This window comes from Lissotriton helveticus, chromosome 12 (assembly GCF_964261635.1).
Source record: "Lissotriton helveticus chromosome 12, aLisHel1.1, whole genome shotgun sequence".
In the NCBI taxonomy this organism is placed as follows: Eukaryota; Metazoa; Chordata; class Amphibia; order Caudata; family Salamandridae; genus Lissotriton; species Lissotriton helveticus.
The window spans coordinates 245,698,492-245,833,493 of NC_136073.1; the positions used below are offsets into that span (position 1 = coordinate 245,698,492).

The 135,002-nt window shown below is 45.6% G+C and overlaps 1 protein-coding gene across 2 annotated transcripts; it reads left to right on the forward strand.

Moving 5' to 3' along the window:
- The first annotated feature begins 36,225 nt into the window (after positions 1-36,225).
- Positions 36,226-103,609, forward strand: CDK10 (cyclin dependent kinase 10). Of its 2 annotated transcripts, none has more exons than XM_078671632.1 (14): positions 36,226-36,421; positions 47,269-47,341; positions 47,609-47,680; positions 72,857-72,959; positions 73,146-73,227; positions 75,323-75,390; positions 75,758-75,810; positions 79,739-79,808; positions 80,087-80,146; positions 88,741-88,864; positions 88,940-89,079; positions 91,355-91,407; positions 91,504-91,616; positions 102,617-103,609. In XM_078671632.1, exons 1-13 carry the CDS (start codon positions 36,326-36,328, stop codon positions 91,599-91,601), a joined length of 1,092 nt encoding a protein of 363 aa, XP_078527758.1. In that variant the 5' UTR covers positions 36,226-36,325; the 3' UTR covers positions 91,602-91,616; positions 102,617-103,609. The 2 variants fall into 2 exon arrangements, with proteins under 2 accessions (XP_078527758.1, XP_078527759.1); XM_078671633.1 differs by lacking the exon at positions 36,226-36,421 and adding an exon at positions 37,323-37,461.
- The last annotated feature ends 31,393 nt before the right edge of the window (positions 103,610-135,002 follow it).

Sequence of the window (135,002 nt, forward strand, 5' to 3'; positions counted from 1 at the left end):
CCTTTTATAGGGCTTCAGACAAGACTTTAATCCATTCTACACAAGTACATGGTTCTCAGGATATGCACAAATAGGGCACCAGCAAGAAGAAACTTCTTACTACAAAATACTTCTGGAGATTGCCTTATGGTAGTATTACATTGGATTTCAGTCATTCTCACGGTTTATTTGAGCATACTAGTTGATAACTTGTACGGTGATAGCTTGAGACAGTTGGGATGTCCTTGATTAGGTACAGTGTGGAAAAAGTCTCTGGGAAGTCTCTCTGTTTAATAGTGTAAAACATGCCATTCTTAATTTAGATCACGAAACTGCAGTAGTAGTCATTATGTGATGTATTGTGACATCAATGCAAGATGGAGGACAGAGTAAACAGAGTTTATGTTATCGTAACCTCAGTTATAATGCATTTGATATGATGATAGGAAAAACAACTCCCACAACCCCCTCCTGATGATTTCTAAATCAGCCCTTTATTTCTTTATTACAAAACATAATTCATTATCTTTGGATTCTCCTTAGATTCTCCCAAATCCTCCAAGGTGTTATAGAGTTCACTTTGCATTTCTTCAACCTTCACGTCAAGTCTCTTTCTTTATCTTCTTCTGGTTGCTGACAGCTTCTTTTACCCACAATCCATACCATTCCATGCAGAAATTATCAGCAATATTTTAGGAAAATAAGCACACATGCAATACCGATTAGTATAGAGAGTAGTCAGAAGCAGTTTTAGAGGTCCTCCGCCTTCACTATCGAGCCATTGTCCTACCTAAGCAAAACCTCTTCTTGTAGATTCAAATATAGATCTTAATACTTCCCAGGCTTCTGGCTCTTCCAGCTCAGTAAGTTCATGTGATATGTTCTTGTTGTTAGTAATGTAGCTGTGAAGCTGCTTATCTATATGCGGGATGTATTTTTTATTATTTAACAAACTTATAAAGCGCAGCTGTCACCATTGCAGGCATCCTGGCGCTGATAGATCTGATGAGGCGGAAAGAGGAACACAAGGAATGAGGGCTTCAGACAGTTACCTTGGGGAATAGCCAGGTTTTAATCATCTTTCTAAAAGGCAGGAGTTCAGTGATGTGTCTAATCTCAACCAGGAGAGTATTCCAAAGTATGGCGGCTGCCACTTCAAAGGATCTCCCCGCCGCTCGGACCTTCCTGAATCTGGGGACCACTACCAGCCCAGAGTCTGAGGATCGAAGTCGTCTGGTTGGAGAATACCAGGCAAACTTTGATTGCAAAGGGGCAGGGCCAGATCCATGAAGAGCCCTGAAGACTATGCAGGGGGCCTTGAATTGTATCCTCTGTCTGATCGGCAGCCAGTGAAGTTTGCCCAGGGCAGACGGTCCATGAGATCTTCTCGGAAGCCCTAAGGCCAACTTGGCCGCCGCAGATTGGACCCTCTGGAGCCTGTCCAGCAAAAAACCAGGAGAGCCAAGCAGGAGGGCATTACAATAGTCCAACCTGCTGAGGATGGGACACCTAACCACTTGGGCACGAGTATGGATAGGTAGGAGAGGCAAAACTTTCCTCAAGGATCGAAGAATGGCAAAGCAGCAGGCGGACGTCTTTTGCACGTGCGTCTCCATACTAAGCCTTTGGTCCATCATGACCCCAAGATTGCGGACTGATTTCACAGGTCTTACTTTGGACCCACTTTCCGGGGGCCAAAAGTAGTCTGGGAATGGCCGGGAGATCTTAGTTCCGGCGCTAAAGAGCACCTCCGTCTTCCCAGCATTAAATTGGAGGGAGTTGTCCTTTAGCCACCGAGACGTGACACGCAGGCAGTTGTGGAACATCTCCACAGATGTAGATTCCTCCCCTTCTAAGGAGAGGATCAACTGCGTGTCATCAGCATAGTTGACAATCCTGATATTAAAGCTTTTAATCAGAGAGATCAGCGGTCTAAGATACAGATTAAAAAGAATCGGGCTAATTGCCGAGCCCTGGGGTACCCCATGTGATATTAATGAAAAGGCTGACTGAAAAGGGGGCATGGATACTGCCTGCTGCCTATCCTGCAGGAATGATTGGAACCATTGCAGCGCTGTTCCTCTCACTCCTGCCTCGGACAGCCGACTAAGCAGAATCTTATGATTCACCGTATCAAAGGCGGCAGCCATATCAAGCAGGATCAAAAATGCTGCCTGACTTCTGTCTGCCCGTCTTTGAAGCTCGTCCATAGCGGTGATTAAAGCTGTTTCGGTGCCGTGAGCAGGCCGGAAGCCGAATTGATCCCTATACAGTAGTTGTTGACATTCCAGGTGTTTAGACAGAGTGTTACTGACCAAACGCTCGACGATCTTAGCCGGGAAGGGTAACAGGGAAATGGGCCTAAAAGTTTTCGAGCAGTCTGGGTCCAAGGAGGGCTTTTTTAGCAAGGGAGAGACTAATGCCCGCTTCCATTGAGCTGGGACACTACCAGTCACCAGAGACTGGTTACAAATACGATGGAGTGCGGGGAATAATTCTCCCTCGAATTCCTTCCAAATTTTAGGAGGAACAGGATCAAGAGGAGACCCAGAGGAAATCCCTCTGGCTAGCTTTGAAAAGGCCTCATATGTCAGGGGCGGGAACTCACATAAGAAATCTATTGTTGTCATGTCCGGGCCAGACGCCCATGCCGTGAGAGGCCCTGATCCTGTGTCTAAGGACGGAGTACAATCTGGAGTGTTCAAGTCCTGAAGGATAAGGTCAATTTTATCCTTAAAGAATCCAGCCAGATTGTCACAAAGATCTTGGGAGGGGACAATAGCGTTTCTGGAGCACTCAGGATTAGTAACACTGTTAAGTATATTAAAAATGCTCCTAGAATTGTTGGTGGAATTGCAAATCACAGAAGCGTAGTGCTCTGCCTTAGATTTATTAATCTGACTCTTATAGATCATGACCTTATTTTTCCACATCTCTTTAGAAGTTTCTTTGTAGTCCCGTCTCCATCTTCTCTCTGCTTGTTTACAACCCAGTTTTAGGTTTCTTAGATTGTCATTAAACCAAGGGGCGGAGTCTTTTCCTTTACAGCTACGGATTTTTAGCGGGGCATGTGCTTCAAGGATGGTTGTGATGCTACTGCAGAGAGAGGCATAATTGTCTTCTATTTGCTTTTCCCCATTAAAAGACTGGTCAGTGTGGAAAACCCTGCCAGAGGAATGCAAACGTGCAAGAGCCCTCCAGTCTCTGCACTTAAAATCCTTGGTCGTTACAGGGCCCTTGTAGAGACCACCGTTCATATGTAAGAAGAATTTAACCAGTGAGTGGTCTGTCCACTCCATAGGTAAGGTCTCCCCCATCGTCACCAGGTCAGGGGCGGCAAACAGCAAATCTAAGAGATGTCCAGCTTTGTGAGTAGCCCCGGACACCAGCTGGTGGAGGCCGAAGCTTTCACAAGTTTGGAGTAGGTTGCCAAGACCTGAGTCAAGGGCACCGTTGCACCAGAGATTAAAGTCCCCAAGGATGATCAGCTTATGGTGGGGACCATTTTGTGCTGTGCTGACACCCTTTACCTGGCCCCTTGGTTTTCTGCAATCATCCAGCGACTCTCTGCATCCAAAGGAAGCCCTCAGCGCCTCGCCGGACCCGCTTCGCGGGTCCCGCAGCGCTTTAATTTGCTGAAGCTGCTGGCCGTGTGGGAGCATTCCTTGGAGGAACGCGGGCAGGTGACAGCGTCGGCGGGGCTGCGAGCACACAGGCAGGGACTCCAGTGTCCAGGAGTCCCTGCGCGCCCGATCTAACACACCTGGGCTGCTCGCCCCGCTGGCCACGCCCCCCGCCAACGGACTGAAATACAGCCTCTCCCTTCAGCTCAGCGGGACCATTTTGTGCTGTGCTGACACCCTTTACCTGGCCCCTTGGTTTTCTGCAATCATCCAGCGACTCTCTGCATCCAAAGGAAGCCCGCAGCGCTTTAATTTGCTGAAGCTGCTGGCCGTGTGGGAGCATTCTTTGGAGGAACGCGGGCAGGTGACAGCGTCGGCGGGGCTGCGAGCACACAGGCAGGGACTCCAGTGTCCAGGAGTCCCTGCGCGCCCGATCTAACACACCTGGGCTGCTCTCCCCGCTGGCCACGCCCACCCGCCTATCAACCTATGAGCCTGCTGTTTTTTTTTTGTTTTTGTTTAAAGGTGACCAGTGCTACCACTTCGCGGGAGCGCGCCGGGAGAAGCCCGGGACAAGGGCGGGACCGTCTGTGGCCGTCCGGGGCCGAGGGAGGCCGGGCTGGGCCAGCCCTCTGACTCTGACCATAACGGTTTATATTGCACCAAGAAAGGGTTGTGTCGGATAAGTGCCAAACTTTAAGTTTTGTAAAGGGGTTGGTGACTTTAAAGTATGTCTGTATATCCAGGTAGTGTTGTCCCGACTACCCAAACGGACGAGCCTGGGCCTGCAATTATTGGACCCCTAGACAAATACTTCAACCGGCCCACACAGGACATTGATAAAGAGATAACGCTTGCAGAGAGGCGTGCTGAGCGTAGATTGTCTATTGAACTCCTCAAAAATCCTGTAGACAAGCGCTCAGTTCAAATATATCCTGCACTGGTAACGCCTTTATCATCCTTAAACTTGCCTGTTGTAGTCGAAACATGTCGTGATGTTACCATCAACAAGGAGAACCAGGGTATTGTAGCAGAATCAACATCTTCTTGTGCGAGTAATATTGACCCTATAATATGCCCATCGGAAATATGTGCCCCGGTTTCTCTGCCTCAATCTAAATCAGGTTCAAAAAGAAAAAGGAGTACTGCCCCTAGAAAATGTTATCCAGCTAAACCCCCACACAAACTTAGGAAAGTGAGCAAAAAAATGTGCCCCAGTAAGGCTGTCACTGAAGTAAGTCGTAGTAGGGAAAGTATACAAGAGGGTGATGTTGTTGTACTGGATAGTCTGGATTCTAGTATTATTAATTCTCCGGACACTGGCTTGGCAATGACCGGTACACCACCACTTCCTTGCAACCTGTTACCTGATCTAGAAAGGCTGCTACGGTCAATTTTGCTTCCCATAGAGGAACGAATTAGCAAGCTATCTGACCGGCTAGACCATTTTGAGCAGGCAACACTAAATAACTTTTTTTCAACAAAGGCACTTATAAAAACTCAAGCAAGGCTAGTTGAAAGTAGTAAGCCCCAGAATTATACCCAATGCATACCGCAGGATAAGGGACGAAGGTTACAAATTAATTCCCCAGTGCCACCTAAGTCGGGTAGTGCGGCTGGGAAGAGACCACCCAAGCCTCTTGACTTAGTTCCACCGGGCTCTGTCAACAATTGTTCTAATATTGCAACCACGTCCCAGATTGCGGCACAATTAATGCCGCCTAGTTTAAATCCGTTGCTCATTGAGGGAGCAGGGGGTAATGTGTGTTTTGGTACAGGTACTGCTCCACCAACCGTCCCATCAACTAGTAAGCAGCCCCCAGTAAGTAAACCTGTACTTTGCCCTGCTCCCACAGCTTTCAAACCGTCCTTACCACCCTTGACAAAGCAACCTCAAAAGAAACCCCCAATGAACCTTACTCCTGATTCCTTTCCCTATGTAGCTGTCCTTACTAATGTTCCACCACTTTTAACGGGACAGAGAGAAACCTTCCAGATGCACAAAAATAAAGTAATGCACTGGTTAAGGGTGAACCGGCCTCTACCAGGGGAAGTTGATGGTTTAATATTGGGGGTGAGGAGAATAGAATGGATAGGTTGTACCCCCAAAAGTTTGGGAGGGGACTGTATTGTGGTTAACTTTCAAGATCCAAGGGTGGTAGGATGGATAACAAGATTGGGATGGGGCATAAACAACGGAGGAATCAACATTGTTGATCTTACTTTCTTCTACCCACGTCCTATTAGCGTCTTGACTGGTCTGCTCAATGGGCAAACCTGTCCCTCTAACCCCCCATGGTCAAGGATTTACCCACCTGTTCCATCGTTACAGTGCCAAAACCATCTTACTGGCCCAAACTGTAACCTTTCGGTCGGATGGCAAGAACTAGGTTGGGGATGCTGACAAACCTTTTATCATATGGATTCTGGTGGGGGAGGAAACAGCATGAATCAACAAGGGGATTCTAACGACCCTGATCCAAATGCTGGAGCAACGTTAGATGACATGAATATTGACGATGATATCGTGAACATGGGGGAAGGAAGTGGGGAAGTAAGTGTTAACGCTGGAAATGGGGAGTTATCTACACCTACCGTATATGTTGATAATGATATGGATGGAGGCAGTATGAGGAGTAGTGAGAGACCTGTCGGGACTGATGCAAGCTCAATGAATCCACAACCATGTTCTTTAACAAATGTAGTATGTGAGGATGGGTTTAGTCCTGGGAAGTTCCTATCTTGGAATATTGCTGGACTGTGTAGCAAGTCCGAACTACAAACCTGGGTAGACTTTATTAACGGGTTTGACGTGTGCTGCTTTCAAGAAACATGGGCCTGTGACCCTGTTTTCCTCTGTGGGTATTTAAATTTTTCAATCCCAGCTACCAGAGGGGTTAGGGGTCGGCCAATGGGAGGGCTTACTGTGTGGATAAAGCAGGATTTGGACATTTCTATCAAAGTGTTGGATTTGGGCCATAGTGACATTCAATTGTTAAGACTGTCCTCAGAAAAGTGGGATGTGATTGATCTGTATAACATCTATGCAAGAGGAACTAATTCGGGGAGTTCTCCTACTCTAGAGGTCTTGCTCTCCTTCTTGGAAACTAAGTCCCTAGGTAATAGAATTGTAGTAGCTGGGGACTTAAAGAGGACCTTCGAACCACTTGACAGTACAAATGATCCCCTAGGCCAGGACGAGGATATGCTTTGGGGAATACCATCTTTGAGTATAGATCCTATCAAGCGGTGGACGAAGGACGTATTGCTACTAAATGCCATGTGTTTGGAGCATGGGTTAAGAGCCCTAAACGGGAGGACACCAGGGGACAAAGAAGGTGCTTGTACTTTTGATAATGGCCATAGCAGGAGTAGAATAGATTATGTTATATGTAGTCTTTCACTCTGGCAGGGGTTTTTTGATATGGTCATTAAGGGTAGATTGGAAAGTGATCACAATCCCCTTTGTGTGACCCAAAAATGGTGGAGTGTTGGGCCTCAAAACATGCACACAAGAAACGAACAACTTCCAGTAATGACCAATGACATGCGAAGGTTGAAATGGCCAAGTGTCTTAGCAAATGAAGAATCGATGATTACTATTAATGCTGAGGTTGATAAGGCTCTTATTTCTATAGAAGCGGCAAAACCTATAATCCCTGGTTCCAGGGAAATTACAGATATTCATAATGAGTTTTTCTGCCTCCTAAGACCACACTTTATGCAACCACAAAGTACTAAAAGTAAAAGACCTCCTAAAGCGGCCAGGTGGTTTAATCGACAGTGTAGGTCAGCTCGACTGGCACTGGGCCATGCTATTAGAGTAAGAGATAGGGCTATGATTAGTGCAGCTAGAAAATCCTATAATATATGTATCCTCCAGGCAAAGAGACAATGGGATGAAGAGCACTGGGTAGAGTTAAAGGAGGTTTCCAGTAGCAAGGATTCCAGGCTTTTTTGGAAGATTATAAAGTGGGGTAGAGGCGGTACCCCTGATAGGCCAGATAACAATGTAGCTGAGGAAGCCTGGGTTGAGTATTTTAGACCTCAATATGCTGAAGCAAAGAAGGACGGGATAGGGGAGGTGTTACCGCCAGTTTTTGTTACTGATGACCTGTTTTCCCTCAAGGAAGTCGAATTAGCTATTTGCTCTGTTAAAGGGGGGAGGGCACCAGGGTTAGACGGAATACCGTCAGATGTCTTCAAAAACGACACGAAAAGGTGGGCGAGGTATGTCCTATTATTAGGTAACGCAATTGCCAAGGGTGGGGTGGTCCCTGAGTTGTGGCAAGGTGCCATTATCATACCCATCCACAAAAAAGGAGATCGATCTCTCCCTGCCAATTATAGGCCAATAAGCTTGATTGCAACCATACAAAAAGTTATGGGGAAAATGGTTGTAAATCAGCTTATGGACTGGGTGGACGATAATAACGCCCTTTCCCCCTACCAAGCAGGATTCAGGCGGGCCACCAGCACAATTGACCAAGTCTTTCGTTTTACCATTTTGTGGTGGAGGACGGTATTGCTTGGCAAAGGCTGCCTGTATGTTGCATTTGTCGACTTGCAGGCAGCCTTTGATTTGGTCCCAAGGCAAAAGCTATGGATGGTATTACATAAATTAGCCATACCAGCTGAACTCCTTACCCTTATCATGCGATTGCATGAATGTAATTTTGCAAGGGTTCAGTGGGGTGGGAATGGCGAGGCATCCTCAGACTTCCCGGTAGAGAGGGGGGTCCGACAAGGTTGTGCAATGGCACCCCTACTATTCTCACTATTTATTAATGGGATTGTGGGGAGGATGTTAGATGTTAGTGTAGATGCACCTTCGTTAGCGGGCGTCAGGGTCCCGATCCTGATGTTCGCTGACGACACGCTAATTATGTCTAAGACTCCTGCAGGTTTACAGCGTGCCCTACATATATTTGATGATTTTTGTAAAGAGCATGGCCTTGAAGTAAACGTGGGCAAGACAAAGTTAATGGTCTTTTCCCCGCGCCATAAAGCCCACCCTAGGGTATTTTTGAACAACATCAAGCTAGAGGTGGTTAGCGAATTCACATATCTAGGGGTTCAAATAACAGATGGCTTGGGCTGGTCACATCATCTAGAAAAAACGGCATTAAAACACCAGCAAATCTCGGGGGCACTGCGGGGGGAACATAGGAAATCCAAAACTAAACCCATTAAGCCTGTCCTTATAGTGTATGACGCAAAAGCTCTAGGTGCGGCCCTATATGGGGCAGAGTTGTGAGCCTGGGAAAACCTATCTACCCTACAGACATCAGAGAACAGGTTTTTTAGAGGAATCATGGGTGTACCCCAGAGCACCCCCCTAATTCCACTGCTCTCCGACCTAGGCAGACGATCAATCAGTGATAGAGCACGATTGCGCCCCATTCTCTACTGGAGACGTCTTTGGACAACTCCAGAGATTAAGCATTATGCAGATGGATTCCTGGCAATAATCAAGGAAGACAAATTTCATAAGATCAACTGGCTAAAAAATTTAAGGGCCATGTTAATTAAATTGGGCCTTTTTAACCTGTGGGATAATCCCCAGGGAGAAGTCTTCCCAAGCAAAGAAACCCTCAAGTCTCAATATTGGGATTGGGTGGATATTAGCCTTTTGAGGGGCACGAGATCTGATTCTATGGCTGGCCGCTTTTTGGAAGTTAAAATCTGTCCAACATTGGAAAACTATTGGGATAGTATTACTGCCCCAATGGACAGGAAGTTATTTTTCCAATTAAGGTCTGGATCCCTCCCTTTAAAAATATTGACTGCAGGATGGCAGAATCTGACCTCTAAGTGTTGCCCAGTGTGTAAAGCTGCTACTGAAAGTCTTGGTCATTTTTTATTTGTCTGTGATGCTTATTCGTTACCAAGGAGGGTTTGGCTAACCCCAGTTTGCAAAAATCTTGGGACACGATGTAGTGTAGTGGCTATGAGAATTTTACGTACATCCACTGACGAGCCGATTGCTCTTGGAGTGGCTAAATATTTGGGGTGGGCTTGGTCCATTAGGAGGAGGTCGATAGGTAGGGTTTACTAATGTAGTTTATTAATGTAATTTTAATGTGATTTTTATGCAACTTGGTTTTATATTTATGTATAACTTGAATTACATAGTATTATATTTGCTTGCACAACTGTTTTTAGAAATTGTATATGCATATTGATGAATGTACTAGTTGTTTTATTTGTATTGTATTTGATTATATGTTGTGCTTTTATGAGAAGTTATCTCGAATAAAGCTTATACTAAGCTTATGGTGGGAGGAGGCAATGTTGGTGAGGGTAGTCAGCAAATCTTGTTGCTGTTGAAGGCTAAACGCAGCATTCCCAAGTGTGAATAACTTTGAAAACTCTGCCTCCCTTTGCGAGGACCAGATCCAATGCAAGGCGATTTTGCATAATCATAGCTCTCAATGCAAGCAATTCTTTATTGATTGTTGTTAATGATCCTGCTATATTAGTGGCAAGCCAATATAACAATGTGGACTGCTTTTGAATCTTCACATCGTTTAATGTCCCTCCTATAGACGGAATGAGTGCGCAAAATATATCACTAAGAGTCTGTTTAAAACTATGCTTGCTGTGCCTTATATATTGCTCAAAAGGAAAATCTAAATCGTTAGTGTGATAAATCCTAGGAAAAACAAGGGCTGCGAAGCAATTACCTGCCCAGTTGGGCGGCAATTGGAGATAGGCTGACTTACTGCTCATGTAATGGATTACTTTTATACTTAACTCCACTTTTGCAAAGGTTTCTCCCTTAACTGAGTAATTATGCTCAAATGTTCTCAATCCCTATTTCTCAACTGTCTCTTTTCCCCCTGGTTGCTGTTTTTTACGTGGAGATCTGTTTTTGGTGACATCTTTGCTCAGTCTTGGGGATGGTTCTTTTAAGGTCTCCTTATCCTTTTCAATAATATGTTCTGCACTTGTCTTCTTCTGCCCTTTCTTTTCATCTGTGATTATCCTCTTATTCGGTTCATCTACAAATACCCTCTCATCTTTGTTAATTTTACAGGTTACATCATGCATGCTCTGGTTAGTAATGCTCATGTTAGTCATATAGGTAGAGAATTTAATCATATGCTCACACTGATCCGTTGATTCTAATTTTTTGTAAGAACAAGAAATATGTTTCGTAGCCCACAAATACAGATTCACACCGGTAACCACTGGCACATCTTCTGCCAGATGTAATGGATCATCAAAATAAGAGTAGACAGTTTAATAGAGTCCTGCTGGTAAAAGACATTTAAGAATACAGACCAGGAAAAGGAATAGGACGAAGGTAAGTGGAAATATGCTGCTCAATCAGCAGTGAAAGTTGGCAGATAAGAGCATGTGAAACAACTCTCTACTTCCATAACTTTCACATATTCAGATAGCATTTGATGCATTATATATATACACATTCTCATGCTGTAGGATATGTGAGACTTTACTCCTGTGTGCAGGTGGTTTGAGTAGAGATTCAAGGATGGAATTTGTCAAAACCTGAACGATATCCCCTCCCAGCAGAGAAACATCCAACAGCCATCCAAACAAGGGAACAGCAATGGCAACTGCCAAAACCTAAAAACAAAATTCTTCAGCATTGCTGTGCCATGTTAGCTTAAATCAGATCAAGGAAATCCCTGAATCTTAGATGAAAATGGTTAATCCTTTAGTCACTATCCTAGTATCACTACCATATCTCGAAAGCTACAGAGATTTTTATTCTGCATCAACTGGAGGCCTAAAGGAGCTACCGTCCTCAGACCGTTATCCTAACTATCTGAAAGTTCTTTCAACGTTTTTCAGGGATCAACATGGATATGCTCTTGGTGTGGCTTGTCTTAGGGACGTTCGTCAATGTCAGTTAGGCAATCATCAGAGTCAAATTAGATTTTTGCAAGATATGTCAAATCTGGGAATTAATACTTTTGATTGATCTTTCTTTCCCTTTTGGGTCATTTGGTAGTGGTCAAGTCCAGACTTTCATCCATGTCAGTCTGGTCAAGCTGTTCCAGTTCCTCTAATTCACTATCTTCCCTAATCGTGTCTGGTCTTTCTTTAGCTATCAACCGTCTTTTGGGTGGTTGTAGTTCTCGCCCAGCCATTATCAGATGGACCGCCATCCTTAGAGGTGTTTGAAATCTCTGGTTCTGACAAAGCTGATTCCCTCTCTGAATTGGAAATTCCTTGTCCCACACCGGCATGTGCTTCTTGCGACTTTGGCAGGTTAGTTTTAGCCTTTCATGAATTTTCACTGTCCTGGTGAATGCGTATTCTCAATCCAATGATTAGTGTCACTGAAATAACAGCCCTTTCATCTGGCTCTTGTCCTAGATGATGCTTGTCTGATGGAGACTGTGGACCCTCAGACTATTCTTCCTCTTCTTCTGAAACCTCGAACATTCCAAACTTGGGGGACTTGAGGAATTAGTGGATACTAAATCAGCTTCTTCCTCTATGTGTCTTGCCCTCTTGGTATGGGAGGTGTGTATCCAGTTCAGCAGACCAGCACACTTGACTGCAGTGTTGGTGTCCAGGATCACTTGATAGTGGCCTCTCCAGCGCTCCTCCAAGCAAGATTTGTGGATGTGTTTCTTGACTTGAACCCAATCACCAGGGTTCAAATCATGTCCTTTAGACTCTCAGACAGCTGCAATAGCTGTGTCAACTTGATGAGAGGTAGAACACACCACATCAGATAATTCCTTGCAGTACTCAAGAACCAGGTCATCTGTGAGAATCGCAGTAGAGGCTGCTGGGATGGAAGGAATTTGCATGGCTCTCCCCATCAGCACCTCATGAGGAGACAATCCTGTTCTCTTACAGGGTGTACTTTGAATACTCATTAGCACCAAAGGAAGAGTGTCAGGCCATTTCAGCAATGTAGAGGCACAGGCTTTACTTTGGAAAACGCACGGGCCCCTGCAAAAAGGATGAAACCCAAACAGGGAAATCAACTACTTTGAAAGAACTTTAACACCAGGCTCAGTGCTGATTTAACAATAGAGTAGTGTGCAAACTCTAGACACACAACCTAATAATACACACCATAACAAACAACTTAGAAAAATATTTTCAGTTTTATTGATCTTTTTGTGTTTTTTATGGAATAAAAATATATATATATAAAAATAGATTCAATTTATACGTGATTTGCTTCAAAACATATATAAATATACATTACAACATATATTACACTGGTTAAAGCCACATATTAATACCAATAATGATGTCACCTGGAAGGTTTGTATTTGTGTACAGATCGAATACACCCACTTATATATGATAGATGGTTGAGCAGCTTATTACATTTTTCACAATCTGTATTGTTAGGACACAATTTGCAATAAGATTAGAGTCATATATACAAAACACTGGTAGTGATTTGAGGAATACCTCCAACGCATTTCGGAAAATGCCTTCTTCAGGATTTTCTTTACCAGTGGATACTAAAAATAAAAAGATATAAACATAACAATTGTCATCTAGAGTTTGAACAAACTACTTATATATACTCTTCATATACAAACATGAGATTCATGACTGATAATTATGGACAGCGGTCTGAGAAAACTGAAGTTGAACAGTGCTGTGAATTACCAAAGTGAAGTGAAGTGATTAACAATACACTCCCTCTTGCATAAAGTGACTTGTGCTACACATACTACCCCAATATTTTAAAGTAAAAACGTGAGGCACAGGCTTTAACCAGTTTAGCTTTAATTGTTCCATTCAACCTTTCTACAATGCCAGACACCTCAGGAATGTGGGTACAGTGGAATATCTGGTCAATCCCTGAGGCTTTACCCAGCAACTGCATTACCTCACTCTTTAAGTGAGTTCCTTGATCCAATTCAAGGTGAACAATCATCCCGAATCACAGTATCAACTCCTGCAGTAATAATTTAGCAACTGTTAGGCTGTCACATCTCCTGGTGGGATATGCCTCAATCCATCGTGAAAACAAAACATGATGACGAGGATGTACCTCAGTTGGTTACTTCAGGGCATCTCCATGAAGTTGATCTGGAGACGATTGAAGGTACCATCAGACTTCCCAATGTGGCTCATGGTCAATGCAACTCTTTTACCCACATTTTTTCTGGCAAGTGGTGCTGTTATTTGGTTCAAAAGAATGAGGTAGGACTGTGTATCTGGACAACATAAACATCAGAATATGGGAACTCGGTTCACACATATTATCAGGAAATGTTGGCCAGGTGTGTAGCTAGTTTTGGGCACTCCGTAGTAAGGAGTATTTTACAGGATTTTTTTAGGTAAATGAGTGCAGTTGCGTGAAGGAGGAAATCAGCAGAATTTTCTCTGGATTTCTAGAGCACTAAACGCCGTTAAGTCTCTTCTTTCAGGTGCTATATTTTGGCAGAAAAAGCCAGTGCAAATGTCCAAATTGGTTTTGTAGTTTTTGCGCACTATTTTGTGCATTAGTGCTACATTGTGGAAATTTTGAATTTCTAAGGTGAAGTGAGTGTGTGACTGTTTAAATGTCTGTAGTCTAAGATTAACCTATATGAATGATCCGGCTTGGCTACTGGAAATAATGCATTGTTCATTGGTAAAATGCAAAGCTCTACTAAGCCTCGATACTCTAATTATAAGATAATTTCCCTAATCAGGTGTTTTGCTTCATGTTTTATTGAATATTGTTGTTGCACTTGCGGGACCTTATAGATATAATGTGATAAGGCGAGTCCATATCACAGCCAACATGATTGCTGTATAATGCCGGGGCTTGTGCAAGGGGCCATTTCGCGGCATACGCTTGTTGGACAACCTCAAGAACAAAGAAGGTAGGTATTATGACATCTTCCCCTGTGGGACTTTCCTAGCAAACTTGGGCTGCATATCTATTTCAGTCAGGAGAATGTCATAGGTATTTGTTACATTTTCACAGAATATTACTTTAACATTACGCGGTATGTCACCCTCAATTTAGATGTCCAAATCATACAGTCTGTTGGGATGGCTAACCCGCTGATCTGGTGTTTCAACTTGAATACATTCATTACTTGCTCTCAAAACCAGATACTCTTGAGGTTTCTGGTGAACTATTGTGACCTCTGCTGCACTGCCTAACAGTGTCAATGCCCATGGCTTGTTCTGCTGAATAAGCGTTCTCAATATGGGTGGCATGTTTAGTGGAAATACCTGCCCCTTGCTTCTTTTTCAACTGGGGTTTTTGTTGTGGAAGTTTTTCTTCATTTTATATGATAAAGTCAGTTGAGTGCTGTGAGCCCTTTCTCGGTTTCACATACTCTTCTTGCCTGTGCTCTGGATGTCCCTTTCTCTCCAAGTGTTTGTCGGGTGAGTCCCGAAAGGAACTAGAAGAACGTGTTTTAGCATATCACAGTTATGTTAATTATAACATTTGTTAGTGGACTCCAGTTGTGGACATTCACCCCATTGTTTTGTTTTATTTTTCTGTTCATCCCAGCATTTCTTTAGAAGACTCAGGTGCCTGTTTCGCATTATCCATTTCGGAATTGGCCTTTAAGCGGGGTCTTATTAAATCTGGCTCCCATATTATCTCGACCTATGGATCTATATGTTTTAGCAATATTTTTGAGTAATTCGGGCTCTTGATCCATAATAGGGAATAGAGAATTCTATGTTTGTATTGGGGTCCCATCCAGGAAAACACTGCTTCAAGCTTCTTTGTTTTTTTGTGAAAAACAGAATGTTATTTCCTCCCATCTGGCGGGAACTTTACCCATAACGCGTTTATAGTCACTGGACTACTTGTAGGCACAACTAACTGTGGATGCACAGCTTGAACAGCCCTCGCTGGGGTAGCTGAATCATAAGTCATTGTACGTCTATCTAGTCTAACCAGACCTGTGTATAGAGTACAGAGGTCTGCAACATTTACTGGTGCTGAATTGGGATATGGTGCATAGCCAGTTAGGACTGGCCAGGTCGCTCCTTCATTGATGAGGGGACCCAGTCTTACATTGTTTAATGGATGAGGAAGGGTACCTTGGAACTAATTCTGGTGTTCCTGATATGGTAATGGTATTTCTAAATCTTCATAAACTCTATCTTGGCAGGGTAAGGTAGCTAGTGTGTATGTGTGAAATGTTTGTGTATTGTTATTGACTGCAGGAAAGTGAACCTAAGACTAGAATACCTCTGCTTTATATGCTTTGTGGGCCTTAACCATGAAGGCGACATCTCCCTCCCCACAAGGAGTCCTTGTTTCAGCAGTCATGCTGTAACATCATGTCTTCAATTAACAGGAATAATAGCAGCTAACACCTTGCTTGATTAATGGAATTCAAAGAGAGAAAAATACTATAGTGGGATAACCTTTTTAAGGTTCAGCCTTGAACAACCATCAGACTAAAACGGGTTTACTATTGAGATGAGGAGGATTCCTCCCTAACACCATGGATGTCTCCATATAAGGTGAAAACGAGACCTTGGGCACACACAAGAGCTACTCAGGAGACCCATTAAATAAGTGTCTGACCTAGAACTTTGGTGGCACCATGCTATATGATTCCAATGAATTTAGTAGGACTGTATATCTGGACAGCATAAACATCGGAACATGGGAACTAGGTTCACACATATCATCAGGAAATGTTGGCCTGGTTCCTAGTACCCCATCTGAAGCCCTTTACTTAACAAGATACCAGAAGGTATCACCAACCTCTAACATGACCATTATTTATTCCTCTAGGAAAACGTGGACACAGATCTAACCTTTTATTGTTTACTTTTGCATGCTCAAGGTAAACACAAGAAAGATATGAATTGGTTTTTCAACATATATTGAAACAATCTTATTCTTGTATAAAAAGAGTGTGCTGCAATTGTTAGGCAGAAGAAGCAAATCATTGTAACCAGCATTACATGAATGGTGAAAAAGATAAAGAGTTCAACCATTATAACATTGCTATGTGATTATATGATTATAGATTATACTTCTACCTAACACTACCTATACCACAGCTTTCCAAACTTTCATGTTGGTGACACACTTTTTAGACAGTCTTTTCAATAATCTTCACTGTTCAAATTTCTCATAACTAAACAGTACTGGCCCTACCCCCTATAGCTCCCCCTTTTCATTCTCCTCCTCCCCCTCCTGCCCATTCCACTTTGGCTATGTACACCCACCTTTTTGCTATCTCCTTTCCACTTCTTGCGAGGGGGTGCACCATGATTAACCCCACCATACCTGCTCTGTTCAATACTCCACAACATATCCTCCCCAACCCATCTCTTTCGTACCCTAACCCTCTTTCTGCTTACTTTTCTGTTACTGTTTTGCATTTCTTGGAGTCTATTTTTCTTTCTCACTTTTCATTGACACTAAATGTGCTTTAAAACACTTGGCTTTCACTGCTCTCTTTGTTTCTGTGCATCTCGCATTGATTTTCCAGAACTCGACATGGCGTGGTCCACCTCTGCACTTTCGCTCAGCCCACACCCCCTCATGGAGGTCTGGTTTTGTTAAAGATTAGCAGGTGCTATTTGGGGTCAGCACAGACCATAGCCAGCCGCTTTTGTCCATGACCACAATTTAATGAAGGATGGGGTACTGTTGAGTCCCTGAGTACAGCAGTCCATTGGAAAGCGGGTGCTCCCAGACGCACCATATGGGTGTTACGCATCAGCCCAGGCTCCGAGGCGCTATTCCAAAGATGTTCATGGGTTGTGTTAAAGTTGCTAGGGGAGGTAGGCAGCCTGGAAGCCCTGCCAGGCAGGTGGCTGTTTCACCATGGGGCGCAGGTGAGTGACTGGTGAAGAATGCCTCCCCTCATAATAGGTAATAAATTATGCCTACTATAAATTAAAAAGCGCACCCGGGTTTTACAGTTTATATTGGCTTAGAAAAAATTTACTTTCAAATTTGACCTTTAAGAGAACAAGTATGAAAAACGTCAAAAAGCATGTGTTGTACACACCATACTCCGCAAAAGACACAAAAACACGAAGAATGCACAGAGCACTTTAAACATCTCACTTTTACCAGGCCTTCGAATAATGCCAATTGATGCATGGCAGTTAAAAATACGTTAATCAGAGTCGACTCGACACTTCTGCCTGTAAATCCCTGTAGCCACCGCCTATATCAGCAAAACTTATGAAGCTAGCGGCCTGTGTGCACCTTGTGACAGCCCTACCTCAGTAATTGTTAGCACACTATCAACTCCCTGCCCTCCTCCCATCTTCCTCACACCTCTTGCAATTACATCACAATGACCCCAGCCCCCACAACAATCAGTTTCATTCTGCAGTCCCAGTCATTCGATTACGGCCAGCAATGGGTGTGACCCTCTGCAGGCCCTCTCCCCCGTCCCTGCCTCTTCCACAGTGAACTGCTTCTCCACACTATGTTGTCTCCGCTTCTCCAGCATGCAAGTGACCATTTTTTCATGCAGCTTCACGTTATTAAAAGCAGCTGAAACAGTCTCTTGCATGATTTGTGAAATGGGCGCACTTCACAATTCATTTGCACGCTCGGAGAAGTTACAGTGCATGCGCACATCTTACAGGGATCACTGCTGGTGTCATCCCGCGACACACCCACCGTTTGCAGGCGAAACAGTGGGGTGTCGAGACACAGAGTTTGAAAAGCTCTGACCTACACTATCAAGAGCATAGTGGGAGTACCCTCTGCAGATCCTTTGGGATAGCCTAACCGCCGATACCTTTGTGTGATGTATCAGGAAGCCGGCCTGTGCAGAACAGGCTATCGTCCTCTGCAGGATAGAGGTCAGAGTCAAAAGGACTGCATCTCAGCCAGAGTGTGTCGCATTCCAGGACAATCCCAGTAGAAGTGCTCCTCTGCAGAATGTAATGCAGGGGCTGCTTATATAATAAAAACATTGTTCCAATCGCACTGTTGTAATGACAAATTTCTCCGTATGTTTTGGTGCTTCTGTCAGTCACCAGGTCATTACTTACCACATCCTTTCTCAGGTTACAGAAAGACACCACATTTCACAATACTTACCCAAGAAAGGAATAAACACTGACAACATATAAGTAAGGGTGGGCGTAGTGGGCTAGTGGGGCTTCGTGAAGCTACGCAAAGTGGGCAAAACACTACGCCCACCCACGACCTTCGCGTAGCCCCACTACGCGCCACCCGCCTCCCTCCCGCCCTCCCTAAAAGCTTACAATAATTTATGAAATAACTATAAAACCACTTACCTTGTCCTGCCGCGTCCCCGGGGCTCCCGCTCGTCATTGCGCCGCCGGCGCGCGCGTCCTGGATGCTAATGCGCATGCGCATTAGCATCCAGGACGCGCGCGCCGGCGGCGCAATGACGAGCGGGAGCCCCGGGGACGCGGCAGGACAAGGTAAGTGGTTTTATCGTTATTTCATAAATTATTGTAAGCATTTAGGGAGGGCGGGAGGGAGGCGGGTGGCGGGCAACTTCGCTACGCCCACAATGTGGGCGTAGTGTTGCCTGCTTCGCCTACTTTGCAAAGGGCGAAGTAGGCAACACTACGCCCACTTCGTGGGCGTAGCAAAGTTGCCCGCCCACCCTTACATATAAGACCATTGCTGAGGAGCTCGCAAATAAAAACAAGTCACAACACCTCCCAATCAAAGAGGGTACGCAGAAATTCACAACACCTCCTAATCTAAGAGGGTACACAACGCATGCTCCTCCTGGCAATGTAATTTAGACATCCCTGATGGGAGGCACTTTCCCTTCCGTATCAACAATTACCCATTAGAGGGGAATCACCCATCCCTCTGTAAGTACTTGGTAAAAAAGGGGTCTCAACCTTCCCTCACAAGGAATACCAACGAATGATATGCTCTAGGGTTTCTTTATTACATGATAATGGGATGACAAAAGAAAGAAATAACTAAACATCACAGTAAACCTTAGCAGCAATCATCAGCACATAGATATAAATAGAGCCTGAAAATAAAAGCATAGTTAGATAAAGTTAGATATACATCGAACACCTCACCATAATCTTAGGCGTCTTGTCATCTGAAGAAGGGTCCGTCTCTCTTTCCCTCTTTCTGGTTGTGTCCGGACTCTCTGTGGCACACACACATCTGCACGTCTGCACCGTGATGTATCACCAGACCGCCAAAACACCAGACCAGCATCTCAGCTCAGCATATCAGCATCTCTCAGCATCTCAGAAGCTCTCTGCCTCTCAGAAACTCTCTCTCTCTCTGCTCTCTCGGACCCCCTTTCTCTAATATAGAACTCTATCCTCTATCGAAGCTTCTGGAAGAACCCGCCTACCTTTCTCACAAGATTCCTGTACTTTTCCACGCCAAGCACCCAACAGCAGCTGGCCAAGCTTTTGTTATGGCGCCAACGCGAAGAAGGCACATTCCTCCTGATTAGAACTGGTCTGCTCTGGTTCACTGCCGGTGAACAACACATGTAATCTCAAATATCACCTCTCACCTACAGAGGCTCAGAAGATGGCTGCAGTTTAGAATATGGAGTTGCTCAATCATAGGCCTCTACTACTTGGAAAGCAGAATACTATTAGACCACGTCAAAGCCAATAGGCTAAAGTCATAATTCACCTAACTCAAATAACACTATGCCCTTAATCCCTCAGTATCCCCTATGGAGCACATGTGTGCACCATCACCAACAACACTGCACCTCGACATCCCATACCTTCTATTCTTTGGCAAGATTATTGTAATGCAAGACCATCCTACATTAAGGCTAAAGTAACATAGCACACTAAAATCAGTACACAATGGTGGTGATCGAGGGTCATCAAAGATCATCAGACCACTAAAGTGGCGCATGCACTACATTGCACCCCTTGACCCTTGAACAACACCATTCACATATATCAAAAATAAAATCACTGAATTAAAGGCACAGCTATGACTGCATCTTTTAACTGCAAAATTGGCACCATTGCAAAGTAACAAGCAACTGAATATCATGACTGAACAAGCATTGAAAATGCAATAGGTCTCGCAATAGAAGAGTTTTACATTTTTCGTTTTGCAAATGGATGAGTGGCGTTGCGTGGATGAGTGGCGTTGCGTGGATGAGTGGCGTTGCGTGGATGAGTGGCGTTGCGTGGATGAGTGGCGTTGCGTGTGTGAGTGGCGTTGCGTGGATGAGTGGCGTTGCGTGTGTGAGTGGCGTTGCGTGGGTGAGTAGCGTTGCGTGGGTGAGTGGCGTTGCGTGGTTGAGTGGCGTTGGTTTTGAAAATAGCAAAATTAATAGCTTTGTCAGTTACAATGTCAATAGTTTTAACTTTCGCAAATGTGACACCTATATCATTTGTAATGCAATGTGTGTTGTATTTACGTGACTTAGATGTATTGATATTACAAATAACAATGGCTTTTAATTTTGTAAATAATAAATACTGAAATAAAATGTATTGTAATTTATAATGGCAATAGCTTAAACGTTTGTAAATAACTTTTGTGAAGATTATGTTCAGTGTATTTTATTGTGACGAAAATTCAAGAACATTGCATTTGCACCTACACACACACACACACACACACACACACACACACACATATAGATGTGGTGGTGGTGGATCTAGGGGATATGGTGGTGGTGGATGTGGTGGTGGATGTGGTGGTGGTGATGGTGGATGTGGTGGTGATGGTGGTGGATGTGGTGGTGGTGGTGGATGTGGTGGTGGATGTGGTGAAAGTGGTGGTGGATGTGGTGGTGGAAGTGATGGTGGGTGTGGTGGATGTGGTGGTGGATGCGGTGGTGGATGAGGTGGTGGATGTGGGGGTGGTGGTGGATGTGGTGGTGGTGGATGCGGTGGTGGTGGTGGATGTGGTGGTGGTGGTGGATGTGGTGGTGGTGGTGGATGTGGTGGTGGTGGTGGATGCGGTGGTGGTGGTGCATGCGGTGGTGGTGGAAGTGGTGGTGGATGTGTTGGATGTGGTGGTGGATGTGGTGGTGGTGGATGTGGTGGTGGTGGATGCGGTGGATGTGGGTGTGGTGGATGGGGTGGTGGATGCGGTGGTGGTGCCTTTTTTTTTTAATGTGCTAAAGTAAGTTATTAATGCAATTTCGGATTAGGGGGGCATGACGACAGTGCATCTTTGCTTTGCACTTGGACATGCTGCAAAACATACTGTGTTGTATTCTTCTGTGAAATCCCCATGACATTTGGCAGTTAAAAGAATGTATTGAAAGAAATGTTCATCTAAATAAGATAATTAGTGTGCACGACATAATTCTGTAGAACTACAGATTCAGTTTAGGTATGCAGCCCTGCGTTACAAAATCATTTAGAACTGAAATGCAAGAAAGTTGCAGTTTGACTTTGAAACGGATCAGAGAGGTGTCTGCGTGATAAATGAATGATGCATAGGAATGGACAGAATGGAAATGTGTTTCGAAGGACGTGCTCGGGGTGTGCATACTGGAAGCAGGGCGATGGATTCGAGGCTATGAGCGAGGGTGATGCCGAGCACACCTCAAGGAGAGGGGGAGGGGCCAGGGCAGAAAGTAGGGAGGGTAGGTGTAAGTCGGCAAAGTCACACGGATCGAACAAACGATGAGTAAGGGAAGAATTGTTAAATAGGTTTAAAATGGAACAGGAAAAAAGAAACAAACTAGGGAAGGAAAGAAACGGAATCTGAAAGGAAAGAGAAAAAGAATAAAGGAAAGAGCAGAGGGAAAATACAAGACGGAGGGAAGGCAGAGAAGGGGAGGGAGGAGAAGAAATGCGACACGGCGGGCAGGGGAGGGGGCGGAGCGGGGAGAGCGGCCTTTGAAGTGCACTTTACACGGCCGGCCGGCAGTGAAACTGAAAGCACGGCCGGCAGGCCGTGAAAGCCTTTGAAGACGCAGCAGGGGGAACAGACGGCGAGAGGGTGTGAAAACAGCAGGGGCAGGCAGGCGGCTGGGGGCATGTGCACGCGCTTTTAAGCGCATGCGCATTTAGCTTAAAAGTCACGGGCACTGCAAGGAATCGCCACGATTCCTTGCAAGTTAGGTAAAGAGTGGTTAAGCCCCCATAGTCTCGCAAGCTCGATGCGCATGCGCATCGACAGGCGAGACCTAAAAACAAAACTATCATTGGGGCACTATATCTGGTAACTGTAAAAGCAGTATCAAGGCATAATAACCAGCAACTGAATAAAATCTAACTGAAGATCTGATTGACATTGAAACATTACATATCTCATTAAAGGCAAAACCTTAAAAACTAAATTGTCAGAGTGAAACATTCAAGACTGTAGGCCATATTTGAAAGAGAAAAAACTGCACCACAGAATCAAAAACATAAGCAATAACTCTTGTGTTAAAGTGACTACTCAAAAACATTGAATGCAAAGCAGATCATAATTAACTGGTTTTCTCTTTTTGATCTTTTGAAACTTCATAACTCAGGTAAAATATCTCAAAACAATTCAGCTTGTGTCATTTGAACCTCTAATAATGAAACTGCTAATTTTACTGCCAAGGCAGCCAACTGTAGCTCAGAAAATATCTGCTCCAAGTGCAGCATAAAGTCTCTATGGGAAAAAAGCGTTCTTTTCTGTGAAAAAAAAACAAAACAAAAAACACCACTGTCTCTTGTCAGGGTGCACAAGCAGTTCTCCTGTGCGAAAGACACACAGCTCTCATTCTGTTAAAGCCAGCCTCACTCGAAGGGGACAGTTCCAATTGCAGAACACTCTGCTGATCCCTTCTTCGCTTAGAAAGAAGCAGTCCATCTATGTAGATGACAGCTCTCTGGCATCCAACTTCCTCAGTATCCCCTCTGCAAGGAAGAACCCCATCTGATCTGGTTCTCCATAGATCATCAGCTCCCCTCTGCCATCAGCCACAGGACATCACTGTCCGCTCCGCTCTGGCTCCAGGCTTGGGAGACTTCCAATTTAAAAAAATAAATAAAAATAAAAATAAAAAAGACAAAAAAACAAACAGGGCGGGGCGGGGCAAGGAATCACTCGCAGCCCATCCCAGCAACCTGAAACGATAAACAAGTATCACATGTCTTGCAAAAAACTTCAACTCAAAAGCACATAATTTTCTTTTTACATCTCTCAAAGTCCAATATTGTAATTTCTGTCTGCAAAGCTCTCCTCTAGATCTGGGGAACAGCTTAAGAATGCTACCTGCATTCTATTCTCTAAGTTTATTTGGGCAAAATATAATTTTTTCTTACACAGCCAGAAGGGCTGGGGCAGTCAACTGTACTCATTTCTCATTCCCAGCTATCAGACCCCTCCCTTACAGGACTGTCCGCATCTCAGAGCTGGCTCCGTTTCAACCATAACAGAGACACACTGCTCTGCCTCGCACCCCTCCCTTACTAAGAGCCCGGGGAATAGGAGGCTCCGTGGAATGCATGTTATCTCCTCAAGGTCAAGGCATGTTAGTTTCCAGCCGTTACCAACCCAAAAGCTGTGAAATTTTCCATTCTTAAATGGAACAGCATGATGTAAAAAAAAAACCTTACTTTCGTCTAATACACAAAAACAGACTCAACCTCTGTTGACTCCCATTAAAATCCTGGGTTCTATTTCTAAATGCTCTGCTCTTCTGTTTAGCTAATTCAAGCAAATTCAAACTATCATGTATAAAACATTGACAACCTTAAAAAGTTGCATAACAACATCACATTACATTTCTGTACTATCTGGGGTAGCATCAGTCAAAGAAGGTCTATGTTTGTTCAATTTGTAACCGTCAACTGTCATGGGCAAAGAATTATCACATTTGCGCACCAGCTACATAAAATCATTTTAAACATTAGTTGTTGGGGTCACCAACCCTGCTTCTGTGAAATCCTCCCCAACTGCTATTCTGTCTATAAGGGCCATTTTACCACCAGTGCAACCTCCCATAAGCAAATCACATTTTCACTCACGCTGTTCTGTCCAGTATCGTTTAGTGTGCCAAAGCACATAGTCATGGGCCTTTGTGCAGCATCTGAATTTCTAAAATGGGCACTTTGCTTTTGGGTAAAATCACAAAATACATTTTTACAACCTGGAAGTAGCCAGTCATACACAATTCACTGTTGTAAACTTTCAAAATCATATGCTTGCATTTTTCTTTTAAAGCAAAATGTATAGTGCACTGTTAGGTCTGATTTATTTCCACCACTGGTGATTAATTCTAAAACACGGGTCTTCTAATCTGACTGAAAACTCTCTTCGGAAGAATTAATTAAAACAGCCTGTGCAATTGGCAACCTGACTAGATTTTCTGTAACATTTTTCACCTCTAAATCTTGCACGTTTAAGTTAGTTGTCAAAGGAATATTTTCACACTGGGCATTAATTAACATTTCCTTCAGCTCTTTTGGCAAATGCTCAAATTGTGGCTGCACGTTAAACAACACATTAAAAATAATCCCACTATCTCTGTCTGAAACATCATCCCACCTTTCAGGGTTATATTCTGAGATGTTACATTCACGTTGCAGCTGCGCACATTTTAAATGCATTTCTTTTTACTGAACACTGTAAAGGGATCCCGCCCTTTCTGCCTAACGTAAAAAAGCTATTCACAAGCCTTTTATTCAAAACACATTTAAACACACAGCAATTCTCATTCAACCCAACACAATTAGCTCACTCCTGAGCCAGAAAACCATATGGGCTATCCCCATGCAAATAAATCAACTGATATCTGAGAGTCTGCTTTCAATTGCAAAAAAAAAACAACAATATTTTCCCCTTTTAAAATCAACGTTCATATCCTGCAAATTCACAACACCTCCTAATCTAAGAGGGTACACAACGCATGCTCCTCCTGGCAATGTAATTTAGACATCCCTGATGGGAGGCACTTTCCCTTCCGTATCAACAATTACCCATTAGAGGGGAATCACCCATCCCTCTGTAAGTACTTGGTAAAAAGGGGGTCTCAACCTTCCCTCACAAGGAATACCAACAAATGATATGCTCTAGGGTTTCTTTATTACATGATAATAGGATGACAAAAGAAAGAAATAACTAAACATCACAGTAAACCTTAGCAGCAATCATCAGCACATAGATATACATAGAGCCTGAAAATAAAAGCATAGTTAGATAAAGTTAGATATACATCGAACACCTCACCATAATCTTAGGCGTCTTGTCATCTGAAGAAGGGTCCGTCTCTCTTTCCCTCTCTCTGGTTGTGTCCGGACTCTCTGTGGCACACGCACGTCTGCACGTCTGCACCGTGATGTATCATCAGACCGCCAAAACACCAGACCAGCATCTCAGCTCAGCATATCAGCATCTCTCAGCATCTCAGAAGCTCTCTGCCTCTCAGAAACTCTCTCTCTCTCTGCTCTCTCTGACCCCCTTTCTCTAATATAGAACTCGATCCTCTATCGAAGCTTCTGGAAGAACCCGCCTGCCTTTCTCACAAGATTCCTGTACTTTTCCACACCAAGCACCCAACAGCAGCTGGCCAAGCTTTTGTTATGGCGCCAATGCGAAGAAGGCACATTCCTCCTGATAAGAACTGGTCTGCTCTGGTTCACTGCCGGTGAACAACACATGTAATCTCAAATATCACCTCTCACCTACAGAGGATCAGAAGATGGCTGCAGTTTAGAATATGGAGTTGCTCAAGCATAGGCCTCTACTACTTGGAAAGCAGAATACTATTAGACCACGTCAAAGCCAATAGGCTAAAGTCATAATTCACCTAACTCAAATAACACTATGCCCTTAATCCCTCAGTATCCCCTATGGAGCACATGTGTGCACCATCACCAACAACACTACACCTCGACATCCCATACCTTCTATTCTTTGGCAAGATTATTGTAATGCAAGACCATCCTACATTAAGGCTAAAGTAGCATAGCACACTAAAATCAGTACACAATGGTGGTGATCGAGGGTCATCAAAGATCATCAGACCACTAAAGTGGCGCATGCACTACAACTGTGTCAAAGGTGCAGAGCTACGGCGATGGTGTGTCTGGAGTCGAAGAGCTGTCTTCAACCCTATCATGCTCCACATACCTAGCCTTGGATAGAGTGTACAAGCCATATGATAATAATGCTGACTAAGAAATAAGCTGCATACAGAATAACTTCTCAGTACATTACTGTGCAAGTGTAAAACCTTTAAAAAGTCACCATTAGAAAAAGATGTCAAGTTAAAACATGAAGCTAAAATGGAGACTAAGAGCAGGCTCTGTTGTTCTTCACAACAGTGAAACACTGATACAACCTTTCTGCTTATTGATCTGAAATGGGGGCTATACCAATAAAGCTTGAAAGTGGCCACCATCCTATCTCTATCCACATGAGTTTGACCGTGCATGTACTGCACCATTTCGCGCAATAGGAAATCAAGGAGAACTGGTTTCCTCATCAAAAGACACCCTGATGTCACTGGCATACTTCACACATCACATCCTTTCCCACTTGGCTTTCTCTAGCTTTGGGCCTGTATGTTGCAGTTCTCTCTGCTCACTGAAAGTAAGTACAGTATTCAGTAGCATGTTGTAAAACAGTTTCTCCCTCTCCATAACATGGTTCATCCAAATAGAAGGTGCCGGAGTCAAGAGCAAAGTAAAGAAACAGCAAGCTAGGGTGAAGCTACTACCCCCACTGGAGTGCCCATCTACAGGAGTGCCCAGGAATGTTCATGGCCATTGACTAACGGCAAGTGAGTGCTTGAGGCCTTCGACGCCAGCGGAAAAGAAGGAGGCCCACCATTGACCCTGCAGGTTCCAAGGTGCCAAGATGGCGCCTGCAGCGGACACTTCGTAATGACTGGCATACAGCTGGGGAAAATGGAGGTTATGGTTGGCATCTTATGTAATCCTTAGTCACTGTAGAAGTGAGACCACTCGCGGAGGGCCAACGCGACGCGACTACACCAAGGAAGACCATCGGGAATACAGCGCCTGTGCGAATCTCCTGGGAGCTGTAGTAATCCCAAATTACAAACTTGGGTGCTGCACGTGTGGTGCACGCGAATGCTATTAATCAATAATGATAAGTAATAGGTGCCAACAAGGGAATTTATTTGCAATGGACTTGAATAGATGTGGAGTTGTTTAGAAGGTTAGTCCATCTGGATCAAACCCTAATGTGTCATTAGACAACCACAACCAATGAAACTGATGAGCACAGAAAACACGGGAAATTTTGATTCTTTGAAGATACAAAATTGTTTATATAAAGCAATGATTAAAAAGGAGTACAGAAACATGAATTAAGTCAACAAAAGATCATGAAAAGAAGTACAATGAAATTATCCTAACTGTTCATGACCAACAACTATTCCACAATAATAACTAGTACGACAAATCTCCTAATGAAAATGTATGTCGCATGCAACACTGATTGCCGGACGCTGGTAAGAGCTATCAGTTTGACAACTTGCGTGGACGTTACATGGCACAAGTAAGATGCTTCCACAACTCCGTTCAGCACACGCACAGCATAAACGGCTCTTAAAATATAATGTTGGTCTCTCAAGCAGGACCCATCAACAAAAAGGGTATGGTCAGATTTAGGAAGGGTGAAGCTACTACCCCCACTGGAGTGCCCAACCGGGCCGAAGAAGGCTGTGATGCCAGAAACCGGTCCCCGGGAGCTTGTTTCCTTCCCAGTATAAGAATTGGCTTGGTAGTTTGGTTTGCCCTGTTCCCATCATGCTCTGGGACAGGAACAGACTAATTTGCATATAGCCAGGTTCTGAGCTGGGATGGTGCAGTGAGCTAAAAAACGGTGATGGATTAAAACCATGATCTCTTGACTTGGTAAGAGTATTCTGCATCATTCAGAAACTCTGTCCATCACCACCCCCCTTTTTCAAAATCGGTTTTATCCACACTATGTGTGGGAGGGTATACTCAGACGTGAGTCCCTTGCTCATTGCACCATCAGGATTCAAGCAAACCGGGCCGAAGAAGGCTGTGATGCCAGAAACCGGTCCCCGGGAGCTTGTTTCCTTCCCAGTATAAGAATTGGCTTGGTAGTTTGGTTTGCCCTGTTCCCATCATGCACTGGGACAGGAACAGACTAATTTGCATATAGCCAGGTTCTGAGCTGGGATGGTGCAGTGAGCTAAAAAACGGTGATGGATTAAAACCATGATCTCTTGACTTGGTAAGAGTATTCTGCATCATTCAGAAACTCTGTCCATCACCACCCCCCTTTTTCAAAATCGGTTTTATCCACACTATGTGTGGGAGGGTATACTCAGACGTGAGTCCCTTGCTCATTGCACCATCAGGATTCAAGCAAACCGGGCCGAAGAAGGCTGTGATGCCAGAAACCGGTCCCCGGGAGCTTGTTTCCTTCCCAGTATAAGAATTGGCTTGGTAGTTTGGTTTGCCCTGTTCCCATCATGCACTGGGACAGGAACAGACTAATTTGCATATAGCCAGGTTCTGAGCTGGGATGGTGCAGTGAGCTAAAAAACGGTGATGGATTAAAACCATGATCTCTTGACTTGGTAAGAGTATTCTGCATCATTCAGAAACTCTGTCCATCACCACCCCCCTTTTTCAAAATCGGTTTTATCCACACTATGTGTGGGAGGGTATACTCAGACGTGAGTCCCTTGCTCATTGCACCATCAGGATTCAAGCAAACCGGGCCGAAGAAGGCTGTGATGCCAGAAACCGGTCCCCGGGAGCTTGTTTCCTTCCCAGTATAAGAATTGGCTTGGTAGTTTGGTTTGCCCTGTTCCCATCATGCACTGGGACAGGAACAGACTAATTTGCATATAGCCAGGTTCTGAGCTGGGATGGTGCAGTGAGCTAAAAAATGGTGATGGATTAAAACCATGATCTCTTGACTTGGTAAGAGTATTCTGCATCATTCAGAAACTCTGTCCATCACCACCCCCCTTTTTCAAAATCGGTTTTATCCACACTATGTGTGGGAGGGTATACTCAGACGTGAGTCCCTTGCTCATTGCACCATCAGGATTCAAGCAAACCGGGCCGAAGAAGGCTGTGATGCCAGAAACCGGTCCCCGGGAGCTTGTTTCCTTCCCAGTATAAGAATTGGCTTGGTAGTTTGGTTTGCCCTGTTCCCATCATGCACTGGGACAGGAACAGACTAATTTGCATATAGCCAGGTTCTGAGCTGGGATGGTGCAGTGAGCTAAAAAACGGTGATGGATTAAAACCATGATCTCTTGACTTGGTAAGAGTATTCTGCATCATTCAGAAACTCTGTCCATCACCACCCCCCTTTTTCAAAATCGGTTTTATCCACACTATGTGTGGGAGGGTATACTCAGACGTGAGTCCCTTGCTCATTGCACCATCAGGATTCAAGCAAACCGGGCCGAAGAAGGCTGTGATGCCAGAAACCGGTCCCCGGGAGCTTGTTTCCTTCCCAGTATAAGAATTGGCTTGGTAGTTTGGTTTGCCCTGTTCCCATCATGCACTGGGACAGGAACAGACTAATTTGCATATAGCCAGGTTCTGAGCTGGGATGGTGCAGTGAGCTAAAAAACGGTGATGGATTAAAACCATGATCTCTTGACTTGGTAAGAGTATTCTGCATCATTCAGAAACTCTGTCCATCACCACCCCCCTTTTTCAAAATCGGTTTTATCCACACTATGTGTGGGAGGGTATACTCAGACGTGAGTCCCTTGCTCATTGCACCATCAGGATTCAAGCAAACCGGGCCGAAGAAGGCTGTGATGCCAGAAACCGGTCCCCGGGAGCTTGTTTCCTTCCCAGTATAAGAATTGGCTTGGTAGTTTGGTTTGCCCTGTTCCCATCATGCACTGGGACAGGAACAGACTAATTTGCATATAGCCAGGTTCTGAGCTGGGATGGTGCAGTGAGCTAAAAAACGGTGATGGATTAAAACCATGATCTCTTGACTTGGTAAGAGTATTCTGCATCATTCAGAAACTCTGTCCATCACCACCCCCCCTTTTTCAAAATCGGTTTTATCCACACTATGTGTGGGAGGGTATACTCAGACGTGAGTCCCTTGCTCATTGCACCATCAGGATTCAAGCAAACCGGGCCGAAGAAGGCTGTGATGCCAGAAACCGGTCCCCGGGAGCTTGTTTCCTTCCCAGTATAAGAATTGGCTTGGTAGTTTGGTTTGCCCTGTTCCCATCATGCACTGGGACAGGAACAGACTAATTTGCATATAGCCAGGTTCTGAGCTGGGATGGTGCAGTGAGCTAAAAAACGGTGATGGATTAAAACCATGATCTCTTGACTTGGTAAGAGTATTCTGCATCATTCAGAAACTCTGTCCATCACCACCCCCCTTTTTCAAAATCAGATTTAGGAAGGGGTACATCCAGTATGTCAGGTCTCAGTTTTGTGCACAACTCGGTAACACTAAAAACACTCATGATCAAATTCACCCTCATCATCGCCCTCTGAGGTTAGCAACAGGGAATCATGTTTAGCATGTTACATCTCTAGATGGAAACATTTTCCGCTGCCAAAATGATTCTCTCATAGCGGATTAAGTGGCTATTTGTCAAATGTTGGGTTCGGGTACAGGTCATAAGTATCTCAATGGAGTGAGGTATCATCACAATTAGAGGGGGTAACCCACCACTATCTCCTCAGTTTGCTGAATGGGAAGGCTTACTGCCACAACCGGTTTGAGACAACCCGGAAATGCTGCTGCCACCAGATCAAGAGTAGCTCAGAAACATCTAGTGGCGTGCTTAGTCTCCGCATGGACTTGTGTTAGTACAGACAGTGCACACCCATCTCTTTCATGACAGAAAAACCCAAATTATTTTGTATAGTCTGGCATTCCAAGAGCGGGTGCTCTACAAAGTAGATTTTTAAACTGGAAGGCTTCCATGCTTTCGTCATCCTTTGGTAGCAGGTCATTGAAATTAGTGTGCATCAGCCTCAGTAAAGGCTTTGTCACAAAAGAAAAGTTATGATCCATTGTCAGCAGTAGCCAACCATGCCCCGCAACATTCGCACTTCTCTCTGTGTGGTTGGGAACTTTATCTTAAGAATTGCCACTATATATTCATGAGACACTCACCTCACTCCCTTTTCTGTCTGGTGTCCCAGGTACCTGACTTCCTTTTGACAGTATTGTAATTTATCAGGAGAGACCTCATATCCATTCTCAGCCAAATAGCTGAGCGGAGCAATCATGTTTTGCGTGCAAGCTTCCTTGGTCATCGAGGTGGTCAAAAGATCATCAATGAAATGTGTTAAGGTTGAACTACATGGTAGCTGCAGAGACTCTAGATTCTCTTTAAGTATCTGATTGAAATATAAGGGGTTTTCAATATACCCTTGTGGAGTGCAAAACTACACAAGGGTTTTCTCTTGGAACTGGAACGCAAAGAGAAAATTGCTCAATTGTGTAAGAGAACTGAGAAGAAAGCTTGGCAGAGGTCAATGACTGTGAACCACTCAGCCTCTGAGGGGATTTGGAACAAGATTACAGCAGGGTTCAGTACCACAGGATTGCACGGAGCATGATTAATTTTCTAAAGGTTCTTAACTTTCCTTCACTTTTTGTTTGCCTTCTGTAAAGCCATGATCAGTGAGTTACATGGACTCCTGATAACTTATTTTAAAATGCCTTGTTCTGCTATGCTCTCAGTGACAGGGGTGATCTCTGCAATGGCTTCCAAAGTTGTTTTATAAGGGCGGGTCTTTGGAAAAACAGCACTGGGTCGGAGGGTTATCTTTAGGGGTTTGGCACCTTTGATCAATCCAATCTCTTTCCCTGTGAAATCCCAGACCTCCTCCCTAACGGTCTCTCTAAAATCAACTGGTAGGTCTTCCTTTGTAATGACTAAGTATAATCTGACAAAAGGTCCTGGCGACTAATTTAAATTCGGCATCGGCTGCATGGGTTTCAATTCCGACCCCATCTTGTGTGCAATAGATTATCACTCCTTGCAGGAGTTCACTCGTATCTTGTTGGAGAAATCTGCTCACACCCTCCAAGCATGTATATCTGGGACGCCTGGTGACTCATGTCCCCCTCACATTCTCGTCTTCAACAGCGCCGCAATCGACCCCTCCCTAAATCGGCTTTTAAACCTGTCCATTCTGAGGGCCACAGTCCTTAGCTATTGGAAGCAGGCCAAATTAATTCCCGTCCTAAAAAAGCTGTCAGCTGACAAATCCAACCTTTCCAACTTCAGACCAATCTCTTTGTTGCTGGCCTTTGCCAAGAAATTAGAGAAGCTTATTAAGTGGCAGCTCTTTGGTTTTTAGAGCAGAACAAGTTGCCACACCCCTCCCAGTCTGGCTTTTGCCCTGGCTTCAGCACCGAGACCACTTTGCTAGAGGTTGCAGATACCATTAAATAAAATAAATAAAAATAAATAAGCTAGCAGTGGATCAGGGGAAGCAGGTGGCCCTGATTCTCCTTCATCTATTTGCAGCCTTCAACACTCTCTCGTACCCTATATTTCTACAGTGTCTCTGTGACATAGGTGTCTGTGACCCCGCGTTGGCCTGGTTCTGCTCTTTCCTGGTAGGCAGACATCAATCTGTATGGATGGCTCCATTTACCTCTGGACCTAAACCTCTGGGTTTTGAAGTACCCCAAGGGTGTGTTGAAAGAAATACCGGAGCACACAGAGAAGTCCAAAGTTCTATAGATGTATTTAATAAAGCAGTGAAGCGAGGTTGTAGTTGGCTTCCATGCAATTTATTCCTTCCACAGTGTTGCACATTCTTTATGTCATACATGATATCCAAATACAGACAGGCAACCGACAGGTATTTCGTTAGAGGGACTTTTTCAAGGCTGCAAAAGGATACATATCTTGTCTTATACTCTTATATTGATGACAATGACATAGGAAAATGTTTTGATGACTGTAGGATCCCGTCAACAAAAAGAATATAGAGAACACCCATGTGATCCTAAAGGCATATATGTGAAAGAGTCCAGCAAGTGAATAAACACTCACATGAAGGTTCAAAGAAATTGTCTGTCCTTATACTCGATGCCCCATAGTGACGGAAAGAGTATCATATTGAGTAATAGAGAGGAGATAGAGAGGAGAAAGTGAAAGTGGAATCCCCAACATAAGCCAAAAAGAGGGCAAACATTTTACACTAAAGGGAGCTTTAAAAGGTTGTGTGGCTAAAAAAATAGGACTGCCCAAAGTGGAGCAGAAAGTGTATTATAAGCACAAAGGTAGCACCGTACCTGGAAATAACAGTGTGAGACAAAGCGGAGAGCGAGCATGCCGTAGTTTAGGCCTCACTAAAAAGTCAAAACACAAAATGAGACTGAAGAAAACATTTTAACGAGCAATGTACTTCTATTCTACCTGTCAGAATAAAGAAGGAATGCTAAGTTTGATAGTATGATAATTTAGAGTAGAGAAAACCTCACTATGATTTCAGTCGTAAGCAATATGGAAAGTTAGAAATGTAAATATGACCACTTTATGTGCCAAATGCGATAAGTCATGCACAGTCTTTGGTTCATGTGGAAGGAGACTGCAAGACCTGGGTGAGTTGTGCTGAATCGTAACCAATTTCACTTATTATTGGATGCTCAAAATTCCAACATTGTTAACTAAAGAATCTCATGAATTGTTGGAAACAAAGCCTCAAGGTGCCTAGTTGAGCAGCCATTGACACTGCCGCAGTAAGTGTTTCTAGAACAGACACATGCTGCTATCAAAGTTGTATAAATAAATATGTAAAAGGTCAGAAGCATACCTGTACTCTTCCAAGCGAACAGCCCTTAACGTATAGAGGCAAACAGGAAGATTATTGTGGGGCTCTAGTCATATTTAGTACTGCAGTTGATGAACCTCGTTATTTTGTGTACCTTCTGGTGTTGCATTGGAAGGTAGTGGTCATGCTTCCAATCATTTATCCTTGCACCCTTTCTTTTTTGTTGTCACTATTCCTTCCTCTCTCTTATCCTTTCAGCTGTCCTTCCTTCTTTTTAAATGTCCTTACTTCCTTTCACCCTTCACGCCCTCCTTCTTTCTAGTTTCTAGCTACCATCATTTTTTTCTCAAACTATTTTTTCGATTTTACTTTCCCCTTTGCTCAACAACCATCCCCCAATTCTGTTTTCTGGTCATTGTGTTCTTTTTAGATTTAGATTTTCATAATTTCCTTTTCTCTTTCCTTTCCTGAACTTGGCTCACTTAACTGCTCTTGACCTCCACCCTCTCAGCCCTTCCCTGCTCTTTCATTGGGTCATTTTTGAACCTTTGCCTGCAGCCTTGCAGACATAAGAGGCCAAATATAAAACAAATCAATATTTAGTAGGGTGCCGATAACAACGCTATTGGGTGTAGTGGCTACCCCTACTGATGAGAATAATCGCTAATAGGGATATGAGAGCTTTCAAGAAATGTATTATAGGCTGCTCAGGTATGAAAAGTTTAGTATCAATGTTATATAAATTCCTTACTGACTCCCAGTGGGGGAGGGGGTAAAGTGGGAATTCTTAGCAAGAAGGGAAGAATGTTGGGGGGAGAGGTGAGGTGGTGGGTTGGGGGAATTAAGGGAAGACTTTGGGAGGAATAGTCTTGGTGTCCAGCACACGGCAGTGCATTTAAAGTCATTTTAGAATGATGAGTGACCTTTAATGGACTTCGAAAGAGTAAACATAAGTGATGGGGTTAACAAATCAATCATTTTGACCCACTGACAGGCACTGTGAGAAACTAGCAATACCTTTAAGGTCAACGCCAAAGCTCTCAATCATGGCTTATTATTAACACAGTTTATAACGGACCACAACCGAGCACTCTGGAGTAGAGGCTGAAGGCAGTGCGAGTTTCTCACAGTGCCTGCCAGTGGGTCATAAAATGTGTACTGGCTCGTCTCCTTCTGTCCTCTGTATTCTTCCAGTCCATCCAAGCATTTGGTTTCAGAGCCAACTCCCCCAACCAATCCAGACACTGCTCTCATGCTATTAATAATGCTAAGCAGCATGACAGAAGAACCGGCATTGGTCATTTAGGCACGGGGGGCCTGTGCCTGCTCCCCACCCAGTTGTCTTGGGTTGGAGAGGTTTAAAATGCGCATGTCGGGCTGGCTTCACAAGACAGCCAGCCAAAGTGAATTGCACACGTTAAACTGGAATTGACACTACTACGCACCTGCTGCCAATCAGCAACAATGGCCCAGCCCTGCAATTCGGTTCAGGAGCAGTGAAAAATAAAATGGCAATAAATTCCTTTTACTACCATTTTATTTTTCACCTTTGCTGCGCGGCACTCCACCCTAATGGAGGAGCCGGAGTTGCTTCTAGGTAGTAGGGATTACTTCTCTGTCAGGACCTGAGGCTTCAGATTATGCTTCTCTTTCTTTACTCTTTTTTTATGTGAAGCATAATCCTCTCCTCCATGTCCTTAATAGAATTGAAAATTGTTGTCACGAATGCTAGCAAATTTGATATTCCCCCTTGTGTGGTTTCCAAAGGTTTAGGGAAATAACGTGTTCCGCAGAGTTAGGGCGTTATCGCTGCTTAAGCTTAACAAATGGGGTTTGAGCCATATACCCAGGAAAAGTTTGAAATGTGTCTATAGGTTTGTAAAGCACTCATTCCCTCGGCCATGTTCTCGCAAATGAACTGCACAAACAAATAACTACATAAAATATATCAGACTGAACGAAAACCTTGTCCCAGACCAAGTTTGTAAGACGCAGGGCCAGTAGGGGCCGACAGAGGGCACTAAGCTCCTGCTGAACAGAACCTGACCTAACGCTCGAAGGTAGAGTGACGGAAGTAGAAGAAAGACTTGTTTATAGGGGCGAACGGGAGCAAGTGCTGTGCGCCGCGAGCTCCCTGCACCCCACCCGCGGCCATGGGGGAGCCCGACGGCCCCGACCCCGAGCTCCAGCAGATCAGACTAAAGAGAATCAAACAGGACGGATTCTTCACCGTCCCCCCGGACGACCGGGTGAGAGGGGGCGGGACCTCGTGAAAAGAGGGGCGTGACCTGTTGAGAGGAGGGCGGGTGGGAATGTATGTGCGGGGATCACACTGTATGTGGGTTATTATCCGATGAAAGATATAGGGGTGCATGGGCTGGAGGGCTATGGGAGTCCAGGTGCGTTAGTGACGGTCCATGGGGGGTCTGTGGGTTTCAGGGAACCGTGATTGGGCAGGTGATACTAGTGACGCCGTGTTCCACTAGTGGGTGTCCTTGAGACATGACTTAGAAGTGTAAAGAGACAGGTACTCTTCCTGTGGTCATCGAGGGTTGTTAAGGGTTAATGGCGTTGCAGGGTGTAATAGAGGGTGCAGATTGGCACTGGGGTTCAATACTTGATTGGATGTTAGGAGGGCTTTGACCCTCTTTTCCTTCCCCCTCCTGCAATAGTTTTCTCTCCAAGCAGAATTTACGCCAAGTCATTTTCATGTTTGCCTTAATCGCCACTAATGATTGTATTTTTGCGATTTGCCCATAGCTTATTTCAAAGATACAATTTATAATGTTTGAAAAGTTTTAGACATCTGCAACCTATCAGCACCTAACCTCTATTAACCCCACCCGATTTCTGCACTACCCCGAATAATAACACCTAACTCTTATTAATGTAATCTCCCACAGAGAAACTGCAGTGAAGGGCTAATCCCAATAACCAAAAATTACAGACAACACCGGACTAAACACTAACCTTCGGGTCTGGAGCAGCGTGCTGTCCGGTGTAAAGCGCGTCAGGGCAAGTAAGCCCTATATAAATGCAATTACTATCTCTGCTGGGGGAGGACAACTAAAGCACAGCTTCAAGGGGGGTCGCTCTGATTACAGGTAGATTACAGGATATGCGAGTGGTCCTTTAGCAGTAATGAGGGTTAGAGTGCATATGGCTAAAAGAGAATAGCAGGGTTAATGAGCAGTGGCTCACCTGGGGTTCAGATGGTTACTGGAATATACAGGAATGAGTAAGGGAAGGATCACCGTGATGGCAAAGCAGATCACCAGAGGATGCAAAGGTATTATTGTGCTGTGTCTGAGAGCTCATTGGATCTAATGGATGTTACTAGAGGCAGAGACTAGGGAATCCTCATTAGTGTTAGGTAAAGAACTAATATGTTGGACATTCACCTGAATTATTTGGTATACAAATCAAATCAGTTTTATTGATTCAGATCTCGTCAGAGAACAACAATATATACAGCCACAAATAATTATGTAAAAGACACATAAAAGTCATAACTAACTCCACGTTAACGTACTGCTAATACGTAGGTAAAACACTTTGAAAATGTACATTTTATACAATTTGTAACACACAAATTCATCAGGGGTAACTTTGCTAAGGCAATGAAATCATTAACTTCAAACACATATTTAGTACACAGGTTTAAAAAAAATGATTCCTCACTACCAGCACTGTCTTACAAAGGCAGACTAACAGTACCTGCTTAATATCTTGATCCCCACTCTTGCAAAGATCACATGTTCCAGTCTTGTCTCTTATATTCAACCAAAGCTTTTTAAAATTGTTTAACGGTAAAACTCCCAACCTTAACATAATTATAAATCGCTTAGTGCCTTGTTCTAGAGTAAACTTCAGATATTCTTGACATGTCCTGAATGTTAGTTTGCCAGAGTAGGGCTTATATGTTAATAAGTGGAGGCAGTGTGCAATATCACACGTGTAGCTTAATCTGGCCACAGTGTTTTTCAAAAACAGTTTTAGTTGTGCTGGTGTCCATAATTGCAAATCGGCGATAGTACATTGGTAATTCACTAGTGCGATCTCAAGGTTATTATTGAAAGTATAAAATCCTACTTCTTCCTTAACCCCTTCGATGCTGATGACGAGCTCAGCTCGTCATCAACATTACCTACCCTGTGCGGATGACAAGGTGAACTCGTCACTCAACATGTTGATTTTGAAAATCCAGCACACAGCGGGAAAACCGCTAGCGTGCAAGTGGTTAAAGGTTTCGTGCCTCAGGAGGTTTCTCAAAGTGCCTTCTGGTGGGTGCAGTAGATTGTATGCCAATCTGATCACGTTTGCCAGTGATCTGGAATTGCACTGGGGAGGGAAAACTCTTAAGCGTAATGCTTGGCTCAGGGATACTGTTTGCTGAAGGAGCCTCCCTTCGAATAAATTTAAAGTAGACCACTTACTTAAGGGGCTATATTCAAGTGCAGAAGAGAGGATGGGGATATATTTGCCCAATAAATATCCCAAAAAATGTCTCCTACACATTGAGCAATACAATCTATTTAAGGCACACATGTGAGCTGTTGCCTTAAGCCTTATGTGAGAAAAGTGAGAGATGCTTTGTATGGTCTGGAAGAAGATCCTCCCTGGATATACATATGTTGTTATCACCTCCACAGGCCTTCTGCCCAACTTCCAATCAAAGGGGCAGTGGCATAGTCTCTTCCCTCTGGAAGGTACCACCTTGGTTTTAGTAATGTTTATTTTCAAGAAATTATCCACTGCATACTTAACAAGCATTTACAATGCAATGGTCTCGGCATTGTTAAAGTTAGAGCTATTGGCATTGCTCATGACATTATTTTTATTTATGTTTTTGTTTTTAAAACCTAAATAAATGGCATTGTCATTTACAATGCCAATAGCATAATCGCTCGCAAATGCAAGACCTATTGCATTTGCATCTTCACAGAGCCACGCACAGAGCCACCCACACACGCACAGAGCCACCCGCACAGAGCCACCCACACACGCACAGAGCCACACCCACACACACAGCCACCCCCACACACAGAGCCACCCCCACACACAGAGCCACCCCCACACACAGAGCCACCCCCACACACAGAGCCACCCCCACACACAGAGCCACACACACACACACAGAGCCACACACACACAGAGCCACACACACACACAGAGCCACACACACACACACACACACAGCCACACACACAGAGCCACACACACACACACAGAGCCACACACACACACAGAGCCACACACACACACAGAGCCACACACACACACACACAGAGCCACACACACACAGAGCCACACACACACAGCCACAGCCAGTATGTCAAACTTCTAACTCTGCTCTGACACGCCTCTTTCTGCAAATTCTCCGGCTTCTCCGCCTCTATGTATGATTTGCAGGTTACCTGGACAAAGAATGCCGTTAACTTGTCAGATTTGTAAGCCGCGCATCTTACATATGGCACACAGATGCTCCAACTGAAAAATAAAAAATAAAAAAAATACAACTCTTAATCAAACCTTCTCCTGCTAAGCACGATTATGGAATCCCTTACCTACAGAACTCAGGTTCAACTCCTATGTGCCAGACTTCTTGAAATGCTTAAAACCAAGAATTTTCAGACGCACCTAAATAACTAACATTGTTCAAAACGTTGCATTCTCTATAACCTAACCTTATTGTTTCTTCCTCATAACTGTAAAGACTCTGCTGCTCATTTGGCTATAGAAGTGCTAAACATAGGTTTACAGGGAAAATAACGACTGCCCAAGTTCAAAATAGGGTTGCTTTATACCTGCCAACTATTCCAATTAAAGTTCAAGGCCAATCTTCCGCCCTTATGAAACGTTCAACCCATGAACGTCATTTAAGGTTGCCATAGTTATAGCTTCGACCCCTGGCTTGCCTCATGCTACCCCCAGCACTGTCACTGCGATCTCCTGACCTTAGAGAACATTAGCTAACTTGGAAAAGAATAATTTATTGTTCCAAGTAATGTGGATCATCTCTGTGCCTCCTGTTAACGAAAGAAAAAGGACTCCTGTTGCCCCTGAACAAATGAAGAGAGTAAGAAACAAATACAGGGGACAGGGAGAGAGGAGGTAAAGTTAAACAGCTTTGAGACAAAGGAAGGGTAAAATAAAGAAAGGAAAAGGACACTACAAAGACATGGGTGACCAAAAGAAAACACAGGCGGATGTATGCTTGAGAGAGACAAAGAGGGTTGAAAGAGACACCAATAATACTGTGACAAACAGGTGAAAAACACAGATAAGGGAGTATGAGGAGGGAGAAAAATGACTGTAAAAAGAGAGAGAACATTTGAGAAAGTTAGGTGAGAGAGGGACTGGGCCCCCGCATACTAGACTTGTGGTACTTTATCCCATCTTGATCAGAAAATACCTTTATCGCATGTGCTATTTTCTACCACAATAACTTCGCGGCGCTATCCACGTTCCCTTGTTTATAATTAGAGTGTGTGAAGCCGCTAGGAGCGCAGCCCTTCCTGGAAATGGGCCTGCTCGGGAAATCCTAATTACTGGAGGATTAGAGGCTTGAGCGCTAACAGCACCAAAGCCTGTGCCTGTACAACCAGCCTATAACTCCAGCAGCCGGGCTCGATCATTACAGAGATCGAAGGGATACCCAGAGCAAGATCTGTCGATCGATAAAGAACAACGTCTGGCACCCGAGAACTCTAATAACTTGAGACGGATTGATTCGGGCATCTTTAGTATGCTAGAACCAACATGTTGGGCCACATGCTGCACTGCACGTCGGTGCGCAATGCAAACCTACGAGTCATGTTGTGCACCGCTGCGATGCACGGAGCAGTCCTCGCTGTTCATGTGCTCCAAGCTCCTCACAGCTTGCACAGGCACTCTGAACTCCTCTTGCTTGTGTGAACAGGTACCCACAGCCCATCAACTGTTAATGTACCGAAACTACTCACAGTAGGCATATGTGCTTTATTCTCTCCCTGGCTGCACACAAGGATGTGGAGTAACGGCCAGAGCTGTCGACTTTGAGGTTTGAGTCTCGGCGTCGGCTCAACATCCTGTGATTCTGGGAAAATCACTTAATCTCCCCGTGTCTACCAATATATGAATGTGTCCTTGTGTAATGTAACTGCGGCTCATGTAAAGCGCTCCAATACCCCGCTATATAAAACGGCCACAAAAAAAGGACACCACTCTAACAGACTGTGTGCTGTCTAAGATCCTGGGATGCCCTTGTAGCTCAAGTCCCCCAGGAGTTGCTGTTTCCGTATCGGCAGGGATGCAGGGTCGAGGCATTGTCGTACCGTGCTGCAACCCGGAACAAAGGCCCCTGGTTCTCGGAACGCAATCACTGGGACAGAGCTGCGCTAGGACGGAGACAGCATTTCAACGGAGAGCAGAGGGACTCGCTATGATCACTGGTTATTTGCCTGCTGGGCCACGAAGGAAGCGTTTGATGCCGGGCAGCGCTGCAAACATACCGGGCGACCCGGGTCCATCCAGGCGGGTCCTACTACTTTACACACTAAAGCATGAGTGTGGGGTCCTGAGCCGGGCTCCCTGCTCACGGAAAGCAGTTATTCTGGGTCACATTGGAATGCCTCTCAGAATGGCATTAGCGTCTCACCAGCACAGACTCGTGGGCCATTGCCCTCTCCGATGTCCATTGGAAAAGACGCATTCAACGATTCAGTTAACGTTCTCAGCGGTCATTACCCCCCCACCACAGCCAAGCGGGGCTTTGCTTTCTTCTCAATACAGCAGCAGCGTGAACATGGCTCGGTCGAGCGACAGAGAGAGAGAGAACCAGCTTCAGACGGAAGCGCAGAGACCGCGGCGGGGCATTGGTAGCATGAGCGTGCTGAATACGGCAGAAGGATTTACGGTGGCCATCTTTGAATGGGAGTAGTCTCCTCTTTAGCAGCACCGTGCGCTGGTATGCAGACTCCCCCTGCATTCCAGCAGGCGCGCGTCGCGATCCGGCCTGCATTGGCACTGTGGAGACAAGACCTGGCCGCGCGCACAACGTTCTCCTATGGGGAAACGCTGCGCGCGGCCAGGTCTTGTCTCACTTCGGTGTTCTCAGAGTGCTGAGACGCCGACAATAGTTCTCTGGCGAGAACGCGCTTTCAGCGTGTTATAGCCGAGACCTAAAAAGTACATCCAAGTTTCACTGAAGACCAATAGACGTGAGCTCAAAACAGACCACATCGCTAGCCTACATTAAAACATGTATTATTTGGTAAACATAATGCAGAGGAACCATTGATGTGGAAGAGGGACACTAGGATGCAACAAGGATAAAAAAATGTAGTATATGACTGAAGATGGATGCGACTATAGCAGGCACAAGGCACAACTGGGGAAACAGGGGAGCTGGCACTGGGGGTGCTGGACAGTTTCAGTCAGTGCCTGGGTTTCACTGAGTGAGCACTGGGTTCACTGGACTATTGGGTGTTAATTGATGCAGGGTTATACAAGGATGCAGAAGGTTTTCAGTTACTGCGTTGGGCCCACATTCTTGTATCGTCATACTAAAGTCAGGATCTGTTTAGAGAGATTTTTTTTCACAGTAAGTATTGTAAAGTTATTTTGGCAGACTTATGTAGCCTCTTTGGCAGGGATCAATAACCATTTTCTTATGGTATCTCCTGCTGAGCTTTCCCATGTTCAGATGTGCACACAAATTCAAAATGAAATGTGTATTTTTTGTAGATTGGCAGGTATTTCCATGCAGATCTTGTGCACTGTATGCATATATATTTGTGAATTAGCAAAAGGTATATTGCACTTTTGCTCCAAATACATGTTCTATGCGAATCTGTCCTGAAATGTCGAAGGCATAGACTACCACTAGGGGTTTGCATGGCACCACTAAAGAAAACTAAGCACAAGGAAACACTGGACAGGTGGGATGCATAGGAAGACGGAGAGAGGTGAGGTACAGTAATAGATGGCTGATTTACAGGGAGGTACAGTGAAATTAGGGTGACAGACAATACTCCTTAGGAGATGAAGAGCTTCTCATTAGAAGTGTCATCAAAAGCAGTCACACAAAAGATGATGGGTGAAATGCTTGCAAATAGTCTAACCACTGGTAATCACTCTGGGTACCTTTCCAAACCATTGTTTTTCGCCCATTTTGCCACTATAGACAAAGGTCTGCCTTATGCAAATTAGTACTGCACCTGCTCCTCATGGGAACGGTCCACCCGAACTGCCAGGTGCAGCCCACTTCAGAAGAAAGCACATACAACCCAGGACCAGTTTCTGCCTTGTTAGGCATCGTCAGTGAGGTATATCTTGGATCATGTGGCACAGGGAGCAAGGTATCACATCTGGGCATACCATTGACCAGTTAGTGTGTTACATCAGTCACACAAAATGTCATGGGAGGAGTCTGTGTCCTCGTCCCAGTCCCTGTGGAAAGCCTTCAAGACCATGATCCGAGGGCAGGCCCTGTCTTTGATCACTGAAGCTAAGAGAGAAAAACAAAAAGAAATTCTGGATCTAGAGGCTGAGATTTACCGACTCGAGGGTGGCCTAGAAGCGGGCGTTACACCAGAAAAGCTACACCTCCTGAGTCTGAAACAGCATGACTATAAATCCCTGTTCACGGACAGAGCTAAATCCCTAAGTAGAGAACGTCAAGGTAGGATATATGAATTGGGCGATAAAGCAGGGAAACTAATAGCTTGGTTAGACAAGAAAGACTGGGCGAGCAGACTAGTCCCTGAACTCAAGGATGACAACGGTTCCTCTCTCACTGAACCCCAAGACATAGTGGACAGATTCGCTACTCACTTTTAACTGGTATACTCAACAGTGACCCCACACACTGAGGAAGACTCAAGACATCCTACGCGACATTAAGCTCCCTTGCCTACCCACAACCGACCGAGAGTTTATGGACAGTGATTTAACCACAGATGAAATTGCACAAGCAATACATGCATTGAAACCAAGAAAAGCCCTTGGTCCCAATGGCGTTCCCATTGAGCTATATAAATTACAGCCCGCACAGCACCTGCAATTGATGTTTGAGGAATCACTGGAATGCGGGGCCCTACCGAGGGAACAGAGGATCGCCACTATAGTCACTATTCACAAAGAGGGAAAGCCCCGGATGGATTGTGCCTCTTATAGACCAATTTCCCTCATAAATACGGAACCAAAGATACTGGCCAAGCTTCTGGCTACCCGCCTGTTCAAAGTAATAGGCACCCTGGTACACCAGGACCAATCGGGCCTCATGCCGCATAGAAACACAGCCCTGAACTTACACAGACTCCATGGGGTGTTGGGCAGGGCCTCAACCCTGCGGGAGTCAGCTGTGATAGTATCTTTGGACGCAACCATGGCGTTCGACACGGTTGAACGGCCCTACCTTTGGGCGGTACTGGCTAAATTGGGTTTTGGGCCAAAATTCACTCAGTGGGTGCGTCTTCTGTACCAAGCACCCCTGGCGCAGGTAGTGGTTAACAATAAAGTATCAGCCCCGTTTCCACTTAGCCGCGGAACCCGACAGGGTTGTCCTCTCTCCCCCCTTTCGTTCGCCCTCGCCCTGGAGCCACTGGCTGCCTGGATCCGACAGGACCTGATGATACGAGGACTGAGATGGTCCCTCGGGTGGGAGGACCGCCTTTCACTCTATGCGGACGATATCCTTCTTTATCTAGCCTCTCTGTCGAAATCTCTCATGGCAGTTCTGGACATCTTGGCAGTATTCGGCAGATTTTCTGGATTCACGGTTAACTGGGGAAAATCCTTAGTGTTCGCCCTATGTGGAGATCCCCCTACTCCTCCTGGAAATTGCCCAATCCAGATCAACACAGCGGGCTTTAAATACCTCGGCATTTATATCTCACATGACTCTTCGGTCCGATATGATCAGGATCTCCTCCCGCCCCTTCTCAGACTCCAAAAAGACCTCAAAAGATGAAAATCACTTCCCCTTTCCCTGTTGGGTAGGGCAGACCTGTTTAAAATGATGTCTCTGCCCCGCCTGCTATATGCTTTGCAAAATGCTCTTGATACGGTACCCCAGCAATACTTTAGAGCCTTAGTGGGCCTTCAGAGAGAATTACTCTGGGATAGCAAGCCACGAATCGCCCTACATAAACTGACCCTAAACTGGTACGATGGTGGCATAAGCCTGCCAGACATTACAAAATATTACTGGGTTGCACACCTGGCCGCCAAAAATCATGGTACCTATGGGCGGGGCGACTATCCAGGCTATGCCATTGACAAATGGCTCCTTCCCGGAGGTGGCTACAACAGGGCGCTCTAATCACGGCCCAACAAATACACTCTGACGGGCCCCACCAAGCACTCAGTCCAGATTTGGCATGACGCGACCAACGTTCTTGGGTGGGGACATAAACTGACAATGGCGACCCCCCTTTGGGATTCTGAATCCTTAGGCAGCCTATGGAGATCAAAAAGCTTTGATAAATGGGATCTCATTGGTATTGTGCAAATCAAAAACCTCTGAGGGGAATGGGGAGTCAAACCCTTCGGAACACTCCAAGCCGAGTATGACTTAGCCCCTACTGAGCACTTCCGCAATGCCCAAATCCTACATTCACTTTGAACACTTTTACCAGCGGGCACAACCCCTCCTGACGCCGCGCACTTAGAGGATAGAATCCTAAACGACCACCTTCCTGAAAAGACGATTTCCCTAATCTAGAAAAAACTGATAAATAATATGTCTGATCCCCTTCAGGCTTTGAGGGTGAAGTGGTCAGGAGATGGGATTGAGATTGATGATGAAGACTGGCAAGAGGCGGTCTCATCCCCTATAGTGGTCGCCATACCGGCATGCCTCAGACTGGTACAGCTAAAAATTCTCCACCGCGTATACATTACCGGGCCACGCTTGATCCACATGGGATACACCGATATGGGGGATTTCAGGAGAGGATGCAGTCTGCTTGGAACCTTTTTTCACATCATATGGGAATGCAAGTTCGTTAGCGCTTTTTGGCTTAGAATACACAATGTCTTATTCAATGTACTACACATCCGTCTTTTACCGGAGGCTAGACGTTGCCTCCTCGACATATGGGAACCCACAGATCTTAACACTCATCAGACACAGCGGGCCACCCTGGGATTCATGATAGCGAAACGCAACATAGCACAATTGTGGGGAGCTGATAAACCACCTACATTAGACACTTTGGAGGAAGATCTCGACTGGTGTATGTTTAGAGAGAAGACGGTTTATGTCGCTAGGGGTTGCCATAAAAAATGGGCTCGTGTCTGGGGCCCCTGGAACAGCTACCGGGGAGAAATCTGTACGCTGCCTGATTGTTCAGAATCGAATATCCCCCTTCCCCATGATGTTCCCCTCTTTTGTATAAGTGCAATTCTCATCCTCCGTGTGTCCGTATTAGTTCTGTATTCTCTGCGACCTCTGTATCGTTTATTTGAACCGATGTTTGTCTTAATAAAAATAATTTTAAAAAAATGTCATGGGAGGAATGCTTGCATGTAGTCTAAACAGTGAGATGAATACAATGGGTTGGAATGCTACCCTGATCGAATGCCAGTAGTTAAGACTATTTAAAAGCATTCCTTCTATTACCTTTTGTTGGACTGAGAGTCAAGATCAATACATTTATTCAAAAGGCCCAGGGTTGACTTAGACCAGAATTAGTCCTTTATAAACCATGGTAACACTGCACACTGAAAAGGGTCAGTCTTGATTAAGTTGAAAATTGTCACGAAATGGGGCATGTGGCTCATATGTGCAATCTCAGTCTCTACAGAAAAATAACAATTGCAGTAGAAGGGCGTCTATTCTCCGAATATTTTGAACAGAGTGCAACCCAATGGACATGGCTTTGACCTTCAGAAAAGTTTAAAAGTTGTGCTAAGGCACAGCTGTAACTGACACTTAAGATTGAGTGCTTTAGAAAAGAAACAGATCTGCATGTGTTTGAACACTGCAGCTAAGCCTGTTTTGTGTTCCAAACTTCCACTGTATATTGAGGTTATGGCGAGGAGGCAATAAGATGTGTGAAAATCTCCCATGTGTGTTGCCAGACATGAGATAATTTCCTTCTCTTTCTAGCTCGGCAGGTGTCGAAGTGTGAAGGAGTTTGAGAAGCTGAATCGGATCGGTGAAGGCACCTATGGGATTGTGTGTAAGTAATGCCAGCTTGAAGAGAGTTTAGTTGGTACCGATCCCACATCTTCATCAAGATAAATGTAAATTTATCCTTTGACCCCTGTGATCTTGCTTGTCACCTAGTTTATTACTTTTTAAGGACTTTCTGTGGATGTAATGAAATATTTTACAATGAAAAGCATAATGTACACTTTGAACCTTCAGCATGGAAGATGGTCACACTTTCTCCGAACCTTCAGCATGGAAGATGGTCACACTTTCTCTTTTTTGTTTATTTTAAAAGATCGTGCCAGGGACACCAGTACAAATGAGATTGTAGCTCTGAAGAAGGTACGAATGGACAAGGAGAAGGATGGTGAGTGCCAGGACCCTTTTGTTCTCTGATCAGCTGCCTTGTCGTAGAAGAACTTTGTAGGATAAATCATTCAATGCTGTTGTGTGTTTCTGTCCTCCCCTAAAATACTCAATTGTATGGTTGCTACTGGCCTTTGCAGTGATTGTCTGATACCCTGAAAGAAGTACGAGTTGGAATTGTCCTCGAGAAAGAGACGAGTTCTGTAGAAATATGGCTGAGTATTTTGTTGAGTGGGATAAAATATGCCACTTGGTTTAAAGACTTCTAAGCCAATTGGTTAAAACGCCATAACTGTCATGAAATAAATCATCCAGTCTGTAAACTCAAGGTTTGAAATTGAAGTGGGATTCCATTTGCCTTGTTTGTGTTAACCTCTATTGCTCTCAGAGTCCTAACCATGTTTAAAGCTAAACATTGTGCCTGCTGGTCAGACGAATTTACTTTAATTAGATTTTGGGCAAAAGAGATTTCTTTCTATTTCTTATGGGTGTTATTTCCATTTGTATTGCACAAGTGTGCAACTGAGAGGGCATCTTTGCATTGTAGGATGAAGAAGTGTGGGGCGGGGCGCTAAAGTGCATAAACTAGGTCACTGGGGAAAGAGCTACGCTTTAACAGATATTCCGAATATCAGATGAACTGGTTCATTGTGAAGCTTGAAGGGTAAATGAAGTTCTTGATGCAGGGCCAGGCCAAAATGGGGCAAGGGCAGCTGGAGTTTAAATGTAACCAAGTTTGAGATATCGAGGCACAGTGGGGGAAGGCATGCAGTGGATGAGTGCTTGCATCATCTGAGTCTATAAAGTAGGAACAGAAGCATTCTCTTTCTGCTGCAGATGAGCGAGAACCTCTCAAGATAAGACGCCTGGTTCATAAAGCTTTCTCTCTCTACAGTCGGTCTTCTGTGTGGCATAGAAGTGACTTAATCCTGAATTTGCAGGAGTAACAGCTTTGTAAATTGGGCCCAGGAAAGTAACTGTACCCATCACTGGGGGATGACATACATGTTTGCGACTGTGACAGTAAAGGAGGACAGAACATGAAGTAGATATGTTATCTGCTTATGGTGGAAACACAATTTGCCTACATTGGTAATCTCAGTGTCTCTGGTTAACTGGACTTTAGTTTAAATACTGATGTTTCATATAGAATAGGAAGACCAGATAATAGGCCGGCAAATAGCAGTTTAAATTATTCATTTCTAAATATCAATTTTTATCAACTTTTTCGGAAGTCAAAAGGTTTATTTATTTTTGCAGTTTCATAAAATGCGCCTCCAAGCACCCTGTAGTACTCGACATAAGCAACATCCTTGTACAAAATTTGAGTATTAAGATAAATATCTTTGACAAATCTAAAAGTCATTCACTGCAGATGGTTTTTGTATATTTGTATTATTGTATTGGGTCTGCTTAGGGGACGTACCGAAAGTCCCATCCTGTGGGACAACAAAAGGGTAGACCAATATCAGCAATAAAGTCATCGACCCACAAATGTGGACGTGTAGGGTTGGGGATTGGAGGAGTTGTGCCATATGCTATATTTTGGGATGGGCTTGGAGAGGGCAATTATTCCTTAAACTCAGAGAAATGTGTTTTCTGAAGCTCCACCATCAGTAGTTTGGACAGGGAACTGGAGGTGAGTGGGCTTGAGACTGATCATTGGACATGGTAAGGGCAGGATGATTACTGGGGTGGAGATCTTTGCGTGGTCAATATGCAGGATACAATAGAATTCAGAAGGATGAATCATGAATAATGGCATGAAAGTGATGCAAGTAAAAGGTTAAAAAGCAGGGGAGGAAAGATGATTACTGATGGACAACACAGGGACCCGGAAGCAAGACATATATGAAGAGTTGGTAAAATGGTGACTTTGTAGTTCTCTCTGGTAGAAAAGAACAAAGCAATAAAAAAGAAATGCTTTAGAATGTTAAATGAGGAAAGGTGTTAAAGTAGAAAGTGATGGTTGATGGTGATAGCGTCTTTTTAAATCAAGAAACCAACACTGATTGTCTGCTCAGAGGGCACAAGCTGTGAAGGATGAACTTTTTTTTATATATGAAGCAGGTAATGTGTGGTGCCTGGGTATAAAGAGAATCCAGAATTGCCGGAAGTGCAAAGAGTGTCAAGTTGGTCACAAGATAATAGGGAGAAAACGGTGTTAAGCATGGTGGTGGTCCTTGGTTTAAATGCGTTTTTAATATACACATATGTGCAGAGTTAGCCTTTGTTCGAAAAGAAAGTGACTAGTCCCTGCATAGTTGCAACAAAGATAAAAGACAAAGGGAATATAAAAAGACTAATCTTAGTAGGTTTCTTGATATATTTATATATTAGAGTGGCAGTAACCACTCTGTAGATCTAATTGGGATTCCCAGGTATAGAAATTCCTCAGAATTTTTTGGTCGTAAATAACTTTGGCCCCGATTGACGAATATTCACGCAAACTTTCCAGGCCTGTAGCTTTTTTTCTACATTGACGGAGGATAGAAAGTTTTGCGTGATTGGTCAAGGGGGTGCAAAGATGAAGGGGGTTTCCAAAACGCATTTTCTACAAGTGCGTTGTCCATAGACGTTTGTATCTCGCGTGAAAATTTACATGAAATTTGACATGATTAGACATTATGGTGCACAGATGGTCTTTATGTGTACTACAGTAAGTATTTATTAAGTTGTAAACGTAGTGATATCTGTTGCAGTATTTTCGTGATATTAAGCGGAAGTAGCTTGGTACATCACAGTGACAACGCATTATGTGATTGGCTAATTACTGCGTTTACAAAAGTTAAAGACATCCATGGTGTTTTTAGGTACACTTTGGTTGTGTTCTACATTTCACCTTTAGATGTAGGCAAGTATTAGGTTTGATATTTTTCCCCTGCCTATTACCACTTTATCAAAGGGGTAATAGATAGGTCTATTACCACGTTATCAAAGTGGTAATAGGTAGGGAAAACAGTGCATTTTCTATTTTTAACTTATCTAAAGCTTCACAAAAAAGTATATGCATATAATACCTAAAAATTACCACGCTACTTAGATAAAAAATATATATATGCCGTTCTCCCTAAACTGCAGTAAAAATATATAGAAAATTATAAATATATTTCTCCACCGATTAATACTTTAACAAAGTAGTAATAGGTAGAATACAACAATGAAACCTACCCTTTAACTGCATCTAAAACTGTTAGACTTGACAGCCTTAGGGTAGTCTTCCCACCCAAACTTTTGCCTTCCTCCTCAACTTTTCCAACCTCGCTTTTGCTGGTATTAGAACTCTACATACGTTGCCACTGCTAACCAGTGCTAAAGTGCCTGTGCTCTCTCCCCTAAACATGGTAATATCGGCTCATACCCAATTGGCATGTTTAGTTTGCACATAAGTCCTTAGTAAATTGCACTACATGTGCCCAGGACCTGTAGATTTAATGCTACTGGTGGGCCTGCAGCACTGCTTGTGCCACCCAATTAAGTAGCCCTTTAACCATGTTTTAGGCCTGCCACTGCAGAGCATGTGCATGCAGTTTACACTGCCATTTCGACCTGTCAAAATTAACCATTTGCCAGACCCAAGGCCTCCTAAGGTAAGCCCAGGACACCCCTGAGGACAGGGTGTAATGTATTTAAAAGGCAGGACATGGACTTTTAAGTTTTACATGACCTGGTAGTGAAAAACTGTTACATTTGTTTTTCACTACTGCAAGGCCAATATCTCCCACAGGATAACATTGTGATAATCTTATTACATTTGATAAGTGTAATTTTTCAAATGTGAAGATATAATCAATTCATGTTTGGTGTCTCTAAATTCCTAACTTAAAATCCTAATTTAGTGTGAAGTCTGATTTTGAATTACAGTTCTGACAACACCACTTTTTACAAAGTTGGCATTTTCGTGCTTTAGCCAGTTGGTGCCTGTAGCTTGCCTGATCATATGACTGGGTTTGGTTGGCAGTTGGGCTTTGTGCATTACTTCTAGACAGCCACACACAATGGGAGCGTAGGTGTGTCTCAGTAGGCCATCTCCTGCAGGATGGGAGGGAGGAGCGGGGCGCAGCCTCACTTACACCTGAATAGGCTGTGTCCTGTTCACACATAAGGGCTACATACCCCTGTGTAGTGAGTCTAGAGGCACGGCAGGAAGGGAGGACATCTGTGTACTTCAAAGGCATGTTTTTGAAGTCTCCCCCACTTCAAAGGCACCACTGGCTATAAGTGCTGGACCTCAGACACTACCACAAATCTGGACCTGTAGATACTCTGCCAGGAAGAAGGACTGCTGTGCTGCTGAAGTACTGCCACTCTGCTGGACTGCTTTCTGTTGGACTCCTGCTTTCCTGTGCTGATCTGCAGCCTTCAGCCTTCTTGCTTGAGTGAGGACTGGACCTGCGTCTCTTGACCCCAGTACCCAGAGTGATTCCCAAGAGCTAGCTGGCTGGTCTCCTGATCTGAAGCCTCAGGGACATAATAGGCTTCCAATCCCTGCATCTAGTCTCTGCCATCTGCACATCTACGCTGCCAAGTTGTGCGACCCCAGTCCTGGACCCTTGGAAGTGGGTCTAATGTGCTTGCCAGAGGAACTGACACCCCTTCTCTGCTAAGTGACGCATCCTGAGCAGAACCCACACATCTCCCCAGCTGGGCAGCAATCCCCTAACAGAACCAACGCATTGCCGTTACTGCATGGATTGGACCTGTGACAAAAGGCTCGCATCTCTGCTGCCTCTTGCATCTAGAGACTGACGCATCGCCTTTGGATCCGCCCCTGCTCAATGCTTTTCCCAGCGAAAGCTCCTCGCATCCCTCGTAGAAGGCAGCCTCAATGACAAACCTCTGCAAACCAGCTTCACCACTCATCAGAATCGACGCATCACCTCTTCTGCACTTCGCATCCTTGACACCAGAGTTTGCATCACAAGCCCTGTCGACAAGAACCTCGATGTCAACGCAACAGGACCGTACACCGCAGCCTCGCTGCATCTCGGAACCGTCGCATCACCTCTGCTGTGCGACGCATCTTCGACGCAGATGTACACAATGCTCTGCACCCAGGATTAAGGTGCTTTGTTCAGCGGGCCTAACTGGGACCCTGTAGCCTGCCCATGCTTCATTGCAGTTGGCCTAGACTTATGACTTTGTCCCTGTCCATCACAACCAGAATTCCAAAATAGCACTTTGTGCATTTAAGTGCTATTTTTTACTATAAGCTTTAAAAATCATTGTCTCCTGGTCTAGTAATTGGATTTTTGTCAGTTTGGTCTTGTTTATTCATTAAAATCAGAGCTACTGTTAGGTCTTGGCTCAAAGAAGGTGAAAATGCGCTGTCTCGAACAGAGACATACTGTATCTACATCGTGGGCTTTCATTACACCCACCACTTTACATTGGATCCTTCATATGTCTTTCTAAATTCCTTTCTTTTCATTGGTGAAACGTTGCTACTTGTCCCGCTTTTGGCTGTGTTGTTTACTTGTATGGCTACTTGCCCTGTTACATGGCCCTCTACTCTTGTTTATTTATTGGTCGGCACTCGCTTTTTTTTCTTTAAATTGGTCCGCACTGTCTGTTCACTCGATCCTGTATGCATTCACGGAGGGAGTTCAACCATTGCGTACGTACTGATTGCATTTGAAATATTGTTTTGGTTTGGCATTTTGTTTGTATTCACCATTGTTTAATTTGTTACGGTAGGCATGGTTTTTGTAGGCATAGGAAGAGCCGGTGCCATTCTCCTTTACATTTTCATTACAGCTCTGTTCTGCATGGACTCCATTAGGCATTTCAGCCACTCCCCCTTGTGCTCACATCCCTCACCCCTCCTGCCACATTACTTCTCCCTCTTTTGTTGTATTCAGATGCAAATTTAGAAGTGTTTTGCTGCGATAGCAATGCTCACTCCTGTGTCTCGGTAATTATTTAGTGATCACTTGCAGTGACAGAAAGAGACTGGGGATCCGGGAGTGAAAGGAGAGGCGCCTTGTGATCTAATTGGCCTGATAACTTGATGAATAGCGGAAATGGTGAACATGTTAGCCTTAAGATCGTAGCGAAAGGCCACTGCTTTCTTACCCCTCATTTCTCTTCAATCTCCACCTCGTCTATCAAGGCCCGTCTACTTGCTGTAACTCCCTCTCCCTGGTTTATCAGTCCTCCACCTTCCTGTTAGTCCTCTCTCCTCCTCCATCTCCTATACCATCCTCCCCATGTCTATTCTGGGCACCCTCCCTTAAGATCGGAATTACTGAACACAGAGGGAGGCAAGTTTTCTTGTGTTCCAGAATTAGCACCGAACAGCAGAAATCAAGGTAGTCAACACAGGCAATACTGTGTAAAAGGGCTGCATTTAATACCCCTTAGTAGCTCTTGGTTTGTCACTGAGCAGCCCTAGGTGGTCTTGCATTTTGGGAGAGGTGACTTGAAATTCGAAGATTGTAATGCTGTCTCTATTAAATATCCTGAAGTAATAACGGCGTACAGTTTTGTCTGTACAACGTGGTAGGGTAGCCTGATGCGTTACTTAGCAGGTTGCAAGTTAGACTGTTAAAGCCTACTCGGCGTCCCATCCTTCTGAATTCAAAACGCTAGGCACAGTTAAAGTCGATAATCGTTACAGCTCTTACGATACTAAAATGCTACACGATGGACAGTTAGTCACACTAACTTGATGGCTAGAGGTGGGAGTTGACTGAACACTGTCTAGAATCCATCATCTCTTTCGAGATGTTTTGCAACCGGGCCAGTGCACGTAGAAATTCAACTGGGTCTAAAGGCCACATGGTGGGTTTCATTTCATTCAGCACGGATACTATTTGCCCGTTCTTCTGGGCCTTTGATGCAGTCCCAAGTGTATGTGGTTTAAATTGTATGATGTGCCCTCTGGCCCTTTTTATTAATCAAAGGTCTCCTGCATCTTTCCATTCCACGCTTTACATGTTCTAGTCTTGGTACTGGTCTCGGATATGGAAACAATTGACCACTGGCAACCATCAAATTAAGAATCTCAAAATCATTGCTGTTTCAATAATTTTTACTAAGGGTGTTATTCTTTGGCCCTGTGTTAGTGCTAGGATGCCCTATAAACTTGGTGCTAATTTATACTTCATGCTAGTCCAATAATGTTTGCAGCTGGGTGTGCCTATCATTTCCGGTCCACTAGAAATTATGCAACATTTTCAGCTAGTGAAAGGTGAGCAGTTACTCTTTGCACAGGGTGTGATGCTGTGCAGTACCACATTTTGTAACTTGATCCAGTTTAGCCATGGACACAGTTGTGCAGAGGGTGTATTATGTGGCAAGTGTGGTAAATATTTAATCGTGCATCTAATGCTACTGCTGCTGAAACTCACAATCCGTTGTCTTGCAGGATTTGGGCTGATGTCACAAAGTTCTGTGAATGTCTGAAAAAGTGTTTTCGAAATTCCACTTGTTGTTTAACACACCATAGTCTTTCTATGGTGTATGAATTCATACTGGCTAGATCAATTTACAGGTTCTTTCCATAAGCAGGGCCTCTGGAATTATGCGATTGTATGTCCGCTGCGATTTTTGCATAACTATAGATTTGCCGATGATCCCCCAAGAATCCTGAGCGAAAAACGAGTAGACGATTTCTAATTCTGGGACTCACAATAGCGAAGAGAAGAATTGTGATACACTTGCTGACACCGCAAGGTTCGCAGGTGGATAGATGGCGAAAAGAATGAAAAGAATGGGCGATGGCGGAGGAGGAGCATATGTGGAAATTAAGGCCTGATGATAAAGTCCCGGAGGTGTTGTTGGCGTGGGGGGGGGGGGGCAATGGTGCATGACATAGAAGAGCAGGACCCGATTGGGGAAGATGGATCGCAGGACAGGGAACACTGTACTGGCTCTGACAACTTAAACCAAACATCAGGAAGAGGGGACACCTAAGGAAACATACTGACAGACATTTAACTTTGATCTAGTAGGAACCGGTAAGGGGCGGGAGAGGTGGGGAGTTAAATTGGGATATTAAAAGGGTAGTCAATATTCTGGAAATGCAAATGGAAAATCCAATAGGAATCCATGTAACAGAAATATCTTGTTTTTGGTATGAATAATTGAATCTACAGTATACATGAGTGGTGCAATTCTGTATTGGAATATTCTCGCTGTTCCTTTCTATTTCTGAAAATAATAGTTTTTTTTTTTTTTTTAAACAATCGATTTGCCGGATTTGCCACATTCTCCATCACTTACTACATATTCTGCAGATTGAACACTAAACTAAATTTGTTTCTAACTCAAACAGTTCAGAAGTTACCAATAACGCAGTGACACGTGTTACAGTGCAGTAAAAGGCCTTTTGCAAAGGTTGACTGGTTACCACTGGTCACCTTTCTATTGCTTATTGCTATATTTGGGTATTAAACTGGTACAAGTAAGATGCATCCAATGCCCAACGGAACACTATTAAAAGATGTGCTGCATTATTTGCCTTTTCTTGCTGCATAATTTACTCAACCCTGGGCATAATTTGGCCTTTCCCACCACATAATTCCAGTGGCCCTGGCTATAAGGCGTTCATTATATGAAAAAGAACTTTGCGAGGCGGACAGGTGCAGCAACCACTCGCATGTTCTTGCTAAGGCTCCCAAGTTGGACCACTCCTTCCTTGTCTTGGTCGTAATTCATAACCTTTGGGACTTGGGGGTTATTGCTTTGATATGTTGCCATGCACCTTTAAGGATTGGCCTTATAAGGACCTTACTGAATCGTAAAATATCATCCCAATTTTAGATTACTGTGGAGGATTGCTGTTGGTTTAATAACGGTTCCTATTTCTACAGTGCAATGCACAGGAACATGTAATGTTTGTTGGAGCTCCAATGCAGCCTATACCATTGATAACACCAATATCTCGGAGATCCACCATTGCCAAGATCTATTAGCTTTGCCAATGCTTGTCTAACCTGGTGGGCAATCGTTCTTAGTGGTGTTTTCACTGTTTTACTGTTTGTTGTGTTGCTCAAATACTCTACACACTGCCCCCAAGTTAAGCCTGGCTGTTCTGTGCCAAGCTACCCAAGGGTGAGCACATGTTAATTTAGGGTTTGCCTACCTCTTACCCTGACTAGGATTGTGGATGCTGCTTGACCAGGGCTCAGACCCCAGGCAATCGGTAACCCAATTACTAACAAAGACCCTAACCCGGAACGCAGTGAAACGCGGAATGTAGCCAAACTGTGCTGCTAACTACATGGCTGCGTTTTTTACGTTTGGTAAACACGCCCATTAGCCAATCATATACTGCCTGATCATGCGCATGTACCACGGTATACTGCAAACTTCCACAGTATACCGCGTCAAAATATATAACTTGAGTTTTTTAATGATAATTTAACCTAATGATGTATTTGCCTGCCACATTACATCTACATCCATACCCAAACTTTCACACTATGATTGTTTCAATTACCACACGCCACTCTACACCACTCTATGCCACTGGACTCAACACCGCTCTAATTTACGCTATTACACTCTACACCACTCCACATCACTTCACTGTACACCTTTCCACCCTATGCTAATCCACAGTACGCCAGTCCACTCTTCCCCACTCCCCTCTACCCATTACATTGTATGTTATTGCACGCTATGCCAATCCATTTTATGACACTTCAGTGTATGCCACTCCACGGTACACTCCTTCCCTCTATGCTCCTCCACTCTATGCCGCTCCACTGTACGCAACTCTATTCTGCGACACTACACTCTACACTTTTCCACTCTAGACCACTCCAATGTACATCCCTTCAGTGTTTAATAGTGCACAGTACAGCACTCCATGCCACTCCACTGTACACCACTTCACGACAATCCACTGTACACCCCTTCACCCTATGCTCCTCCACGTCCTTCCTCGCCGGCAGAACCCAGAGCGTCCGCCTCCCGACCCTTCCGATCCAAAGCCACCATCATCATATGCGGCGTCCCCCAGGGGTCATCCCGACGCTGTTCAAGGTCTACATGGACCCCCTCGCACAAGTGGCCCGCCATCACGACCTCAACATCATCTCCTACGCTGACGACACCCAGCTCATCCTCTCCCTCACCAAGGACCCACACACCGCCAAAACCAACCTCCATGAGGGAATGAAGGCCGTCGTCGACTGGATGAGGAGCAGCTGTCTGAGGCTGAACTCGGACAAGACAGAGGTCCTCCTCCTCGGACCCACCCCCTCAGCCTGAGACGACTCCTGGTGGCCGACCACACTGGGAACAGCACCAACACTCACCGACAATGCACGCAATCCAGGATTCATCCTCGACTACTCCCTCTCCATGTCTAAGCAGGTCAACGCCATCTCCTCCTCCTGCTACAATACCCTCCGCATGCTCTGCAGGATCTACAAGTAGATCCCGACTGAAACAAGAAGAACGGTAACACAGGCCCTTGTCAGCAGCAGAATGGACTACGGCCTACGACGACTACAACACATCCAAAACGCCTCCACCCGACTGATCGTCAACGTCCCCTGCCGCAGCCACATCACCCCCCACCTGAGAGAGCTAAACTGGCTCCCCGTTGACAAGAGGATCACCTTCAAACTCCTCACCCACGCACACAAAGCACGCCACAACGCCGGACCAACCTACCTGAACAGCAGACTCAGCTTCCACACCCCCGCCCGGCAGCTCCGCTCTGCCAGCCTCGCCCTCGCCGCAGTCCCCCGCATCCAAGGAACGACCTCCAGCGGCAGATCCTTCTCCTACCTCGCCACCAAGACCTGGAATACCCTCCCCACCCACATAAGGCAGACCCACGACCTGCTCGCCTTCAGAAGACTCCTCAAGACCTGGCTCTTCGAAGAGTAGCAGCACCCCCTCCCCTCAGCGCCTTGGGACCCTCACGGGTAAATAGCGCGCTTTACAAGTACTCTGATTGATTGATTGATTGATTGATACACTATTAAACTCTACAGCAATCCATTCTACACCACTCCACTTTATGCCAGTCCACTCTACCATATGACACTTTATGGTATTTCACTGTATGACTCTCTGCTCTACGCTATTCCACTCTACGCCACTCCAGTCTTCTTCACTACACTGTAAGCTAGTAATACTAACCGTTATTCCACTCTACACCACTCCACTGTATGCCACTTCACGCTATTCCACTGTATGCCTGTCCACTCTACAACACTCCATTCTACCCCACTCTACTTCACTCTATAGCACTCAACAGTATGCTCTTACACTGTACCCCACTACACTTTAACCTGCTCCACACTCCAATCCTCCACTCTATGGTATTCCATTATACAACACTCAATTCTACGCCACTACACTCTATGCCACTCCAGTCTATGCTATTACACTGTATGCCACTAGACAGTGCCTCATTCCTCTCTACACCACTCTAATGTACGTTACTCCACTCCAGTGTACATTATTCCACTGCTTACCACTCTAGTGTACATCATTCCAGTCAATTCTACTGTACGTCACTCCACTCTGCCGTCCACTCTAAAACACTCTGCTGTATGCCACTCCACTTTATGCCACTGCACAGTACACCACTCCACTCTGCGTTATTCCACTGTATTCTGCTCAACTGTATGACACTCCAACCTAAGCCACTACACTGTGTGGCAATCCTCTCTCCACTACTCCACTGTAGGACACTCTGCTCTATGCTGTTCCACTCTAGGCTGCTCCACTCTTCGCCACTCCATGGTATACCAATCCAGTGTACGTCACTTCACTTTACGCTACTCCTTTCTATACTATTCCACTGTACACAACTCCGTACTTGCCATTCCACTCTGTGCCGCTCTACTCTACCCTATTCTACGCCACTGTAATGCATACCACTACACTGTACGTCACTCCACTGTACTCCTCCCTACTCCACTGTACCCTATAAAACTCTACCACACTACACACTATGCCACTCCATTCTTTCCCACTCCACTGTACACTATTCCACTCCTATGACCCCCACTCCACGCTACGCCACCACACTATATGCTATTTAATTGTACACAACTACACTCTATGCCACTCAACTCTATGCTAATCGACTCTATGGCACTTCACTGTACGTCATCCCCCTACGGTATTTTCACTGTATCCCACTCCACTGTACGCTATGCCAATCTACGCCACTCCACTCTATTTATGTTTGCTATTATACCATACGCTATTTCACTGCATGGCAGTTTACTATGCACCACTCCCCTCTATACAACTCCACTGTACGCTATTCCACGGTACGCCACTCCACTGTAATCTATTCCACTGTACGCCGCTACACACTGACACTACTCTACGCTATTCCACTGTACTTAACTCCACTCACTCCCACTCCACTGTGTGCTGTTCCACTTTATGATTCAGAAAAGGGGGTGGTGATGAACAGAGTGTCTGAATTAAGCAGACCACTCTTACCCAGTCCAAAGATCAGGGCTTGATCCATCACCGTTATTTATCTCACTGCCCCATCCCAGCTCAGAACCTGGCTATATGCAAATTAGTCTGTCCCTGGCCCAGTGCATCATGGGAACAGGGCAGACCAAACTACCAAGCCAATTCTTCACCAGAAAGGAGACAAGCTACCGGGGACCGGTTTCTGGCATTTCAGCCTCTTCGGCCCGGCTTGCTTGAATCCTGATGGAGCAGTGAGAAAGGGACTCATGTCTGAGTGTACCCTGCCACACCTATAGTGGCCAAAAACGATTCAGAAAAGGGGGTGGTGATGAACAGAGTGTCTGAATTAAGCAGACCACTCTTACCCAGTCCAAAGATCAGGGCTTGATCCATCACCGTTATTTATCTCACTGCCCCGACGACACCTGAAATGGCAGAAACCGGTCCCCGGAAGCTTGTTTCCTTCCCAGTATAAGAATTGGCTTGGTAGTTTGGTTTGCCCTGTTCCCATCATGCACTGGGACAGGAACAGACTAATTTGCATATAGCCAAGTTCTGAGCTGGGATGGTGCAGTGAGCTAAAAAACGGTGATGGATCAAGCCCTGATCTTTGGACTGGGTAAGAGTGGTCTGCTTAATTCAGGCACTCTGTTCATCACCACCCCCTTTTCTGAATCATTTTGTCCACCATAAGCGTGGAAGGGTATACTCAGATGTGAGTCCCTTGCTCATTGCACCATCAGGATTCAAGCAAGCCGGGCCGACGACGCCTGAAATGGCAGAAACCGGTCCCCGGAAGCTTGTTTCCTTCCCAGTATAAGAATTGGCTTGGTAGTTTGGTTTGCCCTGTTCCCATCATGCACTGGGACAGGAACAGACTAATTTGCATATAGCCAAGTTCTGAGCTGGGATGGTGCAGTGAGCTAAAAAACGGTGATGGATCAAGCCCTGATCTTTGGACTGGGTAAGAGTGGTCTGCTTAATTCAGGCACTCTGTTCATCACCACCCCCTTTTCTGAATCATTTTGTCCACCATAAGCGTGGAAGGGTATACTCAGATGTGAGTCCCTTGCTCATTGCACCATCAGGATTCAAGCAAGCCGGGCCGACGACGCCTGAAATGGCAGAAACCGGTCCCCGGAAGCTTATTTCCTTCCCAGTATAAGAATTGGCTTGGTAGTTTGGTTTGCCCTGTTCCCATCATGCACTGGGACAGGAACAGACTAATTTGCATATAGCCAAGTTCTGAGCTGGGATGGTGCAGTGAGCTAAAAAACGGTGATGGATCAAGCCCTGATCTTTGGACTGGGTAAGAGTGGTCTGCTTAATTCAGGCACTCTGTTCATCACCACCCCCTTTTCTGAATCATTTTGTCCACCATAAGCGTGGAAGGGTATACTCAGATGTGAGTCCCTTGCTCATTGCACCATCAGGATTCAAGCAAGCCGGGCCGACGACGCCTGAAATGGCAGAAACCGGTCCCCGGAAGCTTGTTTCCTTCCCAGTATAAGAATTGGCTTGGTAGTTTGGTTTGCCCTGTTCCCATCATGCACTGGGACAGGAACAGACTAATTTGCATATAGCCAAGTTCTGAGCTGGGATGGTGCAGTGAGCTAAAAAACGGTGATGGATCAAGCCCTGATCTTTGGACTGGGTAAGAGTGGTCTGCTTAATTCAGGCACTCTGTTCATCACCACCCCCTTTTCTGAATCATTTTGTCCACCATAAGCGTGGAAGGGTATACTCAGATGTGAGTCCCTTGCTCATTGCACCATCAGGATTCAAGCAAGCCGGGCCGACGACGCCTGAAATGGCAGAAACCGGTCCCCGGAAGCTTGTTTCCTTCCCAGTATAAGAATTGGCTTGGTAGTTTGGTTTGCCCTGTTCCCATCATGCACTGGGACAGAAACAGACTAATTTGCATATAGCCAAGTTCTGAGCTGGGATGGTGCAGTGAGCTAAAAAACGGTGATGGATCAAGCCCTGATCTTTGGACTGGGTAAGAGTGGTCTGCTTAATTCAGGCACTCTGTTCATCACCACCCCCTTTTCTGAATCATTTTGTCCACCATAAGCGTGGAAGGGTATACTCAGATGTGAGTCCCTTGCTCATTGCACCATCAGGATTCAAGCAAGCCGGGCCGACGACGCCTGAAATGGCAGAAACCGGTCCCCGGAAGCTTGTTTCCTTCCCAGTATAAGAATTGGCTTGGTAGTTTGGTTTGCCCTGTTCCCATCATGCACTGGGACAGGAACAGACTAATTTGCATATAGCCAAGTTCTGAGCTGGGATGGTGCAGTGAGCTAAAAAACGGTGATGGATCAAGCCCTGATCTTTGGACTGGGTAAGAGTGGTCTGCTTAATTCAGGCACTCTGTTCATCACCACCCCCTTTTCTGAATCATTTTGTCCACCATAAGCGTGGAAGGGTATACTCAGATGTGAGTCCCTTGCTCATTGCACCATCAGGATTCAAGCAAGCCGGGCCGACGACGCCTGAAATGGCAGAAACCGGTCCCCGGAAGCTTGTTTCCTTCCCAGTATAAGAATTGGCTTGGTAGTTTGGTTTGCCCTGTTCCCATCATGCACTGGGACAGGAACAGACTAATTTGCATATAGCCAAGTTCTGAGCTGGGATGGTGCAGTGAGCTAAAAAACGGTGATGGATCAAGCCCTGATCTTTGGACTGGGTAAGAGTGGTCTGCTTAATTCAGGCACTCTGTTCATCACCACCCCCTTTTCTGAATCATTTTGTCCACCATAAGCGTGGAAGGGTATACTCAGATGTGAGTCCCTTGCTCATTGCACCATCAGGATTCAAGCAAGCCGGGCCGACGACGCCTGAAATGGCAGAAACCGGTCCCCGGAAGCTTGTTTCCTTCCCAGTATAAGAATTGGCTTGGTAGTTTGGTTTGCCCTGTTCCCATCATGCACTGGGACAGGAACAGACTAATTTGCATATAGCCAAGTTCTGAGCTGGGATGGTGCAGTGAGCTAAAAAACGGTGATGGATCAAGCCCTGATCTTTGGACTGGGTAAGAGTGGTCTGCTTAATTCAGGCACTCTGTTCATCACCACCCCCTTTTCTGAATCTGTTCCACTTTATGCCACCCCACTGTATACTATTTCACTGTACGCCACTCAACTCTACACCATGCCCATGGCTTAAAAATCATATAAATGGGGGGCGTGGCCAAGGCGGCAATGCAGTGAGACGTGCTCCAAAGGAGCTCCCGCTGCACGCCGCTGTTTTAGGCGATTTCCGCGGAGCCAGGACACCTACCTGCCACTCGGGAGGTGTGGAAGACCTGCTGACCGTGGCACTATGGAGAACGGGGAGCCTGTGACACCGGAGGGCTTCGGGAGGCGCTCGGCGGTGACAGCGCAGCCGACCAGCCGGAGTAGCCGCCATTTTGCGCCCTGAGGCTTGGACTGCGGCGTGGGTGACGAGTGGACGATCCCCTGGACATCGGAGCATTCGACCGGCGAGAGGCTGTGCGTGGCGGCGGACTGGCTGTGGGGTGCGAGGGGACCTGGCCCCTCCTGCACGGCGGCGGCTGCCTGGCCGAGGTTGCCTGCGGTCCTGAGTAGAGCCCGCCATTTTCCCCCGCCTGCGGCTGCACTGCCCTCTGGCTGCCGGTGGGTTCGGGTGAGTCCGCATCTCCTGGTGGCTGTCCAGCGCCGGAGGGGCGCCTGTGCTGAAGGGGGCCCCTGCCGGAGTCCCCCGCGACGACTTGCTGTTCCCTGCTCCGTGGTGCTGGTGGCTGGCGGAGGCTGCGGCTGCGGCCGTGGGGGTGCTGGCCGGCGGGGCCGTCCGAGTGGCATGAGCGGAGCAGCGGCCCTTTGCATAGTGGGCAGTGGAGGCGGCGAGGCAGAGCTGGTGGGGCCGCCCGGGCGGCTGACCGCGCTGAGCGGAACGGCGAGGAAAGCTGCGGAACTGTGGTCCGCCATTTTGACCACTTGGGGCCTAGCGGTGCGGCCTAGAGACGGCGGCTTAGCGGTCTGGGGGCCCCCAGAGCACCGGCGCGCTTGTTCCCCTGTTGGCCGCTGGGGATTCTGCTGGGAGGCACCGGAGATCGCCGGTTGCGGGGGTGGTGAATGACCCCGCTGCCCAGGCGCCAGTGACCCACGCTAGTGAGGAGCCGACCGCCAAGGTGCGCAGTGAGCGCTGTGCCCCGCCATCTTGAGGAGAGGATCAGGGCGCCGGAGGCCTCCGGTGAGGCCCATCCTTCGACTGGCGCAAGGACCTGTTGTGTGGAGTGAGTGCGGCCTGCGGGGGAAGCGACAGGGGAGCTTCCCGGGGGTTCGAGGAGCTGGGCTCCTGCGAGCGGTGAACTGTGCGGGACGAGCCCCCCTGCGACGGACGATCGACGGCCCGCGGGCTCCTTGGCGGCCTGCGACGAGTGCGGCTCCTTGAAGGGCCCCCTTGGTGGTGGGGAGGCCGGAGCTGGCGGGCCCCCGCTGCTGCAGAAGCTGGACATCTGAGGCGCCACCAGCCTAAGGCGCAAACAGGTACTGTGCCGGGCCCTTCGGGTGGGAGGAGTGGCCCCTGGGAGCTAAGGGGTGATAGACATTGCAAGCTGCCCTCCTGCATTGACTCTGTGGGGCTAAATACGGCGATCTGGTGGCTGGAACGCGGGCCTCGGCTGCCCTTGTGAGGGGTACGGCTGGTGCTCTCTCCTCTGGGGTGGCCGTGGGCCGGGTCTCCTCCGGGCTCTGATGGTCCCGCTAGTGTGCCTGTGATGTAAGCTGGGGCTTTGCGGGTGGAGAGGAGGAATTGCTGGACTGGTGTGCGGTGGGAGGCGTGGGGGCTGAGCTAGACCCCAGCTTAGACCTCAACGCGGCCCTCTCTGCCCCGACTGGGCTTATAAGACACAGCGCGGAGTGCCTGAGGCCCTAGACTTTGGGCGGTGGTCCTTCGCAATGACGCGCTCCAACAAAGGCAACAAGGCTGAATCGTCAGCGGCCCCCAAGGACAACACTGTTGTAGCGATGTGGGGTAAGACTGGGGCAGCCGCAGGCGGAGATGGGTCGTCGCGAGCTCTTGAGGAGTCTCAGCCCGTCACACAGGCGTTTATGTCCACCTTCATGTCCGAATTGAAGACGGAGATTGGGTCGCTGCGGTCTAAAGTGCAAATGTGTGTGAAGGAGATGCGGAAGGAGGTCACGGAGCTTGGAGACCGTGTGGATGGGCTGGAGCGGACGATGGATGCGCGCACGGAGGATCAGGAACACCTCTGGCAACGCCTGGCGGCCCTTGAAGAGCAGAATATTGACCTTCAAGTGAAGCAGGAGGACCTTGAGAACAGGAGCCGCCGCAACAATCTCCGTATCCGGGGAATTCCTCTTGGGGAAGAGGGGGAAGACGCCATGGGATACGTGACGCAGCTCCTCCATGAGATCTGGGGGGACGAGAAGGCTTCTCCGCCGGCACTGGATCGGGCGCACCGAGTGTCCGCCCCGCCGGGCAGATCGGGACTCCTACCGGACATTCTCACGCGGGTCCATTTCTTCACTGAGAAAGAGGCAATCTGGAAGGCCGCACGAGATAAACCAGACCTACAATACAGAGGTCACAAAATTCAGATCTTTCAAGACCTGGCGCCCAACACCCTGAAGAAGAGGCGAGCGTTCCGACCAGTGACTGAGAAGTTGCGCAGTATGGGCATTGCGTATCAATGGGGTCACCCGTTCGCTCTGATATTCCAGTGGGAATCCAAGCGGAGAGTCATACGGACCTACACCGAAGCGGCGCAACTCATACGACTGCAGGCGACTCCGCCGGCGAGCCCGTCACCATCTCATAGGCGGGAGAGGAAGGCCGCGGCGCCCTCATGGACTACTGTGCGCCGACAGCATCGCCCGCCGTCCGACGGTGAGCAATCGCCCTCGCAGGCCAAGCAAGATATCATTGCTCATATCCGGTACCTCGAAGGGGACAAAGAGGGGCATGGTGGGCGCTCCCCGACACCTTGACTGGCGACATGCTAGCGCTTCACTTTTTCTAGTACTGGGGCTCCACTCCTGGGCCTCGTGCCGTCTCACATTCCACCCTGGCTCCTGAGGTGCGGGGCGGGGTGCATGTGGGAGCTCCCCGAATTCAGGATTTCTGAGACTGTCACGACCCCCCTTCTCCGACTGTCCTTCAGGGAGTTACATCCCAGAGAGCGTCCAAACCTGTGGGTGTAGGATGCTCTGTACCGGGGACAGCACAGTGAGGCCCTGTTGCCCGCCATTGTTGTTTCTAACTGAGTGGCCTTTCTGGCTGCTCTTTGCTCTCTCTCTCCTTTCCTCTATTTTTCCTATTTCCTACTATCCTATGCTCTCTCTTCTCTCTCTTTCCTGGTGGGTGCGGGGTGGAAACGTCGGTTGCTGGACTGGGGTGGGGTGCTGCGGATGCCTAGCTATTGTGCGCGTGAGATGCGTGGGATGTGTGCTGTGCGATTGTGGCCGGGTGACGCCCAGATTCAGATATGGCGGTGAATGCTTCTAGTCCTTTGAAGGTCCTGACGCTTAACGTAAAGGGCCTTAACTCGCCTAATAAGCGTAAGCAGCTTTGGCATTATCTCTTAAGGCAACACCCGGACATCATTTTTCTTCAAGAAACGCACCTCATGCAGGCTGATACTGCGCGCATGGCTCACCCTAATATCCCCTTCAGTTTTGGGCTGCAGCTGACACCAAGACAGCGGGAGTGGCAATTTTGTGCAGGGCTGGTATCAGGCAGGGGGCGGCAGGCCTTTCCGGGGTGGTGATGGACGATTCCTTCATGTGGAGGTGGAACTTGGGCGCCGTCACATCACGCTGTGCAATATCTATGCCCCTAATCAGGCGCAGGACCGTTACCTTCGAGACCTCCTAGGGGGGCAGATACCGCAGACCGGCTCATCCCTTATTGTGGGCGGGGACCTCAATTTGGTATGGAATCCTAAGGTGGACAGGAGTGAGAACTCCTCCAGTGGCGCGGGAGCTATGTCTGCGACTCTGCGCAAGCAGCTGACAGACCTTTGGCTGTTCGACGCCTGGCGGTACTTTTCCCCGGATAAGCGAGGGTACTCATACTATTCGCATGTCCATAGATCCTACACTCACATCGACTACCTGTTTGTCCCTAGGGACCTCCTCTGCGACACGGTGGAGGTCGACATGTCCGATATCTCCCTCTCTGATCACGCCCATGTTGAGTTATTGCTGCAGGATACGGCGGCGCGCCCTGCCCGGGAACGGAGGTGGTACCTTCCGCCGAGCATCCTGAGGGACTCGGAAGCTGTGGAGGACATTAGGGGAGCGATGGTCTCCTACTTTGAGGACAACGACCTTCCTGAAACACCCTTCCCGGTGGTTTGGGACGCCTTCAAAGCTACCATATGGGGCCATTCACCTCCCTCGCGATTGCGAGGCCGCGTAACGCCCGCCACTGGAAGATAAACTTGTGGGATACTTGAGGACGGCGGAAACACAGGATCAGGGCCACTCCACTAGGCACATGAGACGGCATTTGGCTAATCTTAGGGGCCAGCTCAGGCTGATGCGCACAAATAGGGCTGAGACCTCCCTCCTGGCACTGAAACAGAGGTATTTTGAGGGAGGGGACAAAGTGGGGAAGCTCCTGGCGCGGAGGCTGAGGGCCCGAGCCGAGAAGGAACATATAGCAAATGTCCAACTGCCCGAGGGTGGTAAGGGGGATAAGTGTCAAGCTTTCCGGGACTACTATATGGCATTGTACACAGAAGAGCGACCACCTTTGGAGCTGGTGGAGGAAGTACTGGGGCACTACGGAGGTGCGACACTGCATCCGCAGCATGCTGATGAACTAGAGAGGCAGATCCTGCCGGAGGAGATAGCTGCGGCAATCCGCGAGCTCCCCTTGGGGAAATCACCGGGGCCTGACGGGCTTCCAATATCCTTCTATCGCATGTATCAGGCACAGCTAGGCCCCTACCTCCTGCGCCTGTTTAACTCCTTCACCGACGAGCTGGGTCCGTCCCTTGACATGGGACTGGCAGAAATTGTCCTGATCCCGAAACCTGGGAAAGACCCCTCCCTGTGTGCGTCATACCCACCGATTGCTCTTCTTAACTCGGATTTTAAGATTTACACCAAGCTGTTAGCGAAGCGCATGGGCCCACACATGCCGAGCTTGATCGATCCTGATCAGGTGGGCTTCATTCACGGGCGTCAGGGTCGCTCGCCTGGTAGGGAAGGCCCATCACTGGAAGATCCCTGCCTGCCTTCTCTCGTTGGACGCAGAGAAGGCGTTTGACCGCGTAGACTGGTCCTTCCTCAGAGCGGGGCTGCGCCGGGTGGGGCTCGGTCCGAAGATGATTGCCAGGATCATGGCCCCATATATTGCGCCGCGGGCTAGGATAAGGGTCAACGGGCAGCTCTCGGAGCTGATCCATATTGGAAGGGGTACCAGGCAAGGCTGTCCGCTCTCGCCCCTTTTATTCGCCCTCGCAGTTGAGCCCCTGGCGGATATGATACGGAGGGACCCTGATATTCACTGTGTTCCTCTAGGCGGTCAGGACAATAAGGTAGCGCTCTTTGCAGACGACCTTATCCTTGCGCTGACACAGCCCCGAGAATCCCTACCGGCGGTGCATGCTGCGCTGTGCCTCTTTGAGAGAGCTTCTGGCTTGAAAATCAATCATAGCAAGTCCTGGGTGCTCAGCCTCACTATCCCGAAATCGGACATCCCCTCTTTAGAACAATTAGCCCCCTATAGATGGTCGACCCAGCACATCAGGTATCTGGGCTTGACGCTGACCCCCTCGTTGGAAGGCTGGACGTCAGCCAACTGGAAAGATCTTCGACGCGCGATCCTGGAGGATCTGAGGCGCTGGAGACCGCTTGTACCATCCTGGCTGGGCAGAATTAACGCCATCAAGATGTCCATACTGCCCAAAATCCTGTATCTCTTTCAATGCCTGCCTACTCCTATCCCGCTACATAGCATCAGAGGCCTTCAGCGAGACCTAACGAACTTCATCTGGGGGGGAAGAAACCTCGCTTCTCGCAAGCTCTCCTGCTGGCGCCCAGGGACCGGGGAGGATTGGCCTGCCCAAACCTGGTGGAATATTACTGGGCCGCCCACCTCCGGTATGTAGTGGAGTGGGGTGTAACAGAAAGCGAAAAAGGGTGGCTCCATATGGATAGGGCCGTGACTGGGCGCACCATATGGGACCTGGCATGGAAACCTAGGGCAGGGCGATCTCCGAGCGCATAACTAGCGGTGCCCACGAAAACAGTGCTGGAGTTTTGGGACAGGATAGCAGTCCATAAGGGCCTTACAACCTTCCCCTCGCCCCATACCCCTATCGAAGGGAACCCAAGTTCCCCCCCAGCGCATCGGACGGGGGCTTTCCATAAGTGGCCACAAGGCAACTGTAGGGTGCTCATAGATCTGTTTGATGGGGGCTCCCTTAAGACTTTTGCGGACTGCAGGGAGGAATTTAGGGTGCCGCTTGCAGCCGGACAGCAATATGCTCAACTGAAACACTGGGTGCTAACAGACGATACCTACCACGCGGCCACACGCGCCTTTACTCCGTTTGAGCAACTGGCTCGCTCCTTTACAGAGACGAAGGGGCTGATCTCCAAAATCTATTGGATCCTGCAGCACCCGCGCTCTCCGCCTTCCCTGCCATATCAATAACGCTGGCACTCCCTCTTGGGCGTAGACGTCACCCCAGTGCAGTGGTCCAGATTGTGGCGTGACATACCCCGGATTTATCGTAGTATTTCACAACAGGAGAATGCCTACAAAATGATGACCCAGTGGTATTACACGCCGCAGCGGCTACATAGAATGTTTCCAAACTCTTCCCCTGTGTGTTGGAGGTGCAGGTCTGCGACTGGGGATTTTCTGCACACATGGTGGACCTGTCCCTTGCTGACCCTCTTTTGGAAGGAGATCTTGAGTCACATTAGGAGGGTGCTGGGGTTTCCTCTGCCTGAAGCCACTTGTACGATACTACTGGGAATTAAACCTGCAGGATTGAAGGCCCTTACTCGGAGCGACTGGGCGCTGGCGCTTCAAATGCTGGGTGCGGCTCGGCAGCTCATTGCTCTGTACTGGAAGAAGGTAGAAGCCCCGCCCATTGCTGCGTGGTTTGTACGTCTCTGGCATGTTATGATGATGGAGCTTCTCACAGCCCGGCTGCAGGCCCGAGATGTACGCTACAAAGCGGTGTGGCAACCCCTGGTGAAATATCTATGCACCACGGAGCAGGCGCGTCACATGCCCCCCAAGCTGCGGGCGCTGCGATTAGTGGAGGACGCTGTAGTTCCTCCTGACCCCGGTAGACTGCTAGCATGAGGTTTGGATATGTGAAGCTTTGAGCATTAGTGGCGACATTGATTGCCCTGGCGACTGACGCAGTACCCCTTCATCCCCCTTCTCGGCCCTCACCCCGGACACCCAGTGGCTCTTTTCTCCCTTCGTCTACACCTTTCCTTTACTCCTACTGTCTTCTCTACCTTGCTGTCCCCTTTTCTGTCGTTCTACTGAAGTTTGGACCATCTTGGTCTTATAGTTCTACCTCTTGGGTTTAATGGTTACAGATGTTCTGAAGTTTGTACTATCTTGTGCAGTGATTTCACAGGCTCTGTTGACAGAATGTGACGCGACCGGCCCTTGTGGGTTGTAGGTAAACCGCTGTGTATATCTTTGAGCTTGTGTACTGGCAATGGTTTTCTATTTTTCCATGAAGTAACGCGGCCGGCCCTGTTGGGTTGTAGGCTTAACGCTGTGTACGACTCACTCCACTGCAACCCCCTGTTATGGGGACGAAATAAAAAGATTTGACAACAAAAAAATAATCATATAAATGTTACTAGACCTGAAGGTCTAGTAACTTGAAAAATCTACTCGACCAAACTGTAATTCACTTGACCCGTGAACTGGTCTCAGCACGATTGTCACACAGTTCACTTTACAAAATCCTCTAACTTCAGTCACAGAAAGAAAATTAAATGTAGGTATACAAACTGACTTTTGACCTCTGCCTCTGAAAGTGAGCAAATGCGACAAGATAAGATTTAAAGGCACCTTTATTGCTCATTCAGTTTGTGTACGTGTTTCGATGGCCTTCTCGTGACTTTGGCTGGGAAGGGGAGCACAGAGATGGGTCTGTAGTTCTTGAGGTCCATTGTATTGGCAGAAGGGGTCTTCATCAGGGTGTTAATCTCTGCGTGTTTCCACTTAGGGAAGGTGGAGGACTTGATGGAGCAGTTGATGGTGCAGCAGAATCCGGGAGCGATTGAGGTTGAACATGTGGTGAGGGCATGGATCCGAAGGGGGGGTCCAATTGGGCAGGGTCTGGAGCCATTGGGTACGTTGGTTGCAGGTGGGGTGGGTGGGACTTGGGTTGCGAAGCTGTCATAGACCTTCTTGATCTTGCGGTGGAAGAAGGTGACGAGGTTGTTGCAGAGGTCTTGGGAGGGGGGAATGCCTGCTGACTCCATGCTGGGTTTTGGCAAATTCTTTGACCACAGTGAAGAGCTCTTTGCTGTTGTGTGCTTTTACGTTGATGTGTTCCTGTATGGCAGTTTTCTTTGTTGTTCTGATGAGGTGGTGGTGTGCGGTGACAGCGGTTTTGAAGGCTCCCTGGTCTGCCAAGATCTTGCTGCTCCTCCATTTCTCAAGCCGTCTGCAGGTGCGCCTGGACTCTTGGAGGGTTGGAGAGAGCCAGCTACTTTCTTGGAGGGTGGCTTGCCTGAGGGGAGCCAGTGTGTTAGCGCAGTTGGAGACCCATAGGTGGAGGTTGCGTGCTGAGGCATTGGCGTCCGTGGATGTTGGTAATGGGCTTTTGCTGAGGGAGGTGGTGAGCTGGTCTTTACATTTTTTTTCTATCGGGTCTCAAGTTGACTTCTTGCAACCTTGGAGGGAAAGTAGTGGACATTGAAGGTGGTTTAAATCATACTCTTGTTTGATAATAGGGATTATGACTGGGCTTGACTAATGTGCATCCAGTATTTGTAAAAGGGTGTTAGCCTTCCTCCTGCTGGCATGATCCAAGATAACTACAAAAGCAGCTTGCACCCCCAATGGGAGTAAGCCTAGTTTTTTGGAGGAGTCTGGGGGTGTAAGAGAATAAGCGATCCCTTTGACTGTGAAAAAAGCATATGCTTCTTGTTAAATACTTGTTGCTTAGATTTAAACTGATGTCTGGCTTTTAAAGCTAAATGAAACATTGTCTTGCAGGTACAGATAATATTGCATTTAGATGCTTTATCAGCGCCAAATCACTTTGTGCGCTTCTCTATTACCTCATTGGTAGATAGATAAAATAAAGTTTCCCTTCAAATGATAGAACTGCTGCTTTATCTTGGGTACCCATTTGAACATTTCTGTGTGCAAAGGTTGGTGCGTTAGTAGCTTTTGCTGTCTTAGCTGTTAGAACGTTACCTGCCACTGAGGTCAAAGCGATCTAAGTGCCTTCTGACAACTAGAGTACACCAACCAGGTAATAATCTGCATGCAAAATGGGAGGAGTTTTTTTCAGATGCAAAGAACTCCAGTTACTTTACGAAAACTTCAATGTGGAGAAATCTTAAAATCCCTGAAGTGTCATGGAAAACAGATCAGAATCTGAAGTCCCGCTTTTCACAGATGAGAAACGAATTTAGCTTCTGCTTAGTTTCTTAAATTTTCCCTTCTTGTCCCCAAGCCTGCACCAATACCTCACCCTATACCCCTTGTTTTAATGTTGCCCCTCATTTTCCAGGTCCTTGCCTGGTCTCACTTAGTTTCACTCTCTATCTGTGTGCAGGAATTCCCATCAGTAGTCTGCGTGAAATCACCCTTCTTTTGAAACTCCGACACCCTAACATAGTGGAGCTGAAGGAAGTAGTTGTGGGAAATCACCTGGAAAGGTAAGCTATGTCCCAGAATCACACTTTGGTCATTTGCAATACTTTTATGTTAAACATGGCTTTTGTATGTCCTGCTCTGTTCTGAGTCTTTCTACACAACATGATAGGTTACCCATTTCCGCTGATGTTCTTCAGCAAGTGAATCTCCAGCGAGGGCAGATGTTTTCTGATTTTTATCTATTTCAGTATTTTCCTGGTGATGGGTTACTGCGAACAGGACCTTGCCAGCCTGTTGGAAAACATGCAGACACCCTTTTCTGAGGCTCAGGTACGATAATGCGAATCAGGTTACTGAACACTTTGGTTTAGGTCTATTATTTGTATGGTGACTAATTACAACACAATAATCTACATTTACATTGCTACAGATAGAGAAAGGTTTACAGAGAAAACAAACAACTTTACAAAAACCTGTCATCATTTTCTTCGATAATGCAGATGTCATAATGAGGCATTGTTCCTACACCTATGAAGAGTGCTCACTTTTTTTGGTTTTGCATAAGTTATGTGTAAGCTATTATATATATACATAATGTCCAATTGTGCACAGCATGTGAATCTATAATAGATCCGCCTCCCCGTCAGTTCGCTAAGAACTTAGGGGTGTTGATGGACTCTTATCTTTTCTTTGACCTTCAGGTCAGCAGGACTGTTTCGACCTGCTGTGGCATCATTAGGATCCTTAGAAGGATGGCCCATTTTCTGTCCCCTGATGCCCGGAAACAGGCTACCGTGGCATTAGTCTCCTCAAGGCCGGACTATTGCAATGCCCTTTATGTGGTCATTAACAAGAGTCTTATCCACCGTTTGCAAATGGTCCAGAATGCGGCGGCAAAGATGGTTCTCAACCTCCCCAGACTTGCCTCGGCCTCGACAGCTAGGAGAAATCTACATTGGCTCCCTATTCAGTCCAGGATTTCGTTTAAGATTCTCTGTCTTGCTCATGGGGCCTTCAATGGTATAGGCCCTGAGGGGATCAGGTCTTTGGTTCAACCATACGTACCTAGTCGATCTCTTCGCTCTTCCAACAAAAAATCTTCTTGAAGTGTCAAGGTTCGTGAGAGTAAAATGGGGAGGCAGAGCTTTTTCCTCGGTTGCACCCAGGCTATGGAACTCTTCCCCCCCCCCCCCCCCCGAACTCCTGGGGCAACCGTCGCTTGCTCTATTCCGCAAGGCTTTAAAAACCTGGCTTTTCTCGGAAGCCTATCGGCAATAGTCTCCTTCAGTTGATTGCATCTCATTTTTTGACCTTCCTGGCGCCTTGATGCCCTTGGGCTAAGTTGCGCGGTAAAAGTCCCCCTTCATTCATTCATTCAACTCTTCCGAAATATAGATATATTGCCTGTGCCTAACCATCTGTTGGCAGAGGCTCATTGTCGAAGCAACACATTTTTTAATTGTACCCTAAGATGTACCATTTTGACATAAAAGATGCCTTACATGGAAACTCTAGTATGGCGAATTAATTCCACTTATGTGGTCTTTTAATGCACATCCTTGGCGGATGTGTTGCTGATCAGGTATTGTATTAGTAGATGAACAGAGTCCTATGTGGCAAACGATTGGTGTCCTCCATGAGCTTCAAAGCAGTGCTCTAAATTGTGTCCATTGGTGCTGCCGTTAATCATGCATGTCTTCAAGTAGTGTGGGGGTGACAGACTTGCGCATTCATACTTGCCTGCATCTGGCTTATTATTGAGGTGTACCCCCCGTCCCTTCAGCCAGTCATGTATACTCTTTCCAAAGAATTGGATGGAGTCAAAAGTATATAGATGTTCTTGGGTTTCATAGTGGTCTCAGTTTAGTCTCCGGTCAGAAAAATACCTCATCCAGGACCTCTGTTGTGTAGAGCAGTATTTAAGGGAAATTGACAGGTGCTGCAGGATAGATCAACATATGGCAGACACTCTTTTCAAGGTAAATAAGAGATGCTAAAGCCTTTCCTGCCTTGAGAAGAGGTGAATGGGTAGCAGAGTGTACAGCTACATGATCCACGTTTCTCAGGATAACCCATAATCAAGCAGGTTAGGTCCATGATAGTCGGGCACATCTTGGCGATAGTATGCAGAGTCTCTTTCATCTCTGCTCCACCAATAACTAAACGAGTCGGTTAGTGCGTCTTGAAGTCACTTTTTCCCACAAAGAGAAAAGCCACCAATCTCACACACAACCAATATTATTTTTAGGGAGATCCACTGTCTGATGTCACTGTTCAACTGTTTGGGCATGCATATTTTCTGGTTCTTAGAAACATTTCACTGACTAACAGTAGTTTGATGGCCGTGTACTTGGATCACTGTGTCTTTTCTTGACAACTGTCTCCGACTAAGCAACTGATAATGCATTGTGTTAAATTCTCTCAGGTCAAGTGCATCATCTTGCAACTTTTAAGGGGACTACAGTACCTTCATGAAAACTTCATTGTGCACAGGTAAGGGAGATTAGGATAAATGTCTGGCCATAGTTTATAACCTCACAAATTGATATATTAATACATTGCACCCCAAGTGAGACAGAAACATTGTAAATTAGGCTTGGGTAGAGGTAAAGTGAAGATCTCTAACTTCCAGGATGTACAATTAAACAGGGTGTTGACATTGACCGAAACAAATTGCTTGTCAGTAGCTGGTAACATGCATGGGTTAGCCAGGGAACTTACCAATACAAGAACATCCCACGTGGAGGCAGCGGGCAGGCCTCACAAGACTGTATCATTCAGTCTGTCCCCTGTTTGTCTCTTTATGGCTCACGCTTTCTCTTGCCTGATCCTTAAACTGTTCCTGTGTTTTAACAACCAGAGATCTGAAGGTGTCCAACTTGCTGATGACGGACAAAGGCTGCGTGAAGATTGGTGAGTTCAGACATCCCTCTGGATTAAAAGTGGATGTGGTAATTTCTCCCCCACAATTGTACTGTTTGTGTTGTGTGACCATGTGTGAGACTCCAATTTTGTTGCTAAGTGAATGCATACTCCAATATTGGCCTGGCCCCAATGTCTCTCAGCTTTCCACTAACATGGTTTGTAGCTGACACTTTGTTTTCTCCCACGCTTTGATGACATATGTTTTTGTTAGATACAGAGCATTACGTTGACTTTTTAGGAGGAGGCTTAGCAGGTATACAGGCTGCAGAAGCTCAATGTTGTTCAGACACTCTGACAGAAAACCACCTAACAAACTGTAAGACAGGCCAAGCAGCTAGGCTTTGACTCAGCCTCAGAAGTGGGTGGCACTGGAGGTTGGGCACTCCTGCTACACCTGGTGGAGCATGTTAGGAGATTTCTGCTGGAGCCACCAGTGTGATGATGTTCTTTCTTCATAGTGTTGGAAAGATGTTTATTGTGAGGTTATTTCAGTTTCCTGCCTGGCCTGAGCCATCCTTTACCTGCACGTTCACAATGGGCTGCTCAGAAAAGTTCCTAAGACCAAAACAATGTGTACTTTCTTCTGACCACTAAATTGTACATTGTGTAAGGCAGGGGTATTATGAGTAGCAGGTTTACTGTAACCTCTATGTTATTCATTGAGTAGAGTCCACTGTGCTTCACTACACTTTACAGACATTTACCACTTAGTTGCATTGGATGGCAGACTCCGAGGACCAAGTTTACAAAATGTGTTAGCGCATATGGTAACCAAAGAACGAGGAAGTACTGATTCCCAAAACTAATCTGCACATGCGCAGTGCAGACACTTTGATATTTGGATCTGCAAGTGGTCACAGAGAAAAATGTGCCCTAGGGGGTGCAGTCAGGGCTGGTACAGCTGCAGATGTCACATATTGCCTATGCTCTAAAGAATGTGGTGTTATATGGGTCTTCTGCTTCTCCTTGTCTCCTGCCACATTCTAATTAGATGGAAGGCGGGTGCAGTGCTGTCTGCATTTATCCTCAAAACTTAGTGATAGAAATGTAATTTGATGCTTTGTCACAAACAAGCCATTTAGGGCCCTTTCACGTCATTCCGGCCCCTACCTCCCTCATGAACGAAGTTGGTGAAAGGAGCAGGTCCCTTGGAATCCCCATCGCAATATCCTCATAATTCAGGTAATCCGTAATACTATTGCTGCAAGCACAGCATCTGCACTTCCAGCTTCAGCTTCGTCCTTCCTCAGCCCAGAGGAAACAGTTGTGAATTGTGACCTGAAAATGCAAAGGCATTTTGCATTTCACAAATGTATGGCCATATTTGAACTAATAGTGCTTCACTAGGTCAGCGACAGTCAGTTGTTTAGTTTTTAATAAGCTTTGGTAGAGTGTTTTCATTAGGAGTGGCTAGAGACAGCACTAGCTGTTTAAGATCTCATGTAATCACAAAAAAATTATTCAGTTGCAGCATTGAGAAGGGGTCTTTGGCTTCGCCCCTTTGTTGGTCATCTACTTAATGGGCATTTGATTGGACAGCAGTTATGGTAGCCCACCTATATAGTTATTCCATCGCTCATAATTGACAGAAACTGTGTTAACGCAGACTATTCGTCAAGTAAGGAAACAACAATGCCTGGTGTAACCCTGTGAAAAATATTGTAGGAACTCTGATACATCCAGTAGGAGGGATCTTACGTTGTGGCTTCTGGCAAATGTAATAGTAAGAGGTTTTAAATTGTGATTTCTGCTGACACCCCAGTAAGGGTCTCTGCATTATTGAGTACTGAGAGAATTTTTTGCAAAGATTAATATTTAGTTGTCTGTAAATAGAAGTACTTTTCGTTTTTTAAAACTAAAACCACAGGCTGGACATTGATTTATAAAGTATTGTGTGAATTGCAGAGCTCTGAGTTTTTAACCCCCACCAGCCCCCCGACAAAACCTTTGACTGCTCTGCCTCATTTCCCTGAGGGTCCAGTGCTATAGGGTGCCTGGTACCTAGTGCTCAGTGTGGGTGCAATAATAAGATGATTCAAGGACACCAGAGGTAAAAGACTCCCATAGACACAATTGAAGGAAAGTAAACCATGATTTCTTGGAGAAAATCCACTGCTAGGCTTCACCCAGAGCCGACACCCTCCATATCAGTGGCTGATGACAACAGTGGTTTGGATCTCTGCTGTCCTTTGCTGGTTAATCTATTACACAAGTAAGCACGCTTCACTGCAGTGCAACTACATATGTATTCTTCAGCACATGCTCAGTATGGTGATCCTGCCTCGTGGTGAACCAGCTGGTTATGTCACGCTTAGTCGCATTTTTGACTTTCATGTGAAGGGCAATTTGCTGAAGGTACCCACTGTATATGTGCATGCAGGGGGGACGGAGTAGCCTCTGTTTTGGGGATTATGGAACAGCAGCAGCCAGATGAAGCGGCTGCTTGAAATGGCGTTGGAGGTGTTCACATTAGGTGGCTGGAGCAAAGCCCTGGAGCCAAGGGTGAGTGCCTGTGACCTCTAAGGTATCCAGAGATACACGATTATGAATCGGTTCCTGGGTGTAACTGGTACTTGGTGAGCGTAGTAAAACAGACGGTTATTCACATAACCTGGGGATATGGGTGTCAGTGATTCGTGCTGGTGGATGGAGACGTATGTAAGTGGTCACATGTCAGGGGTTTTCGAAAGTAAGTGGACTGCTTGGGTTATTAAAGTCCCATCCAATCTTTGGACATCTTCATTAAAGAAAGCTGACTATCTTGGCTCACAAGCGGAGCTAGAGGACTCCCCTTAAGAAAGATTGCTCCAAAAGCAAGACTTGCCCATTGATAAACAAGACACAGTGTGTCTTCAGCCATGGTCTTAGCAAAATACTAGGGGAGCTGTTAAAGCCCTTGTGGTGGTAAAGCAAAACACCCTAAAAAACCGGCCGCACCCTTGCACCTCTCAAATAATTAGCAAGTTTTACCATCAGAATGCCAGAAAACCAGTACTCCAAGCCATGGACTCCTTCAAGGCCTTATTTCTGGAGTTGCCAAAGTACCAGCTAGCCAGGTTACAAATAATACAACATCTTGCAGCAGGCATTATACTGTGCCTTCCTAGATGCACCAATATTTCTTCGGTTTTGAGGGATCTTCCTTGGTTTCCTAATAATAAAAGAATCTTGTTAAAAGTCTATGCAGTGCCTATCATGCCTTGCAACAACAGTGTCCTGTGTACTGTTCACTCTGTACATATTAGCAAAAAGTGGCCACTACACTCCAGCCAGGTCTATACGCTCAAGTGCAGCACACATGGCTCTTGCTTCCTGGTTCAAAAAAGGCCAGAGCATGATACAAAACAATAGAATTCCATGCTAGTTGATCTAAAGAAATAAAAACTTATCACCTTGTCTTCAGAAAAGGGCTGAAGACCTAGCTCTTTCCGAAATGTTAATCTTTCTCATTCTATTTCAGTAGTAGTTCAGTCAGGTTTTGACTATCTAGCGCCAGGGCACCTGCAGGTAACCACCCTTTAGAAATAATATATCAGGCTGCAGTCCTACACTTTGAAAGCACTCTCACACCCTTCACAGAGTACATGTCATGCACTACCAGAAACATGCTTACACCCCTCACACACCAGAAGTCTTGAACTACAGACAGCTCTCCCAACACCCATCACAGTAGCAGTCACACTGCCAGAAGCACTCTCACACAGGGAGTCATTGACAGCATGACTGTATGTCTACTTATCTTCATAGTTTTTATCATCTATGTGTTCAATCTCTGAACCCGGAAGTAAGTTATATAGTTGTATTTTACTTCCCTCCTGCAATAATAGGGTCTGGTCACAGGTTTTCTGCATGCATTTGAGCAACAAACACTTCTTGAATATATTCTTGTTTTTCATGGCTTTTTGTGTTTCCGCAGCGGACTTTGGGTTGGCTCGTGCATATGGAGTTCCCTTAAAGCCGATGACTCCGAAAGTAGTGACTCTGTGGTAAGTTTCATTGTGGTGAACCACCACATAACAAGAGCACAGGATCCCTCATTCATATCATGTGATTCAGCAGACGGTCTTGTGTGTTCTGTAGTATGAATCTAGCTGACTAGCAACAGAGTGTTGCACAGAGGGCAAGCTCCAGTAGAGATAAATGGGCGAAGGCGACATAGGGAGGAGGTAAAACTAGTGGAAGGAGTGTGGAGCGAGAAGTTTGGCAGCTGGAGAGCAGATGCACAGATTTTCAGACCATGTCCTTCTTGTTACTTTTTTGGCAGGTATCGGGCGCCTGAATTGCTTTTTGGAACCACAACTCAGACTACTGCAATCGACATGTGGTAAGACATGCTGATCCACCTGGGAAGTACATTCAGTGAGGGGTTGGAATTTTAACTGGAGGCTTTGCAGAGGACTAGGGTGATAGGAAGTGGTAGTAAATTTAACATCAGGCAACATCTTTTTTTTTTTTTTTTATTGTGGGCTGTTCCTCTCTCTACAACTGCATCTGAAGCCTGATACTTTCCAAAAGTAGAAGCAGAATGGTCTGTAGGCAAATCAAAAGCATTTGCACACCAGACCAGTTGCGTCAGGACACCCTTGATTTGCAGTGCGCATGTTCGTTCCTCTAATGGTTAAGGAGGGATTGTCCAACTTCATTCACATTTTGGGTGCTGGTGACTGATATTTGACCAACTCTGTCACAACCTGACTGACCTTCTAGAGGTGCCAGACTCTCCATATTTTTCTATAAAACATTCCACTTCTGTTCCATTCCTGAAAAAACTCTGTGCCCTGTTGTAAAGTTTTGCCACTCCACATTCTGGAGCTCAAACACCACCTCGAACATAGGGGCACATTAGGATGGCGGGCGGACATCCTGTTGTGGGAAGGGACCATCCGCCATAAGGGCGGGGGTGCCGTGCGTGGAAGTAGGATGCACCCGCCACAGTGGCGGGTGCATCCCACATTTTTAACATTACGGCGGGCGGTGCTGAAAGCACCACCCGCCGCAATGCTAAAAATGCATGTTGTGCGTTTCAAAGCACAACATGATAGGCACCGCGCTGCCTGCCTGCCATAGGCCGCCGCAATGCTAAAAATGCATGTTGTGCGTTTCAAAGCACAACATGATAGGCACCGCGCTGCCTGCCTGCCATAGGTAGTACCCCCCAGGTGCACCCCCACACCCCCTTCACCCCGGGGGCCTGCAACGGGCCCCCAAAGCAAAGACTGTATGCCTTTCCACGGCGGCAATGCCGCCGTGGAAAGGCATAGGACAGCAGGCATCGTAATATGGTTGGCGGTGTCTCGCAAAACACCGCCACCATATGTACGCACTTTTTCCGCCGGTCGCAAAGGTGACCGGCGGAAAAGCGGCGGACGGTCTTCCCGTCTGCCGCGGACCCCCCAGCCATCCTAATGTGGCGGGGGGTCATTTCAGTGAGGATGGAGGGCGGATTGCCCCCGCCAGGCCGGCGGTGGCTACAGCCAGCCTGGCGGGGGCAATCCGCCCGCCATCCTAATGGGCCCCATAGTCTGAGCCTTCCACATGTATCACCTGACAGACTTGATCCTTGATCTATTACATAGTAGCAGACAGCAGCACCATTGAGACACGGGGCCATCTTTAGGCCATTTCATATGGAATACAGAAAGCCACATTTCTTTTTAGAACTGACTTGACATTTTGAAGTAGGAAAAACTGAAAGGATACTTGACTCAGAGAAGCAAAATATTCTGTTAAATGTTAGTGCATACAAGTTAAAAAAGTAAATTTTTGATGTCATATGCTTTCAAACAGCAAGCTACATTCAGAATACAAGCGAGTGACAAAATAAATACTGAGTGAGGGAAGAAGAGAAAAGAGGAATAGATTGCTCATTGGGCTGGTGCCTGTTGCTAAGATCTGTGTACATCTTGCAGGGTATTTTTTAAATTCCCAGAACGGGGCTCAAATTCTTCATCATTGAAGGAGTTATTATGTCACTCTGCAAGGCTTCATAAATGCACTTAGCAATACTGTGAATCACCGGTGAATGAAGAAGTGTTGTTATGTTTTAGTTAACAGCACATTCACTCAGGCAACCTGGGAAGGGTAATCATAACGACACTAGAAGAATGGACAATGGACAATTCTATTCTGTCAGGCCCAGTATGGATTCAGGAAGGGACTTGGGGCGGTGAAGCAATGCTTAAACCTGGAACTTTTGATTGGGAAGTACACTAAAGGAAAGACGTACTTGCTATATTCATGCTTTGCAGACCTCACCAGCACATTTGATTTAGTTGACCACAGGATATTGTGGAACACTCTGCTTTCATATTGGCCTCCATCAGAGATTGTTTATCTCTTTGCGCAGCTATATGAAAATCTGTCAGCCAAAGTTCGGTTTGGACTCAATGACGAACAATCGCCCTAATTTAGAATCAGACAGGGCATCTGCCAGGGCTGCGGACTGACGCCCTTTTTATTCTCCCTGTTAGTAAATGGGGTCGATCTTATGCTGAGATCCCTGCAGGCTGATGCACCAATTGTTGCTGGTCATTCGGTGCCCGTCTTCCTTCAGGCTGCCAGCGCGGTACTTTAATCAAGGATCACCGTTGGGCTATAGAGACTAATGGATTTCTTTGCAGATGTTATGCTTTTAAAAAAATAAAATACATCAACATTTAACAATGACTTGCGGGAAATCATCCAAGAATGTAAGCTCATTTTATCTAGAGGGTCCCCAGATTGTAAGGGTCAAGTCTTTTTGTTACCTGGGTATGTTATTTTCTGCAAACGTTTATTGGGCTGGTCATATCCACAGTACAGAGCTCAAGATGAAAAGAGTATGCAAGAGGTATTTGGATTTTCTTCTAATTTAGAAAGCAGATTTATTAAAGTGATGGTCACCATTTATAAAGCTAAAGCTTTATCGACTACAATTTATGGTGGAGGTGAATGGGACTATGCAAATCTCAACCCCCTACAGGTCGAGGAAAAAAACTCCCCAAGGCATTTGTTTCCCCCCTAAGCCCCCTCCCCACAGCTACCATCTTGCACAGGGAAGTAAGGTTGAACCACCTGAATGACACTTTTGTTTCTAAACAAATCTCCCATTGGTATTCTATATGGGCCAAACCTGAAACTGTACTCACTAAGGCTATTATATTGGACTACCTAACTCTGTACCACGTACTTAAAATACCATGGCTATCCTCTATTAATTGTATTCTTAATAATTTATTCAGGTTTCCGGTCTTGATGATCCGGTTAAGATTTTAAAATGAGAGAAGTCTGCAAAAAAGGTTGCCATATTAAATACAAGGGCAAGAAATAGAGCTTATGTCAAAAGGGAGAAACACACACTAATAATCTATATGTCACATATCTTACGAATTGGATTACAACCATAATTACCCTGGGTAACAAATTACCACCATCGTTATGTCCTGACCAGGCGACGCCTGAATATGGAGTACCACACCTCGTGTGTTTACCCAAAATCAAACAGTGGGCAGTGGGATTTGACAGCAATTTCATTTTCGTGTGATTGTCATTTTAAACAATGTACATTAATTTTTTTTGCTTTTTTGTCGGTTTTAAGATAATTCAAGGAAACAATTTTTTAAAACCCTTATTTATTGCGCACAATATTAGGGACCATAAAACGACTATGCGTTTTTTATGTGCTTTGGAAAACCCAATTATATGCTTTAGCGTTGCATCATATATGTGTAATACAACTGTATCAGGAATATTTTGTGCTGAGACTGTGATGTTCTGTATGTACCTGGGGTGTGTTTTAACCCCTTCGCTGTGGGGGTTATTTTCCCGCTGTGCTGGGGGGAGGGGAGCGAGCACGGCGCCCGCATGCTCATGACGAGCTCAGCTCGTCATGAGGCACGGCGCTCCTGTGCTCTTGTGCTGACAAGGTAGCGTTACGCTGCACAAGCGCTTCGCGCTTTTTACTGCTGATTGCGATTTTTAACTAATCCTGTTTACGATTTCTGTTCCTTTTTGGTTTATTATTCCTTGATTTTAGCCCCAGCCACCTGCACTATAATTGTTTGGCACCGCCGCTTGAGCGGGTCCGGGTCCTGGGAGGGGTTCGCTTCGACTTTGGCCGCCATCTTGGAGTGGAGTGGTGGTGTGTTTAGGCGCCACTACTGGTGAGCGCTCTAGTGCGCAGGAGATACTCTGGGACTGCTATTTAAGGCGAGTCGCTCCAGCGCTCGTCCTGACAAGGTAGCGTTACGCTGCACAAGCGCTTCGCGCTTTTTACTGCTGATTGCGATTTTTAACTAATCCTGTTTACGATTTCTGTTCCTTTTTGGTTTATTATTCCTTGATTTTAGCCCCAGCCACCTGCACTATAATTGTTTGGCACCGCCGCTTGAGCGGGTCCGGGTCCTGGGAGGGGTTCGCTTCGACTTTGGCCGCCATCTTGGAGCGGAGTGGTGGTGTGTTTAGGCGCTACTACTGGTGAGCGCTCTAGTGCGCAGGAGATACTCTGGGACTGCTATTTAAAGCTCCCCGCTTAGCGCAGCGGTAACGCGCAGCGGTGGCGCCTTCACTTAGCCTGAGTCGCGCTCGGTCGCGCTGGTCCGGTGGTGACTCTGCTCTTCGTTAACCATTGCACGATGCTCAGTTATACTAGGGAAGCTCTCGTGTCCATCAATCGGTGTCTGCCGTCTTGTGATGGGGCTCGTGTCTACCCCCTGTGTGGCCCTTATCAGTGTGCATGTGGTAGGTGGCTGCTTGAAGCACCCGCCCTGCCGGGGGACGTTGGAGCGAAGTCAGTCATTGGTAGTAAGTATCCCTTGAACCATATTACCATCTGGAGCCTGAATGTGAGGTCGTTGGTTAAACACCATCAGGACATAGCCGACCTCATGGGTAAGGAGCTCCCTGATATTTTCTGTTTGACAGAGACCTGGCTTCAGGATTCCGATACAGCTGTTCTTAATCTGGCTTTTCCTTCTGGGTATTCTACCTATACGCTCAATCGTTCCTCTAGGGGTGGAGGAGTTGCGCTTCCTGTTAAATCCTGTTACCCTTGCGCCTGGAGAGTTCAAAATATCGCGGGCTGCGAAAGCGCCCTGTTTAAGGTCTCCGTTACACCTCATTTTACTTTCTCAGGACTGCTAATCTATCGCCCACCGGGCAGCGATGTGGCATTTAGGGAGGCTCTCCCTGATGCCGTTAGCTCGCTGGCAGTAGGGTGTGCCAATTTTTCTATCCTAGGAGACTTGAATCTCCATTTTGACATCTTGTCCCTACCCTCAGTGGGTGGGATTGTGGCTGATCTTGAGGCCCTCCAACTGCTTCAATTGGTCTCGGATTCCACCAATGTCGGCGGACATATTTTGGACCCCTTTTTTTCAAACTTAGCAGAGGTAAAGGTGGCCTCTCCTCTTCCCATGTCTTGGACAGATCACTCGTTGGTGACTATTCATTGCCCACTATCAGAGGCTCCTTTTAAGCCCTCGATGCGAGTTCTGCCCAGACGGCATTGGAGCAAATTAAAATTGGAAGATCTCCACCGCCTTCTTTCTGAAGACCCACTGGGCTCAGTGGAGAATGTGGAATCTGGCTATGACCATTTTTGCGAATGGGTAATCAGAGCCTTTGACTCCCTTATTCCTATGATACCGAGTAGGTGTGGAACCCGTGACCCAAGTCCCTGGTATAACGGCACACTGCGTGCTCTGAAAAGCTCTTGTAGACGTGCAGAGAGAGACTGGCGGAGAACGTATGACAACAGCAAAAAAGCCTTTTATATGGCTACCGTCAAGTCCTATCACCGAGCTGTCTGCAGAGCCCGGGCCGCATTTTATGCTCTGGAATTTCGTAACAGTCTGAATCCAGCAAAAACCATCTTCAAGGCCCTCAAGGACCTTGTGGCAAAAAAGTCCTCTATTAAGGCTATTGGCTCCAACACTCACTGTGAAATGCTGGCGGCCTTTTTCCTGGAGAAGGTTCTTACCATCTATAGAGCCTTTCCTACTGTTGTGCATACTGGCGCCGGGTCGCATATTCTGCCTAGACAGGTGGTGTTAGACTCTTTCCCCTGTCTTACACCGGAGATTTTTAAGATTTTGGCTCTTCAAGTTAAATCGGGGTCTCCGGCAGACCCGCTCAAGCCAGCAATGTTAAGAGACTTGACACTCTCTAACCCAGTCCGTGATCTGATTAACATCTCGCTCACGTCTGGCTGGGTTCCTTTGAAGTGGAAGCAGGCAGTAGTAATGCCCATTTTGAAGAAGCCATCTCTCGACCCCATTAAATCGGAGAACTATCGGCCGATCTCGCTTCTCCCGTGGCCAGCTAAAGTCGCGGAGGTGCATGTCAACACCGCCCTCTCTGACCATCTATCGCGCACTAACGTTCTGGATGACACACAGAATGGTTTTCGAGCTGGCCACAGTACGGAGACAGCTCTCCTATTTATGGTTGAGCATTTGCGGGCAGTGCTCGATGCAGGTCAAACGGCGGCGCTTGTCTTATTAGATCTGAGCGCCGCCTTTGACACCGTCTCGCATGGGATCCTCCTGCAGCGCCTCGAGGAGGCAGGTGTGACGGGCACTGCACTCCAGTGGTTCCGTTCGTTTCTGGCAGATCGTTCTTTCTGTGTGGCTGCCCCGCCCCACCAGTCCAAATTCCATCCTCTGACGCTTGGGGTTCCGCAGGGTTCCTCGCTGAGTCCCACGTTGTTCAATCTTTACGTGAGGCCACTGGCTGAGGTCGTAAAGCTCTGTGGTATGACCATGGTGTCATACGCAGATGATACTCAGCTAGCGGTCACGATCAGCGGGGACTCTGGGGTGGAGGCCCCAAGATTCCGGGACGGACTTCGGGCGGTGGCAAGCTGGATGACGTCCAACTGTCTCCAACTGAATGCCAAAAAACAGAGATTATGGTCTTTGGTAAACGGACGGAACTCTGGGGCGATACTTGGTGGCCCCCTGAGTTGGGTCCCACCCCCACTCCGGTCACGGAGATAAAAAATCTGGGGGTGTGGTTGGACCCTACCCTCAGTTTTGTTGGCCATACCAAAAGGACGGCGGCATGCTGCTTTGGCATTCTGCGTAACCTGAGACCTGCACTCAAATTTTTTGATGCCACGACCCGTCAACTTGTGGTTCAGGCGACGGTATTGTCTCGGCTGGATTATGCCAGCTCCCTTTTTATAGGGCTAAACCAGGCCGAGCTTACTCGTCTCCAGCGAGTGCAAAACGCAGCAGCCAGAGCGGTCGTAGGACTTCCTAGGTTTTGCTCTGTCTCTCACACCCTGCGTGCCATCCACTGGCTGCCTGTTAGGCAACGGATTCATTTTAAGGTGGTTTGTATGTCCTTTAAGATCTTAAAAGGCCCCTCTACTCAGATACTGCATAACCTTCTGTGCCCTTACATTCCCGTCCGCTCTCTTCGTTCTTCTGACCGTGAATTAGCAGCAGCTCCACGTTTCAAACGCAGTCTCATCATGAGCATGGAAGAGGTTAATGTTAATGGTTATCTGACGTGGTGTTTTATTGTTCAATCCCTATTGGAGAGAAAGAATGTTGACTCCATTTAACTGTATTGGGTGCAGGGCGATTGCATTTTTACTGTTGTTTTAATTGAATGTCCTTAATATATATATTGTATGCACTTTATGGCCTATAGCAATAGTGCCAAAATAAAGTTTTCTTTGAGTCAGGCAGCAAAGTATTAGCGTTTGTATCACAAAAAATCAAATGGTGAAAAAGCAAATAGGTTTGGCTAGTAAAGTATTTTGATTTTAGTAGTTGCCAACATCCTAGACAGAGAATTGTTGAAAATAAAGCTTTTTTAATATTTTCACATTGTTATGTAATTTGGTATAAACAGTGATTTGTCTAGTTTCATAAGCTGAGAAATTAAAAAGGTAAAGTTTCTGAAAGATAATGGAATATATGAATATGTTTGTATTAATAAAAGTGGATAAGGGACCTGAATACTTTGTTATAATGTGTATAGAAAATTTGAGGCAAGGAATGGTTGTTTAGTGCATTTAAAAGTGGAAAGTGCATGGTTTGTAGAAGACAAATTGTATGATGCAGTGTGGTTGTCAGAAAGATCATTTTATGTGTTTTTAATTTCAATGTGACAATAGAAAATAGAGGAAAGGCAACTGTTTGGTTGCATTTAGACGAAAGCTTATCTGTCTGCATGTTTTTAATTTTTCAAAACTACAATAGCAGTAGAACGTACACAATAAACGGTAATTTTGTAGCATCTTTAAGAAAACGTGCACACACTTCTTTACTTTGTGAACAAAAAAAAGTATCTCCCAACAACAGGTTATCATGAAAGCAAATTGAAAAAAAAATGTGCAAGGGCATTTAGTGAATCACCAAACACGCTGTATTAATGACAGGCTAAAGCATCAAACAGTATCTCCTTCCTACATAAAACAAGCATAAATCAGCAATTAGAATGTCGTCATGACAGAAATGTAAATACATCAAAGAACACACATTCACTCTCAATTACAAGCTACACATTTTGCCACATCCAGAGTTGTTAAGAAAAGGATCCCTTGATGCACCATTACCAAAACCTAATGAGAACCCAAATGTGAGATTGCGAACATCGACAAAATGATATGGCGTTAAAGGACAGTCTGACCAGTCAATAGTGAACAGTGAAAAACATGCGCGTGCCAGTGGCTGAAAGGGGCATGACCCACAGCTTGTTCCCTCTCTGTATACTCGGGTTTTTAACTTTGTTGAAGAATTGATATGAGTTTTTTTGGACAACTAAAGATGTCTCTAACCACACCCATTAAACGTTCCCCAGGTCAGTGGGATGGTAGAGTTTCTGCTACAAATTTAAAATGATACTTGAAAGGGAGTTTGTGCCAGCATGCACACCGGTTACTTCCATCTTTAGACCAAAATTCTGCTTTCTTTCCTGCTCTCCCAGGGCGGTGGGGTGTATTCTTGCGGAGTTGCTGGCCCACAAGCCCTTGCTGCCAGGGGGCTCAGAGATCCAGCAGATTGACCTGATCGTACAGCTGCTGGGAACACCCAATGAAAACATCTGGCCAGTAAGTTTTAGCTCTCTAGATGCTGCACCTTTTCTCTTTCTCTGCAAGATCTTTAGAACCATCTTTTTCTTACAGGGGTTCGCCAAGCTACCTTTGGTTGGCCAGTATACCGTGAGGAAGCAGCCATATAACAATCTGAAGCACAAGTTCCCATGGCTGTCCGAGGCAGGCCTGCGCCTCCTGAACTTTCTCTTCATGTACGACCCTAAAAAAAGGTAAATCCTTTCACGAGAAGACAGAAGAACGATTCTACTCGCCCTTCCTCCAGTTGTATGCATTGATTTAAATGGGCTGTGAATAAACCGGTCCAAGTATCCCAGACGCTGAGCGTGTCTATCTCCGTTGTTTGTTTTTGGCCAGTGATCACTGTGAAAGGAAACTGGGCTTTGTAGGATTAACATCTTATAGAGCATCTTGCCATGAAGTGTGACATTAAATTTGTCTGTTAAATGGATTGTACAGAGAGAATGATACTTGTTATGTGACCAGTGTAAATAAACTACAGTTTTCAGGTTAACAAATAATCTTTCATCCATTAAATAAACACAGATTATTTCAGCGATAAAGAGAGAAGTAGAACTAGAGGGGGGGAAGGGCTTTATGGAGGGAGTGGGCTGTTCTGTAAATATCTGCGCTCTTATTCGATTTAAGCGGAGTTTCATCTGTATGGGTCATAAAGGGCTGACTTACCTTGGGGGTGAACATTAGACTTGTGAGCGAGATCAAGAAGAACCTGAGTTTTATTACCACAGTGACTATAGACCATAAGCCAAATCCATGTACTACACCAACCTCATCTTTTTCCTAAAACCAAACCCTCCTCGTTTAAAGCTGCCTTATCTAACCTCACGGCCAATTAAATCTCCCCTAAAATGCCACTGTCTGAAACAACCTTTTATCCCTCCTGGATATCCTTCTTCTCCTGCCCACCACCCACACACTACCCGACTAAACTCTCTCTATCATCTTTCCAGTGGAACCAATTCATAACCTCGAGCTCCACGAACCAATAATACATGCCATCCGACTCTTCCCTCACTGCACACTAACAGTAAATCCACCATCTCCAGTAGTAACCTGCCCTACTTTGATCTCTAATTACTCCTTTATATCTTGAATTCACTGTGTGTGTTTCACAACTGCTGACCCCTCATTCTCTGACAACTACCACTTGATAGCCCTAGGCAGATTTTGTTCCAAAACTCTAGTATTCACTCATATATAATCAACTTTCTGTAAATTCAACCCTGCTCAAATGGCCCTCATGCGTGTCTCCGAATTCCTTGGCTCTGCACACTAGAGTCACCTCTTCTCTCTTCCTATTCTTGTCAGTCTTACGGCAGCCTTTGTCACGGTTGTCCCACCTACCATGCTCTTGATCGTAGTCTCCATTTGCATGAAGGACCAGGTCATGTATTGGTTCTCCTTCTACCAGTTTTACTGCTCTTTTTCACTCCTTGTTCCTCTCGCGGTCACCGCTAGGCCCTCTACCGGTTGTCCACCTAGAATCATCATGGGGTCATTCCTTGTCCCTCTAGGCTGCCTCCCTTTGGGTAAAGTGGACAAAGGTACAGCAAAAACAGAAAATAAAACTTGCTTAGGAAAAGGGGTGTCATACGGAGCAGGTCGCGACCTGAGGATGAAAGAACGGGAACCGGAGTGACTACTATTATGGTTGTAGAAGGAGGTTTGGCACATTATGCAACACACAAGCATGGAAAGCTTCAAAGTTACTGTGACTATGGTATATATTCAGAGAAGTTTGCCTTCCTGGTCAGTTTTTAATTATAAGATTTGTACTGTGCGAAAGGCTTGTAAGGTGTCTTAGTAAAAACATAAAAGAAACATATTTGGGAAGGAGGTAGAGAAAAATGGAAGAGATAGTCCTGAACTGCTCTGGGTAGTGCTTCTTGCCAGAGTAAAGAGAAACTGTATGTTGCTCAATTAAGGGGCAGTAACTCTGGATTTACTGCCTCTTATAATGGGCAGTAGAGTCACAATATACTGTTGCTTTTAATGGACTGTAAGGACCGCAGTAAACTGGCCCTTGATATACGAGCTGTTGTATCTGGCTTCACGCGAAGGTCTAACTTAAGTCTTGTATATGGCCAGTCACAGTATACAGCCTTTTGTTATGGGATAAGGGAAATCAACATTTAGTGCCATTAGTCCTGGAGCTAGGAAGCTTGGACATCCCGGATCGTTGCCAGGGAAGAGGAATATTTATGGAATTAATAGAAAGCAAACTCTTGAGTAAAAATGCAAATGTTATCGTGTGCTCGCTCTCTGCACTTCTTAACATAAATCCTATATTGTGACTTGAGACAGACATGTACGTGTTGAACATGTACATACCTTGCATCAAAAAAGCTTTTCATGAGAAATCTGTGTGCCAAATGAAGATTTGTGGTTTGAGGATTGATGGTAACTTTCTCTTAACTCCACAAAGTCGTCTAACTACAGAGTGCCTCTGTTTTGTGTCCTCCTCAGAGCCACTGCCGAAGACTGCCTGGAGAGCTCCTACTTTAAAGAGAAGCCTTTACGTGAGTACTTTGTTTATGAATACTAAGTGCATTGTGGGAAAATGTAGTTATAGACCCTGTCTTAGAACACCTGACCTAGTCCCTTTCTATTTCTAGCCTGTGAACCTGAGCTGATGCCCACCTTTCCGCACCATCGCAATAAGCGCGCTTCCACTGGGGCCTCCATCGTCGAGAACAAACGCAGCAAACACTGACGGCTGCTGAAAAGGGTGAGAGCACACTGTATTTGTGTTTTTCTACTCGGTTGGGCGCATGTGTTGAGCAGTAACCTCCTCATAGATGCTGCTATGTCTCTCACCAGCGATTGTATGGTATCCAGATCGTATGTGTTGGTGGTACGTCATTAGTTTGAAATGGATAGTGAGAAATACTATCAGTTAGACTCAGTTAATTCTATAACCAATTAATTTGAAAACAAATTAGATTGAATGGACAAGATATTTGAAATTATTCAGATATAAATGCCTTTTATTAATACACAAGATTGGAATAATATTAGTGGCTGGGAGCTAAGACCGAGAGAGAGGTCAGAGGACAAAAGAAGGAAAGCATTTGTAGTGCAAGGGACTTACCCTTGTTTTAACAAAACTGCGACCTTTTGAGAACAAATTGCACGTTTTAATGAATTGATTAGAATCCGGTGGTCCTGTGGACTAATCTACACCAGAAATCTGTGTTTGACATCCTGACCACAGGTTTGAATTCAGCCTTTCATCCTTCCAAGTTTCATAAAATGAGTATCTATGAGTTGGGTAACAATAAATAGACTGTTGTCAGTGCCACGATGACCAGAACTTACAGTTTACAAATCTGCGTTACATTTCCTTACTGTTTGTGTTGGTCTAAACAATGATGTCCCTTTTCATTGAGCTCGACTGAATCTGCATAATCACATGCAAATGAAGACGAGACAATCAGATGCCAAAGGTGGACTCAGTTCGATCAAATGGGTGTATTTTGGGTTTATTATGAGTATAAAAAAGCTAGAAGCTGCACCGCGAATTAAAATGTGCAATTTAGAAGAATGTTAAAACCATTTTAAGGTTCAGTGGCACCAGAAACCCCCCTTATATTAATCTTATAATGTATGTTTCCGTCATATTCCACTACATAAACAAAACAGTCCAGTTTTTTTCTGACTCTCCAGTGTAAAATGCATTGAGAGAGATTGAAATACAAAGTCTTCTGTTTGTAGGCATATGAGTAATTAATTAGGAGAGTGGTTAAATTTGCACAGGTCAATGACTTGTGAGTTGCAGTGCGTCTTCAAAATGTACACGGATGTTGCGGGTTATACAATGAGCACTGTGGTGTGTACTAGAGCCTCTGTCTGTGGTGACAGTGATAGGGAAATCCCAGTGACAACTGTTACAATCCTACTACCTATATCAAAAGGTTCTGAATTCTGCATTGCAGTCTGTCAATGAGTGCTCTTAGTCAGATTGTCCAGTCAAAACTGTTCTGAAGCTCACAGATTTCAAGACACATTCCTGAATCAAAAATGTTATACATTGAGAAAGAACAGTTTCTAAAGTAAGAATTACTAGCATGTTAACTCATTTATTCTTATTCATGCAGGCCCTATAGTGCTTTGTGAGTGGGAGATAATAATATTAGAAGGACCTGGAGCAAGTGCCCTAGCATGTGAAGAACTTAGAAGCTAAACTCAGAAACCTTATATTGGGTGTTGCATCACTTTTGTCTAACTCGGCTATTGTCAATTCATTCCTCTTTGCTACACCTGAAAATGGGCAGTATTTTTTGGGCAATAGCCAGAAGGTAATATACTTGAAGAGCCTGCAGGACCAAGAAAACAGAAATTATTCTGGTCAGTAGTCTATTACTTAATCTTGCGTACAATCTTTTGTCCATATGAGATGCTTCCCAAGATGAGAAAAATATGTACAGATGTATCTAGCCAGTTTTGCTGATGATTTCAGTTGGGACGTGCCTCTGAAATGCAATTAAAGGGGGCTTTGCTCTTACTGCATGTGTGTCAGTATCCTTTAGAGGAGGCATCTAAAACACAGGGGACAATTCAGTGAGCTACATAAGCTGTGTTGCTTTATATACCATGGGTAGCTTCCTCATATCTAAAATGGGCAGTTAGAAAACTGGCAGAACTGTTCAGGCCTATTTAGATAACTACTAAGAGCTGTGCTAAATCGTTTTAAGATATTTCTGCGTCAGAAGACACTTTAATAAAAAGCCAGATAGATTAACCTTGTCAATCAAGTAAATGTCATACAACTCCTGGAGAAAAAAAGTGATGGGTTCTTAGGACTACTACTCGGATGACCAACAAAGAATATGGCTGATCAATTAAGTGCCTTTCTGATTAACCACGAAAAATTAACCACTAGTAGGAATGCAGTTTTCAGTGTAACCAGCATCATGATAGAAGATGCCATAGGTTCAAGGGTTGTGATCCAATACAGTTAGAGATCCTATAAGTTGCTACACTGAATGAGTTCTCTTGATAGGTGAAAATAGCCAAAGATAATCTTGGAGTACCTTCAAACTATTCCACTTTTCAAAAAAGTGAAGAATATTCTAATCGGCCCCAGGAGCTGCCATGTACACCGTACACAATCAAACTCGAATGGCTATTCAAGCAAGTAGCAAAACAAACCCTGTTTGACCGGATTAAAGAGGAAAGGGTGTGCTTGCCAAGGCATGGAGCACTATGCATGTTCTGGAGTTTATGCTGCAAGCCCAGCACCGTAGAGATCCAGCATTATTGACAGCCATTGGAACGTCCATGATATAACTGACAGTAAATCCGTGCGATTGTCAGTGGGCTGGGGAATGAATCGGCATGTGGGGGCTGTGTCAGAATAGCCATGCACGAGAAATTGGCAGAAAGGTACTGTGCTCTGACAGCAAGAGAAGTTACAATGACGGCCATATCGGCATAAGGAAAAGCTGCAATGCGAAGCAAAGAGCCTGCCAGAAATGACTTGGCTCGGCTGCTGCCCCCTTAGGACTGCTGTAAACGGTGTCTGTCCCCAATCTGAAACTCTACTGGAAGGACCGGCTTGCCCATATAGTGGCACCTTACAATTTGTTCACATATTTTTACATAAATCGTGTGCATAGAGTGCTGTTGTGACCACCAGACCAAGAACAGTCATGGCCAGGATCCTGAATCACTGGGATAGAGAAGTGACATTGCAAAGAGCATGCACATAGGTCCCTTAAATGTAGAGGACAACACAATGCTCGTATTCCCCCAATGATACTACTACAGTTCGACATTGGTATAAACTGTTGCTCTTGTCAGTCAAGGGGAAACTTAGAGCACCAGGAGTTGGCTGTATACTAATGTTTTCCCCTCCAAACTAAAAGTAATCCTTGGCAATCGGACATTATTCTTCATAGACCCAAAGCGGGCTTTGAATGGGGCTGAAAAACTTGAACCTTACTCCCAACAAACCACCTCAGACTTGGAGCAGACAAAAGAAAAAGAGAAGCAACAAGAAACTACACACAAGGAACGCAGAGACCTACAAGGCAAGAAACACAGGACAAAGGGGCAACAGTGGCAGCGGAAGGAGCACCACAGGGACGATGCTCCCCTGTAGATGTTGCTGCCAGACAAGGGCTCTAGATCGGTTCCAGACCAACCTTCTGAAAGTGATCTTCCTCGTGTAACTGACTACTGAAAACATGGATTGGTACATTGGGAATAATGGATTGGATTAATGGAGTGTTCAATCCTCTGCTTTGCACGGGGGGGGTCATTTGGGAACGTGTGGAATGGAATTCACAAGGTCAGCATCACCAGGTCTCTGTGGAGACATGAAATACATAACACTGACACTTTGTACATGCAAAAGAGGCAGCTTACCCCCTGTCGGAAACTGAGGCAAACATGCGAGTAACACATCAGGGCAGGCATCCGCTTCTACGGGTATGTAACTTGAAATGTACGAGGCACAGACACAGAGGCTCATTGCAAGAGTGGGGAGCACATTTTTCCTTTTTTACAAGAAACACCTCACAGCGCTAAAACGCCAGAAACTGGAAAAGGAAATGAGTGGCAAATAGTTCTAATATTTTTTTTAACTAGCTTCTATGCCTATGCTAAGGATGCTTTAGTATCAATGCACAGGGGGCTATGGGGACTTTTCAGTTAAAACTCTGTAGTACATACAGAGGACACATATGTCATAGTTACTGGTAGAAGAAAATAAATAAAGGTATTACTAGCTAGTTTCTATGTGCTCATCAGCGGGCGGGCAGCAATCTTATATGTACTGCCTTCATGTATAGCTGCCTTAGTTCATCTACCTCTGCTGATACGGATGACTATAATTGTGTGGCGAGTTTTCATTCACCCCTTCCCGATTCCCCAACTGACAATATAGCAAACGTCTTTCCAGAAAGGAACAGCTTTGGCCTGACAGACGCTCAGTCAAAGAAGATTGCTTGTTTTATCCCCCAGTGCTCGGCTTGCATGTCAGATCAGATTGGATACATTTCTATGTGCCCCGCAGGTGCACTCCACCATTATGCAAAGCGGGGAATTTGGGGAAGTACACTTGGAACAATCATCCCCATTTGGGGACTACTAACGGGAGCCCTGATAGATCCTAGGCTAGGAGGCATCAGAAGGGAGGGTTACCAGAATTACATTACAGAAACTGAGGGCACAGCATCCAGTCATCCAAGGTGTTTAAGGTGCAGATGAGGGGCCTGTGCATTTCCACAACACATGGGCTGAAAGCAGAGTTGATTCAAGGGCTCACATCCTTGGAACACAAAATCAGGGTTCTCGAGGACAGGGACCCTGGCAGCCGAGCTGTTAAGGAGAAGATGCGCATAAATAAAGAGCAAGCATTGGCATAGCCAATGGGTCTCGCCTTTGGGACCTTATAAGTGTTTAGTTATCCAGCACAATTCCTTGGTGCAACAACATCAACTGTTGCATGGCTAAACACTTATAAGTTCCCAAAGGCGAGACCTATTGGCTATGCCAATTCTTGTTTCTATATGTGTGCATAATGAACATGTTCTATATCCATGTGTGATTTACAGATTAGCTCAGACCTACTGCCACCTGCAGGTAAACTCTCTCCGTCTCTTGACATAAGTATTAAGTTCAAAGTTTCACTACGAGGTGGCAAGATAGAGGTGCCACGAGCCCCGGCAGTAATTGTTGAGCAAATGACAATAATGCAACATCATTAGGTTAGTTTTATGTGGGATATTTAACTGCCCTGGCTACAAATGGGGGTGAATGGCCACAGCTGGATGTGGTCAACCCCTCACAAATACATTTGGCCTCAATTCTGTAAGCTAGGTGCTCAACTGAGATATGAAAATGACATACCTTTCCCAAACTCCCTGGAAAAAATATTTTCCATATAAACGTGAATAAGAACAAAGCGACATTAAAAACTGACAAAGATGAGCTGCATCCTGTCTCCAGGATAAGAAATGACAATAACACATCCTGAATGCACAATAAATTAAGTGTTCTTGAGGTAGGGGAATATTTACACAATCAATGGCCACATGTGAACCAACAAAAAAGTAATAGTTTCTTTGCACTCTGTAATAGTTTTGTATCCTTCTAAGGTTGATATCAGGAGTACACCTAGTTGGATAACAACATTGCTAAGTAACAAACGTCGTTTACAGAAAAGTAATGTGCCACGGACGCATCCACGTAGATGCACAGAATTTCATTACCTACCACTCATTTCTAAGATTTCCTTTTAGACTGCTAAACGGTTTAAAAGCAGATGAGACATTATTTTATCATTAAAATGTATTATTTTGGGTCTGATTTTTGTGAACATGTCTTTGATGTTGGTCGACATTAATAGAGAGAGAAAGAACAAGCATTGGAAATGCAATAGGTCTCGCACCATTAGAGTTAGTGCTTTTAGAATTGTTTATGGGTTTTTTTTGTAAATGTTTAGCATTTTTGTTTCCTGTAGCCAATGCTAAAGTATTACAAATAAAAAAAGCCATAAACATTTCTAAAAGCTCTAACTGAAATGGTCTGAGAACTATTGCACTGTGTGAGGGTGAGGTTGAGTGTGAGTGAGGGTGAGTGAGGGTGAGGGTGAGTGTGAGTGAGGGTGAGTGAGGGTGAGTGAGGGTGAGTGAGGGTGAGTGAGGGTGAGTGAGGGTGAGTGAGGTGTTGAGGGTGAGTGAGGGTGAGGGTGAGTGAGGGGTTTTGGGTGGGTGAGGGGGAGTAGTTGAGGCTGAGTGAGAGTGAGGGTGAGTGAGGGGGTGAGGGGTTGAGGGTGAGTGAGTGAGGGTGAGGGGTTGAGGGTGAGTGAGAGTGAGGGGTTGAGGGTGAGTGAGGATGAGTGAGAGTGAGGGTGAGTGAGGGGTTGAGGGTGAGGGGTTGAGGGTGAGTGAGGGGTTGAGGGTGAGTGAGGGTGAGTGAGGGTGAGGGGTTGAGGGGGAGGGGTTGAGGGTGAGTGAGTGAGAGTGAGGGGTTGAGGGTGAGTGAGTGAGGGTGAGGGGTTGAGGGTGGGTGAGGGTTTGAGGGTGAGGGGTTGAGGGTGAGTGAGTGAGGGTGAGGTGTTGAGGGTGAGGGGTTGGCGATTCTAAGGTGGCCCCTTACTGCAAAACTGGTTGCGGAAATCCTGGTGCATGAGCTGGACTGCTGCTGGGGCGCATTGGTGCTGTTACAAGGGTGTAAGTGCAGCAAAATCACCCGATTGAGCGCTGGGCGCTGCGCATCTAAAATGACGGCAGCGCACTGAGGGGGAGACTTCCACCGGCTGCGGCAACGGGAGATGTGCACTCTGTTTGTGAGCGGCTGGGAGGCGATTCGGCGTGCAGACTCACAGCGGAAAACTGCGGAGGCGGCAGTCCTGGGGGAGAAGTCTGGAGGGCGAGATCGCCTTAACCTTCCTGTGGTGCACTACGCTCCCAAGATGGCAGTTATGGGATGCGGGCGGAGGCCTGATGCCGACGAAGGTGAGAGGCAGACCGAGGCGGTGAGGCGAGGAGGTGCTGAATGCTGGAGTTTCTTTGTAGCTCGGGACCTGGTTCAAGCAGCTGTAGGGACCACCAGCAACCAGGTTTGATGTCCTTGCGTGGCAGGCCGCGTTGTTTGGGGGAGCACGTTTGGGTGAGGTGGCGAGCCTGCGAGTATATTGAAGTTACAGTAGGAGAACGGGTGCGTTTGCCTGTGCTGGATTTTATTCATGCAGTCAGGATTAGCACGGTCGGGCAACTCATGTGTGGGATAAGAGAAGGGCGATCCAGCACCGGGCTAAGGGGGAGCGTGGCAATTACAGCACCGGGCTAACGAGGACAGATCCAGCACCGGGCTATGGCAGAGGAGATCCTCCGGACCGGGCGGGGTAAAGAAAAGGGGAGCCAGCAAGAGGATAAATAAACGGAGACCTCGCAAAACCGAGTTAAAAAGGGGAGAACGATATATCAAGCACTGGAGGTAAAAAGGGGGAAACATCGCGAAGGTTAAAAGGGTAAGATTTAGTAAAAGCGGTGCAAGTTTGAGTAAGAATAGATCATCCAGGGCAGCTAAAGGAAACAAGACGGAGGGAAGAGAGGGGAGGGGGGAGGAGAAATGCGTCTCGGCCGGAGCAGGGGGCGGAGCAGGGAGAGCGGGCTTTGGAATGTAATTGACACGGCCGGCCGGTCGTGAAACTGAAAGCATGGCCGGCCGGCCGTGAAAGCCTTTGATGCGGCAGGGGAAATGCGAGACGGCGGGAAGGGGAGGGGGCGGAGCGGGTAAACAAAGACAGACGTGCACGCGCTTTTAAGCTCAATGCGCATGCGCATTGAGCTTAAAAGTCACGGGCACTGCAAGGAATCGCCACGATTCCTTGCAGTGTGGATAAAGAGTGGATAAGTCCCAATACTCTCGCTTGCTCGATGCGCATGCGCATCGACAGGCGAGACCTAAAAAGAGCTAGAGATAAAGATAGAGAAAATGATATAGAGAAAGAGGGAGGGGGAGAGAGAAATGGAAAGAGTGAGAGAGTGAGGGAGCGAGAGAGACAGAGAGAGAGAGAAAGAGAGAGCAGGAGAGACCGATTAAAAAGCGAGATGAGAAAGAGAGAGAGAGTGAGTGAGCCCGGGAGTGGTGCGTGCGTGCGCACGCAGCCTGCTCTTTTTCGAAGCACATACTCGTGCTTGTGGCGCACTCCTGCTCGCTCCCGCAAGCTGAATGCCACCACAAGCACGAGTATGTGCTTCGAAAAAGAGCAGAACGACGGCTAAAGGTCTCCTATGCAGCATATGCGATGCGTAGGCGAGACCTAAAAACACCTAGTATTCCAAGAGAAGTTATGATGTTTGGTTGAAAGGTGTCACTTTGTAGGACCGCATTCACAGGATGACAAGGCAAGTAGAATAATCAGGGCCAGGTCTGATGTGCATATGGCGTAGTCTAATTCGAGGTGCTATGGTGGCAAAAAAACCAATGGATTGGGATACGACCCGAGTTGCATCCCATTGGCGGCGATTAAACCAATCATTTCATCCATCACATTTTTTTATTCTTTAGTGCACAGCTGATTAAATCAGATGCTCTTACAGTCTGGGGGTCAACTAGCATAGCAATTCATTATGAATAACGTAAACAAGTACACTCCCAATTCGAAATTTATATGATTTTCACTGACTGTTACTCTAGTTTGTAGAAATAAATGACAGTAAATGCCATAGTGACACAATAGTGCAGTTTTTACTTTGAAACACTAATGATCAGAGGGGAATGCGGGATGCACTGATCACGGAGCAGTGAAGCGCAAAATAACTAAACTAAGAAATGGTTAGACACCTGGCAGAGATGGATTACCATCAGATGTTTTACTCGGACCTCTTTGCCTCCTGCCATGCCACACTGGACTGTGTGCTGTACCAGACGCACTGCAACTGTTTGGCGACATGTCTGGGTTGAAACTGAAATTGAGAAAATCGTGCATCTTTCCAGTTCTATACATGAGAGAGCTCTTAAAAAAGAGACTGCCACATACGGAAAAGACTTGGAGTACAACACATGTAGATATCTGGGATTCCAAAGATACGGGGAGTAAAATTATATGGTGACAAGGAATGTGAAAGCTGCTATGTGATAGGCAAGATTGTGCAAACCAGAATGGTGTTGGTACCAATCTGTTGTGTTGTTTTGCAACACTGGTGTTATTGACAGTCTCTTTTTTATGGACCTGCCCACGATCTTCACGGATTTCATCTGGATTCCCGGGCACTGCAGAGTCTAGTCTCCTTGTGGACACTAATGATGCCTGCTGATGAGGCAAACTTGCGGGCACCAGGCTTTGAACTTTAGTACTTCGCGGTCCAGCCCCAATGGGTGGCTTATTGGTTTTTAGGTACCCCATCCTCGAAGGGCAGAACCTTCACTAGACAATTTGGGAGGGGGGGGGATTTGGGATGATTTGGTGGGGCAGAAAACACCTAGAAAGGACATGCTGATATTGATGGTAATGGCAAAATATTGTGGGAAACCTGTATTGCTAGCTGTCGGACGTGATGTAACTATATCATATGCCTTAGAGATTCCCCGGCTCTGCTGGATAACAAGGGTGACAGCCAAGCATATATATGTATTCCTTTATGGTCAAAGGTGGGAATAGTAATAGAATTAGCACTCAAATCAATTGTAACTATTGTAGCAGAATATGGACCTACAGTAGGACCGTTTCTCCACAGTGGGTCACCAGTCCGGTTGATCCAAACTACAGGGATGAATGGCGATGTTGAACCCCTTGTGCACAAACCTTGTCCACTGTGTTTGTACTGGCCCTGGAAAGCATCAGATAACTCAACTCTACTGACGCCTTCTTAAACATATAAAAAGTCTCTTTAGTGGTCTGAGAGATAAATGCTTAAAAGACTTGGGGAGTGAGTTAATGACTAGTAAGGTGAGTCGATGCTCGTGTATACACTAAAAGTGTCGTCAAGTGCCCGCTTTAGATTGCTGCAATTTAATTACACTCCAAAGACATATTTGACACAAACTGGGGAAGAAATATCAGGCATCTTCATACTCCTTTCCTAGATGCTGAAAGCAGGCTTGTATCACATGGTACAGCAGTTTTGGTGACTGTTGGAAGTCAATGGTTTGGCACTGTGTGTGTATTGACTGATAGAAAGAGATTAATGCACCCCAAGGTAAGCCGCTATGAACTTATTGCTAGAACAAAGAAAAATGTATCTTGTAGATTTTTAGAATTGTTATTGGTCAGATGATTGCTAGCCACCCGCTGGAATTGAAGTAAAGCCTTCACATTCGGGCTAGCTGATGTGCAAAAATGGCAAGAAATGGAGAAAGTAACAATTAAAAACATCATAACTAAACAACAAAACTCTGATAAAGGCTGGCTGTGGATGGCCTAGGATTTTACGGTTCTCACGAGCAGACGTTTCATCTACACAGGAGCTAGAGAAGCACACCTTCTTAGATTTGTACACACTAGTCCTAAACTCAGATCTTTATTGCGCCTTAGACCTCAGTATGGTCTCCGGTTTTAGCCTCAAGCGAGTTGTTGCTATGCGGCCTAGTTTTAGCCTTGTGGAGACTTTCTGGTGGGGGATAACACAAATGGAGAATCACGGGCCTGAAAAAATAAAAACGAGCCTTTTCTTCCCGTTTAGGAACCTCTTTTGGTGAGTGACACTGACCGAATCAATGTCCAGTGCCGAAAATGCACCTGTAGACTCCTAGCGCTTAAAGCCACAAAACTGCTGCTCATGAAAAGTTCAGATATTTTAAATACACAATTGGTGCCAGAAAACTGATAACCTACGAGGTATAATCAAACCAGAAAGAATGGCGCCAGTAAAGAAGAGACTCAAAGATTCACGGTATTTTACTTGAACGTTGCTAAGGCAGCCTGGCCAGAATCTCAGGAGGTGACTACATCCATTTAGCTGGAAAGATCGGTGTGAGTTAACTCGAGAGAACAGAGAAGGGTGAGCCTAGGCGAGGGCAGCGCCACCGACTCGCAGCTGTCTGAAAGTGCCTATATGTATGACCCAAGGGACCGATAGGTAAAGTACAGTGCAATGTGTAGGAGCTGGACTACAATTATCAAAGGATGTGGGGTGCAGTCTAGGTAGGTTTATGAAATGATCTTCTATATGAAATAACTCCTTTTTAATGTAGTGCTAAAACCACAGCAGGCTATCCTACTGTTGTAAAGCGATAGTAATGCTGTTTTAACACTTGTTTCTTTTGTTTCAATAGTCCATAAAACAACGTCTGAATACAGTGCTGCATGGATCAACCCACTATGTCACTGACCTGTACATCCGTGAGGAAGTAGTTCTTTTCAATTCCAGATCAGGATAAACGGCAAGTGGCTGTTGTGGTCCTACAGGAAACCCGATGCAGAGGGCACTGCAGACCTGTGGACAGCAGAGATGGACCCAGAGAGAATTCCTACTGTCATCATCTCTCCTCTTCTGCGCCAGAACTACAGAGACCAATGCAGGGGATGACGGCACATGGAGTTCCTTGTGCCTGACCGTCACTGCTGGCATGGAGGACAGACTTGTTCTAGCGTACGCTGAAGGTGAACCTTTCCTAACTAGAGTGGAAGATGCCTTGACACTCATCGGCCATACTTACTATGAATGCTGTTATGTTATCAACAGGTAGGGCCTAACTTGAAATGGCTGGGGTATGACCTTTCCCAGGTTTAGCCAGATGATTGACTGCAAATGTTTTTGACTTTCCTCCTGAGAGAACTGGATTGACTTCAGAATAAAAGGTGTCCAGTTTGCTGATCTTGTCATGTCAATCAGTGATCCCTTTGGAAGCTCTACAGGTAACTCATGTGTGTTGTTTGAGTTTGAGTAAGGGGGCTCCAGGAAACTTCCCCTACCATCAAAAGGCAAAGGTGCACTGTGAGCAAACCCACCAATTAAATAATACAGGAGACACAAACATTCGGGTCTTGTTGTCTGGCTGCTCTGCCTGATGTCTCAACCTGACCATGGAATGTCCTCTGGAGAAGTGGACTTTTTTTTAAGGAGAGCTTTCCGGTATTTTGAATCCAGATTGAAACCCAAGATTCTTTTTTTTTTTTACTTTAAGCAGTGAAGTCTTGTGATCAGAACTATACGTTGTTGTTGCTCAAGGTTTCAGTGTGTAAGCTGTATCTTCAAAATTGCTTTGAGTGACGAAATAGTTTGTAAGATAATAGTGGAAAATAAACTGGACGTTCTTTTTTAAAAAGGGTTCAACATTTTATTTTATGATATAGCATGATTGCAGAACACAGAAAAATAAAACCCATTAGACGGAATGGAATGTGTATGTTGAACAATGTGGACAGAACACTATGTTATGTTACGGTATGCAGATTTGTAGTGCACATCACCACCAGGGAGGGTATCCTGGCACTGATCAGGTGTGAGCCTAGCTAAATCTGGAGATTAGTGGAAGGAGCGTCAAGTTCACAATGAAATCAACAGTCCAATACTGTAGTCCATGTTTTTTATTATTCAAAAATCTTTTTCCAAAATTCAAGTTCCAACAGAAAAATATCCAATCCAATGTGAAATATTCAATCCAATAAAGCAATATGTTTCATCCAAGTAAATGCTTTCTTGTAAACGGATAATCACAACTCAGAAACAGCCTACGCGTTTCGTCCTCCTAGGACATCATCAGGGCTCATCAAAACAGCTATAATACGCTTGTGACTGAATCCTACTTCAATTGGGCTAGAATATATTCTTCACCGAAATCCCCATACACCGAGGCATGTGTATTGAAATGTCCACAAAACGTCCTGTTACTTCACATATTCTGGTCCAAACAAATTTCTTCCAGCTTATTCCAATTCTAAAATCTGTGACAACTTGTAATGCGTGTGGGTATATTAAGTCAGAACTTCTAAAAACAGCGACAACAGGTCATGATAAATCCGCTGTGCCAAGCGAAATCTGGGCCTGATGGGATTACTCAAAAAGCCAGGTCTTCAACTTCTTACCGAATTCAAGAAATGAGGAGGAGACCCCTATGTGTATTGTTCCACACTTTAGGAGCGATGCAGGAGAAGGCTGAACCACCAGATCTGGCTGTCAGTATGCGCGGGATATGCATAAGTAGGAGTCGGGACGAGTGGAAGTGTCTCAAAGGTTTGTGAAAGCACATGTGATTGTTGAGGTATGCTGTGCCTTGAAAGTGTGGAGTTTGAATTGTGCTCATTTGTGTATGGGTTGCCAGTGGAGCTCCTTCAGGTGTGAGTGCGGTGTAGATGGTTGGAAGTGATTCTGCTCGCCGAGTTCTGAATGATCTGCAGCCTACTTGTGAGTTTTTTGTTGATAGAGGGTGTTCATGTAGTCCAGCTAGCTACACATTATAAACTACTCATGAAATCTTAATCGTTTGCCCCCATTGATATATACTAAGACCTTAAATGACTGTTGTGCACATAAGAATGTCTTGCTTACAACAGACTCAACAGCTCACTCTTGTTAGTATATGCTTGGATGTCACACTGCTTAGAACCCTCTTCGATCTCTAGCCCACATAACCGGTGGCCTATTTATTTCATTTATTGACGCTCTCCTTTCTCAATTACAAAGTATAATTATCAAACTCGAGCCTCGAGTTGTAAAGTGGAGGGTGTCATTACAACAATTACTACATATATCCATGCAATGAAGAAGGACCTTGCTGGAAAAGGGCTTTGGGGCTTTTTAAACCGACAGCAAGCTCTAGTTCTATAAGCACCAAAAAAAACGTTGGGGAGTGTGTGCTGTAGATATGTTATTAATAATCATTTAAGCATACATCTATCCTTATACAGCATCATCTGACAACCCTTTTCTAGCTAGCGTTCCCTTTCCTAACTTTCCCTTTGGGTCATTTCTGCAGACCACGTTGAATTCTATACATTCTTGGTGGATCTTCGACCAGTGGGAACTGCATGTCTCTGGTTAGTTTGTGCCACATTTCCGAATCCTCGGGGAGCCTCTGATCCCCTCTAGTTAATTTCATTCGAATTCCTTCAGTCATATATCATTCCCCCATATCTCTCAACTACCTGGCTACATTCGGTTTTTTCTTTTAGCGTAACCAGTGTATTGCTAGTCATCCCCTGGCTAGCAGCAATGTAAAATGTATTAACTTTTTTTTATTTTGCAAATAGGGTGGCTGGTGCCTACACCCAACAAACACACCTGTGGACATAACAATTATATCCCTTCATAATATTGACTCGCCACCTTTTTCAGACAGGTCCAGGTTAAGTGGTGTCTGCTTGTATTTGGAACATCCCTAAGTCTTGGGCAGATGTATTGTATGCTGCATAGCTGGGGTCATGTATGTCCTGTGTACAAAACTGAATAGCATTAGTCGCAATCTAGCATTACTGGAGGCCATGCGTAGAAGTGCTTCCTCCCAGTTTTTATCTAAAAGCCAGTTTGTGATCGTGTCTGCTCTCAAGGCCGTATACATCCTTGTTAGAAGTCTCATGCCGTGATCTGTTTGTAGTAGCAAATCTAATGTATGAGGTCTACACACCACCTCCTTGACTGCCCCCCCATAGCTTCTATGCTGTTTTCTGAACAGCGTAAAGTGTAAAAACTGTCCTAGCCCCATCTGAAAGACTGCCCAATCCTGCTCTGTGATCAATGCCCCTGCCTCCTACAGACCCTCTACTTAAGTACAGCCCCCGTCCTTCCACCTGTTCATGCCTAACTCTGTCAATCCACCTGAAATATGGTATCCCCTATTACAGCTGTCTTTAGGAGTAGGGAAGTAGTCTGCTCCATCTAGATAGAAGCATCTTCCAGGCTTGAAGCATCACCCGTACTATTTGTGGAGCATCCATCAGTTAGTCTGCCCGCACACTGCTGCCCTATGAACCCTTATAATGGCGCTCCCTCCAACCGTGCTCCATCAGGGTTACTCCCCATGTCATACTAGCCCACTGCAGCTGTGCTGCCAGATGATACGCCTCCCACCAGTGGTCTTTTAATTCCACTGGCGCAGGAGTAACTGGCTTCACTAAATGTATGCTACCTGCAGTAACTTTGCAGATTTCTGGAAGTACTTGGTGCATATTAAGGAATAACCAGGCCGGTAGAATTACTGATTACCTAGCTAAAACATCACCCGAGAGTTACCATTATCTGTAATACTGTAGGGGTAGTGGTTGGGGGTGTTAACAGGTATAGATCGGGGGCTCTTATAATGAAGACCACTGTGTTCCACTCATCCACGTTCTTGTTATTTTGGCCAGTACTGCGTTGTGGTAATCTAACTCATGCCACAGGTACACCATGATCTTATTGGTTTGCCTGAGTGAGAGAACAGTGTACTCCTACATTTTCCTTCCATAGACCCTACTGGCCTGTCACCCCTTCATCCATAAGGGGGAAGAATGCCTTAGGGAAACTGCCTTACCCACCACTGAGCTGGAGAGTTCCTAAACACTACCATCATGCTATTCTTCGGTGACCAGACTACCATCATGCTATTCTTCGGTGACCAGACTATGGCAGATTAAAATATACCTTTTTTTCATGTTTCTTAAGATTTTTTAGGTTTGGGCTTGTTATAGACAAAAAGTATATGCATGGAAGCAAACTCAATGATTAAAGATTAATTGCTCCTATTCTCCGCTGGAGGGGCCTAGTTGTTAACGGACTGTCCCTAGTAAGCCATTTCAAAGATCTTAAAATGCTTCCTTATGAGATGAAGGTACTTGGCCGCACCAGTAGCAGCATCCGTTATCAGTTACAGTGTTTGGGTCCCGGTTAGATCCATTCCGGTTCTCAGACCGAGGTAGTGATGTAAAGATGAGCGGGATCCAACAGCGTTTAGAGTGGCCTACCAGAGTTAATGCAACCAGGACTTGCTGGAGTAGGGTGGGCTCTAAAGTCTTCACCATGGTGCTTACGGAGGACAAAGAAAAGCCCAAAGCCATGAAGGAAGTCAGAAAGTTGGCCAAGGCACCTGTTGTTTAATTTGGATTTGTGACTTTTCAATTCCCCCTCTTGATGCCAGGTACACTTCATGGTATTTGTTTTAAGTGACAAAGGAGCAGCCAAGAAATATTCTTGCACTAACATCTGCTGCAGGCAGACCGCTGATAACTGCATGTGTGCTAGAATACTCTTTTTCTGAGCTTATGAGAGACGGCCCAGTGCTTACCCTCCAAGATCGGCTACAGAGGGCATTTGAGTGACTGACTCCACTGAGTACTGAAAAATATCCCTAGTGGAAGCTGCTAATAAAAGTTGTGATTCAAGTTAACATGGCATGTACGAGATCTCAGCGGGAGCTAGACTCTCACACTACTGGCACTTCTTCGTGTGCTGATGTTAACACCAGCAAATTTTGAGGTAGTCTTGTGGTTTCCAGAGAACTATACCTTTTCCATTTTCTTGCAGGGCAGACCTTTGCATGCTAGAGTTATAGTCCACATTCCATGGACCTTTTTGTCCTAATAAGGATTAAGAAACAATTCCCTAACTTCAGACAAAATCCTACTTAGTTCCAAGAGGAGCTAGAGTGTGTGTTTGAGGTATACAGACCGAATTGAGCAGATGTGAATCAGCTGCTGTGATTGGTGGTGCCCAGTGAAGTCAGAGTTAGATTGATAGGAATGTCAGCATGATCAAGGGCTGATCCTGGCAATGATGGAGCATTAACCTCAGCAAAGAATGTATTGTTGAATGTGGCCGTGGATGTGTGACTTTCCTTCTTTCTTGTGTGGCGCCACAAGAAAGAAGAAAAGTAAATTGTTGAATCAAAACTGATGTCACTGAAATTGTACAATGTGCAAAGGACAATTAAGGGAACGGGACGGGGAGTATCACAAAATGGTTATAAAGAGAGCAGGACCAGGGAGAATCGGAGAAGAAGTGAAAGGGGAGAGGCCCCTAGAAGAGTGGGAGGTTCCTGTTTTTTATGGTCTGCCGGACATTGGACGCCCTCTCTAATGCACAAGGTCTCCCCAATCAGCCTGAGTTTCATCAGATCACCCAGAACAAGGTCTCCTCAATTAGCCTGCGTTTCATCAGATCAGCTAGAACTCTTATCCTGAGTTATATGAGAGCCCAAGAGGTTCCATTTGTGCCATGAATACACCTTAATCCCCATAGATCGAAAGAGCCCCTATTTATTTTCGTTGTAGGGCTAATTTTTGAATGGTTCAAAAACTGAAATCATGCTTTAGGCTACAAGGCCCCTATTAATCTCGACCCTTGGTGGCCCGACTGTCTTGGCCCCCCCTCCTACTCCGAAAAATCAAATCAAAAGCCTGGGCGTCTGGCTCGATTCTACCCTGGGCTTCCGAGTGCAGGCGCGCAAAGGGGCTTCGACATGTTATTGTTTGCTCAGACTTTTAAGGAAGGTTCTGGCCCTTCTTCCGTCTGAGGCCAGACGCCTCCTTGTCCAGTCACGTATTTTATCCCGCCTGGACTACGCTAATGCGGTCTATCTGGGCGCACGGCTTGGCACTATTAAAATTCTACAGTCGGTCCATAACTGTGCGGCCCGTTTGCTTACGTCGTCCCAAGAAATAGTTCGGCGAAGGCTGCTCTGCGTTCTCTTCATTGGCTGCCGGTGCAGGAAAGGGTTTGGTTCAAGGCCATGTGTATGGTCCACAAGTCAATGACCGATAACGGCCCGGCTATCCTACGCCCTATCCTTATTCACCATCAGATTCCTCGAGTCCTCAGATCCAACCATCACAATCTGTTGGCAGTTCCCAGGGTTAGGCGGACACGTATGGGCGGCCGACTCTTCCCATTTCATGCAGCTGAACTCTGGAACCAACTCCCAGAAAACATTCGGCTTGAACCCAACCATCTTGCCTTCAGGAAACGGTTGAAGACCTATCTGTTTCGTTGAGTGGTGATTGCCTGTCTTGGTCTAAAGCGCTGGGATGCCTTCGGGTAGCCATGCGCTATATAAGCATGTAATCATTCATTCATTTTGGAGCCGGCTAGCATTATTGTTGGCTTGGGGCTGCTGTTAGTCAACAGATTGTTGATCTCGGAGCTCCCAGTTGTCCCCTTGAGCGTGGCTACCAGGTCAGTAAGAACTTTGGGAAGGGTTGCCCATTTGCCTATAATTGCTGCACACAAGCAGGTACGGGACCAGGTTTCTTGGTTTCTCCGAGTTTGTTCTCAATGAGGTACACCTTGGTGCTTAGATCCACTGGGCATTGTGCAATTGACTGTAGCAAGTCAATTTGTAACTCCATTTTGGTAGATTGCCAAAGTAGTGCTCTTGCTGTGGTGAGATTTACTTCGTTGGTGGAGGTTGGTTGCGATTTAGTCACTGTTTTGATTGCATTGGCTGAATGGGGGAGATTGCCCACTTACGACGGCCGTTCTAAACAGCTTTGGCGTAAGCGCCAATGTTCTTTCTATTTTTGTCTCCAAATTTTGTAAACATTTTGTTGATAGGTTCCCCAGTTCTTGTTTATACTCTGACTTGAACTAGTGCTCAAGAGCTCGGGGGAGCGAAACTGGGTGGGAGTCTGCCGGGAAAAGTTGTTGGTGGTGTATTTGGGCTACGACTACTTGCTCCCAGCTTTCTTGGATAGGGGCATTGGTGGCGGCGTTTGCGAATCCAAAGGGGTTGTACGTTTGTTTCTGGGGGTACTACCCAGCCTTGGGCAGGATTGAGACCTATGTCTCCCTATGTGTGTTCGTGGATCATGCACTGCAGGGGTTTTGCAGATGGAGAGACTGCCTGAACGGGGCTCCTTCTCATTACTGGCTGTGGCACATGCTGGTGGCGCTGTCGGTGCAAGGTGTTTCCCTCAGTTGAGTGTGGGTTTTGGCAAGAAGTGTATTATAGCATCTGCTGTTGGAACCTTTTGAGGTGGCATCGGGCGGAGGTTGCCTGGACTGCATTCCATGCGCTTACGTTTCGGGATGCCTCTGAGGTTCAGGGAAGTTTTCCCCTCAGTGACAGATGCAAGACACGAGCGGGCTTCTGGTCATCCTGGGATTTGGGGGAGGGAAACCGCTGCAGGTGTTTCCTACCTCCTTAAACTTGATGTGCACTGGGACGGTGCCTTGGGCACTATTGGGGAATAAGGCCTCTGGGTCCAGTGGTGCCAGATGGGTTTCCAATTTGTGCCAGAGGACGTGTGGAGATCTTTTTGGCTTTCTGCTTTAGGGGCCCACCCCCCTCATCTCCTCACCGGTCGAGCCTAGAGTCTATTATTGCCACGGTGAGGGTCCCCTGCCTTCTTTTCTTCCCGGAGTTTCCACCGGCCACCTCCGGGACCTCTTTTCTTTCCTGAGTCTCCACCGGCCTCCTCGGGGTGATGCACTGATGGTCTGTGGATCTTGTGCTGCAGCTTTAGTCCCCGCCACTGCAGAGTCGTGTGGGGCTTGGCCAGCTGCCTCCTCGCTAGCACACTCTCAGCGCCCTCCTGAAAAAACCCACAGCTGACCCCACCGAACTCAAAAACTACCGCCCCATCTCGCTCCTTCCTTTCCCGGCCAAAGTCATCGAGAAAGCTGTCAACTACCAGCTCGCCGCCTTCCTCGAAACCAACAAATCCCTTGACCCCTCACAATCCAGCTTCCGAGCCAAACACAGCACCGAGACCGCCCTCATCGCAGCAACAGACGACATTCGAACTCTACTGGACAATGGAGACACAGTCGCCCTCATCCTCCTCGACCTCTCCGCAGCCTTCGACACAGTCTGTCATAGCACCCTGTTACAACGCCTCAGAAACATCGGAATCCAAGGAAAAGCACTGGAATGGATCACCTTGTTCCTTGCCGGAAGAACTCAGAGAGTCCGCCTCCCACCATTCAAGTCAGAGGCCACTGAAGTCACTTGCGGAGTACCACAAGGATCTTCACTTAGCCCCACCCTCTTCAACGTATACATGAGCCCCCTCGCATCCATCGCACGCCAACACAACCTCAACATCATCTCCTACGCTGATGACACTCAACTGATCCTCTCACTCACCAAAGACCCTAACACCGCCAAAACCAACCTACATGAAGGAATGAAAGAAGTAGCCGAGTGGATGAAGCACAGCCGTCTGAAACTGAATTCAGACAAAACAGAAGTCCTTATCTTAGGTACCTCCCCCTCCGCCTGGGACGACTCTTGGTGGCCAGAGGCCCTTGGAAAAGCACCCATCCCGACGGACCACGCACGGAACCTGGGCGTCATCCTGGACTCCTCACTCTCGATGACCAGACAAGTCAACGCCGTCTCATCATCTTGCTTCAACATTCTCCGCATGCTCAAAAAAACTTTTCGCTGGATCCCCACCGAAACTAGAAAAACGGTCACCCACGCACTGGTTACAAGCCGCCTGGACTACGGAAACACCCTATACGCAGGTACCACCGCAAAACTTCAGAAAAAACTCCAACGCATCCAGAACGCAGCAGCCAGACTCATACTAGACATCCCACGTAAACACCACATTTCTGGTCACCTGAAAGACCTCCACTGGCTCCCCGTCAATAAGAGGATAACATTCCGCCTCCTAACCCACGCACACAAAGCTCTTTACGAACTTGGACCCGAAGGCCTCAACACACGACTTTCCTTCTACACCCCCTCCCGCCAGCTACGCTCTTCCAACCAAGCACTTGCCGCTGTACCCCGCATTAACAAAACCACCATGGGAGGAAGATCCTTCTCCTACCTAGCGGCTAAAACCTGGAACTCACTTCCCATTCACCTTCGCCTCACCCAGAACCACCTAGCATTCAGAAAGCAACTTAAAACCTGGATATTCGACAAGTAATTCCCCACCCTTCTTCAAGCGCCTTGAGACCCTCTGGGTATGTAGCGCGCTATATAAATTCATTGACTTGACTTGACTTGACTCTTCGCACTTCTGCCTCACTGAAGGCGCTGGCCTATGGTCTCCAGCTGCAAAATAGCGATTGGGGCTTTGGCGTGCTAGAGCCTATCATTCTGCTCTGGGTGAGAAGAACTTGTATGGTCTGCAGGTCAGACCGTTATCATGCTGGCCACACAGGCCAGGGTCGCTAATTGGGGAGTCGCTGTACGCTGCTGTCTCCGTCAGGGTCCTCCAGCTCTGTGGGCTTCTGCCGGACAGTATCACCGCGTTGGTGGACGGGGTTTCATGTCAGACCCTCCAGGATATCGCGATTTCGCGGTTTGCCGCGAAATCGGCACTTTTGTAAAAATGCCGCGATTTTTACAAATGTGCCCGCGAAATCGGCACTTTGTAGAAATCGCGCGGCATTTTTACAACAGCCGCTATATCCTGGGGGGTCTGTTAAATTGTGTTAATAATTAACTGTTGGCTGTGGCTAAGACAGACCGAGACGGCCAGAGAGATCCCTCTTGGGTGCTATGGCACATTTCCATTTCAAACACATCATTCGTGTGCTTATACTATTTAAAAGTGTAAAATTACGCGGCGTTTCTATTTTCTTTCCGAAGGTTTGATTATACAAATGTTTCAGCACTCGTGTTAGAAGCGGGATACATTATTCAGTGTCAGGCATATTTAAACTCATGTGTCCTCGTAATTTCGGCAGTCTTCTCTTCTATGTTATCGCCATGGTAAGCACGTCTGACACCGGTACCTCTGTGTGTTGGCCTCTTACTAGCATTTCTCGGCTGCTCGCCTCCTAGCAAAACAATTATGGGTTACAACCGATGCAGGGACTGAGGAACCCCGTGCGACCTGTGACTAATCTGTTTAAAGGGGAATGACACTCTGTTTGCTTCATGAGTACATTGATGTCTGCAAAGTATTGTCTCTAGTTTTTATTTGGCTAGATTTCTGATTCTGTATTTCAGATACATTTCTGTACTGTACGAAAAAAACAACGTGAGGTGTTGGCCTTAATAAAGAACACACATTTGGAAGTCTACTTTGCTAAATGAAAATCCGGAAATTTAACCCGCTCAGTGGGTGTCCTCGCCCCCTTGCCCAAAGGAAGCCTCGCTGAATTGGCGGGTGGGTAGGATAGCAGGATTGACACTGAAACCAAGCCCTGGGACCTTTAACATACTACGCAAGCCACGCTTTAAAAAAAGAGTTGAAAATTAAGGTATAATTAAAAGAGGAGGAAGACACTCGATCTGTAATAGTCAGCTCATACAATTCAGATTGTTGGATAATATGTCACTCCTAAAGGGTAATTCAATTATACTGCTGTCAGATAACACTTGTTGGATTGTAATGTTTTTTGTTTTTTTTAATGAAAAGCGATGGCTTAACCATCGTCAGACTGGTGAGTACACAGGTGTGCCCACATATTGCGCGAACAGGAACTCTCACCACCGAGCAAGGTCAACAGGAATTGACAAAGTCCACAGGTTGGGCCTCTTTGTAGTCTGGTTTTAAAAGCTTTACTAAAGTACAGAGGGGCAGATTTACAAGCCACTTGTGCCTCTTTTAAGCTGCCGTTGCGTCACTTTTGTGACATAGCCGTGGCGCAAAGCCATCGCCATGCTGCGGGGTATTTACAACGTGACGCACCTGGGAGATGCATCACGTTGTAAAGCCCTGCGCCACATGTAGGCGTTCCGGCACGGGGGGCGTTCCGGCGCAGGAACGCCTCCTAAAATGGCTGAGTGAATGTAATTGGGCAGGCCACGAGCATTGCTGGAGTTGCGTCGCGTTTGCGACACAACTCCATCAATGCGCCACCCTTCTGACAGGAGATGCGTCATGCATCTGTTTATCCTTGCGCCATGATGCACCGCATTGTAAATGCGGCGCATCTGTGGTGGCGCATGGGTAAACTTGCATGACACATCTCATCTGGCACATCTCTGCTGATTTGCAGGGATGCGCCAGTCATCATAAATCTGCCCCCTGGGCTTTAAATTCAACAAGCAACTATAATTTCATACTCAAATCAACTCTGTGGTGGGCATGGGCTTTGCCATCCTTCGTGTCCTTAGAACATTCTTACCTCTCCTGTCGTTTAATGGTCATGGAAACGCTAGTGGCAGCCAGACATGAAACCTACCGTAGCTGTGAGCCTTCACCCACCGCAGCAGGAGAGCTTCATGTTGTTAAATAACTAAAAAAACTAAGATATCTCTGTTTGTTGTAGGAAAAATGGCCACATAAAATGCCGCAAAATTGCCGCTAAATTTCCATTTTTGTGCCGCTAAATTTGCTAATCCATGCCCCTATATCCTGGGGGGTCTGTCATGTGTACCAGTGAAACGGAGGACTTGTGGGGTTGTGGATACTCCTGAGGCGGGTTGAAGCACGGTCCTGCGATCCTGCAGGCCACACCCGGCACTATCCTGGCTGCTTTCACGGGGGACTCTGGGCTAATGTTCCCACAGCCGGCTGCAGCGCCTGTGGCCGGTTTGACGTTTTTGAGCATCTCCAAGGATGCTCCACGCCGGAGGGGGAGGGGGTGTCGCAGCTCTCGTCTCACGGCCTCTCGGCAACCACGAGGCATGCTGCAGCCGGCTACCAGGCGAGACTGCCCCTGGCCTTGGGCACCGTCCGACAGCCACAGCAGCATGAGCGGGGAAAGAGAATTGAAGCCAGGAACTGCGGCGGCACTCACCACAGACCGCTGCAGACCTCAAGCACAGTCCCGGCTCCCAGCTCTGGCTCAGAGAGACACAGCTTCGGCATCTCGTTAGTTACCCGGAACAGTTCGGTCCGTTCAATTAAATCAAGCAAAAGACACGCAGGATAGGAAACTAGACCTTTAGTAAATCCCTATCATGTTGTGGATGTGACGCTTCACAACACACACACCTCAACTTTAGCAGGCAAGTTGTAACAAGTTTATATCAGGATTTTGGGCAAAACACCACAGCTAAACTTTAAACAAGGAATACTTTAATCACAAAGGTGCAACCAATAACATGAATGAACACCCAACATTTTTGTTCGATGTAAGCACTCTCCAACACTGCATAAAAGCAGCTCAAATAAAAGACAAAAGCATCAAAATTGCAACGATTCTAGCAAATCTGCAAGTAAGGCCACATAACCTAAGCACTTACAATCTGCATACGTTTTATCATGAAACAGAAAATCCAAATTACAAATCCCACAATGCACTGCTCAGCATGCAATGTTATATTTTCAATGGAACACTATCACAACGCACCACCCTTCTTATACTCACTTCTCCTTAATTCACAGATCAGCCTCAAGAACACTGCCATTAATCCACACAGAATCCTTGGAACTCCGGAGTATAGTGTGAATCGATGCAATTTAGATTCTGGATCGGATTAGCTGTGGCATCAAGATCTAGTTTCAAACCGTCCGAGTCTAGTCTCTAACTATACTCTGCTATGGGTACAGGTAGCGCTATAAATCGCCGGCAGTGTTAACCTGCTAAGGATTTTGTTGCTCATCATCAGGACTTGTCCAATAAAATTGTATGGAAATTAATATGTAAACACTAATGTACATTAGGCTTTACATTGAAAACAAGACAAATATAAAAATAAAACGATAAAGGTTTATTAAAAGTTTAAATCATAAAAGGCAACAAGAGTCAGTTAATGAGTCCTTTTAAATCAAATAATAGCATGAAGGTCCGAATCTATTGCAGGAAATGGACAAGCAGAACCACATATAGTTCAATTCTTAGGAATAAATGAAAAGTCAAAATCAGAGGTCAGAATGACTTAGTGGTACCGCCTAAAAATCCAGGGAGAGTGAGCCCACAGCCCTTAAGAAGAGACTTCTTATATAATACAATGAAAATTATACATGAATACAATTATTTTAGAATAACACATTTTGGACTAATCAGGTTAAAGGAAGCACGATAAAATACTGCCAGCTATCTACGCCAAACACCACTCGCGGCCAGTTTCCTGTCAACACTGCAGGCAATCCTTCACCATCCTCGGCACCCCCACCGCCGTCCCACTGACGCCGGACGCCAGCACCCCCGAAGCCCTGAAGTGCATCCTCCTCAACGTGCATTCCAGCTTTGCACAGACGGTAAACATCACTTACAACGAAACTTTTACAACGCACTACCATTACAACGCGGTCATTACAACGCAAACTATTACAACGCATTGCGCTGGGGGCACTCTAGGATAGGGAATACGTTTAATTTACTATCCAACACCTTCCCTAGTGTCCACGGGGACTGGAGTTGGAATAGTAAATTAAACTATTCACTATCCAGCACAAAAGCGCTATGCGTTGTAATGATATGCGATGTAAAAACCGTGTTGTAAAGGCAGGCGTTGTAATAGCCTGCGTTGTAACGTCATACATCCTGCACAGACACGCTATAGAGATCTAGGACCTCCTCAACGCCCTCTCACCAGACGTTGCCTTCTTCACGGAAACCTGGACCAACCCCACTCTGCCCCTGACATCGCCACCGCCATCCCCGACAGATACAAGATCCAGAGGAAGGATCGCCCCAAGTGTCCAGGAGGAGGACTTACCATTGCACACAAGAGCTCCCTCCAACTCTCCACCTCCAGCACAAGTGGCTCCACTTCCACCACCAAACACCTCCATATCCAGACCAGCCCAGGAACGACCCTAAGCGGCACCCTCACTTGCAGACCCGCTGGACCTCGAACCTCATTCACCACTACCATCGCCGACCTTATCGCGCCCCACGCCATCGCCTCCATGGACTAGATACTCATCGGTGACCTCAACTTCCAACTCGGCCTCCCTCCTGGACAACCTCGCCAACCTTGGACTGAAACAGTTCATCACTACCCCCACCCACAAGGCAGGACACCCCCTCGATCCCATCTTTGCAGGAGGTAACAACATCCCCTTCAGCCACACTACGCAAACCCTCTGGACGTACCACCACTGCGTACACTTTTCTTTCGACAAAGCAACCGCCCCCAAACCTACACCAAGCGCTCCGCGAAGGAACTGAAGGAAGATCCCTGAGGGGCACCTCAACTCCACCATCAGCCATGATCCCCCACCCACCTGGACCGACACCAACGTCTCAGCCAAAGACCTTCGCAGATGGATCACCACTGCGCAGACAAGCTTGCCTCCCTTAGCGACCCCGACAGAGAGCGCCCCAGTAAGGCCACCTGGTTCACAGCTGACCACCAAGAATCCAGACGCACCTGAAGACGTCTGAAGAAGCTATTGAGAAACAGCAAAACATCAGTATACCACACCACCTACAAGAATGCCATAACGGGATACCACCAACTCATCGGATCCACCAAAAGGACCTTCATCCAAAACAAAATTCACACCAACGCCAGCAACTCCAAGGAACTCTTCAGCATCATACAGGAATTCACCCAGCCACCCAGCGAAGCCATGAACATCACGACCTCCCAGGACCTCTGCAACAAACTCAGCTTCTACTTCCACCTGAAGATAAGATCCCTCTACGACAACTACACTGAACCCCTTTCTCCCCCCAGCAACTACCGCCAACCTACTATCTCCTCCTGGACCTCAGTCACCACCGAAGACACCGCATCAACCATGAAAGGCATTCATTCAGGAGCCCTCACTGACCCCTGCCCTCCACACATCTTCCACAGAGCTGCCGCCGCCGCCATAGCACCTGAGCTACAACGCACCATCAACACCACCTTCGAAGCAGGCACATTCCCGATGACCGGAAACTCCCAGAAGTCAGGCCTCTCCTCAAGAAGACCTCAGCAGATCCGACGGACCTCAAGAACTACCTACCCATTTCTATCCTCCCCTTCACGGCCAAAGTCAGTGAGAAGATAGTCAACACCCAACTAACGAACTTCATCGAAGAGAACTCCATCCTCGACCCCTCCCAATCCAGATTCTGCAGCAACCCAAGCATCGAGACCGCCCTACTCGCCGCCACAGACGACATCCGCACCCTCCTCGACCACGACCACACCGCTGCCCTGATCCAGCTTGACCTCTCTGCAGCCTTCGACACAGTCTCCCACCGCACTCTCATGGCCAGACTCCATGACGCCAGCATACAGGGAGCCACTGTCGACTGGCTCCGCTCCTTCCTCACTGGCAGAACCCGAAGGATCAGACTCATGCCCTTCCTTGCTGAACCCACGGAGATCAACTGTGGAGTGCCCCAGGGATCGTTGCTCAACCCAACGCTCCTTAACATCTACATGGCCACCCTCGTCACCATCGTCCGACAGCATCGACTCACCCAGCTCATCCTCTCCCTCACCAAGGACCCCCACACTGCCAGACTCGGCTTCCAAGAAGGAATGACAGACGTCGCATCCTGGATGAGCAGCAGCTGCCTGAAGCTCAACTCAGAGATGACAGAAGTCCTCGTCCTCAGACCCTCCCCCTCTGCATGGAACAACAACTTGTAGCCCATCGCCCTTGGCAGCCCCCCCACAATTCCCTGATTGAGTTTCTGAAATCACATTATTCAGCACTATTCCACAGTCACATAAAGCAGCTCCCATCCCTGGTGCTCTTCAGGCACCTTAATAGTTAGTACAACAATTGTACGTTATATATAGGCTGTCCGGTTTTAGGTTTAAACCTATAAGAACTGATAAAACCCCACCAAAAAGAAAATAGCCCTCACCAGTGTAAACATATAAATACTGAAATAACACCTGCAGAACCACAAACTAAATGATAATCAAAGAAAAGAAAACAAGAGTAAAAGAGTCATTTTTGTCCTGAAGGGTGCCAATACAATAACTTTGTTATACAAGCTAGCAGCACGAAAGACTGGGCTAACATTATTCTGCTTGAATGTGTTGTTTAAGGAGGTCACTAAAATATAATTTCATCTTCCTTTTTTCAGTTTTGTGGTCTTTGGTCTAAAGATGCAGGGTTTAGAAGCATGTTTAGGTAGTATTTAATGATTTTATAAACTGTAGAGAATCAGGAAATATCAAAATCATATTTGACATTTTGGCTGTTTGATTCTTTCACTGATAGGTAAAATGGCTGGTTTCATAAGAATATTTGCCAATGTGTGCCATCACATTACTTACAGAGAATGGGTAAAAACCCTTGATACATCTGCCCCCAGTTTTAATGAGTCAGTATTGACAGTAGGTAAACTGCCAACACCTCAGGCTTTAAACATTCAATGCAAGGTATAGTGACAAGTATATGTGAAAAGAGTGATATCACCAAGCATCTGGGACAGTGGGGAACACATGACACCAGACTTTTGGAAAACATGGAATGCAATGTCACTTGGAATGCTGCTGCAAAAAGGTTATTTCCAAGTTCAACAAAGGTTGGAATGATATTGGTTGTATTTGCTGTGATTCAGCTACGTGTATGAAACATTTGTGTGATTTCCTGTCAAAATCGATACTTGAGCTGAAGTGCTTCCCTGTAAGAGATTCTTGCCACTTGTTGGATCATATGCTGAAAGCATTTTTACAATCATCAGAGTTATTGACTTTATAGTCCATTCTGGTGCATTGTTTTGTTATGTTATGTGCAGGAACTAAAATGCAAATATTTCTCATTTTGTGCTTTGTGTGGCATCAAAGAAAGAGTCATCCAAACTGTGTCACTTAGCTGATGGTTCTCAGTCCAAGGGGCTGTGAATGCTATATTATCCATGTGGCAACCATTTACAGAATTGATGATGCCAAGGGCAAGAAATGTGAGGATCTATGGTCGCATATTGATAGTGATGTGAAAGTAAGAACACTCTACTGCATTCTAAGATTTTTACAGGAAAACATAACTGTTGTAGTGGACATCATAAAGCAACTAGAGTCTGAAAACACCCTTGTCTGCTAAGTGTTCAACATAATTGGTGTGGATGTGAAACATCTCTTTCAGAGTAGGGTGGGTGACACCATTAGTGACTTTGGCACTGCAACATGTTCCATGTTAGAGTGCTTGCCACTTGGTAACAAGCAATTCAAGAACTTTCATTTTACAATGTATGAGAAATGGCTTGCAATGATGCATAGAAGTGTCCCTTCACCAACCATGGCATTTCACGTAAATGAACCCTCACTGTGGTACTCTGTACAAGTTCTAGATTCCTTCAGTAAAGGACAATTTTCTCTGTAGTTTCAAAAGTGTTGCTTAATTTTTGACCGCTTTAATAACTCTGAGGGCATAAGTGCCCAGTTCAACACAAATGTTCCCACACCTGCCCAGAGAATCGCAATCTTCAAGTGCACCACTATTGGCATGGAAAGCTATGTCAGTGGCCAGAGTTAGCAAATTATGTACTGGCTGTTTTGGCATTGTCCATCTCAAGTGCCAATGTTGAGAGGGCTTTTTCATAGAAAAACGTTTACGTTGGAAGGAAAAAGTGAGTGACATGACAAAAGACTCACTGAAGAAGTATTGTATGGTGCACTACAATAAGTTTGATTTGCAAAATTTTATTTGGACCTCATATACTCTGTACATAAGCTGTGTATACACCATTGACTATAAGTGCAGAAAGCAAGCAATAATAAATTCTAAACGTTCCATAAACACCGCAAAAACACTGTTTCTGTTGTTTTTAATGGCGCTAAAATGTGTAATCACTGATAACCACAATTTTTTAAGGTATTGAAATCTCTTGAAAACACTGGAAAAAACGCCAGAATATACCAAAAATAGAAACTGAAAACAGGAAAGCCTAGTTATATACAAGGAAATCACACCGTGGTCCCAATAGGTGAGGCCTTGAAACAATTCACTCTCAGTGGGACATCGTGCTGCAGAGTGCTAAAGGAAAAAAACATCATTAGGTACCTGAGCTAGTGACAATAAATCTCAAAGCAATGTTTTCTGATGCATGAATCTTCTGTGGGCAGAGTGTCACAGGAATAAGAAAAAATGACAGACTAAAAAGATTATTGCAGACAGCAGGAGCTATTTTGGAATCGTGGCCTACATTTGCAAATGTTAAAATAAATGCAATCAGCTTCACATCAGTGTTATCTATTGTCACATTAATACAATTATACATAAAAACCCTTATCAACTGCTTTCAAGATACACTGCCCCTTTCGGTTCAGGCTACGGAGTTTCTCGAAGCCACCTAGCCCGGATTTACTAGAATCCTGAAACAGAAACACCATAAATAAAAGCCTTGAGCATGTGTGTGTTTGAGATACCAATAGGCATTCTTTAAAATTATGTTTGCTTTGTCAGAAGGTGTAACAATTGAGAGAAGAATCTGCAGATGTTTGCTCCTCCCCCTCCCAGTGGTGGGTGCCCTTCGCAGAGCAAGCCGCCCCAGTACAGAAATACCCCTGGCTCTCTGCACAAAGAGGCTTTCGGTGTCCCATTGTATTGTATTGTATTGTATTGTATTGTATTGTAATTGCATTATATATAGTGGTTATATGTGGGATTGTTCCTGCATTAGCAAAATGCCTGCTAATTTCCTAGGCACGGCTACAGTTATTGCCTTTGCAGTCAACTCTGAGTTATCTGTGAGACTGCAGCATATCTTGGTGGCAGAGTCTGGGCCGGCCCTAAATCAGATTGACCGGGACAGCGCCCTGGGAGGAAGAAAATTGGAGTTTGTTGTGAGGGCATGGGGTCGTTGCGGTGTGACGGCAGGAGGTGTTAGGAAGAGGGGAGGAGGGCTGGGGGGTTGATGGGGTGCTAACAATTACGCTGAGGTACATTAAGGGTTGATTACAAACTCTTTAACAGGACCCAATTGAGACCAAGTAGGATGGACGGCCTGCTGTTGGCATAACTAAGTCAAGCAGCACCCTGCTGCACCCCTCGGAATATTAGCATCCCGGGCCTGGGCCCAGCTCGCCCAATGCCGGCCCTGGGCAGAGTAGAGATGGGTGAGCCTCTGGAAGTTCAAGCCAGATGCCCGGCTCTCGCTCAAGCTCCAGGTCCTTTGGAATCTTGAAGCCAAAACAAGACAAGCTTTCAGGAGGCGAGATAGACTAGTGGCTGAAGTTAACTGGGACGAGTAATGTTTCGATCCCGGATGTGACTCAGTATCCTTCGGTAACTACCTTGCAAATAAATCTCCCTCTGCCAAAACAATTAAATAAAAAAAGCTTGCAACACAGTTGCGCCTATGTTTTGGGGGAAGTTCGCAAATTCTGTCTGTCAGCTACGCTCCAAACTAACTATTCAATAATTAAGTACAAAACATTAAACTTTTACATCAGAAAGAGATACTCACCTAGTGGCTGAACTGCAGTGTGAAAATGGAAAATCTAGAATCAATCCTGGCTTCCCTGTTTGATCAAACTATGTGACCCTTAGCAAATACTTTACTTCACCAAGCCTCTTTTTTATTTGAACTAGGCCACATGCAGGGTACATGTAGCAGCTGACTTGCCTCTTAGTTCACCAATAGTACTGTCATCAGGATGGGGGCAGGAATATTCTGTTATGTTTAAAAACTCACTTTTCAAATAATCTTCACCTCATCGCTGCAGCGCGAATTCCGCCGCAGTGCTGAGATTCCAATCGCAGCACACGCCCACCGTGACTCATGACGGCCGGGAGCCGTCATGAGAATGGAAGAGGTTAAGCACTAAGGTGAAATGCTTCTGCATGTTAGAGAAGTACATTTTGAAGACATTTTATCATACTCTATGGTGATTCTTGGTGCCCGATTGACAAGCCAAATATTTTCAGGCCTTGGGTAGTGTACACGCTCTTAGAGCCAGAGCCTACTTTTGGCCCGACTTTGGCTTGGCTCTTCCTGTTAATTTCTTGGCTCACCCACTCTATAGCTGAAAGAAGCTGCACAGATAAGGCAAAAAAAACACCCTTTGATATTTAATTTCTTTGCACCATACTCCGGCGAGGCCTCACCAGAATATAGTGCATAGATAATAACTTTGTTCACGGATGAGTGTTTCTTCATTGTGAATGAGGTTTGTCAACCCGCCAAGCAGCGGATTGAGAGCATTTACAACCAATTGCATCTGCCAAATGTATCATCATAAAAATTGTACACAAAATGTGTATATGTATGTGTGTATATATATATACACATATATATTGTATTGTATTGTAATTGCATTTGTATAGCGCTAACTACCCCTGATGAGGCATCAAAGCACTTTTTCCGGCGAGTAGCACGCTACTACGGGACCCATAGAGGATTAGTGTTGAATTAGTATAGTGAAACATGCAAGTACATTTGAGTGGTGGATATGTTAGTCAGTTATTTGGATTCGGAAGAATAGGCGAAGGATAGAAGAGGAATAAAAGGTTTGTATTTATGTAGCGCGCTTGTTACCCCTGATGTGTCCAAAATGCCTCTTTTTCCCAAAATTTATGATCTAACAATACATATTGGCAGTATACGGTTTGTAATGTGGAGAAATGTCTATTTATTATATATATATTTTTATCTCTACATATATATGTAACTAAGTATTGACTATATTGTACAAAAAGAACGTTCTAAGATGGCCGCCGCAAAAAGCTTGAATTTAAGTCTTAATTTGGCCATCTTCGCTGTTCATGAACTTTTTCAATTGCACTGAGCACTTTAAAAATGGTGTATTGTTTTCAGGTAGCTGACACCGAGGAAGGCGGTAACGCAGAAACGCCTCTTTTGGCAGGGGAGAGGGTTTCTGCACCTTTATAAAAATCATCTAAGAAGAATTCCCGCGAGTGCCGTCTATATGTTCGGGCTTGGATTGTCCTGACTGTGCTGACATATATATATATATATATATATATATATATGCGGCATTGTTTTATTAAAGGTTTCCATGTTCCCCTACGTGGCCTCTTACCTTCTCTCACTGGAGGGGTGTTTGCTAATGGACATTCACGGGCTTGCCAGTGGCGTGCAAGAGGCCCCGTTCCTCGAAGTGGCGGGAAAGATGCTTGCATCAGCTGTTGCATCTTGTGTTTTCCTCCAAGTAATTGGATCAACTCCTGCCCGCCTCCGTGTACAGACAGAGCAAGGGATGCTGCCTGGAGCAGCTCACGACTTCGTGGGGAGCCGTGTGCATTGCCACTACGTCTCACAGCCCGGCTAGGTTCTGTATTGGGGGCTAGGAACGTTCCGGGGACCAGAGGAAGCCTGATAATAACACCTTCACCTGGGACTATCCTTCTTAGTACAACGCACCTCTTTCCTGTTGCCGTTCCCACGCAACCAGAAATAGTGACTTCTGGGAACTGTAGGCAAATTTGGACCGCAGTGTCAGTGCGACCATGTGACCTGGGGGCGTTGTTCCCCCTCCAATGGGGGCAATACAGGACACTTAAAGGAGGGGGTTGGAAAGTAACTGGTGAGCAGCGGCGTGTGAGGAAGGCTACGACTTGCCGAAATGCATTATGCCTATGCTGCATTGTTTTATTAAGGGTTTCCATGTTCCCCTACGTGGCCTCTTACCTTCTCTCACTGGAGGGGTGTTTGCTAATATATATATATGTGAGCAAGGCCACGCTATTGGCCGAAACGCATCATCTCGCCCTTCATTTCATGCGCTGATGGAAGAAAAATAAAGAATTATGAATCATTTCTGCCTGCAGTCAATTGAATTCTAAGTGTCCGTTTCTCGATGTATGGTGAGTCTATGCACCAGGAGTGGTAATTGTATATAATGCATATATATATACACATACATACATATCGATCAGGTACGGACCACAGCGTGCGTTATAGATGAAGTGCTTCATTTAAAATGGCATTGAATCCTAATACAAAGGCAAGTATGTGTGTGTGTAAAATAAATATATATATATATATATATATATATATATATATACACACACACACACACATTCATATACACACACACCCTTCCTCTAACTTATACAGGATATGGACTGCACGTCTGCTAGGTCACTAAAAAGCAATATATATGCATGACTGTCCTGAAGAGATTGCGAACTCGAACAAATGCGACATTGGTACTGGTGCCGTGCTGGTCAGGGCAAGCTGCCCATTGCAAAATCCCAACAGCATCCTTTGCAATAAATAACAGCGCACATTTCTAGAGTGATAGAAAGTTATTTTATTGTGTAGGACCACTCACTGAAAACTACTATATTTTCATGTGTGTCCTATACAACAAAATTAGCTGCCCAAGTTGGAGTACACATTCGATATATGGAAAGCACATTACAAAGATAGACTGGGAAACATTCATAAGTCTCCTACCGAACTGTAATTATAGTCAGGGTCACTGGAATTATGCAGCATGGTAAAACCAAATGAGGTAGGAGTAACCAAATTATGAGGCAGGAATAAAACTAATGTTGCATACTGCAACACATTTAGCATTGGTATAACCACTTAATTTTGCCATTTTTACACGTCATCACTAGTATCAGGGCAAAGGTTTCACCTCATTAGTACCAGTCCGACACCCAAATATAGCCCACTTTTGTGGGAGCAGATTGGTTGACATGTAAGGCTTACAGAGTAAGAATGTATGTATTAGCTAAAGTAAGGACAATTTAGGCCTTGTCCATTTTACTGTAACGCTGCAGTCTACCACATGACTTTAGCTGCTGTTTACTTTGTGTCGTAATAAACTTGTAGACTTTCTCAATGAGAAATCCTTTCCCGAGCCTACCTAAGCTGAGTGTACCTATGTTTCGAGAGCATATGCTGCGAATACAAAAACTATATGTATTTGCATAGTGAGAAAACTATATGTATTTGCATAGTGGGAAAACTATATGTATTTGTATAGTGGGAAAACTATATGCATTTGCATAGTGAGAAAACTATATGTATTTGCAAAGTGAGAAAACTATATGTATTTGTATAGTGGGAAAACTATATGTATTTGCAAAGTGAGAAAAGCCTCCAATTTATTTAATTATCAATTGTTGCTTTTTCTCTATTCCCTCTGGTTCTCTTGGTTGTGTGCATGTGATCCATGTACTAATGTAGTGAATGTTTGAAGATTTTGTTAAAAGCCCGATATGCAAGTTCTCTATTTTGGGAGGAGACCCTCCCCCATTCTCTGAAGGCGAATCAATGCTAGACATTGATTAGAACTCTACTGAGTTTTACTGTAATTTCTATTGATTTAACTTTGATGGCTTAGCTTCTGCATTTCTGTATTTTAATTCTTTTAAGTACATCTTAAAACGAAGGTCCTTGTCTGTCGTTCTTTACCAGAATTGCTTTGTTCTTGCAGTCAGTACTTTTGCCACCTCCCTTGCTTACAAGGACAGGTTCCAAAGGAGAACCAAAGTCTGGTTGGGACTAAACCGATCTCGGTCCGGTGTCAGTGCGCAAGGAAATGTATCGATGCATTTAGGCACAGGCAGATCAAAAACATATTTTTGAATTTGTACAGGAGAAGTGATACCTTTCAGTCGCCTGGCTCCAGCCTTCTGCTGCATCCTCAAGGGTCCGCCACTTCTCTCCCTCTGTCCTTAGACTTATGAGACAATCCACAGGTTGGGGTGGGGTCCAATATAGTAGATTGGTTTGTCATAACGGTAGGCTGGCCCGAGATGGAGGGAGCAGAGCTTGGGACTGGGGTGGTGGTGAAGGGTGTGATTTGCCACCGTGCCTGCTGATTCAGAAGGTGCCTAACCTAGGGCATGGCCGATGAGGCAGGCGGCATGATTTCACAGATCCAGCAACCTCACAGCAGAAAGCTGTACAATTTGTGGTAGCACCCACAAGACCGGCCCCTCCTGTGTTGCTTATTGGAGGACAAGGGGAAAGGGATGTTTTTATTGTCTTTGTTTTCCATTGAGGTAACTACATTTGGACTGACACAATAAAAACCTGGAGTCCAAAAAAGAGCAGCTGGAAGACAGAACCTGGTGATGCTGGTGACTCAGAAGGTTTGCATTGCCAAATTCTGCGACTGTTTTCTGGAACCTGGTATGGAAAATATATATATTACATAAGAGCATCTACTTCACTTCAGCGTTTGCTACCCCTGCGGGTGCAGTTACCATGCTCAGTTATTCCTGGCTGCCCTGCTTTTTTGATGAAATGCTTTTCATGCTTCGCTTCAACCAGAGCTCTGTTCTATAAGTATCCAGGCACATTAATTCGTAAATGGTAAGCTTTTGGCAGAAAGATAGGTCAATGGGTTACTGTGCCTGCTGCAGTTATGTAAGTGTTTAGTTCTAACACACAACAGCCACTTCCAATAGGGTTTAGAATACTCTTCCTTTCATTAATTCAAATATCTTTTCATGTTTGTTTTACTTTATTGTTTCAGTTTTACAGTTTTATTTCTCAAATAAACATTATTATTTTTCACATAATCAGTGTGATGTAGGAGTATCAGTTTAGTAAATAGTGTCAATTGCCACTGCTGAGTCTCAATAAACATAGATATGGACAGATATTGCAAATGCCGATAGACAAATCAGGGTATTCACATCTTCAGCAACTTGGAAATAATCGAGGAACAAACATGTTTTACAAGATCCATCCTGACACAAATAGATAAGCGTGATCTTAGATTATTGTTTCAGTTTTATAGATATAAACCACTCAATATAAAACAACAGATTTTCAATGTACAATATATCCCACCCATATGTACGATCCGTCTTGTGCAAAAGTGTCTACAACAAGGATAAAAATTGTGACAATGTATTTGCTACTATCGACTTCCCTCATCCTTGGAAGGAATATATATTGTTCAGGTTTTGTGCCCACAGTCCTGGAATATTAAGCAGGTAAATGAGTCAATTCATAGCGTTAATGAAGTGAACACACAGAAAATGGGCAAACTGCTTCATCCAAGTATGTAAACAAATACTTATAGGTCAACATGCATGATCGGAATATGTGGATGGGTGAGACATTTCTCATGGTTGGAACATACACTGAGGAGCACTCAGTCTGTGAGTAAAGCTGTGAACGCAAAAAAAAGTTAGGTCAGGCGGTCTAATGATCACCAAGACTGACAAGGTAGGTGGGGGTCCAATACTATTTCAAAACTTGTAGGTGTAAATCTCTTCAATATGTAAAATTGCCATAAGCAAGGAAAAGGTGGGTGCTGCACAGGGTCCATAAGGTCTTTTTTTCACTCCCATTTAGCAAAGGCTCTGGTTACTACATAAATACAGCGATGCAGCATAATTGCCTACAGTTTACTTCAAGACTCCTCTCGCCTCTTGTTCTATAAATATAGTACACATGGTGTGTGCGCAACAACGGTATGGGTATGGACCCTACATTGATGTCAGTGGAGTGTCTTAAAAGTGCAAATGCATCTTGCTTACTCTCCCTCCAATGTGCAGATACACTAGTCTAAAAGAGAAGATATAAGGTACAAAAACGTTTTACAGTTAGGCAGACAGGTGAATATACAATGCAATTTCAAGCTTGAGAGAACACGTCTCTACAATGTGTAAAACGACCTTACGCCAGAAAGAGGTAGGTGCAATAGAGAGCTGAATCCTTGAGGACTTATCTTTCCCGCTTGACACAGGCTCTAGTTATTACATAAAAACTGTGTTACGGCATAAATGCCTAGAAAGACGCTGTCAGTGCAGTGGTCATGGAATATGCAAGGATAATACAAATTAGGACACCGGCATTGATATGTATTGTGTGTCTGTATCTGCAAGTGCATTTCAAACGCTTCTCCTCTGATGTTCAAGTACACTGGTCTTAAAAAGAGCATGTAAAATACAAGAAATCTTACTGACAGTACTTCAAAATATGCAATAGGATTGAAATGCAGAAACATCTCTCTCCCATCACTGGGAAAGTGAGTGATCTATAGACAAGGTATCGCAATGAAGTGTAATCTTTAGTAAATCTCGCCAGATCCCAATGGCCGAAGGCCCTCCTTTCAGTGAGGTAAATCAAATGAAGGAAAGATAGCACAAGGAGTAAATGTGCCTGTGGCAGAAAGCTGTGTGGTATATGCGGATGGTGAGTTCCATGGTCCCACTGACTTAACCCCAGGGATTCTGCTACATACGTGACACAGTCAATCCTATTTTTTTTTTATCCAATGGAATCTTTCCCCATGAAACACCAAAAAGTTAAAATTTGCATGCTGCAGAGATCTGGGAAAACTGCTGTAGAGATGGCTGAGTCTGTAGCCACTGAGCATTGTGCCAGGTGGAGATGATGTAAGCAGGAGGGTTCCTGCCTTTTTGCTTCTGCCTAACGCCGGGGATGGTGTGGGCAGGGAAGGATGAAGAGACCCACAAAGCAGCAAATCAGGGGCTCACTTCATGTTACTGTACAGAGTTTCTATAGCTCCTAAGAAGATAGTTGATACTCTGCTATGGGATACACTAATATATAATTTTATTGGAAAAGGTATGCATCCTGTTACTAGGCAAGGAGTGTACTGCAGCCGAGCAAATATGTGCACAATTACATTTGCTGTGGACTAGCTACTAGCCTTTTTTAGAGTGTGTGTCTAGCACTATGGGTACAAATATGTGTTCCTTAAATTAGATTAAGTAGGTACTGCTAGAGAGGAAAATGCATGTACATATGTAGGATGCAGAGTATTTACCTCAGTGGCGAATAGTGTATTTAAATCTACAGGAAGAAACTGTGCACCAATCCAGAGAAATAGGTATGCAGTGTCTTGTATATTCAGGGGCAGTGTATGAACTATCCAATCTTGACTTTACTGACAGAACACAACTCAGGCCACTGCGATCAAAGAGAAGTCACAGAATGAGTAAAAGGGCATCTAGAATTGCGAAGCTCTTAGAGAACATAACAATGGAAGACTTGCACTGTACAAATACCACTAAGTAGGAATGACATACTGAATCTATCGCTTTTATTTCAGTGCATACGTCGACAGGGTGCAATATATCGGAGCTCCTATATTTATATAGTGCATTCTATCCCAGACAAGGCATTGAGTGCTTTATGCAGACCAGCATACTACCCCAGAATACAAGGTTAGTAATTAATCAAGTTAGTATTTGTTTTTAGGAATAGTCTTGAGCTACTTATAGCTGTCCTGTGTGCTCGATCGGAAAGGTACATGGCATGGCAGAGTATGGTACTCTGCAGAATTTGTCCAGTCTCCTGGCTCGTGATGTAATTCGGAAACGCTAAGCTCATGGCAAAACCAGCTCCCTATGTTAGTGTGCATGGGAGGAGGGGCCATTTTCCCTGTTGGGTTAATACTATACATGGCTGTATTAAAGACTTTTTGGCCGGTCCACGGCCAGTTTACTATTACTTCAATTTAGGTGGGCACATTCCTTCTTGTCAGCATCAGTTGTACATAGTGTGCAGGGCTGCACACGGGACGTCTAATCCAGGTCATGTAACAAAGCGTACATCAACATTCCCCTCTCTTATTGGCAGTGCCAGCAAGTGCAAATTGATGTGAATTTTTACTTTCAATAGAAAAAGACTCTCTGGACGGAGGTTGTCATATTAAAAAAAATGGGAAACAGAACCCAACTAGTGAGAAAAGCAAGGGATTGATTGATTTCATTTATATAAAGTTAATTAAAACCATTGTATGTATACTATACAAAAACGGGATAAAAACATTAATAAAAGCGAATACAGTGTCCTTAAGCATACTATGCGGTCATAGTCAATGGTTCAAAATAAGGTGACTTAGTGAAATGTCACTTTGTTTTATGAGACTGATTTTTTTTATCAGCAGCATACAAGAATTTTACTATTTTTGGAGTTAAAGTTGGAAAAAAATAAACATCAACAGCATGTCCAGCATGGTTTTCATTCACACATTAAGAGTTGTTGAACAGCTGGCGCACTATTTGCATTTCTATAGCTGAACGCTCATAAAGCTGCATTGCACAAGACTCCCCTTGCCTTTTAGCCACCGAAAGACATCTTTTACAGGTCATAAAGGGCTGAAAGAGTGGAAGTTAGACACTCTGCGGGGTTACGCAAGGTGTCCCATATGGTAGCTATCCTACTCCCTTGATTGTCCTGTGAGGAGGTCTTGCGTGGGAGAATAAAACTGTTGGATAGTTGGCATCCCACAGTGCATCTGTGCCAGCAGCAGGACAGTAGCCACAAACGCAGGACCAATCTGCAAAATGCAGAAGGGTTGGCCACTCGCTCTCAGTGTTATGTGTGACATTTTAATTCCATGTGTTTGACATTATGAATGACAGTTATCAAAAGCAGAATGAAAATGTATGATTATTACTTCCTCTTGCGCAATGTTATCATCTAGAAATAGTCTTAAATATCTCCAGTGTAATTATTTTTTTTTAAACATATTTTATTGGTTTCATACAAGCATCTGACAATAACCATATTCCTGTAACATCATCGTAAGAGTTATAGGTCAATATTCCCCACTTTTCCCAATCTTAGTCATCCAATGGTGGTGTTGCTACTTGATGTGCTTAAAATTTACATATTTTATATGACATATACATCTACTTACAAATTCAACTCCACCTTTAACCCCTTCCGAACTCCCTCCAGTCTGCCTGCCCCCTCCCTCCCTCCCTGTGTTTGTTGCTGTGAGCATCGTTTCGATCGTAAGTCCTAGTGTAGCCACTACTATTTACAGTTCTTTATGTACCTGTAACTGTGGGAGCCTCCCTCAAGTCTCAGTTATTTACTCCTGCTCCTCAGCAACCTAATGATCTAATAACGCTTGAACCAATGTTTCCCATGCGTTTGCAGAGTCTAGTACCTTATCATCATTTAGTCTCCGTGCTTGTTGGTATTAAATATCTCCAATGTCATGAAGTACTTAAGAAAGCACAACTACCAAATTCCATGCATAAATAGCATGACATATTATGACTGTGGCATACCTATGTTACATTTGCATACCTTATGAGTGATGGCTTCCGAAATCCTCTCACAAGGATCTACACACAGAAAACTACTCAGACACCAAATCGTGTAATTTCTTTGCGTTCCTGTAAATATAGTTCTCATGTGTGCAGAAGTATACTAAGGAATACCTGGTTTCAAATTTGTTATCAGCTTGTGCCAGCTTTGAAAAATCTTCTGTCCCTTTAGATATTCACTGTGAATATGAAAGGCGTTGGGATGAGGAAATCAATCATGAAGAGGCATTAAGAAAGAAAGTGAAAAAACTGAAAAACATGCACGAGAAAGAAGCAAGCCATTAACCAAAAAGTGAGTGACATATTTATGTAGAAAAAAAGATTTAGTTTCTATTGAGGTCAACAGCACTTCCACAAGCGCCAGTACTGAAAATGCTGAAAAAACTGCTTAAGGGACTGAATTAAGCAGTGATGCGCATGTAATGGGAGCAGTTCATGATCCTTTTGAAGGTTGCATTGAATTAGAAAATAATTAAGATCTTGAAGAGAAATTTCAAGAAGACCCCCCTAGTTGAAGATGAAATGTGTGGTGATGTGACTTTGACTGATTTAGCTGAAAGTGTTGATGTTGATGAAAAACAATGGTTTACAAGACCAATATCTGAAAATTTGAATACCTTTTTCAAATGTCATTCCCATCAACCAGAAGGGCTACGCTAAAATGCTAAAAATAAGTCCTATCTAAAAGAAAGAGGGAGAGCCCATATAACCCTCCAGAACCTGGGCTATCAAGGTACACAACAATAAGAAAGGGGCTCTAGTGAAACCAATATAATGTTCCGGAAACAACTTAAGGCCTGGCTCTTCACCTAAAAGATCAGCGCCCCTAGCGACGTTCACAGCGCTGGGATGCCTCCGGGTAGCCATGCGCTATACAAGTGCCAATACATACATACATCAACAATAACACCTCAATTGTTATTGGATAGGTGTCAACAATTTTTCGTGTAATATTTCTGTACTTATGAATGGGCATCTCCTGCTGTATACCTCTTAGAATTGAAATATCTAGTAAAAGTAGAAAAGATGTATCTAGACAGGTTTTTCTTTTTAAGTATAACAAATAAATCTCAAAGTAATTTATCAAAGCTTGTACACCATCCTTGCATATCATACGTAACTGCATTAAGTGACAGTCATTTCATGATTTCCCATTATGAACTGTCTAGAGATAGTCCACTCAAGCTGAGGCTGTCCAATTAACTTATGTCTAGGGCATCTGGTTGAATTTGAACCAACAGTCTACAAGTGAATTGTCCTTTTAAGATTTTCACAGTGGGCTTGACGAAATATATATGGTCTACACATTTCGGCCTAATCGTTTGTGTCCTCCTCAGGGCAATACATGGGTGTGTGAAACCGCAGAAACAGCAAAATCACAATAGGAGCCCCCTCCACCCCAACCCACCCCTTTCCGGCACAGACCTATGAATTTGTAGGAACTTGTGAGGCCGGTTGGTCCTCGCAGCAGCAAGTCGGTCAATTGAAAGATCCTGTGTCATAAAAGCATGTTAGCCCTTGGCGTGATTGGTACTGCGGGGAAAGGGCACTCTGATCCCGGTCAGTCTCAACACCAAATGTGCCTCGGATATTGTTGTTGATGAAAAATTTACATAGATTTATCGCACTAGACCTCCTTTCCTCTGGTTTAAAAAATGTTATTAGCAAAAAATATGGCAAACCACTACAGTAGTTCACTTATTCACACAAAGGCACATACTTTTTTCTATGTGGAATTTCTGGACAGCTAGATGTGCTCTCAAAGAGGGCCATGCTGATGAAAGGCATATGTATCAAAGAATCGATGAGCACGAAGACAGCATCCTTCATCACTCTAATTCTGAATTCTTCATGATGAGATCAAGAAGCATAGGCATATGTAGTCAGTCACCTTTTTTAAAAGCACACAAACGCAAAAAAAGAGGAAGTCAATTGAAAATATGCCATTCCAGCAGTGGCAACTGCCCACAGCTGGTCCACAGCAAATGTGACCTGGGCTAGTCCCCTGGCCACATCCTGGCTGCAGTGTGCCACCTCATGCTGCTTGCTGATGCTGCGCCTTGACTGCACTGAGGTGGCTGAGGCCAGACGGTTGACAAACCTTGTAAATAGGTCAATGCGTGTGTGGAGGCACTGCCCCTCCCTGCGCCTAGCAGCACGGTCCTCCCTTATCTCAGCACAGAGTGCCTCCAGGATACCTGTAATGCCCCTGAAGCCCAACCTAAGTTGTCTCTGAATTGACCATATGCTGCTACCCTGCAGGCGCTGCACTTCAAGCATGTTCACTTCAAGCATGTTCCCCTCAAGCCCGCTTAAGTCTGTCTCCTCTCCTGCGGCAGATGTACTTGTGGATGGACGTGCCCCGAGCCTGGATGGTATAGCTGGAATGGGAGTGATCGGGCTCCGGGTTGTGGCTCAGACTGTACCTGGACTTGGTGGGCATCATCATCATTGTCCTGTGTTTCATCCTCCAGCGGTGGCAATGGTGGCACTGCGATGTACCGGGGGCGTTTTGCTGGGATGACTGGCCTGCCCGCCTCCTCCTCCTCCTCCTCCTCCACTTGCCCTGGCACTGCTGCGCTGTGGGACTGATCCTCCTCTCCGGTCCTCTGTCCCTGTGGTGCTGTGGACGTAAATGCACACATTAATTTGGTGTCCTGCCTTGCATTTGTAAAGCAATACATTACCCTATTTGTAGTTAAATGGGTCCTGACTGGCTGTATTTTACCTTTACTGATGCACACATACTGCTTGAGCCTAGCTGGGTTTCACTGCTCCACTGTTAGGTCATGTGACTACATCTTCCATAATGCATTGCTGTGGGTGCTTGTGTGCCTGGGTCTCTCCTGGGTGTGGGGGTAAAGAAGGGAGGTATCAGGGGTGTGATGGCATGCTTCTTACCTTGTCTTGGGTCTGGGGGCTCGCAGCTGTCAAGGTCTGCCACGCCGCTCACACTGTCCGGTAGCAGGGTCCCCTCCACCATTTCCTCCAGTGGCGTGGAAGCGGTGGCAGTGGCGG

Excerpts from the sequence above, each read along its gene's own strand:
- CDK10 (XM_078671632.1), top strand. The coding sequence starts at position 36,326 with ATGGGGGAGCCCGACGGCCCCGACCCCGAGCTCCAGCAGATCAGACTA. Across the intron at positions 75,391-75,757 it reads GAAAACTTCATTGTGCACAG|AGATCTGAAGGTGTCCAACT; the intron begins GTAAGGGAGATT and ends TTTAACAACCAG. Across the intron at positions 88,865-88,939 it reads CCAATGAAAACATCTGGCCA|GGGTTCGCCAAGCTACCTTT; the intron begins GTAAGTTTTAGC and ends TTTTTCTTACAG.